Source organism: Hypanus sabinus, unplaced genomic scaffold, assembly GCF_030144855.1.
Source record: "Hypanus sabinus isolate sHypSab1 unplaced genomic scaffold, sHypSab1.hap1 scaffold_711, whole genome shotgun sequence".
NCBI lineage: Eukaryota > Metazoa > Chordata > Chondrichthyes > Myliobatiformes > Dasyatidae > Hypanus > Hypanus sabinus.
This window is the reverse complement of record NW_026781563.1, coordinates 1-144,179: the sequence shown is the minus strand read 5'-3', so window position 1 is coordinate 144,179 and position 144,179 is coordinate 1. Positions and strand designations below refer to the sequence as shown.

At 54.0% G+C, this 144,179-nt stretch overlaps 1 protein-coding gene and 1 long non-coding RNA gene across 2 annotated transcripts in view; both read left to right on the top strand.

The window, feature by feature from the left end:
* Positions 1–456, top strand: part of LOC132389934 (uncharacterized) — a 6,133-nt gene extending 5,677 nt beyond the window's left edge. The window contains exon 4 of the long non-coding RNA XR_009510730.1: positions 121–456. This is a non-coding gene — a long non-coding RNA (uncharacterized LOC132389934). The remainder of the gene's footprint in view (positions 1–120) is intronic.
* Positions 457–57,888: 57,432 nt separating this feature from the next.
* Positions 57,889–132,331, top strand: LOC132389935 (NADH dehydrogenase [ubiquinone] flavoprotein 1, mitochondrial-like; the record flags this gene model as incomplete). The annotated part of the gene is made up of 9 exons (XM_059962503.1): positions 57,889–58,008; positions 59,604–59,705; positions 62,710–62,792; positions 65,411–65,581; positions 66,972–67,155; positions 67,983–68,172; positions 77,134–77,346; positions 128,375–128,541; positions 132,161–132,331. Coding segments are annotated over exons 2-9 (1,281 nt in total), but the record flags the coding sequence as incomplete, so codon positions are not given.
* Between the last annotated feature and the right edge of the window lie 11,848 nt (positions 132,332–144,179).

Genomic DNA, 144,179 nt, shown 5'->3' with positions numbered 1-144,179 from the left:
GTTGGGAAGCAACTGTAAGAATTGCCTTGCATCAAATTTTATATTCCATTCTGTCATGGAGTCTGCTGAAAACAGAAATGGTTAAACATAACTTCATGCTATCTTTGCACACATCTGCAGGTGGGCGGCGACTGTCCAACCGGTTGAACCTGATTTCAGCAGAAAGGCCTCACCCTGTTCTGAGAAATGCGTACGTGGGGGAACCTGGCCAAAATTCAGGGCCAGAGCTTGCACAGAGACAAGGAGCTCTGAGTTTCACAGAAACGCAACCGGCAACGTTCTGCACTTAGGAAGATCTTCTGATTCGGAAACCCAGAGCAACACACACAAAACTCTGAAGAAACACAGAGCAGCACAAAACAGTAAACAGTCGACATTTTGGGCCGAGACCTTTCATCAGTAATTAACCTTATCCCTAACCCACAACTCCTAAACCAGCCAAATATTCCTCAGCTCGTTGTTTGAAATGAAGGGTGAAGGCCACTACTTGGAAATATGCCCACAAGGAAATAGAACATTGTTAATATTTTTTCCGGCTTTTCATTTCCAACCAGACTATAGCCTGCGGGTTGTATCAGTGATCAAGAATTCATTAGCTCAGTGATAAACTTCTTCTTGCCATGCTGGTGTTTGTATCCCTGAGGTTGTGTTCACATGCAGGAATTTTTCCACACTTTATATCAAGATTAGGAACTGTTCTAGAATCAGAAATAAACGTTTCATGCGGGGGCTGTACAGCCCTATCCTGCACGATTTTCAAAATACGTTATTTCAGGTGAATACATCGATATATATCTGTTTCTTTTATTCTGTTCTGGTAGATTGTAATTGTTTGGATCCCATATCGGTGTCCGGTGGAAGTAAAGATTTTTTATGATTATATTGAAGGTCTGGATGATTGATAAACACCGGGGTGGAGAGCTATAAGACCCAACGACAGCGCAGCAGAAAGAGGCTGTTTGGTCCATTGAGTCTGCTCCGCCAGTTCATCATGGCTGATTCAACATTTTGTTTGAGGCCCAAACTCCTCCCTACTGCTCGCATCCCATCAGTAAATTAGGATTAGTAAGTACTGGCACTATGATAGGTGGCATTGTGGTTAATGAAGTAGGTTCCCAAAGCTTGCAGAGAGATTTAGGCCAGTTAGACGAGTGGGCTGAAAGATGGCAGATGGAGTTTAATGCTGATAAGTGTGAGTTGCTACATTTTGGTAGGAATAATCCAAATAGGACATATATGGTAAATGGTAGGGCATTGAGGAATACTGTAGAACTGAGTGATCTAGGAATGATGGGGCATAGTTCCCTGAAGGTAGAATCTCATGTGGATACGGTGGTGATGAAAGCTTTAGGTATGCTGGCCTTATAAATCACAGCAATGAGTATAGGAATTGGGATGTAATGTTACAATTCTACAAGGCATTGGTGTAAGTTGGGATTTGGAGTAAGTTAGGTCTTTATTCTTTGGAGTGTAGAAAGTTGAGGGGGTATTGATAAAGGTATTTAAAATTATGGGGGGTATAGATAGAGTTGACGTGGATAGGCTTTTTCCACTGAGAATCGGGGAGATTCAAAGAAGACGACATCAGTTTTGAAATAAGGGACAAAAGTTTAGGGGTAACAAGAGGGGCAACTTCTTTACTCAAAGAGTGGTAACTGTGTGTAACGAGCTTCCAGTAGAAGAGTTAGAGGCAGGTCCTATATTGTCACTTGAAGTAAAATTGTATAGGTATATGGACAGGAAAGGAATGGATGGTTATTGGCTGAATGCAGGTCGGTGGGAGTAGGTGAGAGTAAGCTTTCGGCACGGACTGGAAGGTCCGAGATGGCCTGTTTCCGTGCTGTAATTGTTATCTGGATATATGGTTAAATAAGTATTCATTGCGGGCCTCGCTCACTTCTACAGCCTCCAAGCAGATCTTCCCACCTTTATCTCTAATCGGTCCTATCTTCACTCCTGTCAACCTTTGGTTCTTCACATAATTGAAGAATGCCTTGGGGTTTATCTTTACCCTACTCCCCAAGGCCTTCTCATGCCCCTTGTTCCTCTCCTCAGCTCCTTCTTAAGCTCCTTTCCAGCTACCCTATATTCCTCAATAGAGTCATCTGATCCTTGCTTCCGAATCCTCACGTATGCTGCCTTCTTCCATCTGAGTAGATTCTCCACCTCAATTGTCACCTGTGGTTCCTTCACCCTACCATTCTTTATCTTCCTCACTGGGACAGGTTTATCCTTAGCATCCTGCAAGACATCTCTAAACATCGACCACATGTCCATAGTACATTTCCCCGCATATAAAAATCATCCTAATTCACTTATAGCCTCATAATTTGCCCTTCCCCAACTAAAAATGTTCCTGTCCTGCTTGATTCTATCCTTTTCCATTATAATGCTAAAGGCCAGGGAACGGAGATCACTGTCCCCCAGATGCTCACCCACATACAGATCTCTGACCTGATCCGGTTCTTTACCGAACACTAGATCTGGTATGGCATTACTCTACGTCGCCCTGCCAACATACTGTGACAGGAATCCATCCTGGACACACTTAACAAACTCTGCTCCGTCAAAATCATTGGAACTAATCAGATGCCAATCAATAATAAGTAATTTAAAGTCACCCATGATAACCACCCTGTTATTTTCGCACCTTTCCAAAATCTGCCTCCCAATCTGCTCCTCGGTATCTCTGCCGCTACCAGCGGGCCTGTAGAATACCCCCAGTCGTGTAACTGCTCCCGTCCGGTACCTGATTTCACACATACTGACTCAAAAGAGGATCCTTCTACATAACCCACCCTTTCTATAGCTGTGATAGTATCCCTGACCAGTAATGCCACCCGTCTTCCCCTTCCCTCCCCCCATCCCTTTGAAAGCACTGAAATCCAGGAATATTGAGAATCCATTCCTGCCCTGGTGCCAGCCAAGTCTCTGTAATGGCCACTACATCATAATTCCATGTACGTATCCAAGCTCACAGTTCATCACCTTTGTTCCTGATGCTTCTTGCATTGAAGTACACACACTTTAGCCCTTCTACATTACGACCTTTGTACCCTTTATTCTGTTTCTCTTTGCTCAAAGTCTCTCCATATGTTAGATCCGACTTTACTCCATGCACTATACTTGCAGTACTGGCATGACCTGAATCCTCCTCCACCTCACTATCTGCTGTAACGCTCCTGTTCCCCTTCCCCTTTAAATCAAGTTCAAGCCCGCTCCTGTGCCTCCTAAACTTTTCCACTATGCTTCTAGCATCGAACTATCCGCAGCCCAGTCGAACATTAGTCGAACTGTGCTCAACCATTTGACAAAGATCTAAACAACATCTAGCTGCGACAACTCTCCAGTATCAGTTCTGGCTCTCCGAATATCAACCCCCTTCCACTCCGGTTTAAACCCCCAACACCATCCCGTACACCATAAACAAACGTTCCCACTAGGGTATTAGACCCCTTCCAGTTCATCGCAAACCATCTTCTCTGCACAGGTCTCAAATTGCCAGGGGCGGGGTCCAGTCACCGGTCGCTGTCACTCTCTCTATAAGAAGAAAGGACACCGAATGATCATGGTGTTTAGAAAGGAGAATGTCTCCGACTGATTTATTTGAAGAAATGGTGTAAGACTCGCAGAAAGTTGGGAAGCAACTGTAAGAATTGCCTTGCATCATATTTCATATTCCATTGTGTCATGGAGTCTGCTGAAAACAGAAATGTTTAAACATAACATCATGCTATCTTTGCTCACATCTGCATGTGGGCGGCGACTGTCCAACCGGTTGAACCTGATTTCAGCAGAAAGGCTGCACCCTGTTCTGAGAAATGCGTACGTGGGGGAACCTGGCCACATACAAGGCTGCCGCTTGCACAGAGACAAGGAGCTCTGAGTTTCACAGAAACGCAACCGGCGACGTCCTGCACTTAGGAAGATCTTCTGATTCAGAAACCCCGAGCAACACTCACAAAACTCTGAAGAAGCACAGAACAGCACAAAACAGTAAACAGTCGACATTTCGAGCCGAGAGCTTTCATCAGGAATTAACCTTATTCCTAACCCACAACTCCTAAACCAGCCAAATATTCCTCTGCTCATTGTTTGAAATGAAGGGTGAAGGCCACTACTTGGAAATATGCCCACAAGGAAATAGAACATTGTTAATATTTTTTCCGGCTTTTCATTTCCAACCAGACTATAGCCTGCGGTTTGTATCAGTGATCAAGAAATCAGTAGCTCAGTGATAAACTTCTTCTCGCAATGCTTGTGTTTGTATCCCTGAGGTTGTGTTCATATGCTGGGATTTTTCCACACTTTATATCAAGATTAGGAACTGTTCTAGAATCAGAAATAAACGTTTCATGCGACGGCTGTACAGCCCTATCCTGCACGATTTTCAAAATACGTTACTTCAGGTGAATACATCGATATATATCTGTTTCTTTTATTCTGTTCTGGTAGATTGTAATTGTTTGGATCCCATCTCGGTGTCCGGTGGAAGTAAAGATTTTTTATGATTATATTGAAGGTCTGGATGATTGATAAACACCGGGGTGGAGAGCTATAAGACCCAACGACAGCGCAGCAGAAAGAGGCTGTTCGGTCCATTGAGTCTGCTCCGGCAGTTCATCATGGCTGATTCAACATTTTATTTGAGGCCCAAACTCCTCCCTACTGCTCGCATCCCGTCAGTAAATTAGGATTAGTAAGTACTGGTACTATGATAAGTGGCATTGTGGTTAATGAAGTAGGTTCCCAAAGCTTGCAGAGAGACTTAGGCCAATTAGACGAGTGGGCTGAAAGATGGCAGATGGAGTTTAATGCTGATAAGTGTGAGTTGCTACATTTTGGTAGGAATAATCCAAATAGGACATATATGGTAAATGGTAGGGCATTGAGGAATACTGTAGGAATAATGGGGCATAGTTCCCTGAAGGCAGAATCTCATGTGGATAGGGTGGTGATGAAAGCTTTTGGTATGCTGGCCTTATAAATCGCAGCAATGAGTATAGGAATTGGGAAGTAATGTTACAATTCTACAAGGCATTGGTGTAAGTTGGAATTTGGAGTAAGTTAGGTCTTTATTCTTTGGAGTGTAGAAAGTTGAGGGGGTATTGATAAAGGTATTTAAAATTATGGGTGGTATAGATAGAGTTGACATGGATCGGCTTTTTCCACTGAGAATCGGAGATTCAAAGAAGACGACATCAGTTTTGAAATAAGGGACAAAAGTTTAGGGGTAACAAGAGGGGCAACTTCTTTACTCAAAGAGTGGTAACTGTGTGTAACGAGTTTTCAGTAGAAGAGTTAGAGGCAGGTTCTATATTATCACTTGAATTAAAATTGTATAGGTATATGGACAGGAAAGGAATGGAAGGTTATGGGCTGAATGCAGGTCGGTGGGAGTAGGTGAGAGTAAGCTTTCAGCACGGACTGGAAGATCCGAGATGGCCTGTTTCCGTGCTGTAATTGTTATCTGGATATATGGTTAAATAAGTATTCATTGAGGGCCTCGCTCACTTCCACAGCCTCCAAGCACATCTTCCCACCTTTATCTCTAATCGGTCCTATCTTCACTCCTGTAAACCTTTGGTTCTTCACATAATTGAAGAATGCCTTGGGGTTTATATTTACCCTACTCCCCAAGACCTTCTCATGCCCCTTGTTCCTCTCCTCAGCTCCTTCTTAAGCTCCTTTCCAGCTCCCCTATATTCCTCAATAGACCCATCTGATCCTTGCTTCCTAAACCGCACGTATGCTGCCTTCTTCCATCAGAGTAGATTCTCCACCTCAATTGTCACCTGTGGTTCCTTCACCCTATCATTCTTTATCTTCCTCACTGGGACAGGTTTATACTTAACATCCTGCAAGAGATCTCTAAACATCGACCACATTTCCATAGTACATATCCCTGCAAATAAAAATCATCCTAATTCACAGCCGCAAGTACTAGACTTATAGCCTCATAATTTGCCCTTCCCCAAATAGAAATGTTCCTGTCCTGTTTGATTCTATCCTTTTCCATTATAATGCTAAAGGCCAGGGAACGGTGATGACTGTCCCACAGATGCTCACCCATCTAGAGATCTGTGACCTGATCCGGTTCGTCACCTAATAAAAGACCTAGTATGGCATTACGCTACGTCGCCCTGTCAACATACTGTGACAGGAATCCATCCTGGACACACTTAACAAACTCTGCTCCGTCTAAAGCATTGGAACTAATCAGATGCCAATCATTAATAAGTAATTTAAAGTCACCCATGATAACCACCCTGTTATTTTCGCACCTTTCCAAAATCTGCCTCCCAATCTGCTCCTCGGTATCTCTGCCGCTACCAGCGGGCCTGTAGAATACCCCTAGTCGTGTAACTGCTCCCGTCCGGTTCCTGATTTCACACATACTGACTAAAAAGAGGATCCTTTTACATAACCCACCCTTTCTATAGCTGTGATAGTATCCCTGACCAGTAATGCCACCCGTCTTCCCCTTCCCCCCCCCCCACTATCCCTTTGAAAGCACTGAAATCCAGGAATATTGAGAATCCATTCCTGCCCTGGTTCCAGACAAGTCTCCGTAATGGCCACTACATCATCATTCTATGTACGTATCCAAGCTCTCAGTTCATCACCTTTGTTCCTGATGCTTCCTGCATTGAAGTACATGCACTTTAGCCCTTCTGCATTACTACCTTTACACCCTTTATTCTGTTTCTCTTTGCTCAAAGTCTCTCCATATGTTAGATCTGACTTTACTCCATGCACTATACTTGCAGTATTCGCATGACCTGAATCCTCCTCCACATCACTATCTGCTGTAACGCTCCTGTTCCTCTCCCCCTTCAAATCTAGTTCAAGCCCGCTCCTGTGCCTCCTAAACTTTTCCACTATGCTTCTAGCATCGAACTATCTGCAGCCCAGTCGAACATTAGTCGAACTGTGCTCAACCATTTGATAAAGATCTAAACAACAACTGGAACGAGCTTCCAGTAGAAGTGGTAAAGGCGGGTTCGGTATTGTCATTTAAAGTAAAATTGGATAGGTATATTGACAGGAAAGGAGTGGAGGGTTATGGGCTGAGTGCGGGTCGGTGGGACTAGGTGAGAGTAAGCGTTCGGCACGGACTAGAAGGGCCGAGATGGCCTGTTTCCGTGCTGTAATTGTTATCTGGTTACAGGGGTAACATCACCGTCAACCTACGCAGGAGCTTTCAGTGTCCTGTCGACACAGACACGAAGATCTGCCAGATCCTCCACACTGCCAAGAGACATACCAGCAGTTTGACCCACCAAATGAAAACAGTTCACACTGATCTGGGATGAACCCCGTCTGCTCAGCCCGGTTCCGCATCCTGTCGATGTCCCGCTGTAAACTCTGACAGCCCTCCAGGCTGCCTACCCTCAATTTCACCCTCCAGGCTATCTACAACACCCTCAACATCAGCAAACGTACTAACCCGCCCCTTCTGCTTCTTCATCCAGGTGATGTATAAACATCACAAAGTGGAGGGGTCCCACAGCAGATCCCGGCGGAAAACCACTGGTCACCGACCTCCATGGGGAAAACAAACTATCTACAAGCGTGTGCACGCCGATTCTGGATCCACAACGCAAGATCTCCCTGGATCTCATGCCACCTTGCTTTCTGAGTAAGCCCTGCGCGGGGACCCTTATCAAATGCCGTACTGAAATCCATATACACTACATCCACTGTTCTCACCTCATCAATTTGCTTTGTGACTTCCTCAATGAATGCGGTCAGGTTCGTAAGGCACGACCTGCTCTTGATCAGGCTATCCCAACTATCCCTAATCAGGTTATGTCTCTCATTAATCCTGCCTCTCAGAATCTTAGACCATAAGACATAAGACAGGGGCAGAAGTCGGCCATTGATATACACCGTAAAAGAAGCGGCCCCAGCAGGGAACCCTGTGGAACACCACTGGTAACCGGCAGCCAACCAGAATGGGGTCCCTTTATTCCCACTCTCTGCTTCCTTCCGATCAACCAACGCTCTACCCACGTATGTAAGATCCCCATAATTCCATGGGCTCTTTTCTTCACATAATTCAGCCTCATGTGCAGCACGTTGTCAAAGGCCTTCTGATAATCCAAATATACAACATCCACTGCATGTTCCCTGTCTGGACTACTTGTAATATCTTCAAAAAACTGCACTAGGTTTGTCAGGCAGGATTTTCCTTTAAGGAACCCATGCTGAGTTCAGCCTATCTTGTCATATGCCTGCAGTTACTCCGTAACCTCATCCTTGACAATCGACTCCAACACCGATGTCAAGCTAACAGGTCTATAATTTCCTTTTCGCTACATTGCCCCCTTCTTAAATAGCGGAGTGACCTTTGCAATCTTCCAGTCCTCCAGAACCAGGCCAGAATCTATCGACTTCTGAAAAATCATTGCTAATGCCTCCGCAATCTCCACTGCTACTTCTTTCAGAACACGAGAGTGCATTCCACCTGGTTCAGGAGATTTATCTACCCTTAGTCTATTCAGCTTCCTGAGCACTTCCTCTGCCGTAATTGTGACTGCGCATATTTCTCTTCCCTGACACCCTTGAATGTCCGGTATATTGCTGAAGTCATCCTCAGTGAAGACTGATGCAAAATACTCATTCAGTTCCTCCGCCATCTCCTTATCTCCCATTACCATTTCTCCAGCATCATATTCTATTGGACCTATATCTGCTCTCACCTGTCTTTTACTCTTTATATACTTGAAAAAGCTTTTAGTATCCTCTTTGAAATTATTTGCTAGTTTCCTTTCATAGTTCATCTTTTCCCTCTTAATGACCTTCTTGGTTTCCTTTTGTATGCTTTTTAAAACTTCCCAATCCTCTGTCTTCCCCATCATTTTTGCTTCCTTGTATGCCCTCTGCTTTGATTTTACATTGGCTTTGACTTCTCTAGTCAGCCACGGTTGCATCCTTTTTCCATTCGAAAATTCCTTCTTCTTTGGAATATATCTGTCTTGCACCTTCCTCGCTTCTCACATAAACTCCAGCCACTGCTGCTCGGCCGTCCTTCCCGCTAGTGTCCCTTTCCAGTCAACCTTGGCTAGTCCCTCTCTCATCACCTCTGTTTCATCACACAATACCCAATCCAATACAGCCGATCCCCGAGTGGGCTCAACAACCGGCTGTTCTAAAAACTCATCTCGTAGACATTCTACAAATTCTCTCTCTTGAGATCCAGCTCTGCTAACATTAATGCAAGTCCCAGCCACGCTAACCTTGTTCTCCAAAGCAGACAGTTCCTGGTAAATCTCCTCTGCACCCTACCCATAGCTTCCACCTCATTCTCCAATGAGGTGAGCAGAATTGAACACAATACTCTAAGTGCGGTCTCACCAGAGTTGCAACATGACCTCTCTACTCTTGAACTCAATCACCCTGTTAATGAAGCTTAACATCCCATAGGCCTTCTTAACTACCCTATCAACCTGAGCAGCGAACTTGAGGGATGTATGCATTTGAACCCCAATTTCCCTTTGTTTATGCACACCCTTAAGTAACTGACCATTAATCCTGTACTCAGCATTCTGGTTTGTCCTTCCAAAATGCATCACCTCACACTTATCCGGATTGAACTCCATCTGCCATTTTTCTGCTCAACTCTGCAGCCTGTCTATATCCCTTTGTAACCTTCTACAATCTGCAGCTCAATCCAACTCCTCCAATCTTCGTGTCATCTGCAAACTTACTCACCCATCCTTCCGCCCCAACATCCAGGTCATTTATAAAAATCACAAATAGTTGGAGTCCCAGGACAGATCCCTGCGGCACTCCACTCGTCACCGACCTCCAGGAAGACTACTTTCCTTCCACAACTACCCTCTGCTTTCTTCCTTTAAGCCAATTTTTTTTCCAAACAGCCAAGGTTTCACTTATCTCGTGCCTCATGACTTTCTGGATGAGTCTCTCGTGAGGGACCTTGACAAATACCTTACTAAAATCCATGTAGACCACATCCACTTCCCTACCCTCATCAATTTCTTTTGTTACCTCTTCAAGAAACTCAATCAGGCTCGTGAGGCATGATCTTCCCTACACAAAGCCATGTTGATTATCCATGAGTAGACTTCTCCAAATACTTGAGGATCCTATCCTTAAGAATCCTTTCCAGTTGTTTGCATACCACTGATGCAAGACTCTCCGGTCTATAGTTCCCAGTTTTCTCCCTATTACCTTTATTAAACAAGGGAACTACATTTGCCATTCTCCAGCCCTCCGGCGCTTCCCCTGCCAAACAGGATTCAAAGATCATGGCTAATGCTCCTGCGATCTCTTCTCTCAATTCCCATAACAACCTGGGGTGTATCCACTGGGTCCTGGGGATTTACTAATCTTGATGTTTTTAAGAAGATCCAGCACTTCTTCTTCCCTAATCTCCACATAGTCCAGCACAGGCCCGCTTTACTTCGACCTCACTCTGATCCAGATCCTTTTCGCTTGTGAGTACTGAAGCAAAGTATTCATTTAGGACCTCCCCGACCTCCTCCGCCTCCACGCACATGTTGCCCTCTTTGTCCTTTGGCGATGTTATGTGGAACTTCTCTCTGAGGGTGCGGAGCAATAAAACATAAGAAACAGGAACCGGAGAGGACTATCGGGCCCATTCAGCCTGCTCCGAAATTCAATGAACTCATTGCTGATGTGGTCAAGGGCACAACTCCGCCTCCCTGCCTTTCCCCCACGACCCTTAGTTCCCCTTCGATGCAAATCTCCGTTCAAATCTGTCTTAAATATGTTCACTGAGGGAGTCCCCACTGCCTCATTCGGCAGAGAATTCCACAGATTCACCTCTCTCTGGGAAAATCCCTTCATCCTCATACCCGTCCTAAATCTACACCACTCGAATCATGCGGATGAGAAACCCGTGGTTCTAGTTTCACCCAACAGTGGAAACAGATGTCCGGCCTCTATCTTCTCTATCCCTTTCACAATTTTATAAGCGTCAATAAGATCTCCGCTGACAGGTCTGAATTCCGGCTCGGACGACTTCTGCCGACCCTGTCTCCCCTCGCAGTGGAATGCTGAGTTTAACAGGAAACGGCGGACGTGGGTTCCATTTCAGAAGTTGTGAAAGAGATGTATGGCGTCATGGACACGTCACGGAGGGCTGTGGTTTTGGCGCGGATCGATTGGCCGAGGCTGCGCAAGAGATGGACGCGGGCGACAAGATCCGAAGGTCATATTTCTGTGCTGCGGGGTTCTCAGACTCGACAATATAAAGCCAGTGTCATAAGATAACAAACAGCCGTTTGCCTCCTGGCTGACAGGACAATGATACCTAATGCGAACAATGACACATTTACTATTTTAAAGGTGGGTCTCGTCACAGCTCAATAATTTTATTGTAAAACTGGTTAAAAAAGACAGATATCCCACTGTGAGGGAATGGACTGAGGAAATGGTTAAGATTTCTTCCTACGAACATGTTGGGAAGAATTAACAGTGAGGGAAAACTGCAAGACGCCTGGGGTCAATTTCGGTTTTCTGTTAATTTAAAATTAAATTAGAAGTTATTTTTCTATTTCTTAGCTTGATATGTTTACCTGCCATGGGATGGCTGTGTAGATATGTTGTACTGTATCTGCTCTATGATATGCTGTGCTGCTTTGTAAAATAAGAATATTGAATTACAAAAAAAAAAAACAAAGAGGCAGCAATCAATGGGATGGTTAAAAAGAAGCTGGAACTGCGGAATATGTCATCTGCCAGGACAAATACCCCTGAGCAAGTAAGTTATTGAGACGCTTCGATCGCAAGAAGGACAGGCGCACCTGACACAGTATGATGAATGCTTGGGGCATTCCGAAGCGGCGGGTTGATGCGGAACTGAAATTTCATCACCAGATACACGAACACAAGGAGGATATTTTTACCAATGCCCAGATAGTCACACATTAACCCTGTCATGGTCCCAAACGTTGACTGAACCTTTTTTTTCCCCCATACATGCTGTATGATGTGCTGAGTTACATTGAACATAGAATAGTACAGCACATCACAGGCCCTTCGGCCCACAATGTTGTGCTTATCCTCAAGCCCTGCCTCCCGTATAAGGCCCACCTTAAATTCCTCTATATGCCTGTCCAGTACTCTCTTCAACTTCACTAGTGTATCTGCCTCCACCACTGAATCAGGCAGTGCATTCCACGCACCAACCACTCTCTGAGTGAAAAACCTTCCTCTAATATCCCCCTTGAACTACCCTCCCCTTACCTTAAAGCCATGTCCTCTTGTACTGAGCAGTGGTGCCCTGGGGAAGAGGCACTGGCTGTCCACTCTGTCTATTCCTCTTAATATCTTGTACACCTCTACCATGTCTCCTCTCATCCTCCTTCTCTACAAAGAGTAATGCCCCGGCTCCCTTAATCTCTGATCATAATCCATACTCTCTAAACCAGGCAGCATCCTGATAAATCTCCTCTGTACCGTTTCCAATACTTCCACATTCTTCCTATAGTGAGGCGACCGGAACTGGACACAGTACTCCAAGTGTGGCCTAACCAGAGTTTTATAGAGCTGCATCATTACATCGCGTTTCTTAAACTCTATCCCTCGACTTATGAAAGCTAGCACTCCATAAGCTTTCTTAACTACCCTATCTACCAGTGAGGCAACTTTCAGGGATCTGTGGACATGTACCCACTCCTCCACACTGCCAACTATCCTGCCATTTAATTTGTACTCTGCCTTGGAGTTTGTCATTCCAAAGTGTCCCACCTCACACTTCTCCGGGTTGAACTCCATCTGCCACTTCTCAGCCCACGTCTGCATCCTATCAATGTCTCTCTGCAATCTTCGACAATCTTCTACACTATCTACAACACCACCAACCTTTGTGTCATCTGCAAACTTGCTAACCCACCCTTCTATCCCCGACATCCAGGTCGTTAACAAAAATCACAAAATCATGAAAAGTAGAGGTCCCAGAACCGATCCTTGAGGGACACCATTAGTCACAACCCTCCCATCTGAATGTACTCCCTCCATCACAACCCTCTGCCTTCTACAGGCAAGCCAATTCTGTATCCACCTGGCCAAACTTCCCTGGATCCCACGCCTTCTGACTTTCTGAATAAGCCTACTGTGTGGAACCTTGTCAAATGCATCTTTCAGGAGTTCCTCCATCATTCTGTGTGTGTTGGCAGTTTTCCGACCGTCTGTAGGCTTCCTCCCGTTCCTGCCCTCTCCCCATATCCCTTGACCCCGCTATCTATAAGAGCTCTATCTAACTCTCTCGTGAATGCATCCAGAGACTTGGTCTCCACTGCCTTCTGGGGCAGAGCATTCCACATATCCACCACTCTCTGGGTGAAAAAGTTTTTCTGCATCTCTGTTCTAAATGGCCTCCCCCTTATTCCTAAACTGTGGCCTCTAGTTCTGGACTCACCCATCAGCGGGAACATGCTTCCTGCCTCCAGCGTGTCCAATCCCTTAATAATCTCATATGTTTCAATCAGATCCCCTCTCATCCTTCTAAATTCCAATGTATACAAGCCCAGTCGCTCCAATCTTTCAACATATGACAGTCCCGCCATTCCGGGAATTAACCTTTTCAACCTACTCTGCACTCCCTCAATTGCAAGAATGTCCTTCCTCAAATTTGGAGACCAAAACTGAACACAATACTCCGGTGGGGTCTCACCAGGGCCCTGTACAGCTGCAGAAGGACCTCTTTATTCCTCTTGTTATAAAGGCCAACATCCCATTAGCTTTCTTCACTGCCTGCTGTACCTGCATGCTTGCTTTCAGTGACTGAAGTTTGCTTTTCTTCTTTCGTGGGATTGAGTTCAAGAGCCGAGAGGTAATGTTGCAGCTGCAGAGGACCCTGGTCAGACCCCACTTGGGGTACTGTGCTCAGTTCTGGTCGCCTCACTAAAGGAAGGATGTGGAAACCATAGAAAGGATGCAGAGGAGATTTACAAGGATGTTTCCTGGATTTGGGGTGGATGCCTTATGAGAATACGTTGAGTGAACTCGGCCTTTTCTCCTTGGGGCGAAGGAGGACGAGAGGTGACCTGATAGAGGTGTACAAGATGATGAGAGGAATTGATCATGTGGATAGTCAGAGGCTTTTCCACCAGGAGCTGAAATGGTTGCCAGAAGAGGACACAGTTTTAATGTGCTTGGAAGTAGGTACAGAGAAAATGTCAGGGGTAAGTTTTTTACACAGAGATTGGTGAGTGCGTGGAATAGGCTGCTGGTAACGGTGGTGCAGGCGGAAACTATAGGGTCTTTTAAGAGACTTCTGGAAGGATACATGGAGCTGAATTCACTAAGGAGAAGGATATTAGACAATAGACAATAGAAAATAGGTGCAGAAGTAGACCATTCGGCCCCTCGAGTCTGCACCGCCATTCTGAGATCATGGCTGATCATTCACTATCAATACCCAGTCCCTGCCTTGTCCCCATATCCCTTGATTCCCCTATCCATCAGATATCTATCCAGCTCCTTCTTGAAAGCATCCAGAGAATTGGCCTCCACCGTCTTCCGAGGCAGTGCATTCCACACGTCCACAACTCTCTGGGAGAAGAAGCTCTTCCTCAACTCTGTTTTAAATAACTGACCTCTTATTCTCGATCCATGCCCTCTGGTACTGGACTCTCCCAACATCTGGAACATATTTACTGCCTCAATCATATCAAATCAATTTAATTATCTTAAACGTTTCAATCAGATCCCCTCTCAATCTCCTCAATTCCAGCGTGTACAAGCCCAATCTCTCCAATCCCTCTGCGTAAGACAGCCCTGCCATCCCAGGAATCAACCTAGTGAATCTACGCTGCACTTCCTCAATTGCCAGAATGTCCTTCCTTAAACCTGGAGACCAAAACTGTACACAATATCCCAGGTGTGGTCCCACCAGGGCCCTGTACAAATGCAAAATGACATCCTTGCTCTTGTATTCAATTCCCCTTGTAACAAAGGCCAACATTCCATTTGCCCTCTTCACTGTCTGTTGCACTTGCTCATTCACCTTCATTGACTGGTGAACTAGGACTCCTAGGTCTCTTTGCATTTCTCCCTTGCCTAACTCGACACCGTTCAGACAATACTCTGCCCTCTTGTTCCTGCTTCCAAAGTGGATAACTTCACATTTATTCACATTGAATGACATCTGCCAAGTATCTGCCCACTCACCCAGCCTATCCAAGTCTCCCTGTATTCTCCTACCGTCCTCTTCGCATGTCACACTGCCACCAAGTTTAGAATCGTCAGCAAACTTGCTGATATAGTTTTCAATGCCCTCATCTAAATCGTTGACATAAATCGTAAAGAGCTGTGGTCCCAATACAGAGCCCTGTGGTACCCCACTAGTCACCTCCAGCCAGTCCGAGAAACACCCATTCACTGCTACCCTTTGCTTTCTATCTGCCAACCAGTTTTCTATCCATGTTGAAACCCTGCCCCCAATGCCATGAGCTCTGATTTTACTCACCAATCTCCTATGTGGCACCTTATCGAATGCCTTCTGAAAATCTAGGTACACAACATCCATTGGCTTACCCTCGTATAACATCCTTGTTACACCCTCAAATATTGAATTGTCTAAGGTGTGGGAAACAAGTAAGGAAGTTATGGAACCTATGACAATTAAAGAGGTGGAAGTACTGGCGCTTTTAAGAAATTTAAAAGTGGATAAATCTCCTGGTCCTGATAGGATATTCCGCAGGACCTTGAGGGAGGTTTGTGTAGAGATAGCAGGAGCTCTGATGGAGATCTTTAATATGTCATTAGAAATGGGGATGGTGCCGGAGGATTGGCGTATTGCTCATGTGGTTCCATTGTTTAAAAAGGGTTCTAGAAGTAAGCCTAGCAATTATAGACCTGTCAGTTTGACATCAGTGGTGGGTAAATTAATTGAAAGTATTCTTAGAGATAGTATTAATAATTATATGGATAGACAGGATCTGATTAGGAGTAGCCAGCATGAATTTGTGCGTGGAAGGTCATGTTTGACAAACCTTATTGAATTTTTTGAAAAGGTTACGAGGAATGCTGACGAGGATAAGGCAGTGGATGTAGTCTATATGGACTTCAGCAAAGCCTTTGACAAAGTTCCTCATGGAAGGTTAGTTGAGAAGGTTCAGTCGTTAGGTATTAATGCTGGAGTAATAAAATGGATTCAACAGTGGCTAGATGGGAGATGCCAGAGAGTAGTGGTGGATAATTGTTTATCGGGATGGAGGCCGGTGACTAGCGGGGTGCCTCAGGGGTCTGTTTTGGGCCCAATGTTGTTTGTAATATACATAAATGATCTGGATGATGGGGTGGTAAATTGGATTAGTACGTATGCTGATGATACTAAGGTAGGAGGTGTTGTGGATAATGAGGTGGATTTTCAAAGCTTGCAGGGAGATTTATGCTGGTTAGAAGAATGGGCTGAACGTTGGCAGATGGAGTTTAACGCTGAGAAGTGTGAGGTTCTACATTTTGGCAGGAATAATCCAAATAGAACATACATGGTAAATGGTAGCGCATTGAGGAATGCAGAGGAACAGAGAGATCTAGGAATAACAGTGCATAGTTCCCTGAAGGTGGAGTCTCATGTAGATAGGGTGGTGAAGAAGGCTTTTGGAACGCTGGCCTTCATAAATCAAAGCACTGAGTACAGAAGTTGGAATGTAATGTTAAAATTGTACAAGGCATTGGTAAGGCCGAATTTGGAGTATTGTGTACAGTTCTGGTCACCGAATTATAGGAAAGATGTCAACAAAATAGAGAGAGTCCAGAGGAGATTTACTAGAATGTTCCCTGGGTTTCAGCACCTAAGTTACAGGGAAAGGTTGAACAAGTTAGGTCTTTATTCTTTGGAGCGTAGGGAGGACGATAGAGATATTTAAAATTATGAGGGGGATAGATAGAGTTGACGTGGATAGGCGTTTTCCATTGAGAGTAGGGGAGATTCAAACAAGAGGACATGAGTTGAGAGTTAGGGGGCAAAAGTTCAAGGGTAACACGAGGGGGAATTTCTTTACTCAGAGAGTGGTAGCTTTGTGGAACGAGCTTCCAGTAGAAGTGGTAGAAGCAGGTTCGGTATTGTCATTTGAAGTAAAATTGGATAGGTATATGGACAGGAAAGGAATGGAGGGTCATGGGCTGAGTGCGGGTCAGTCGGATTAGGTGAGAGTAAGCGTTCGGCATGGACTAGAAAGGCCGAGATGGCTTGTTTTCGTGCTATAATCGTTATATAGTTATATGGTTATATAAGTATTTATCGAGGACCTCCCTCACTTCCACAGCCTCCAGGCATATCTTTCCACTTTTATCTCTAATCGGTCCTACCATCATTCCTGTCATCCTATTGTTCCTCACATAATTGAAGAATGCCTCGGGGTTTTCCTTTACCCTACTCGCCAAGGCCTTCTCATGCCCCCTTCTTGCTCTTATCAGCCCCTTCTTAAACTCCTTTCTTGCTACCCTATATTCCTCAATAGACCCATCTGATCCTTGCTTCCTAAACCTCATGTATGCTGCCTTCTTCCACCTGACTAGATTTTCCACCTCACTTGTCACCCATGGTTCCTTCACCCTACCATTCCTTGTCTATTTCACCGGGACAAATTTATCCCTAACATCCTGCAAGAGATCCATAAACATCAACCACATGTCCATAGTACATTTCCCTGCAAAAACATCAATCCAATTCACACTCGCAAGTTCTAGACTTATAGCCTCATTATTGGCCCTTCCCCAATTAAAAATTTTCCTGTCCTCTCTGATTCTATCCTTTTAATGATAATGTAAAATGCCAGGGAGCGGTGGTCACTGTCCCCCAGATGCTGATCCATTGAGAGATCTGTGACCTGACCCGGTTCGTTGCCTAATACTAGATCTCCCACTCTCTCTCTCTCACCCTGTCACACTCTCGCTATCCTGTCAACACTCTTCCCGTCACTCTCCCCCCCTCACTCTCCCCCGTCACTCTCCTCGTCACTCTCCCCGTCACTCTCCCCCGGCACTCTCCCCCGTTACTTTGCCTCGTCACTCTGCCCCGTCACTCTCTCCGTCACGCTCCCCATCACTCTCCCTGTCACTCTCCCCCTTACACTCTCCCCCTTTCAGTCCACCTCTCTCACTCTACCCATCACTCTCTCCCGCATCACTCTCCCTGTCTCATTCTCCCTCCGTCACTCTCCCTTTCTCACTCTCCCTCCGTCACTCTCCCTCCCAAACTCTCCCTCTTCCACTCTCCCATCGTCACTCTCCGTCTACCTCCGTTACTCTCACTGTCTCACTCTCGCTCCCTCACTTTCACTCTCCCTCTCTCCCGTCTTCACTCTCCCTCCATCACTCTCCCTCCCACACTCCCCCTGTCCCTCCGTCACTCTCCCTGTCTCACTCTCCCTCTCTCCCGTCGGCACTCTCCTTCCATCACTCTCCCTGTCTCACTCTCCCTCCCTCACTCTCACTATCTCACTCCCCCTCGCCCTCCCTCTCTCCCGTTGTCACTCTCACTTTCCCACCGTTACTCTCCCTCCCTCACTCTCCCTGTCTCCTGTCGTCACTCCCCAATCGTCATTCTTGCTCCATCACTCTCCCGTCATCAATCTCCCTCCATCACTCTCCCTCCCTCCCTCCCTCCCCTCGTCACTCTCCCTCTCTCACTTTTACTCTCCCCCTGATACTCTCCCTCTTCACTCTCCCTCTCTCCTGTCATCACTCTCCCTCCGTTACTACCCCGTCACTCTCCGCACTGTCTCTCTCCCGCCGTCACTCTCCTCCCGTCACTCTCCCACTGTCACTCTCCCTCTCTCACATTCCCTCTCTCACTCTCCCTCCCTCACTCTCCCTCTCCCTCTCTCCCATTGTCACTCTCCCCGTCACTCTCCCTTCGTCACTCTCCCTCCTTCACTCTCCTTGTCTCACTCTAACTCCCTCACTCTCACTCCCCCTCTCTCTCTTTCACCCTGTCTCACTCTCCCTCCCCTGTCATCACTCTCCCCGTCACTCTCCCCCGTCACTCTCCCCGTCACTAGACCCCCGTCGCTCTCTCCCGTCACTCTACCTCCGTCACTCTCCCCTTCACTCTCCCCCCATCACTCTCTCCGCGGCACTCTCCCTCGTTACTTTGCCCCGTCACTCTCCCGCATCACTCTCTCCGTCACTCTCCCCATCACTCTCCTCCCGTCACTCTCCCCCATCACTCTCTCCGTCACTCTCTCCCTGTCTCACTCTCCCTCCCTCACTCTCCCTCTTCCACTCTCCCGTCGTCACTCTCCGTCTACCTCCGTTACTCTCTCTGTCTCACTCTCCCTCCCTCACATTCACTCTCTATCTCTCCCGTCTTCACTCTCGCTCCATCACTCTCCCTCCCACACTCTGCCGTTCTCACTCTCCCTCTCCCTCCGTTCCTCTCCCTCGCTCACTCTCCCTCTCTCCTGTCGTCACTCTTCCATCGTCACTCTTAGATAGATAGATAGATAGATAGATAGATAGATAGATAGATAGATAGATAGATACTTTATTCAACCCCAAGGGGAAATTCAACATTTTCCCCCTCTCCTCGTCAGTCTCCCTCTTCCTCCGTCACTCTCCCATCGTCACTCTTGCTCCATCACTCTCCCTTCGTCACTCTCCCGTCATCACTCCCCCTCTGTCACTCTCCCTCTCCATCCCTCCCCTCGTCACTCTCCCTCTTTCACTCACTCTCCCCGTGTCATTCTCCCCTTGTCACCCTCTTCACTCTCCCTCTCTCCTGTCATCACTCTCCCTCCGTCACTCTCCATCCGTCACTCTCCCCCTGTCACTCACCCCCGTCACTCTGACCCGCTCACTCTCGCTCCGTCACTCTCCCTCCCTCACTCTCCCTCTTCCTCTCTCCCGTCGTCACACTCCGTCTACCTCCGTTACTCTCCCTGTCTCACTCTCCCTCATTTTAAATCTCCCTCTCTCCTGTCGTCACTCTCCCATCGTCACTCTTGCTCCGTCACTCTCCCTTCGTTACTCTCCCTGTCTCACTCTCCCTCATTTTAAACCTCCCTCTCTCCTGCCGTCACTCTCCCATCGTCACTCTTGCTCCATCACTCTCCCTTCATCACTCTCCCTCCGTCACTTTCCCTCTCCCTCCCTCCCCTCGTCACTCTCCCTCTCTCACTCTTCACTCTCCCTCTCTCACTCACACTCTATCCTGTCATCACTCTCCCTGTCACGCTCCCCCGTCACTCTCCCCGTCACTCTCCCCGTCACTGCCCCGTCACTCTCCCCCCGTCAATCTCCTCCCGTCACTCTCCCCCATCACTCTCCCTCCGTCACTCTCCCTGTCTCACTCTCCCTTTGTCACTCTCTCGGTCTCACACTCCCTCCCTCACTCTCCGTGTTCCACTCTCCCGTCGTCCCTCTCCGTCTACCTCCGTTACTCTCTCTGTCTCACTCTCCCTCTCCCCTGTCGTCACTCTCCCATTGTCACTCTTGCTCCATCAGTCTCCCTTCGTCACTCTCCCGTCATCACTCTCCCTCCATCACTCTCCCTCTGCCTCCCTCCCCTCGTCAGTCTCCCTCTCTCAATGTCAATCTCACCGTGTCACTCTCCCCTGTCACTCTCCCTCTTCACTCTCCCTCTACTCTCCCTCTCTCCTGTCATCACTCTCCCTGTCACTCTCCCCCATTACTCCCCCGTCACTCTCCGCCGTATCTCTCCCCCATCACTCTCCCCCACCCGTCACTCTCCTTCCGTCACTCTCCCCCTGTCACTCTCCCTCTCTCACTTTCCCTCTCTCACTCTCCCTCCCTCACTCCCCCTCTCCCTCTTTCCCGTCGACACTCTCCCCGTCACTCTCCCTATCTTACTCTCCCTCCCTCACTCTCACTCTCCCTCTCTCTCCCTCTCCTGTCATCACTCTCCTCGTCACTGTCTCCAGTCACTCTACCCCCGTCACTCTCCCCCCGGCACTCTCCCTCGTTACATTGCCCCGTCACTCAGACCCGTCACTCTCCCCCCTCACTCTCCACCGTCACTCTCCCCCATTACTCTCTCCGTCACGCTCCCCATCACTCTCCCTGTCACTCTCCCCCTTACACTCTCCCCCTTTCAGTCCACCTCTCTCACTCTACCCATCACTCTCTCCCGCATCACTCTCCCTGTCTCATTCTCCCTCCGTCACTCTCCCTTTCTCACTCTCCCTCCGTCACTCTCCCTCCCAAACTCTCCCTCTTCCACTCTCCCATCGTCACTCTCCGTCTACCTCCGTTACTCTCACTCTCACACTCGCTCCCTCACTTTCACTCTCCCTCTCTCCCGTCTTCACTCTCCCTCCATCACTCTCCCTCCCACACTCCCCCTGTCCCTCCGTCACTCTCCCTGTCTCACTCTCCCTCTCTCCCGTCGGCACTCTCCTTCCATCACTCTCCCTGTCTCACTCTCCCTCCCTCACTCTCACTATCTCACTCCCCCTCGCCCTCCCTCTCTCCCGTTGTCACTCTCACTTTCCCACCGTTACTCTCCCTCCCTCACTCTCCCTGTCTCCTGTCGTCACTCCCCAATCGTCATTCTTGCTCCATCACTCTCCCGTCATCAATCTCCCTCCATCACTCTCCCTCCCTCCCTCCCTCCCCTCGTCACTCTCCCTCTCTCACTTTTACTCTCCCCCTGATACTCTCCCTCTTCACTCTCCCTCTCTCCTGTCATCACTCTCCCTCCGTTACTACCCCGTCACTCTCCGCACTGTCTCTCTCCCGCCGTCACTCTCCTCCCGTCACTCTCCCACTGTCACTCTCCCTCTCTCACATTCCCTCTCTCACTCTCCCTCCCTCACTCTCCCTCTCCCTCTCTCCCATCGTCACTCTCCCCGTCACTCTCCCTTCGTCACTCTCCCTCCTTCACTCTCCTTGTCTCACTCTAACTCCCTCACTCTCACTCCCCCTCTCTCTCTTTCACCCTGTCTCACTCTCCCTCCCCTGTCATCACTCTCCCCGTCACTCTCCCCGTCACTCTCCCCGTCACTAGACCCCCGTCGCTCTCTCCCGTCACTCTACCTCCGTCACTCTCCCCTTCACTCTCCCCCCATCACTCTCTCCGCGGCACTCTCCCTCGTTACTTTGCCCCGTCACTCTGCCGCGTCACTCTCCTCCCGTCACTCTCCCGCATCACTCTCTCCGTCACTCTCCCCATCACTCTCCTCCCGTCACTCTCCCCCATCACTCTCTCCGTCACTCTCCCCATCACTCTCCCTGTCACTCTTTCCCCGTTCAGTCTACCCCTTTCACTCTCTCCATCACTCTCTCCCTGTCTCACTCTCCCTCCCTCACTCTCCCTCTTCCACTCTCCCGTCGTCACTCTCCGTCTACCTCCGTTACTCTCTCTGTCTCACTCTCCCTCCCTCACATTCACTCTCTATCTCTCCCGTCTTCACTCTCGCTCCATCACTCTCCCTCCCACACTCTGCCGTTCTCACTCTCCCTCTCCCTCCGTTCCTCTCCCTCGCTCACTCTCCCTCTCTCCTGTCGTCACTCTTCCATCGTCACTCTTAGATAGATAGATAGATAGATAGATAGATAGATAGATAGATAGATAGATAGATAGATACTTTATTCAACCCCAAGGGGAAATTCAACATTTTCCCCCTCTCCTCGTCAGTCTCCCTCTTCCTCCGTCACTCTCCCATCGTCACTCTTGCTCCATCACTCTCCCTTCGTCACTCTCCCGTCATCACTCCCCCTCTGTCACTCTCCCTCTCCATCCCTCCCCTCGTCACTCTCCCTCTTTCACTCACTCTCCCCGTGTCATTCTCCCCTTGTCACCCTCTTCACTCTCCCTCTCTCCTGTCATCACTCTCCCTCCGTCACTCTCCATCCGTCACTCTCCCCCTGTCACTCACCCCCGTCACTCTGACCCGCTCACTCTCGCTCCGTCACTCTCCCTCCCTCACTCTCCCTCTTCCTCTCTCCCGTCGTCACACTCCGTCTACCTCCGTTACTCTCCCTGTCTCACTCTCCCTCATTTTAAATCTCCCTCTCTCCTGTCGTCACTCTCCCATCGTCACTCTTGCTCCGTCACTCTCCCTTCGTTACTCTCCCTGTCTCACTCTCCCTCATTTTAAACCTCCCTCTCTCCTGCCGTCACTCTCCCATCGTCACTCTTGCTCCATCACTCTCCCTTCATCACTCTCCCTCCGTCACTTTCCCTCTCCCTCCCTCCCCTCGTCACTCTCCCTCTCTCACTCTTCACTCTCCCTCTCTCACTCACACTCTATCCTGTCATCACTCTCCCTGTCACGCTCCCCCGTCACTCTCCCCGTCACTCTCCCCGTCACTGCCCCGTCACTCTCCCCCCGTCAATCTCCTCCCGTCACTCTCCCCCATCACTCTCCCTCCGTCACTCTCCCTGTCTCACTCTCCCTTTGTCACTCTCTCGGTCTCACACTCCCTCCCTCACTCTCCGTGTTCCACTCTCCCGTCGTCCCTCTCCGTCTACCTCCGTTACTCTCTCTGTCTCACTCTCCCTCTCCCCTGTCGTCACTCTCCCATTGTCACTCTTGCTCCATCAGTCTCCCTTCGTCACTCTCCCGTCATCACTCTCCCTCCATCACTCTCCCTCTGCCTCCCTCCCCTCGTCAGTCTCCCTCTCTCAATGTCAATCTCACCGTGTCACTCTCCCCTGTCACTCTCCCTCTTCACTCTCCCTCTACTCTCCCTCTCTCCTGTCATCACTCTCCCTGTCACTCTCCCCCATTACTCCCCCGTCACTCTCCGCCGTATCTCTCCCCCATCACTCTCCCCCACCCGTCACTCTCCTTCCGTCACTCTCCCCCTGTCACTCTCCCTCTCTCACTTTCCCTCTCTCACTCTCCCTCCCTCACTCCCCCTCTCCCTCTTTCCCGTCGACACTCTCCCCGTCACTCTCCCTATCTTACTCTCCCTCCCTCACTCTCACTCTCCCTCTCTCTCCCTCTCCTGTCATCACTCTCCTCGTCACTGTCTCCAGTCACTCTACCCCCGTCACTCTCCCCCCGGCACTCTCCCTCGTTACATTGCCCCGTCACTCAGACCCGTCACTCTCCCCCCTCACTCTCCACCGTCACTCTCCCCCATTACTCTCTCCGTCACGCTCCCCATCACTCTCCCTGTCACTCTCCCCCTTACACTCTCCCCCTTTCAGTCCACCTCTCTCACTCTACCCATCACTCTCTCCCGCATCACTCTCCCTGTCTCATTCTCCCTCCGTCACTCTCCCTTTCTCACTCTCCCTCCGTCACTCTCCCTCCCAAACTCTCCCTCTTCCACTCTCCCATCGTCACTCTCCGTCTACCTCCGTTACTCTCACTCTCACACTCGCTCCCTCACTTTCACTCTCCCTCTCTCCCGTCTTCACTCTCCCTCCATCACTCTCCCTCCCACACTCCCCCTGTCCCTCCGTCACTCTCCCTGTCTCACTCTCCCTCTCTCCCGTCGGCACTCTCCTTCCATCACTCTCCCTGTCTCACTCTCCCTCCCTCACTCTCACTATCTCACTCCCCCTCGCCCTCCCTCTCTCCCGTTGTCACTCTCACTTTCCCACCGTTACTCTCCCTCCCTCACTCTCCCTGTCTCCTGTCGTCACTCCCCAATCGTCATTCTTGCTCCATCACTCTCCCGTCATCAATCTCCCTCCATCACTCTCCCTCCCTCCCTCCCTCCCCTCGTCACTCTCCCTCTCTCACTTTTACTCTCCCCCTGATACTCTCCCTCTTCACTCTCCCTCTCTCCTGTCATCACTCTCCCTCCGTTACTACCCCGTCACTCTCCGCACTGTCTCTCTCCCGCCGTCACTCTCCTCCCGTCACTCTCCCACTGTCACTCTCCCTCTCTCACATTCCCTCTCTCACTCTCCCTCCCTCACTCTCCCTCTCCCTCTCTCCCATCGTCACTCTCCCCGTCACTCTCCCTTCGTCACTCTCCCTCCTTCACTCTCCTTGTCTCACTCTAACTCCCTCACTCTCACTCCCCCTCTCTCTCTTTCACCCTGTCTCACTCTCCCTCCCCTGTCATCACTCTCCCCGTCACTCTCCCCGTCACTCTCCCCGTCACTAGACCCCCGTCGCTCTCTCCCGTCACTCTACCTCCGTCACTCTCCCCTTCACTCTCCCCCCATCACTCTCTCCGCGGCACTCTCCCTCGTTACTTTGCCCCGTCACTCTGCCGCGTCACTCTCCTCCCGTCACTCTCCCGCATCACTCTCTCCGTCACTCTCCCCATCACTCTCCTCCCGTCACTCTCCCCCATCACTCTCTCCGTCACTCTCCCCATCACTCTCCCTGTCACTCTTTCCCCGTTCAGTCTACCCCTTTCACTCTCTCCATCACTCTCTCCCTGTCTCACTCTCCCTCCCTCACTCTCCCTCTTCCACTCTCCCGTCGTCACTCTCCGTCTACCTCCGTTACTCTCTCTGTCTCACTCTCCCTCCCTCACATTCACTCTCTATCTCTCCCGTCTTCACTCTCGCTCCATCACTCTCCCTCCCACACTCTGCCGTTCTCACTCTCCCTCTCCCTCCGTTCCTCTCCCTCGCTCACTCTCCCTCTCTCCTGTCGTCACTCTTCCATCGTCACTCTTAGATAGATAGATAGATAGATAGATAGATAGATAGATAGATAGATAGATAGATAGATAGATAGATAGATAGATACTTTATTCAACCCCAAGGGGAAATTCAACATTTTCCCCCTCTCCTCGTCAGTCTCCCTCTTCCTCCGTCACTCTCCCATCGTCACTCTTGCTCCATCACTCTCCCTTCGTCACTCTCCCGTCATCACTCCCCCTCTGTCACTCTCCCTCTCCATCCCTCCCCTCGTCACTCTCCCTCTTTCACTCACTCTCCCCGTGTCATTCTCCCCTTGTCACCCTCTTCACTCTCCCTCTCTCCTGTCATCACTCTCCCTCCGTCACTCTCCATCCGTCACTCTCCCCCTGTCACTCACCCCCGTCACTCTGACCCGCTCACTCTCGCTCCGTCACTCTCCCTCCCTCACTCTCCCTCTTCCTCTCTCCCGTCGTCACACTCCGTCTACCTCCGTTACTCTCCCTGTCTCACTCTCCCTCATTTTAAATCTCCCTCTCTCCTGTCGTCACTCTCCCATCGTCACTCTTGCTCCGTCACTCTCCCTTCGTTACTCTCCCTGTCTCACTCTCCCTCATTTTAAACCTCCCTCTCTCCTGCCGTCACTCTCCCATCGTCACTCTTGCTCCATCACTCTCCCTTCATCACTCTCCCTCCGTCACTTTCCCTCTCCCTCCCTCCCCTCGTCACTCTCCCTCTCTCACTCTTCACTCTCCCTCTCTCACTCACACTCTATCCTGTCATCACTCTCCCTGTCACGCTCCCCCGTCACTCTCCCCGTCACTCTCCCCGTCACTGCCCCGTCACTCTCCCCCCGTCAATCTCCTCCCGTCACTCTCCCCCATCACTCTCCCTCCGTCACTCTCCCTGTCTCACTCTCCCTTTGTCACTCTCTCGGTCTCACACTCCCTCCCTCACTCTCCGTGTTCCACTCTCCCGTCGTCCCTCTCCGTCTACCTCCGTTACTCTCTCTGTCTCACTCTCCCTCTCCCCTGTCGTCACTCTCCCATTGTCACTCTTGCTCCATCAGTCTCCCTTCGTCACTCTCCCGTCATCACTCTCCCTCCATCACTCTCCCTCTGCCTCCCTCCCCTCGTCAGTCTCCCTCTCTCAATGTCAATCTCACCGTGTCACTCTCCCCTGTCACTCTCCCTCTTCACTCTCCCTCTACTCTCCCTCTCTCCTGTCATCACTCTCCCTGTCACTCTCCCCCATTACTCCCCCGTCACTCTCCGCCGTATCTCTCCCCCATCACTCTCCCCCACCCGTCACTCTCCTTCCGTCACTCTCCCCCTGTCACTCTCCCTCTCTCACTTTCCCTCTCTCACTCTCCCTCCCTCACTCCCCCTCTCCCTCTTTCCCGTCGACACTCTCCCCGTCACTCTCCCTATCTTACTCTCCCTCCCTCACTCTCACTCTCCCTCTCTCTCCCTCTCCTGTCATCACTCTCCTCGTCACTGTCTCCAGTCACTCTACCCCCGTCACTCTCCCCCCGGCACTCTCCCTCGTTACATTGCCCCGTCACTCAGACCCGTCACTCTCCCCCCTCACTCTCCACCGTCACTCTCCCCCATTACTCTCTCCGTCACGCTCCCCATCACTCTCCCTGTCACTCTCCCCCTTACACTCTCCCCCTTTCAGTCCACCTCTCTCACTCTACCCATCACTCTCTCCCGCATCACTCTCCCTGTCTCATTCTCCCTCCGTCACTCTCCCTTTCTCACTCTCCCTCCGTCACTCTCCCTCCCAAACTCTCCCTCTTCCACTCTCCCATCGTCACTCTCCGTCTACCTCCGTTACTCTCACTCTCACACTCGCTCCCTCACTTTCACTCTCCCTCTCTCCCGTCTTCACTCTCCCTCCATCACTCTCCCTCCCACACTCCCCCTGTCCCTCCGTCACTCTCCCTGTCTCACTCTCCCTCTCTCCCGTCGGCACTCTCCTTCCATCACTCTCCCTGTCTCACTCTCCCTCCCTCACTCTCACTATCTCACTCCCCCTCGCCCTCCCTCTCTCCCGTTGTCACTCTCACTTTCCCACCGTTACTCTCCCTCCCTCACTCTCCCTGTCTCCTGTCGTCACTCCCCAATCGTCATTCTTGCTCCATCACTCTCCCGTCATCAATCTCCCTCCATCACTCTCCCTCCCTCCCTCCCTCCCCTCGTCACTCTCCCTCTCTCACTTTTACTCTCCCCCTGATACTCTCCCTCTTCACTCTCCCTCTCTCCTGTCATCACTCTCCCTCCGTTACTACCCCGTCACTCTCCGCACTGTCTCTCTCCCGCCGTCACTCTCCTCCCGTCACTCTCCCACTGTCACTCTCCCTCTCTCACATTCCCTCTCTCACTCTCCCTCCCTCACTCTCCCTCTCCCTCTCTCCCATCGTCACTCTCCCCGTCACTCTCCCTTCGTCACTCTCCCTCCTTCACTCTCCTTGTCTCACTCTAACTCCCTCACTCTCACTCCCCCTCTCTCTCTTTCACCCTGTCTCACTCTCCCTCCCCTGTCATCACTCTCCCCGTCACTCTCCCCCGTCACTCTCCCCGTCACTAGACCCCCATCGCTCTCTCCCGTCACTCTACCTCCGTCACTCTCCCCTTCACTCTCCCCCCATCACTCTCTCCGCGGCACTCTCCCTCGTTACTTTGCCCCGTCACTCTGCCGCGTCACTCTCCTCCCGTCACTCTCCCGCATCACTCTCTCCGTCACTCTCCCCATCACTCTCCTCCCGTCACTCTCCCCCATCACTCTCTCCGTCACTCTCCCCATCACTCTCCCTGTCACTCTTTCCCCGTTCAGTCTACCCCTTTCACTCTCTCCATCACTCTCTCCCTGTCTCACTCTCCCTCCCTCACTCTCCCTCTTCCACTCTCCCGTCGTCACTCTCCGTCTACCTCCGTTACTCTCTCTGTCTCACTCTCCCTCCCTCACATTCACTCTCTATCTCTCCCGTCTTCACTCTCGCTCCATCACTCTCCCTCCCACACTCTGCCGTTCTCACTCTCCCTCTCCCTCCGTTCCTCTCCCTCGCTCACTCTCCCTCTCTCCTGTCGTCACTCTTCCATCGTCACTCTTAGATAGATAGATAGATAGATAGATAGATAGATAGATAGATAGATAGATAGATAGATACTTTATTCAACCCCAAGGGGAAATTCAACATTTTCCCCCTCTCCTCGTCAGTCTCCCTCTTCCTCCGTCACTCTCCCATCGTCACTCTTGCTCCATCACTCTCCCTTCGTCACTCTCCCGTCATCACTCCCCCTCTGTCACTCTCCCTCTCCATCCCTCCCCTCGTCACTCTCCCTCTTTCACTCACTCTCCCCGTGTCATTCTCCCCTTGTCACCCTCTTCACTCTCCCTCTCTCCTGTCATCACTCTCCCTCCGTCACTCTCCATCCGTCACTCTCCCCCTGTCACTCACCCCCGTCACTCTGACCCGCTCACTCTCGCTCCGTCACTCTCCCTCCCTCACTCTCCCTCTTCCTCTCTCCCGTCGTCACACTCCGTCTACCTCCGTTACTCTCCCTGTCTCACTCTCCCTCATTTTAAATCTCCCTCTCTCCTGTCGTCACTCTCCCATCGTCACTCTTGCTCCGTCACTCTCCCTTCGTTACTCTCCCTGTCTCACTCTCCCTCATTTTAAACCTCCCTCTCTCCTGCCGTCACTCTCCCATCGTCACTCTTGCTCCATCACTCTCCCTTCATCACTCTCCCTCCGTCACTTTCCCTCTCCCTCCCTCCCCTCGTCACTCTCCCTCTCTCACTCTTCACTCTCCCTCTCTCACTCACACTCTATCCTGTCATCACTCTCCCTGTCACGCTCCCCCGTCACTCTCCCCGTCACTCTCCCCGTCACTGCCCCGTCACTCTCCCCCCGTCAATCTCCTCCCGTCACTCTCCCCCATCACTCTCCCTCCGTCACTCTCCCTGTCTCACTCTCCCTTTGTCACTCTCTCGGTCTCACACTCCCTCCCTCACTCTCCGTGTTCCACTCTCCCGTCGTCCCTCTCCGTCTACCTCCGTTACTCTCTCTGTCTCACTCTCCCTCTCCCCTGTCGTCACTCTCCCATTGTCACTCTTGCTCCATCAGTCTCCCTTCGTCACTCTCCCGTCATCACTCTCCCTCCATCACTCTCCCTCTGCCTCCCTCCCCTCGTCAGTCTCCCTCTCTCAATGTCAATCTCACCGTGTCACTCTCCCCTGTCACTCTCCCTCTTCACTCTCCCTCTACTCTCCCTCTCTCCTGTCATCACTCTCCCTGTCACTCTCCCCCATTACTCCCCCGTCACTCTCCGCCGTATCTCTCCCCCATCACTCTCCCCCACCCGTCACTCTCCTTCCGTCACTCTCCCCCTGTCACTCTCCCTCTCTCACTTTCCCTCTCTCACTCTCCCTCCCTCACTCCCCCTCTCCCTCTTTCCCGTCGACACTCTCCCCGTCACTCTCCCTATCTTACTCTCCCTCCCTCACTCTCACTCTCCCTCTCTCTCCCTCTCCTGTCATCACTCTCCTCGTCACTGTCTCCAGTCACTCTACCCCCGTCACTCTCCCCCCGGCACTCTCCCTCGTTACATTGCCCCGTCACTCAGACCCGTCACTCTCCCCCCTCACTCTCCACCGTCACTCTCCCCCATTACTCTCTCCGTCACGCTCCCCATCACTCTCCCTGTCACTCTCCCCCTTACACTCTCCCCCTTTCAGTCCACCTCTCTCACTCTACCCATCACTCTCTCCCGCATCACTCTCCCTGTCTCATTCTCTCTCCGTCACTCTCCCTTTCTCACTCTCCCTCCGTCACTCTCCCTCCCAAACTCTCCCTCTTCCACTCTCCCATCGTCACTCTCCGTCTACCTCCGTTACTCTCACTGTCTCACTCTCGCTCCCTCACTTTCACTCTCCCTCTCTCCCGTCTTCACTCTCCCTCCATCACTCTCCCTCCCACACTCCCCCTGTCCCTCCGTCACTCTCCCTGTCTCACTCTCCCTCTCTCCCGTCGGCACTCTCCTTCCATCACTCTCCCTGTCTCACTCTCCCTCCCTCACTCTCACTATCTCACTCCCCCTCGCCCTCCCTCTCTCCCGTTGTCACTCTCACTTTCCCACCGTTACTCTCCCTCCCTCACTCTCCCTGTCTCCTGTCGTCACTCCCCAATCGTCATTCTTGCTCCATCACTCTCCCGTCATCAATCTCCCTCCATCACTCTCCCTCCCTCCCTCCCTCCCCTCGTCACTCTCCCTCTCTCACTTTTACTCTCCCCCTGATACTCTCCCTCTTCACTCTCCCTCTCTCCTGTCATCACTCTCCCTCCGTTACTACCCCGTCACTCTCCGCACTGTCTCTCTCCCGCCGTCACTCTCCTCCCGTCACTCTCCCACTGTCACTCTCCCTCTCTCACATTCCCTCTCTCACTCTCCCTCCCTCACTCTCCCTCTCCCTCTCTCCCATCGTCACTCTCCCCGTCACTCTCCCTTCGTCACTCTCCCTCCTTCACTCTCCTTGTCTCACTCTAACTCCCTCACTCTCACTCCCCCTCTCTCTCTTTCACCCTGTCTCACTCTCCCTCCCCTGTCATCACTCTCCCCGTCACTCTCCCCCGTCACTCTCCCCGTCACTAGACCCCCGTCGCTCTCTCCCGTCACTCTACCTCCGTCACTCTCCCCTTCACTCTCCCCCCATCACTCTCTCCGCGGCACTCTCCCTCGTTACTTTGCCCCGTCACTCTGCCGCGTCACTCTCCTCCCGTCACTCTCCCCCATCACTCTCTCCGTCACTCTCCCCATCACTCTCCTCCCGTCACTCTCCCCCATCACTCTCTCCGTCACTCTCCCCATCACTCTCCCTGTCACTCTTTCCCCGTTCAGTCTACCCCTTTCACTCTCTCCATCACTCTCTCCCTGTCTCACTCTCCCTCCCTCACTCTCCCTCTTCCACTCTCCCGTCGTCACTCTCCGTCTACCTCCGTTACTCTCTCTGTCTCACTCTCCCTCCCTCACATTCACTCTCTATCTCTCCCGTCTTCACTCTCGCTCCATCACTCTCCCTCCCACACTCTGCCGTTCTCACTCTCCCTCTCCCTCCGTTCCTCTCCCTCGCTCACTCTCCCTCTCTCCTGTCGTCACTCTTCCATCGTCACTCTTAGATAGATAGATAGATAGATAGATAGATAGATAGATAGATACTTTATTCAACCCCAAGGGGAAATTCAACATTTTCCCCCTCTCCTCGTCAGTCTCCCTCTTCCTCCGTCACTCTCCCATCGTCACTCTTGCTCCATCACTCTCCCTTCGTCACTCTCCCGTCATCACTCCCCCTCTGTCACTCTCCCTCTCCATCCCTCCCCTCGTCACTCTCCCTCTTTCACTCACTCTCCCCGTGTCATTCTCCCCTTGTCACCCTCTTCACTCTCCCTCTCTCCTGTCATCACTCTCCCTCCGTCACTCTCCATCCGTCACTCTCCCCCTGTCACTCACCCCCGTCACTCTGACCCGCTCACTCTCGCTCCGTCACTCTCCCTCCCTCACTCTCCCTCTTCCTCTCTCCCGTCGTCACACTCCGTCTACCTCCGTTACTCTCCCTGTCTCACTCTCCCTCATTTTAAATCTCCCTCTCTCCTGTCGTCACTCTCCCATCGTCACTCTTGCTCCGTCACTCTCCCTTCGTTACTCTCCCTGTCTCACTCTCCCTCATTTTAAACCTCCCTCTCTCCTGCCGTCACTCTCCCATCGTCACTCTTGCTCCATCACTCTCCCTTCATCACTCTCCCTCCGTCACTTTCCCTCTCCCTCCCTCCCCTCGTCACTCTCCCTCTCTCACTCTTCACTCTCCCTCTCTCACTCACACTCTATCCTGTCATCACTCTCCCTGTCACGCTCCCCCGTCACTCTCCCCGTCACTCTCCCCGTCACTGCCCCGTCACTCTCCCCCCGTCAATCTCCTCCCGTCACTCTCCCCCATCACTCTCCCTCCGTCACTCTCCCTGTCTCACTCTCCCTTTGTCACTCTCTCGGTCTCACACTCCCTCCCTCACTCTCCGTGTTCCACTCTCCCGTCGTCCCTCTCCGTCTACCTCCGTTACTCTCTCTGTCTCACTCTCCCTCTCCCCTGTCGTCACTCTCCCATTGTCACTCTTGCTCCATCAGTCTCCCTTCGTCACTCTCCCGTCATCACTCTCCCTCCATCACTCTCCCTCTGCCTCCCTCCCCTCGTCAGTCTCCCTCTCTCAATGTCAATCTCACCGTGTCACTCTCCCCTGTCACTCTCCCTCTTCACTCTCCCTCTACTCTCCCTCTCTCCTGTCATCACTCTCCCTGTCACTCTCCCCCATTACTCCCCCGTCACTCTCCGCCGTATCTCTCCCCCATCACTCTCCCCCACCCGTCACTCTCCTTCCGTCACTCTCCCCCTGTCACTCTCCCTCTCTCACTTTCCCTCTCTCACTCTCCCTCCCTCACTCCCCCTCTCCCTCTTTCCCGTCGACACTCTCCCCGTCACTCTCCCTATCTTACTCTCCCTCCCTCACTCTCACTCTCCCTCTCTCTCCCTCTCCTGTCATCACTCTCCTCGTCACTGTCTCCAGTCACTCTACCCCCGTCACTCTCCCCCCGGCACTCTCCCTCGTTACATTGCCCCGTCACTCAGACCCGTCACTCTCCCCCCTCACTCTCCACCGTCACTCTCCCCCATTACTCTCTCCGTCACGCTCCCCATCACTCTCCCTGTCACTCTCCCCCTTACACTCTCCCCCTTTCAGTCCACCTCTCTCACTCTACCCATCACTCTCTCCCGCATCACTCTCCCTGTCTCATTCTCCCTCCGTCACTCTCCCTTTCTCACTCTCCCTCCGTCACTCTCCCTCCCAAACTCTCCCTCTTCCACTCTCCCATCGTCACTCTCCGTCTACCTCCGTTACTCTCACTGTCTCACTCTCGCTCCCTCACTTTCACTCTCCCTCTCTCCCGTCTTCACTCTCCCTCCATCACTCTCCCTCCCACACTCCCCCTGTCCCTCCGTCACTCTCCCTGTCTCACTCTCCCTCTCTCCCGTCGGCACTCTCCTTCCATCACTCTCCCTGTCTCACTCTCCCTCCCTCACTCTCACTATCTCACTCCCCCTCGCCCTCCCTCTCTCCCGTTGTCACTCTCACTTTCCCACCGTTACTCTCCCTCCCTCACTCTCCCTGTCTCCTGTCGTCACTCCCCAATCGTCATTCTTGCTCCATCACTCTCCCGTCATCAATCTCCCTCCATCACTCTCCCTCCCTCCCTCCCTCCCCTCGTCACTCTCCCTCTCTCACTTTTACTCTCCCCCTGATACTCTCCCTCTTCACTCTCCCTCTCTCCTGTCATCACTCTCCCTCCGTTACTACCCCGTCACTCTCCGCACTGTCTCTCTCCCGCCGTCACTCTCCTCCCGTCACTCTCCCACTGTCACTCTCCCTCTCTCACATTCCCTCTCTCACTCTCCCTCCCTCACTCTCCCTCTCCCTCTCTCCCATCGTCACTCTCCCCGTCACTCTCCCTTCGTCACTCTCCCTCCTTCACTCTCCTTGTCTCACTCTAACTCCCTCACTCTCACTCCCCCTCTCTCTCTTTCACCCTGTCTCACTCTCCCTCCCCTGTCATCACTCTCCCCGTCACTCTCCCCCGTCACTCTCCCCGTCACTAGACCCCCGTCGCTCTCTCCCGTCACTCTACCTCCGTCACTCTCCCCTTCACTCTCCCCCCATCACTCTCTCCGCGGCACTCTCCCTCGTTACTTTGCCCCGTCACTCTGCCGCGTCACTCTCCTCCCGTCACTCTCCCCCATCACTCTCTCCGTCACTCTCCCCATCACTCTCCTCCCGTCACTCTCCCCCATCACTCTCTCCGTCACTCTCCCCATCACTCTCCCTGTCACTCTTTCCCCGTTCAGTCTACCCCTTTCACTCTCTCCATCACTCTCTCCCTGTCTCACTCTCCCTCCCTCACTCTCCCTCTTCCACTCTCCCGTCGTCACTCTCCGTCTACCTCCGTTACTCTCTCTGTCTCACTCTCCCTCCCTCACATTCACTCTCTATCTCTCCCGTCTTCACTCTCGCTCCATCACTCTCCCTCCCACACTCTGCCGTTCTCACTCTCCCTCTCCCTCCGTTCCTCTCCCTCGCTCACTCTCCCTCTCTCCTGTCGTCACTCTTCCATCGTCACTCTTAGATAGATAGATAGATAGATAGATAGATAGATAGATAGATACTTTATTCAACCCCAAGGGGAAATTCAACATTTTCCCCCTCTCCTCGTCAGTCTCCCTCTTCCTCCGTCACTCTCCCATCGTCACTCTTGCTCCATCACTCTCCCTTCGTCACTCTCCCGTCATCACTCCCCCTCTGTCACTCTCCCTCTCCATCCCTCCCCTCGTCACTCTCCCTCTTTCACTCACTCTCCCCGTGTCATTCTCCCCTTGTCACCCTCTTCACTCTCCCTCTCTCCTGTCATCACTCTCCCTCCGTCACTCTCCATCCGTCACTCTCCCCCTGTCACTCACCCCCGTCACTCTGACCCGCTCACTCTCGCTCCGTCACTCTCCCTCCCTCACTCTCCCTCTTCCTCTCTCCCGTCGTCACACTCCGTCTACCTCCGTTACTCTCCCTGTCTCACTCTCCCTCATTTTAAATCTCCCTGTCTCCTGGCGTCACTCTCTCATCGTCACACTTGCTCCATCACTCTCCCGTCATCAATCTCCCTCCATCACTCTCCCTCCCTCCCTCCCACCCCTCGTCACTCTTCCTCTCTCACTTTCACTCTCCCCTGTCACTCTCCCTCCTCTCTCTCCCTCTCTCCTGTCATCACTCTCCCTCCGTTACTACCCCGTCACTCTCCGCACTGTCTCAATCCCCCATCACTCTCCCGCCGTCACTCTCCTCCCATCACTCTCCCCCTGTCACTCTCCCTCTCTCACTTTCCCTTTCTCACTCCCTCCCTCACTCTCACTCCCTCTCTATCTCTCACCCTGTCTCACTCTCCCTCTCTCCTGTCATCACATTCCCCCGTCACTCTCCCCGTCGCTCTCCCTGTCTCACTCTCCTCTCTCTCCCTCTCTCCTGTCATCACTCTCCCTCCGTTGCTACCCCGTCACTCTCCGCCCTGTCTCAATCCCCCATCACTCTCCCGCCGTCACTCCTCCCATCACTCCCCCCCTTTCACTCTCCCTCTCTCACTTTCCCTCTCTCACTCTCCCTCTCTATCTCTCACCCTGTCTCACTCTCCCTCTCTCCTGTCATCACTTTCCCCCGTCACTCTCCGCCGTCACTCTCCCCGTCACTCTCCCCGTCGCTCCCCCTCTCCCTCTCCCGCCCTCACCCTCTCCCTCTCTCCCTCCGTCATTCTCCCTATCTCACTCTCCATCCGTCACTCTCCCTGTCTCACTCTCCCGCCCTCAGTCTCCCTCTCCCTCTCTCCCTTCGTTACTCTCCCTCCTGCACTCTCCTTGTCTCACTCTAACTCCCTCACTCTCACTCTCCCTCTCTCTCTCTCTCACCCTCTCACTCTCCCTCTCTCCTGTCATCACTTTCCCCCGTCACTCTCCGCCGTCACTCTCCCCGTCACTCTCCCCGTCACTCTCCCTGTCTCACTCTCCCGCCCTCAGTCTCCCTCTCCCTCTCTCCCTTCGTCACTATCCCTCCGCTCTCCCTGTCTCACTCTCCCGCCCTCACTCTCCCTCTCCCTGTCATTCTCCCTATCTCACTCTCCATCCGTCACTCTCCCTCTCACTCTCCCGCCCTCAGTCTCCCTCTCCCTCTCTCCCTTCGTTACTCTCCCTCCTGCACTCTCCTTGTCTCACTCTAACTCCCTCACTCTCACTCTCCCTCTCTCTCTCTCACCCTGTCTCACTCTCCCTCTCCTGTCATCACTCTCCCCGTCACTAGACCCCCGTCACTCTCCCCCCACCACTCCCCCCCCCGGCACTAACCCTCGTTACTTTGCTCCGTCACTGCCGCGTCACTCTCCTCCCGTCACTCTCCCCCATCACTCTCTCCGTCACTCTCCCCATCACTCTCCCTGTCACTCTTTTCCCGTTCAGTCTACCCCTTTCACTCTCCCCATCACTCTCTCCCGCATCACTCTCCCTCTCTCACTCTCCCTCCGTCACTCTCCCTTTCACACTCTCCCTCCGTCACTCTCCCTGTCTCACTCTCCCTCCATCACTCTCCCTCTTCCACTCTCCCGTCGTCACTCTCCGTCTCCCTCCATTCCTCTCCCTCGCTCACTCTCCCTCTCTCCTGTCGTCACTCTCCCTCCGTCACTCTCCCTTTCTCCCTCTCCCTCTCTCCCATTGTCATTCTCCCTCTCACACTCCCTCTCTCACTCTCAGTCCCCTGTCTTCACTCTGCCTGTCTCACTCTCCCGTCGTCACTCTCTCTCCCTAACTCTCCCACTCCCTCCCTCACTCTCCCTCTCTCCCATTGTCATTCTCCCTCTCTCACTCTCTCTCTCCCTCCATCACACTCCCTCTCTCACTCTGCCTGTCTCACTCTCCCGTCGTCACTCTCTCTCCCTAACTCTCCCACTCCCTCCCTCACTCTCCCTCTCTCCCGTTGTCACTCTCTCTCTCCCTCCCTCACTCTCCCTCTCTCTCTCTCCCTCTCTCTCTCTCCCTCCCTCACTCTCCCTCCCTCACTCTCCCTCTCTCACTCTCCCTCCCTCACTCTCCGTCTCTCACTCTCCCTCCCTCACTCTCCCTCTCTCCCATTGTCATTCTCCCTCTCTCACTCTCTCTCTCCCTCCATCACACTCCCTCTCTCACTCTGCCTGTCTCACTCTCCCGTCGTCACTCTCTCTCCCTAACTCTCCCACTCCCTCCCTCACTCTCCCTCTCTCCCATTGTCATTCTCCCTCTCTCACTCTCTCTCTCCCTCCATCACACTCCCTCTCTCACTCTGCCTGTCTCACTCTCCCGTCGTCACTCTCTCTCCCTAACTCTCCCACTCCCTCCCTCACTCTCCCTCTCTCCCGTTGTCACTCTCTCTCTCCCTCCCTCACTCTCCCTCTCTCACTCTCCCTCTCTCCCGTTGTCACTCTCTCTCTCCCTCCCTCACTCTCCCTCTCTCTCTCTCCCTCTCTCTCTCTCTCCCTCCCTCACTCTCCCTCCCTCACTCTCCCTCTCTCACTCTCCCTCCCTCACTCTCCGTCTCTCACTCTCCCTCCCTCACTCTCCCTCTCTCCCATTGTCATTCTCCCTCTCTCACTCTCTCTCTCCCTCCATCACACTCCCTCTCTCACTCTGCCTGTCTCACTCTCCCGTCGTCACTCTCTCTCCCTAACTCTCCCACTCCCTCCCTCACTCTCCCTCTCTCCCGTTGTCACTCTCTCTCTCCCTCCCTCACTCTCCCTCTCTCACTCTCCCTCCCTCACTCTCCCTCTCTCATTCTCCCTCTCTCCCGTTGTCACTCTCTCTCTCCCTCCCTCACTCTCCCTCTCTCTCTCTCCCTCTCTCTCTCTCCCTCCCTCACTCTCCCTCCCTCACTCTCCCTCTCTCACTCTCCCTCCCTCACTCTCCCTCCCTCACTCTCCCTCTCTCTCTCCCTCTCTCTCTCTCCCTCCCTCACTCTCCCTCTCTCACTCTCCCTCCCTCACTCTCCCTCCCTCACTCTCCCTCTCTCACTCTCCCTCCCTCACTCTCCCTCTCTCACTCTCCCTCCCTCACTCTCCCTCTCTCTCTCAGAGGTTTTGCTGAGTTTTGCTGAACCCTCTGGACTTCCGATCAGCATCCATTTCTCTGGACCGGGAAGGTGAGTATCTCTGCGTCTGTACGTACAGTCCTGGCACACGACAGCAGTGAATCCGGCCCATCTCTTCCATGCTAGCACCGTTTAACCTGCCGACCCCCATCGACCTGCACCGGGACCACTGTCCTCCGCACTCCCTCCCGTCCGGGTACCCGTCCAAACCTCCCTCCAACGCGGAAACCGAGCTCGCGTTCATCCCTTGTGCTGGCGGCTCGTCCCACACCCTCACCTCCCTAGGTCTCCCCTCACGTTCCCCTTAAACCTCTCGCCTTTCACCCTTAACCCCTGACCTCTGGCTGAGTGAAAAAATCTTGCTAGTGTAACCCCCTGGGTCGCCTCAGGCTGGCTCAGCTCGTTCTTGTCTAGGGGGAGCAGCCTTCGGCCCCGCCAAACTGGGTAATCAGCTGGTGTGGATGCTGTGTGATGTCCCCGCCTCGCCCAAAAACAGACAGTACACCATATGCGATTAAATGAGTACGATTTATAAAGGTTACTATTACTAAGTGATTAATAACGATACAGTATATATGAAGAGAAAATTAAAGAAAAGGCGCCAAACTTATCAAAGTCCAAACCACTTTGTGCACAGCCGTTGGAGCTCAGTTTCTGAAGTCTTCTGGCCACCATTCTATCCCCTCCGAACTCCTCGACTCACAGCTCAGGACCCTCCGAACTCCTCGGACTCTCCAAACAGCTCAGGACCCTCCGAGTGGTCAACCAAGCACATCTAGCTTCATTCCCCCGCCCCCCGTCCTCGGAGAATCTCCCGGCCTCGGACCCCCCTTTGGGGTCCGATCCTCGCCCAGTTTAGAGCATTGCGTCCTCTCTCTCGACCCCCTCGCGCCGATCTGCCCAAAAGCCCGTCAACAAAAGCTTACAGACTCAGAAGAAAGAACATTAATCCCCATTTGGTTTACAAAGGAATACCATTCTCGTTATCAGTAAATTAGCATTCCTGCTAGTTAACAAAAAAGAAGAAACCCTCTTTACACTCTCCCTCCACCAAATAAAAGTCATGTCCTCATGACTACTAAATAACTCGCCACCTTTCCTGCCAACACACCGTAACCCAAGCACAAACAGTGACATCTTCTCCCCACACAGTAACCATCACGCCCTGTTTTTCAGGCACTACTTGGGCCAACTATCTGGGAGTTCGCTAACCCTTCTGAGACCTCCGTACCCCCTCACCTAAACCCTTCAGGCTCGGACACAACTGGGGATACCTTGGGCCCACTACCAACTCCTCTCTCAACCTCTCACTCATGCCCCACACTGCACACAGCTAACCCTCCCCGCTACACCTGACTCAATGGGAGAAGGGCCAAAGGTCTCTTCCTCAATCGAGAGAAAGTCAGCAAAAGGCAGCATGTACCACACATCCAGCACATCATCCATCGAATCTGTATTCTTCCTCATTCCTGTGATCGGTAGCTGCTGTTTGATCTTCTCCAAACGGAAACACGTGGCCTGCACTGCTCCCGCAGTCTCTTCAGCCTCCTGTTCAGTATTCACTGCACTTCTCTCCAGCTTTTTCTTCCTCATGACTTCTTCCAGATCAACCTTCAGGTTTTGCACTTCATTTGAACTGTCGATGGTCATCTTCAGGTTCCCTTCAAGCTTCCGCTTCTCTCTTCTGAGATTCATCTGTAATTTCTTCACCTCCACAAACTCCCCTCTCCGGGTTCTCAGTTTGCTATTACCCTCAGTCAGACAACTTTCTTCATTCTCTCCAACTTGTAAGTCTTCCGAATGGTTCCAGATCACTTTCTCCAGTCTCTCCGTCTTCATTTCAAACTTGATTCCGTAGAGACAGTCTCTCACGAGCTGCGACCTTCGCCAGCCCTGGCACGTGTCCCGAAAACACTTTAACTCGGTAGTTCTCAGCTGCTCCTGCAACGACCTCACTTCATATTCTCCTGAGGCAAATCCAAATACCAAGAGATCATCCACATACACCAAAACTCCAAACGCCTCCACATCCCCTATGGTCTTCCACCTGCCCCGCAGGAAGGTTGCAAGGGCTCCAGATATGCACTCTGGCATCTTTTCGGACCCGAAGACTCCTAGGGAATTTATAACGGCCGTCTTCTCCTTGTCAGCCTCATTCATCGGGATCTGGCAACATCCACTCCTCAGATCCAGCACCTTAAACCACATCGCACCATTCAGACAGGCCATCGCCTCTCCGGCCCTCAGGGCCATATTCTGGTCACTGACAGTGCGCCTCTTCAGCGCAATATAATCCATACACACGCTGCCTACATCTTCCATGGCTTCAGGGGCCAGTCGCCGCAACCTCTCTCTCTCCGAGGTGTCTTCAGCAGTCAACTCCCCTCCCTTGTGGTATTTCGCAGCGTCCACTAAGAGGGTCTCACCCTCAGATACTTCCCCCAGGCTCTTGTACCACCACTGGCTCTTGTTTGAATTCGGTATCAGCCCAATGCTGCTACACACGTCCACACAAGCAGCTCGAAACCCTGGGTGAATTGACAATGCCTCCAAACAGCGCTCACCCACCTCCTCCGGGCAGGCTCCCAAGTGCACCAGTAGGATATTGGTTCTCTCTAGAACAGAACCGCTGCCCGTCTCAACAGGGTCCAGACCCATCAGCATTAACGATTCCTGAACCTCAGTCTCCTCCACATTTGCCTCTAAGAACTCCATTTTCACTGACCAACAACCGTCGTCTGGATAATCACCGGCACTGGTACCCCGAATCTCCAGTGTCCTCAATGTCGTCAAGGGTAAATGCTTCCAATAATGGTTATGAAACAAACTGTACAGCAGCTTAACCGGCGCCCCGGTGCCGAGGATGGCTTTAACTTGACTTCCATCCATCCGTAACAACACCTGTACGCATGGCCCCTCTAAGCCTTCAGGAATAGGGTCTGCTCCTTTCGGGAGTTCCTTGGTACATTGCTGGGAACGTGCTCCCCCAGAGACCCCAAGCCGTTCCCCCACTGGGCCTCCTCTAAGTTTCCCGACACCTCTTGAATCAACGGAACAACTGATCCCCTTGACAGATCCCCTTTGCACCACAAGCAATTTATCTGCCCCCCTAGGCAAAAAGGGATACCCTAAAAACTTCTCACCAATCTCCTGCCACGGATATGATGAGCCCCCCAGCTGCGGCATTTGACTTCCAGTCGAACCACACGCATTTTCCCACACTTTCCCAGAACTGGCAGCGGTCACTTCGAGGTAATTGCGCCTGACAGTTCTAACAAAGTCACCAGCCCGCCTGCTCAAACTTTCAACCCGTCCCTGTCGCTTTTCCTCAGCCAAGCACTGCCACTCACCCAACAACTGAGAGGTCCGCTCCGCCCACCCCTCCGCCCCTTTAGGGCTGGACATTATTCCAACAACCGGGTGGAGCTCACCACTGCTGAAACATCCCAACCTGTCACTCCTCAATCTCCAAACAGTACGGACAACCCATGGTCCCACCACCATTTCGTCAGCCAACAGCAACCACCCCACCCAACACACACACCCCGATAACCAGCAATCGCACACCCACAAAAGCACACCAGCTCTTCGCCGCAGACACAATTTAAAGAGGGTGATCACACAGCTTCCACAGAAATCAATCCCGGACGAGCACCCCACAATGTAACCCCCTGGGTCGCCTCAGGCTGGCTCAGCTCGTTCTTGTCTAGGGGGAGTAGCTTTCGGCCCCGCCAAACTGGGTAATCAGCTGGTGTGGATGCTGTGTGATGTCCCAGCCTCGCCCAAAACCAGACAGTACACCATATGCGATTAAATGAGTACGATTTATAAAGGTTACTATTACTAAGTGATTAATAACGATACAGTATATATGAAGAGAAAATTAAAGAAAAGGCGCCAAACTTATCAAAGTCCAAACCACTTCGTGCACAGCCGTTGGAGCTCAGTTTCTGAAGTCTTCTGGCCACCATTCTATCCCCTCCGAACTCCTCGACTCGCAGCTCAGGACCCTCCGAACTCCTCGGACTCTCCAAACAGCTCAGGACCCTCCGAGTGGTCAACCAAGCACATCTAGCTTCATTCCCCCGGCCCCCGTCCTCGGAGAATCTCCCGGCCTCGGACCCCCCTTTGGGGTCCGATCCTCGCCCAGTTTAGAGCATTGCGTCCTCTCTCTCGACCCCCTCGCGCCGATCTGCCCAAAAGCCCGTCAACAAAAGCTTACAGACTCAGAAGAAAGAAAATTAATCCCCATTTGGTTTACAAAGGAATACCATTCTCGTTATCAGTAAATTAGCATTCCTGCTAGTTAACAAAAAAGAAGAAACCCTCTTTACACTAGTATTTACCCTATCAATATCCTCATAATTTTGTATCCCTCTATCAAATCTCCTCTCAATCTTCTCCATTCCCGGGAATAAAGTCCTAACCTGTTCGATCTTTCCTGATAACTCAGGCCCTCCAGACCCGGCAACGTCCTTGTAGATTTTCCCTGTCCTCTTTCAACCTCGTTTCCATCTTCCCCGTAGGTCGGTGACCAAAACTGCTCACCATACTCCAGATTAGACCCCAGCAACGTCTTCAACACAACCTCCCGTCTCCCGTACTCAACACTTCGATTTGTGAAGGCCAATGTGCCGAAAGCTTTCTTTACGACCCCGTCTACCCGTGAGGCCACTTTCGATGGATCGTGGACCTGTATTCCCAGATCCCTTCGTCCTACCACACTCCTCGGTGCCTCCGTTCACTGTGTGAGACCCACCCTGGCTGGTCCTGTCGAAGTTCAACACCGCACACTCGTCTGCTTTAAATTCCATCGGACATTTGTCAGCCATGTTGACCAGACCGGTCCAGATCCACTGTGAGCTGTGATGGACTCCCTCACAGTCCAAACACCCCCAGATCCCCTTAGAAGCCGTGATAGTCTCCCTCACTGTCCGCTATGCCTGGTGTCATCTGCAAATCACATTGCCACCCAGATGGTTGAAAAACGACGACGGACCCGATCTCACTGGCCCTCATACTCCGCCGGGCTGCCGTTTGTAGATTACAGCTCAGCGTTCAACACAATCATCCCCCCCCCGCCAGTTCAAACCGAAAAAGCTCCCCTCCTTCCTCTCCCGCAGTCTTTCGCAATCTCAGCCCCGTATCCATCTCCCTATCACTCTATCAGCCCGCATATCTCCCCCAGTCCCCCTCTCTCTCCCCAGTTCCTCCCTCTCTCTCCCCGTCCCCCACTCTCTCTCCCAGTCCCTCCCTCTCTCTCCCCGTCCCCCACGCTCTCTCCCCCAGTCCCTCCCTCTCTCTCCCCGTCCCCCACTCTCTCTCCCCAGTCCCTCCCTCTCTCTCCCCGTCCCCACTCTCTCTCCCCAGTCCCTCCCTCTCTCTCCCCGTGCCCCACTCTATCTCCCAGTCCCTCCCTCTCTCTCCCCGTCCCCCACTCTCTCTCCCCAGTCCCCCACTCTCTCTCCCCCAGTCCCTCCCTCTCTCTCCCCGTCCCCCTCTCTCTCTCCCCAGTCCTCCCTCTCTCTCCCCAGTCCCTCCTCTCTCTCCCGTCCCCCACTCTCTCTCCCCAGTCCCTCCCTCTCTCTCCCCGTCCCTCCCTCTCTCTCCCCGTCCCCCTCCCTCTCTCTCCCCGTCCCCCACTCTCTCTCCCCAGTCCCTCCCTCTCTCTTCCCGTCCCCCTCTCTCTCTCCCGTCCCTCCCTCTCTCTCCCCCAGTCCCTCCCGCTCTCTCTCCGTCCCCCTCTCTCTCTCCCCCAGTCCCTCCCTCTCTCTCCAGTCCCCGTCTCTCTCCCCAGTCCCCACTCTCTCTCCCCAGTCCCTCGCTCTCTCTCCCCGTCCCTCGCTCTCTCCCCCAGTCCCCTTCTTTCTCCCCCAGTCGCTCTCCCCCAGTCCCTCCTCTCTCTCCCCGTCCCTCCCTCTCTCTCCCCGTCCCCCTCCCTCTCTCTCCCCGTCCCCCACTCTCTCTCCCCCAGTCCCTCCCTCTCTCTTCCCGTCCCCCTCTCTCTCTCCCGTCCCTCCCTCTCTCTCCCCAGTCCCTCCCGCTCTCTCTCCGTCCCCCTCTCTCTCTCCCCCAGTCCCCACTCTCTCTCTCCCCAGTCCCTCGCTCTCTCTCCCGTCCCTCGCTCTCTCTCCAGTCCCCCTCTCTCTCCTCCAGTCCCCCTCTCTCTCTCCCCAGTTCCCTCTCTCTCTCCTCGTCCCCCTCTCTCCTCCAGTCCCCCTCTCTCTCCCCAGTCCCCCTCTCTCTCCCCGTCCCCCCTCTCTATCCCAGTCTCCTCGCTCTCTCTCCCCCAGTCCCTCTCCCCCAGACCCCCTCTCTCTCTCCTCCAGTCCCTCTCTCGTCCGTCCCCCTCTCTCTCCCCGTCACTCTCTCTCCCAGTCCTCCCTCTCTCTCCTTGTCCCTAGATCTCTCTCCCCAGTCCCCCTCTCTCTCTCCCCCAGTCCTCCCTCTCTCTCTCCGTCCCCCTCTCTCTCTCCCCAGTCCCTCCCTCTCTCTCCCCGTCCCCCTCTCTCTCTCCCCAGTCCCTCCCTCTCTCTCCCCGTCCCTCCCTCTCTCTCTCCGTCCCCTCTCTCTCCCCAGTCCCTCCCTCTCTCTCCAGTCCCCCTCTCTCTCCCCCAGTCCCCTCTCTCTCCCCGCCCCCCCTCTTTCTCCCCATTCCCTCGCTCTCTCTCCCCAGTCCCTCGCTCTCTCTCCCCAGTCCCTTCTCTCTCCCCCAGTCGCTCTCTCTCCCAGACCCTCCCTCTCTCTCTCCCCAGTCCCTCCTCTCTCTCCCCCAGTCCCTCCCTCTCTCTCTCCGTCCCCCTCTCTCTCTCCCCAGTCCCTCCCTCTCTCTCACGTCCCCCTCTCTCTCCCCGTCCCCCTCTCTCTCCCATCCCCCCTCTCTCTCCCAGTCCTCGCTCTCTCTCCCCCAGTCCCTCGCTCTCTCCCCGTCCCCTTCTCCTCTCCCCCAGTCGCTCTCTCTCCCAGTCCCTCCCTCTCTCTCCTCCAGTCCCCCTCTCTCTCCCCCAGTCCCCCCTCTCTATCCCCGTCCCTCGCTCTCTCCCCCAGTCCCTCCCTCTCTCTCTCCAGTCCCCCTCTCTCTCTCCCCCAGTCTCTCTCTCTCATTTTAAACAAACTTTGAATACTTTATGGTGAACATCCATTCTGACTTTATACATAATTTGTGTTGAATCCAATGATCTTTATTGCCATTACACCTTGGTACAGTGAAACTCTGTTTAGCTTCCTCGGGCAATTAAATAAAACGGTAGATAAAAACAAGACAGTGATAGAAAAACGGTATTAAATAGATAAGTAGCAGAAAATAAGTTGCAATCGCACCAGATTATCAGAGTGATGCGCAAAGTGCCGCCAGTGCGAGTATTTGGGTCGGTGTGTGTGCTCACAGTTTCCGTCACTGTTCTGTGGGAGTGGGGTGACGGAGGCCGTTCCTCAGTCTACTTGCTCCGGCTTTCAGTGTCCCGAACCTTTGGCTGGACGGCAGCGGGTCACTGAGTCTGCTGGGATAGATGGCGTCCAGTCCCGGGAGCTCCATCCCGACGGTTCGCTGGGCCGCCCTCAGCGGCGGTGCAGCCGGCGGACCACACGGTGGCGCTGTTGGTCAGGGTGGTTTCAGGCAGACAGAGACAGACTTTATTGATCCCGAGGGGAAACTGGGTTTCGTTACAGCCGCACCAACCAAAAATAGTGTAGAAATATAGCAATATGAAACAATAAATAATTAAATAATGATAAGTTAATCATGCCCAGTGGAAATAAGTTCAGGGCCCGCCTATTGGCTCAGGGTGTCTGACACTCCGAGGGAGGAGTTGTAAAGTTTGATCCCACAGACAGGAATGACTCAGTGTTACATCTCGGTGGAATGAGTCCCTGGCTGAATGTACTCCGGTGCCTAACCAGTACATTATGGAGTGGTTGGGAGTCATTGTCCAAGATGGCATGCAACTTGGACAGCATCGTCTTTTCAGACGCCACAGTCAGAGAGTCCAGTTCCACCCCCACAACGTCACTGGCCTTACGAATTAGTTTGTTGATTCTGTTGGTGTCTGCTACCCTCAGCCTGCTGCCCCAGCACACAACAGCAAACATGATAGCACTGGCCACCACAGACTCGTAGAACATCCTCAGCATCGTCCGGCAGATGTCAAAGGACCTCAGTCTCCTCAGGAAATAGAGACTGCTCTGACCCTTCTTGTAGACAGCCTGAGTGTTCTTTGACCAGTCCAGTTTATTGTCAATTCGTATCCCCAGGTATTTGTAATCCTCCACCATGTCCACACTGACCCCTTGGGTGGAAACAGGGGTCACCGATGCCTTAGCCCTCCTCAGGTCCACCACCAGCTCCTTAGTCTTTTTCACATCAAGCTGCAGATGATGTATTGTGCCTCTGTCGAAGTTGGGCAACAGCACTTGGGGGAGTTTATTTCTTTAAAACTACAAAATCTCTGAATTTTGAAGTGTTTAGTTGAATAAATAGTGGATTGGTTGGCTCATAATAACTTGTCTTATTTACAATTTTGTATAACTTTCTTTTGGAGTAGAAAAATTGAATTTGTATTTGTTTTGTACATCTACACAATAAGCCATTAAGGAGTAGAGATGGCCCAGGAAATTATAGACCAGTCAGTCTTACTTCAGTGGTTGGTAAGTTGATGGAGAGGATCCTGGGAGGCAGGATTGATGAACATTTGGAGAGGCATAATATGATTAGGAATAGTTAACATGGCTTTGTCAAAGGCATGTCGTGCCTTCCGAGCCTGATTGAATTTTGTGAGGATGTGACTAAACACATTATGAAGGTAGAGCAGTAGATGTAGTGTATATGGATTTCAGCAAGGCATTTGATAAGGTACCCCATGCAAGGATTATTGAGAAATTAAGTGTGGAGGATCAGAGGGATCCTGGGGTCCGAGTCCATATGACACTCAAAGCTGCTGTGCAGGTTGACTCTGTGATTAAGGAGGCGTACGGTCCATTGGTCTTCATCAATCGTGGAATTGAGTTTAGGAGCCGAGAGGTAATGTTGCAGCTATATAGGACCCTGGTCAGACCCCACTCGGAGTACTGTGCTCAGTTCTGGTCGCCTCACTACAGGAAGGATGTGGGAGCCATAGAAAGGGTGCAGAGGAGATTTACAAGGATGTTGCCTGGATTAAGGAGTATGCCTTATGAGAATAGGTTGAGTGAACTCAGCCTTTTCTCCTTGGAGAGACGGAGGATGAGAGGTGACCTAATAGAGGCGTATAAGACGATGAGAGGCATCTTTCTTTTTCCATCTTTTTATAATCATTATTAATAACAACTAAACAAAATTGGTACATAGATAATGGGATTGCAAACGTACATATTTCAACTAACTATAAAAGATTACAAGAACAATGATTACAGTATAAATGAGTATTCCCACATCGTAAATGATACAATATACAAATAGACAAGGCAAACCCTGGTGTATCATAAAATAGAATAAAAAGAAAAAAGAAAAAGGAAAAAAAATCATTATGCAAAAAACTAATCTAAAAATCTAATAACTACTAGAAGAAAAAAAACAAATAAGAGAAAAAAAAGTTAAAAAGAGAGAAAAAAGGGCTGTTTATATTATCTCACAAAAATACAAAATCATCAGTGTCGTCAACTCCGATCCTCTTGACATATATGAAATCAAAACTGGAAAATGAAATAGGCCTGGAACAGGGTCCAGGACGATGAGAGGCATCGATCGTGCAGATAGTCAGAGGCTTTTTCACCGGGGCTGAAGTGGCTAGCACGGGGAGGCAGAGTTTTAAGGTGCTCTGGTCACCGAATTATAGGAAAGATGTCAACAAAGTAGAGAGAGTACAGGGGAGATTTACCAGAATGTTACCTGGGTTTCAGCACCTAAGTTACAGAGAAAGGTTGAACAAGTTAGGTCTTTATTCTTTGGAGCGTAGAAGGTTGAGGGGGGACTTGATAGAGGTGTTTAAAATTATGAGGGGGATAGATAGAGTTGACGTGGATAGGCTTTTTCCATTGAGAGCAGGGGAGATTCAAACAAGAGGACATGAGTTGAAAGTTGGGGGCCAAAGTTTAGGGGTAACACGAGGTGGTAACAGCGAGTGGTAGCTGTGTGGAACGAGCTTCCAGTTGCAGTGGTAGAGGCAGGTTCGGTATTGTCAACTAAAGTAAAATTGGATAGGTATAAGGACAGGAAAGGAATGAAGGGTTATGGGCTGAGTGCAGGTCGGTGTGTTTATGTGAGAGTAAGCGTTCGGCACGGACTAGAAGGGCCGAGATGGCCTGTTTCCGTGCTGTAATTGTTATATGGTCATATGGGCCAGTGGGACTAGGTGAGAGTCAGCGTTCGGCACGGACTAGAAGGGCCGAGATGGCCTGTTTCCGTGCTGTAATTGTGATATGGTTATATGGACCAGTGGGTCTAGGTGAGAGTAGGCGTTCGGCATGGACTAGAAGGGCCGAGATGGCCTGTTTCCGTGTGTAATTGTGATATGGTTATATGGGTCAGTGGGACTAGGTGAGAGTCAGCGTTCGGCACGGACTAGAAGGGCCGAGATGGCCTGTTTCCGTGCTGTAATTGTTATGTGGTTATAGGGTTGAGATGCTGGCAGGGATGACAGCAGAGCAGCAACGGGTGAGTTTCTGGGGGGAAATGAGGAAGGTGCCAGAAAGATGTATTCCAGAAACAAAGAAGGTAAATGCTCAAATGGCAAAATAGTACAACCGGGCCTGACGAGGGAAGTCAAAGCTAATGTTCAAGCAACAAGAGAGCGGGCATTCGATAAAGCAAAAAATGGCGAGAAGACAGAGAGTTGGGAAGTTTTCAAAACCCGACAGAGAGCAACTGAAGAATCATCAGAAGGGAAAAGGTGAAACATGGAAACAAGCTCACAAACAATAGTCAGATTTGACAGTAAAAGATTGTTCAAGTATGAAAAAGTCAAAAGAGAGATGACTGTGGGCCAGGAAATAACATTGGGGGCCAAGGAGATGGCAGAGGAACTGAATGAGTATTTTGTATCGGTCTTCACTGTGGAAGACACTAGCAGTGAGCCTGACGTTGTACTGAGTGAAGGAAGAGCGGTGGGTGCAGTTACTGTTACAAGAGAGAAGTTGTTCAAAATACTGAAAGACCTGAAGGTACATAAGTCACCCGGACCAGAGGAACTGCACCCTGGTGTTCTGAAAGAGGTATCGAAACATAGAAAATAGGTGCAGGAGTAGGCCATTCGGCCCCTCGAGCCTGCACCGTCATTCAGTATGATCATGGCTGATCATCCAACTCAGAACCCTGTACCTGCTTTCTCTCCATACCCCCGATCCCTTTAGCCACATGGTCCATATCTAACTCCCTCTTAAGTATAGCCAAGGAACCGGCCTCAACTGTTCCCTGTGGCAGAGAATTCCACAGATTCACCACTCTCTGTGTGAAGAAGTTTTTCCTCATCTCGGTCCTAAGAGGCTTCCCCTTTATCCTTAAACTGTGACTCCTCGTTCTGGACTCCCCCGACATCGGGAACAATCTTCCTGCATCTAGCTGTCCGATCCTTTTAGAGTTTTATACGTTTCAATAAGATCCCCCCTCAATCTTCTAAATTCCAGTGAGTATAAGACTAGTCGATCCAGTCTTTCTTCATATGAAAGTCCTGCCATCCCAGGAATCAATCTGGTGAACCTTCTCTGTACTCCCTCTATGGCAAGAATGTCTTTCCTCAGATTCGGGGACCAAACTGCAAACAATTAGCGGTGGAGATTGTGGTGGCATTAGAAACGATCTTTCAAAGATCATTGGACTCTGTCATGGTGCCGGAGGGCTGGAAAGCTGCAAACGTCTCTCTGCTCTTTAAGAAAGGAGGAAGGCAGCAGAAAGGAAATTACAGACCAGTTCGCCTGGCCCCAGCGGTTGGGAAGACATTGGAGTCAATTGTTGGGGATGAGGTGATGGAGTACTTGGTGACACTGGACAAGATAGGACAAAGTCAGCAGGGTTTCCTTCAGGGAAAATCTTGTCTGATGAGTCTGTCGGAATGCCTTGTGGAGATTACAGGTAGGACAGATAAAGGGGATGCAGCGGATGCTGTATATTTGGACTTTCAGAAGGCCTTTAACAAGGTGCTCACCAAGTTAAGAGCCCGTGGCATTACAGGGAAGTTACTAACACGGTTAGGGAATCGGCTGATTGGTAGGAGGCAGCGAGTGGGAATGAAAGGATCCTTTTCTGGTCGGACGCCGGTGACTGGTGGTGTTCTGCAGGGGTCGATGTTGGGGCCTCTGCTTTTTGTGCCGTATATCAATGATTCAGACGACGGAATGGACGGCTTTGTTGCCAAGTTTGCAGGCGATGCGAAGGTCGGTGGAGGGGCAGGTAGTGTTGAGGAAACAGGTAGGATGCAGAGGCTTAGATGAGGAGAACGGGCGAGAGAGTGGCAGAGGAAACACAATGTTGGAAAATGCACGGGGTGATGCACGTTGGTAGTTGAAGTAACTGAGCAGACTCTTTTCTAACTGGGGCGAAAATCGGAAAGTCTGACATGCGAAGGGAGGCGGGAGTCCATGCGCAGAAAGCTCACCTTGCAGGCAGTGGTGAGGGTGGCAAACGCCATGTCCGTGTTCATCTGAAGAGGTCCAGACTCTTGGAGCAGGGACGTGATGCCGAGGCTTTATAAGGCACCGGCGAGGCCTCGCCTCGAGCACCGTGAACAGCTTTGGGCCCCTCGCCTACGACAAGTCGTGCTGGCTTCAGAAGGATTTCACAGGAGGTCCGCGAGGATGATTCTGGGAATGAAAGGGTTATCAGAGGATTGAGGCCGGGACAGAGGATGCTCCCCATGGTGGGGGAGTCTAGGACAACAGGGCACAGACTCAGAATAGAGGGGCGTCCATTTCAAACAGAGATGCGGAGAAATTTCTTTAGCCGGAAGGTGGTGATCGTGTGGAATGAATTACCGCTGGCCCAGTGGAGTCCGGGCCGTTGGGTGTATCTAAGACAGAGGCTGATGGGCCTTTGATTGGACACAACATTAAAGGTCACGTGGACAAGGCTCCTCAGGGGTCACTGGGTCCAAAGGGTTCTTTTACCTCAAGCTGACTAATCACCCCCGGTTCATTACACGACACCCAATCTAGTGTCTAGGCTCAGTGACAAATTACTGTAAAACGCCATCTCTTAGGCATTCAACAAACTCTCTCCCCTGAGATCCATTACCAACCTGAATTTCCCAATCGACCTGCATGTTAAAATCTCCCATGACTATCATAACATTGCCCTTTTAAACAGCTTTTCTATTTCATAGAAACATAGAAAACCTATAGCACAATACAGGCCCACAAGGTTGTGCCGAATATGTCCCTACCCTAGAAATTACTAGGCTTACCTATAGCCCTCTATTTTTCTAAGCTCCATGTACCTATCCAAAAGTCTCTGAAAAGCCCCTATCGTATCCGCCTCCACCACCATCACCGGCAGCCCATTCCACGCACTCACCACTCTCTGAGTTTTTTTTTGAATCGAGAGGAAGTTACAGCTTGTGATTCAGCTGGGAGCTCAGAGAATTCGACCGTGCAGGTAGGATTTCAGCCTACCTGGTCAATACCTGTGGAGGAGGGGGAACTGCGCAGGCGCAAGTGACGTCAGCGTCGAGCGCGCACTTTAAAATGCAGGACTTCTTGTCAGAGCGGGCAGCGGAGTCCGTGGAAGCAGAGTCCTGGGCTTTGAAGCAGAGATTGGTGAGTAAAATCAGAGCTCATGGCATTGGGGGCAGGGTTTCAACATGGATAGAAAACTGGTTGGCAGATAGAAAGCAAAGGGTAGCAGTGAATGGGTGTTTCTCGGAGGCTGGAGGTGACTAGTGGGGTACCACAGGGCTCTGTATTGGGACCACAGCTCTTTACGATTTATGTCAATGATTTAGATGAGGGCATTGAAAACTATATCAGCAAGTTTGCTGACGATACTAAACTGGGTGGCAGTGTGACATGCGAAGAGGACGTTAGGAGAATACAGGGAGACTTGGAAAGGCTGGGTGAGTGGGCAGATACTTGGCAGATGTCATCCAATGTGAATAAATCTTAAGTTATCCATTTTGGAAGCAGGAACAAGAGGGCAGAGTATTGTCTGAACGGTGTAGAGTTAGGTAAGGGAGAAATGCACAGAGACCTAGGAGTCCTAGTTCACCAGTGAATGAAGGTGAATGAACAAGTGCAACAGGCAGTGAAGAGGGCAAATGGAATGTTGGCCTTTATTACAAGGGGAATTGAATACAAGAGCAAGGATGTCCTTTTGCATTTGTACAGGGCCCTGGTGAGACCACACCTGGAATATTGTGTACAGTTTTGGTCTCCAGGTTTAAGGAAGGACATTCTGGCAATTGAGGAAGTGCAGCGTAGATTCACTAGGTTGATTCCTGGGATGGCAGGGCTGTCTTACGCAGAGAGATTGGAGAGATTGGGCTTGTACACACTGGAATTGAGGAGATTGAGAGGGGATCTGATTGAAACGTTTAAGATAATTAAAGGATTTGATAGGATTGAGGCAGGAAATATGTTCCAGATGTTGGGAGAGTCCAGTACCAGAGGGCATGGATTGAGAATAAGAGGTCATTTATTTAAAACAGAGTTGAGGAAGAGCTTTTTCTCCCAGAGAGTTGTGGAGGTGTGGAATGCACTGCCTCGGAAGACAGTGGAGGCCAATTCTCTGGATGCTTTCAAGAAGGAGCTAGATAGATATCTGATGGATAGGGGAATCAAGGGATATGGGGACAAGGCAGGGACTGGGTATTGATAGTGAATGATCAGCCATTATCTCAGAATGGCGGTGCAGTCTCGAGGGGCCGAATGGTCTACTTCTGCACCTATTGTCTATTATCTATTGTCTATTGAAAAACTTACCCCAACATCTCCTCTGTATCTACTCCCAAGGACGTTAAACCTGTGCCCTCTTGTGGCAACCATTTCAGCCCTGGGGAAAAAGCCTCTGACTATCCACACGATCAATTCCTCTCATCATCTTGTACATCTCTATCAGGTCACCTCTCACCCTCCGTCGCTCCGAGGAGAAAAGGCCGAGTTCACTCAACCTATTCTCATAAGGCACGCTCCCAAATCCAGGCAACGTCCTTGTCAATATCCTCTGCACCCTTTCTATGGCTTCCACATCCTTCCTGCAGTGAGGCGACCAGAACTGAGCACAGTACTCCAGGTGGGGTCTGACCAGGGTCCATTCCCATGGTAATCTTTGGCCCACATCCCAGCTACTGTTGGGAGGCCTGTGTATAACCGCCATCAACGTCCTTTGACCCGTGCAGTGTCCTAACTCAACCCACAAGGACTCAACATCTTCCGACCCGGTCACATCTTTCTACTGATATAATGCCAGTCTTCACCGGCAGAGCCACACCACCCCCTCCAACTACTGAGCCCTCTGATCAATTCCGGTTCGCTGAGCAACTCCCAATCCAGAATAGCTCTACAGGGGCTGCTCCAGAAACCCACAGAACACTACAGCACATTACAGGCCCTTCGGCCCACAATGTGGTGCCGACCCTCAATCCCTGCCTCCCATATAACTCCCCACCTTACGTTCCTCCATATACGTGTCTAGTAGTCTCTAGTGTATCTGCCTCCACAACTGACTCAAGCAGTGCATTCCATGCACCAACCACTCTCTGAGTGAAAAACCTTCCTCTAATATCCTCTTTGAACTTCCCTCCCCTTACCCTAAAGCCACGTCCTCTTGTACTGAGCAGTGGTGCCCTGGAGAAGAGGCGCTGGCTGTCCACTCTGTCTATTCCTCTTAATATCTTGTACACCTCAATCATGTCTCCTCTCATCCTCCTTCTCTAGAAAGAGTAAAGCCCTAGCTCCCTTAATCTCTGATCATAATCCATACTCTCTAAACCAGGCAGCATCCTGGTAAATCTCCTCTATACCCTTTCCAATGCTTCCACATCCTTCCTATAGTGAGGTGACCAGAACTGGACACAGTACTCCAAGTGTAGTACAGCACATTACAGGCCCTTCGGCCCACAATGTTGTGCTGACCCTCAAACCCTGCCTCCCATATAACACTCCAACTTAAATTCCTCCAGATACCTGTCCAGTAGTCTCTGAAATTTCACCAGGGTATCTGCCTCCACCACTGACTCAGGCAGTGCATTCCACGCACCAACCACTCTCTGAGTGAAAAACCTTCCTCTAATATCCCCCTTGAACTTCCCTTCCCTTACCTTAAAGCGGGGAGTGGTCGCTCCGTGCCCTCCTGAAGTCAACAACCATCTCCTTTGTTTTGTTCACATTCAGAGACAGATTTTTGGCTCTGCACCAGTCTGTTAGCCGCTGCACCTCCTCTATGTCAGCTGACTCGTCGTTCTTGCTGAAAAGGGGTACAACGAGATCTAGTTCTGGATACCCCCCACTATAAGGAACATCCTCTCCAATGCCCACCTTATCCACTCCTTTCAACGTTCGGTAGTTTCAATGAGATCTCCCCCCCACAACCCGCATTCGTCTAAATTCCAGTGAGTCCAGGCCCAGAGCTGCCAAACGCTCCTCGTATATTAACCCCTTCGTTCCCGGAATCATCCTCGCACACCTCCTCTGGACTCTGTCCAACGACAACACATCCTTTCTGAGACGCAGGGCCCAGAACTGTTGACAATACTGCAAGTGCGGCTGACTAGTGTCTTATAAAGGCTCAGTATTATCTGTCCGCTTTTATATTCTATTCCCTTTGAAATGACCAGTGGGGTACCGCAAGGCTCGGTGCTGGGGCCGCAGCTATTTACGATATACATTAATGATTTACATGAAGGGGTTAAAAGTAACATTAGCAAATTTGCCGATGACACAAAGCTGGGTGGCAGTGTGAAATGTCAGGAGGATGTTAGGAGAATGCAGGGTGACTTGGACAGGTTGGGTGGGTGGGCAGATGCAGTTTAATGTGGATAAATGTGAGGTTATCCACTTTGGTGGCAAGAACAGGAAGGCAGATTACTATCTAATGGTGTCAAGTTAGGAAAAGGGGAAGTACAATGAGATCTAGGTGTTCTTGTACATCAGTCACGGACAGTAAGCATGCAGGTACAGCAGGCAGTGAAGAAAGCTAATGGCATGTTGGCCTTCATAACAAGACGGGTTGAGTATAGAGGCAAAGAGGTCCTTCCGCAGTTGTACAGGGCCCTGGTGAGACCCCACCTGGAGTATTGTGTGCGGATTTGGTCTCCAAATTTGAGGAAGGACATTCTTGCTATTGAGGGAGTGCAGCGTAGGTTCACGAGGTTAATTCCCGGAATGGCGGGACTGTCATACGTTGAAAGATTGGAGCGACTGGGCCTGTATACACTGGAATTTAGAAGGATGAGAGGGGATCTGATTGAAACAGATAAGATTATTAAGGGATTGGACACGCTGGAGGCAGAAAACATGTTCCTGATGTCGGGGGAGCCCTGAACCAGAGGCCACAGCTTAAGAATAAGGGGTAGGCCATTTAGAACAGATGTGGAAAAACTTTTTCACCCAGAGAGTGGTGGATATGTGGAATGCTGTGCCCCAGAAGGCAGTGGAGGCCAATTCTCTGGATGCCTTCAAGAAAGAGTTAGATAGAGCTCTTATAGATAGCGGAGCCCAGGGATAGGGGGAGAGGGCAGGAACGTGGTACTGATTGTGGATGGTCAGCCATGATCACAGTGAATGGCGGTGCTGGCTCGAAGGGCCGAATGGCCGACTCCTGCACCTATTGTCCATTGACTTCTGGTTGTGGCTTATTTCATCTGTTTTGGGACTGTGAATGTGCTAAAACATTTAGGGTTGGTGTTTGTCAATTTATAGATCAATACATTAATATAGATTTTACTTTTTGTTTTGAAAACATTTCATTAGGGTTTACTAATAATACCAAATCTCATAGCAATCCTTATGCAGATGATACTAAGATAGGTGGTGTTGTGGATAATGAAGTAGGTTTTCAAAGCTTGCAGAGAGATTTAGGCCAGTTAGAAGAATGGGCTGAAAGAGGGCAGATGGAGTTTAATGCTGATAATTGTGAGATGCTACATTTTCGTAGGACTAATCCAAACAGGACAAACAATGTAAATGGTCGGGCATTGAGGAATGCAGTAGAACAGAGAGATCTAGGAATAATGGTGCATAGTTCCCTGAAGGTGGAATCTCATGGGGATAGGGTGGTGAAGAAAGCTTTTGGGATGCTGGCCCTTATAAATCAGAACATTGAGTATAGGAGTTGGGAAGTAATGTTAAAATTGTACAAGGCGTCGGTGAGGCCGAATTTGGAGTATTGTGTACAGTTCTGGTCACCGAATTATAGGAAAGATGTCAACAAAATAGAGAGAGTACAGAGGAGATTTACTAGAATGTTACCTGGGTTTCAGCACCTAAGTCACAGGGAAAGGATGAACAAGTTAGGTCTTTATTCTTTGGAGTGTAGAAGGTTGAGGGGGGACTTGATAGAGGTATTTGAAATTATGAGGGGGGTAGATAGAGTTGACGTGGATAGGCTTTTTTCCATTGAGAGTAGAGGAGTCAAACAAGAGGACGTGAGTTGAGAGTTAGGGGGCAAAAGTTTAAGGGTAACACGAGGGGGAATTTCTTTACTCAGAGAGTGGTAGCTGTGTGGAACGAGCTTCCAGTAGAAGTGGTAGAGGCAGGTTCGGTATTGTCATTTAAAGTAAAATTGGATAGGTATATGGACAGGAAAGGAATGGAGGGTCATGGGCTGAGTGTGGGTCGGTGGGACAAGGTGAGAGTGAGCGGTCGGCACGGACTAGAAGGGCCGAGATGGCCCGTTTCAGTGCTGTGGTTGTTATATGAGAAATAATCCTTTGTTTATCACAAATCTTCTGGTAATTTACGGCAAATTTTATTATCCATAAGTGTGAATAGGGCAATAAGAAACCTTCATTTGTATTTTTACGTCAGACTTCAAGACGATATATGATAACGATATGATAACGATACTCTGTCGTTGTTTGCGTTCAATAAAACTTTAACTTCAAAATAAACTCTCTCCGCCGAGGAGCAAGGGGGACGGTTCGTCGGCACCCGCAGTCCAATCAGAAGCGGAGCGTAAGTGCCCCACCAATGGACGTGGACGGGGGTAGGATCGATCGGCCAATGGGAGATTGGGGCGGGATTTCCGCGCGGCCAATGGGAGAGAGAGTTGGGGGGGGACGGCCGCGACAATTGAGCAAATGATGGCTGGACGCCCCGGCCAATGAGAGGGAGAGGACTGAAAGCCCCGACCAATGAGAGAAGAGGGAGGGAGAGCGAAGGCTGGAGTCCCGCCCCATGGGAGGGAGAGTGATGTTTTTCTGGTCCAATCGGAAGGGGACAGTCGGAGGCAGCAGGGCGTTGGGGCGGGAGAGTGATAGAAACACTGGCGAATCGGAGGGAGAGTGCTGAAGGACGCGAGGAAGGCAGGAAGCGCGACTCAGCCAATCAGAGAGGGGGGCGGGACGTATGCGCGGGTGTTTGCCCCTCTCCAAGATGGCGGAGGTTTGCCGCGGGTTTGGAGGGAGCGGTAAAGGCCAAGCACACTGCAGATGCTGGCGCCCAAGCAACAGGTACAAACAAAGCTGGAGGAACTCAGCATCCGCGGGAACGGGCAGTCAACGTTTCGGGCCGAGACCCTCTGTCTGGAGGGTTCCCCGAACAAAGGTGGCGCTGGGTCGGCCCCACGTGACCCGGTCGCGTTTCCGCTTCCGGGCGGAGGGACATCGAAGAGGTGAAGGTGAGTGAGAGAAGGAGGCAAGTGGTTGGGGGGAGTGAGTGATGGATGGAGGGAGGGAGAGGAGAGAATTTAAAACCCAAACACGGAAGGGTCTCGGCCTGAGATGCCGACAGTGCTACTCCCTATATATGCTGTGTTCCACCAGTGTTGTGTGTGTGTTGAGGGGAGGGAATGATGGAGTGAGGGAGAGGAGGGAATGATGGAGTGAGGGAGAGGAGGGGAGAGAATGATGGAGTGAGGGAGAGGAGGGGGAGGGAATGATGGAGTGAGGGAGAGGAGGGGAGGGAATGATGGAGTGAGGGAGAGGAGGGGGAGGGAATGATGGAGTGAGGGAGAGGAGGGGAGGGAATGATGGAGTGAGGGAGAGGAGGGGAGGGAATGATGGAGTGAGGGAGAGGAGGGAATGATGGAGTGAGGGAGAGGAGGGGAGAGAATGATGGAGTGAGGGAGAGGAGAGAATGATGGAATGAGGGAGAGGAGAGAATTTAAAAACGCAAACACGGAAGGGTCTCGGCCTGAGATGCCGACAGTGCTACTCCCTATATATGCTGTGTTCCACCAGTGTTGTGTGTGTGTTGAGGGGAGGGAATGATGGAGTGAGGGAGAGGAGGGGAGAGAATGATGGAGTGAGGGAGAGGAGGGAATGATGGAGGGAGGGAGAGGAGAGGAGGGAATGATGGAGTGAGGGAGAGGAGAGAATTTAAAACCCAAACACGGAAGGGTCTCGGCCTGAGATGCCGACAGTGCTACTCCCTATATATGCTGCCTGGCCTGCTGTGTTCCACCAGTGTTGTGTGTGTGTTGAGGGGAGGGAATGATGGAGTGAGGGAGAGGAGGGAATGATGGAGGGAGGGAGAGGAGGGAATGATGGAGTGAGGGAAAGGAGGGAATGATGGAGTGAGGGAGAGGAGGGGGAGGGAATGATGGAGTGAGGGAGAGGAGGGGGAGGGAATGATGGAGTGAGGGAGAGGAGGGGGAGGGAATGATGGAGTGAGGGAGAGGGGAGGGAATGATGGAGTGAGGGAGAGGGGAGAGAATGATGGAGTGAGGGAGAGGAGGGGGAGGGAGTGAGGGAGAGGAGGGGGAGGGAGTGATGGAGAGGAGGGGAGGGAATGTTGGAGTGAGGGAGAGGAGTGGGAGGGAATGATGGAGAGGAGGGGAGGGAATGATGGAGAGGAGGGGAGGGAATGATGGAGTGAGGGAGAGGAGGGGAGGGAATGATGGAGGGAGGGACAGGAAGAAAGGAGGGAGGAAATGAGGGATAGCAGTGGGGAAAGGGGAGGAGTGAAGGAGAGGAAGGGGAGAGAAGAAGACTGAGGGAGTGAACGAGAAAGGAGGGCGTCTGGAAAAAGCAGGCAGCTCTATGACCCGGCGAGGGCTGGGCGGCCAGTTTTGAGAGAGATTGAGTGTCAGTTCTGGGGACAAAGTGCCTCGGGTGTGTGAAGCACAGTGGGAGGGTTTCCCAGGGACACTGGGGTGGGGGAAGCTGGTTACGGAAGCCCGATGGGCTCAATAAGGGTGGAGGGGCATGGGTTGTTTTGATTTTTCAGCTTCAGGGGCAAATGACCTCCTTCTGTCTCTCTCTCCCCCCGCAGATGCTGTCGGTGACTCGGCTGTGGGGCTGCTTCCGCCCTCCCCTCCTCTCCCCGTCGTCCGCCTCCTCCGCGGTGCGCCACCTCACCTCGCCCCCCCAGCAGGTAAGCCTCCGGCCACCCTCTCCTCCCGTTCCAGCCCCGACTTCCACCCCCGCCACCACTCTTCTCAGAGTTCGGAAGTCAAGTGTGTTTGATCTCAGCTTTATCAAACTCTGGTTAGGCCACACCTGGAAAATTGTGGACAGCTCTGGCCGTCCCTCTACAGGAAGGATGTTGAGGCTTTGGAGAGGGGGCAGAAGAGATTCACCAGGGGGCCGTCTGGTTTACATGTGCTGTCACAAGTGGCTGGATAAACGTGGGTTCCTTACGCCGGAGGCCGAGGGGATATCTGAGAGCGGTTTACAGGATTATGAGGGGCATAGATAGAGTGGACAGGGGGGTATCTGTTTCCCAGGGTTGACATGTCTCATACCAGAGGGCAAGCACTGAAGGTGAGAGGGGGGATGTGAGGGGTAATAATACTGAGGAACTAATACTGCAGAAGAATTGAATAGAATTTTGAATTGACTTTATTACTTGCATCCTTTATGTACATGAGGAGTAATAAATCTTTAAGTTACACCTCCGTCTAAATGTGCAATTTATAGTAATTTATAATAAATCGTGTATGTACAACAGGACAGTCAATATAACGTATAAATACAATTGTATCAGTGTGAGTTAATCAGTCTGATGGCCTGGTGGGAGAAGCTGTCCCGGAGTCTGTCGGTCCTGGCTTTTATGCTGCGGTGCCGTTTCCCAGACGGTAGCGGCTGGAACAGTTTGTGGTTGGGGCGACTCGGGTCCCCAGTGATCCTTCGGGCCCCTTTTTACGCACCTGTCTCTGTAAGTGTCCGGAATCGTGGGAAGTTCACACTACAGATGGGCTGGGCTGTCCGCACCACTCTCTGCAGAGTCCTGCGATGGAGGGAGGTACCATTCCCGTACCGGGCAGTGATGCAGCCGGTCAGGATGCTCTCGATCGTGACCCCGTAGAAAGTTCTTGGGATCTGAGGGCCCGTCCCAAACTTCCTCAACCGTCTGAGGTGAAAGAGGCGCTGTCGTGTCTTTTTCACCACCTCAGAGCCGGTGTGTACAGACCATGTGAGATCCTCGGTGATGTTTATGCCAAGGAACTTAAAGCTGCTCACCCTCTCAACCCCAGATCCCGCTCACCTGCCTTCCCTCCTTGACCAATCAGTAAACATACCGATTTTTGCTTTTAGTCTACCCAAGGTCTTGGCCTCCGTGGCCGAGCGTTCCACAGCTTCACCGCTCTCTGGCGCAAAGAATTCCTCCTTCACCTCTGTCCTAAAGTGGCGCCCCTCAATTTTGAGGCTGTGCCCTCTAGTTCTGGATACCCCCCCCCCCCCACCATAGGGAACATCCTCTCCAATGCCCACCTTAAACCAGTCCTTTCAAAGGGCTGAATGGCCGACTCCTGCACCTATAGTCTATTGTTTAAATAAGCGCCAGCATTGCATTTGCCTTCTTTCCCACAGACTCAGCCTCAGAATTAACCTTCCAGGAGTCCTGCACGAGGTCTCCCAAGTCGCTCTGCACCTCTTAATGTTCGAACCTTCTCCCCGGTGAGAGAATAGTCCGCGCTCTTGTTCCTTTTTACCAAAATACTGTATTCCATCTGCCACTTTTTTGCCCAGTCTTCCAATTTGTCTAAGTCAATTACACTGTAATTGATTTAAGAACATAACATAAGAAATAGGGGCAGGAGTAGGCCATCCGGCCCATCGATCCTATTCCGCCCTTCAATGAGATGATGGCCGATCTGTCCGTAAACTCAGCTCCATCGACCGGCCTTTTCCCCAGAACCCTTAATTACTTTGCTGTGTAAAAACCTACCTAACTGTTTCTTAAGTATATTTAGTGAGGAAGCCTCAGCTGCTTCCCTGGGCAGAGAATTCCACAGATTCACCACTCTCTGGGAAAAACAGTTTCTCCCCATCTCCGTCCTAAATCTTCTCCCCTGAACCTTGAGGCAATGTCCCCTAGTTCGAGTCTCACCCACCAATGGAAACAACTTTCCTACATCTATCTTATCTGTCCCTTTCAAAATTTTGTCTGTTTCTATAAGATCCCCTCTCATTCTTCTGAACTCCAGAGAGTACAGTCCCAGGTGACTCAATCTCTCCTCATAGGTTAACTCCTTCATCCCTGGAATCAGCCCGGTGAGCCTCCTCTGCACTGCCTCCAAAGCCAGTATATCCTTCCTCAAGTACGTAGACCGGAACTGCACACAGTACTCCCGGTGCGGCCTCACCAGTACCCTGTATAGTTACAGCATGACCTCCCTGCTCTTGAATTCGACCCCTCCAGCAACGAAGGCCAGCGTCCTATTTTCCTTCTTGATAGCCTGCTGCCCCTGCAAACCGACCTTTTGCGATTCCCACCCATGTACGCCGAGGTCCCCCCGTCCCTCGACACTCCCCACTGTTCACGGTGTGTGTCCTACCCTCGTACGCCGAGGTCCCCCCGTCCCTCGACACTCCCCACCGTTCACCGTGTGTGTCCTACCCTCATACGCCGAGGTCCCCCCGTCCCTCGATACTCCCCACTGTTCACGGTGTGTGTCCTACCCTTGTACGCCGAGGTCCCCCTGTCCCTCGACACTCCCCACCGTTCACGGTGTGTGTCCTACCCTCGTACGCCGAGTTCCCCCGTCCCTCGACACTCCCCACCGTCCATGGTGTGTGTCCTGCCCTCGTACGCCGAGGTCCCCCCGTCCCTCAACACTCCCCACCGTTCACGGTGTGTGTCCTACCCTCGTACGCCGAGGTCCCCCCGTCCCTCGACACTCCCCACCGTTCACGGTGTGTGTCCGACCCTCGTACGCCGAGGTCCCCCTGTCCCTCGACACTCCCCACCGTTCACGGTGTGTGTCCCACCCTCGTACGCCGAGGTCCCCCCGTCCCTCGACACTCCCCAACATTCACAGTGCATGTCCTACCCTCGTACCCCGAGGTCCCCCTGTCCCTCGACTCCCCACACCGGTCACAGTTGTCGGAGGGTGGGATCTCGCTGACGACTGTGCCCCTCCCTCCCATCACAGGAGGCTCCCGCCAAGACCAAATACGGCCCGCTGAAGGATGAGGACCGTATCTTCACCAACCTGTATGGCAGGCACGACTGGAGGTGAGAGGAATTCAGAGGCGATCCCTAACCGAGGGGAGATGGTCGCAGGCTCATGGAGGGAGGTGTCCTCTCACTGTGAGGGGAGGAAAACGGGGACGCTCTCTCACAGGGATAACATAACGGTGACGCTTCCAGACAGTGGAAGGGAAAATGCAGGCACTCCACTGAGGGGGGAGCGGGATGGAATTTGTGGACATTCCCTCATTCAGGGATTGGGGTATTTGTGGACGTTCCCACATTCCGGGATTGGGGAATTTGTGGACGTCCCCTAATTCAGGGGTTGGGGTATTTGTGGACATTCCCTAATTCAGGGGTTGGGGTATTTGTGAACGTCCCCTCATTCAGGGATTGGGAAATTTGTGGACCTTTCCTTATTCAGGGATTGGGGTATTTGAGGACGTTCCACCATTCAGGGTTTGGGGAATTTGTGGACGTTCCCTAATTCAGGGTTTCGGGTATTTGTGGACGTTCCCTAATGCAGAAGGTTGGGGTATTTGTGGACGTCCCCTAATTCAGGGGTTGGGATATTTGTGGACGTCCCCTAATTCAGGGGTTGGGGTATTTGTGGACATTCCCTAATTCAGGGGTTGGGGTATTTGTGGACATTCCCTAATTCAGGGCTTGGGGTATTTGTGGACATCCCCTTATTCAGGGGTTGGGGTATTTGTGGACATTCCCTAATTCAGGGTTGGGGTATTTGTGGACATTCCCTAATTCAGAAGGTTGTGTTATTTGTGGACGTCCCCTAATTCAGGGGTTGGGGTATTTGTGGACATTCCCTAATTCAGGGGTTGGGGTATTTGTGGACGTCCCCTAATTCAGGGGTTGGGGTATTTGTGGACATTCCCTAATTCAGAAGGTTGTGTTATTTGTGGACGTCCCCTTATTCAGGGGTTGGGGTATTTGTGGACATTCCCTAATTCAGGGTTGGGGTATTTGTGGACATTCCCTAATTCAGGGTTGGGGTATTTGTGGACATCCCCTTATTCAGGGGTTGGGGTATTTGTGGACATTCCCTAATTCAGGGTTGGGGTATTTGTGGACATTCCCTAATTCAGAAGGTTGGGGTATTTGTGAACGTCCCCTCATTCAGGGATTGGGAAATTTGTGGACCTTTCCTTATTCAGGGATTGGGGTATTTGAGGACGTTCCACCATTCAGGGTTTGGGGAATTTGTGGACGTTCCCTAATTCAGGGTTTCGGGTATTTGTGGACGTTCCCTAATGCAGAAGGTTGGGGTATTTGTGGACGTTCCCTAATTCCGGGATTGGGGAATTTGTGGACGTCCCCTAATTCAGGGGTTGGGGTATTTGTGGACATTCCCTAATTCAGGGGTTGGGGTATTTGTGAACGTCCCCTCATTCAGGGATTGGGAAATTTGTGGACCTTTCCTTATTCAGGGATTGGGGTATTTGAGGACGTTCCACCATTCAGGGTTTGGGGAATTTGTGGACGTTCCCTAATTCAGGGTTTCGGGTATTTGTGGACGTTCCCTAATGCAGAAGGTTGGGGTATTTGTGGACGTCCCCTAATTCAGGGGTTGGGATATTTGTGGACGTCCCCTAATTCAGGGGTTGGGGTATTTGTGGACATTCCCTAATTCAGGGGTTGGGGTATTTGTGGACATTCCCTAATTCAGGGCTTGGGGTATTTGTGGACATCCCCTTATTCAGGGGTTGGGGTATTTGTGGACATTCCCTAATTCAGGGTTGGGGTATTTGTGGACATTCCCTAATTCAGAAGGTTGTGTTATTTGTGGACGTCCCCTAATTCAGGGGTTGGGGTATTTGTGGACGTCCCCTAATTCAGGGGTTGGGGTATTTGTGGACATTCCCTAATTCAGAAGGTTGTGTTATTTGTGGACGTCCCCTTATTCAGGGGTTGGGGTATTTGTGGACATTCCCTAATTCAGGGTTGGGGTATTTGTGGACATTCCCTAATTCAGGGTTGGGGTATTTGTGGACATCCCCTTATTCAGGGGTTGGGGTATTTGTGGACGTCCCCTAATTCAGGGGTTGGGGTATTTGTGGACATTCCCTAATTCAGAAGGTTGTGTTATTTGTGGACGTCCCCTTATTCAGGGGTTGGGGTATTTGTGGACATTCCCTAATTCAGGGTTGGGGTATTTGAGGACATTCCCTAATTCAGGGTTGGGGTATTTGTGGACATCCCCTTATTCAGGGGTTGGGGTATTTGTGGACATTCCCTAATTCAGGGTTGGGGTATTTGTGGACATTCCCTAATTCAGGGTTGGGGTATTGGTGCACATTCCCTCATTCAGGAGTTGGGGTATTTGCGGACATCCCCTGTTTGAGTAATGGATCTTCCTGGCTGCTCATTTTTTACGGGCGGGGGAACTTGTGATGCCCCCGTACTTAACGGGAGGGGGTGTCTTTTCTGAAGCCCCCAAGGCGAAGGGTTATCAATTCTGAGTTGCCTCCATCTGGGACGTGAACGTCAGCACTCCCTGATCTGCCAGGGAAATTCGGACGCTCCATAACTCACAGGAAATTGGGGGCACATCCTCGCTATCAGGGTGATAACAGGACATAAATCTTTTTCAATCCCCCTCACTCTTTTCCCCTTCTTCCCACTCCCCTCCACTCTTGTCCCCCCAGGCTGAAGGGAGCGCTACGGCGGGGAGACTGGTACAAGACGAAGGAGATCCTGCTGAAGGGGGCGGACTGGATCCTCGGGGAGGTGAAGACGTCCGGGCTGAGGGGTCGGGGAGGGGCCGGGTTTCCGACCGGCATGAAGTGGGGCTTCATGAACAAGCCTTCAGATGGCAGGTGAGGAGGGAGATTCGCTCTGTGTCTGACCTGGGAGTGTGTGATGGGACGGTGAGGAGGGAGATTCACTCTGTGTCTGACCTGGGAGTGTGTGATGGGACGGTGAGGAGGGAGATTCACTCTGTGTCTGACCCCGGGAGTGTGTGATGGGACGGTGTGGAGGGAGATTCACTCTGTGTCTGACCCCGGGAGTGTGTGATGGGACGGTACGGAGGGAGATTCACTCTGTGTCTGACCCTGGGAGTGTGTGATGTGACGGTGTGGAGGGAGATTCACTCTGTGTCTGACCCCGGGAGTGTGTGATGGGACGGTGTGGAGGGAGATTCAGATCTGTGTCTGACCACGGGAGTGTGTGATGGGACGGTGTGGAGGGAGATTCACTCTGTGTCTGACCCCGGGAGTGTGTGATAGGACGGTGTGGAGGGAGATTCACTCTGTGTCTGACCACGGGAGTGTGTGATGGGACGGTGCGGAGGGAGATTCACTCTGTGTCTGACCACGGGAGTGTGTGATGGGACGGTGTGGAGGGAGATTCACTCTGTGTCTGACACCGGGAGTGTGTGATGGGACGGTGTGGAGGGAGATTCACTCTGTGTCTGACACCGGGAGTGTGTGATGGGACGGTGTGGAGGGAGATTCACACTGTGTCTGACCCCGGGAGTGTGTGATGGGACGGTGTGGAGGGAGATTCACTCTGTGTCTGACCCCGGGAGTGTGATGGGACGGTGCGGAGGGAGATTCACTCTGTGTCTGACCCCGGGAGTGTGTGATGGGACGGTGTGGTTGGAGATTCACTCTGTGTCTGACCACGGGAGTGTGTGATGGGACGGTGCGGAGGGAGATTCACTCTGTGTCTGACCCCGGGAGTGTGTGATGGGACGGTGTGGAGGGAGATTCACTCTGTGTCTGACACCGGGAGTGTGTGATCGGACGGAGTGGAGGGAGATTCACTCTGTGTCTGACCCCGGGAGTGTGTGATGGGACGGTGTGGAGGGAGATCCACTCTGTGTCTTACCCCGGGTGTGTGTGATGGGACGGTGTGGAGGGAGATTCACTCTGTGTCTGACCCCGGGATTGTGTGACGGGACGGTGTGGAGGGAGATTCACTCTGTGTCTGACCCCGGGATTGTGTGACGGGACGGTGTGGAGGGAGATTCACTCTGTGTCTGACCCCGGGTGTGTGTGATGGGACGGTGTGGAGGGAGATTCACTCTGTGTCTGACCCCGGGAGTGTGTGATGGGACGGTGCGGAGGGGGATTCACTCTGTGTCTGACCTCGGGAGTGTGTGATGGGACGGTGTGGAGGGAGATTCACTCTGTGTCTGACCCAGGGAGTGTGTGATGGGACGGTGTGGAGGGAGATTCACTCTGTGTCTGACTCCTGTCACAGACCCAAGTACCTGGTGGTGAATGCGGATGAGGGGGAGCCCGGTACCTGCAAGGACCGGGAGATCATTCGACACGACCCCCACAAGTTAATCGAGGGGTGCCTGGTGGCAGGTCGGTCGATGGGAGCCCAAGCCGCCTATATCTACATCCGTGGGGAGTTCTACAATGAGGCTTCAAACCTTCAGGTGATTCTGTCCGTCCAGAACTCCCTACCTCGTCTCTGTCGTCCATTCCCTTCTCTGCAACCCTCCCTGTCTCCTTCACCCCCTCCCTCCTTGTCTCCATCCCTGTCTCTGTCAGCCCCTTATACCCCTGCACCCCTCCCAGTCTCCATAATATAACTGCCTTGACCACTTCCTCAGGCAGCTCCTTCCACAGACGGACCACCCGTATCCCTCTAAACGTTTCCTATCCGTGTCCCTGTCCGAGTGTCGTTAATGTACCTGCCTCGACCACTTCCTCCGGCAGCTCCTTCCACAGGCTGACCACCCGTATCCGTCTAAACCTTTCCTCTCCGCGTCCTGTCCGAGTGTCGTTAATGTACCTGCCTCGACCACTTCCTCCGGCAGCTCCTTCCACAGAGGGACCACCCGTATCCCTCTCAACCTTTCCTATCCGTGTCCCTGTCCGAGTGTCGTTAATGTACCTGCCTCGACCACTTCCTCGGGCCCTTTGGCCCATCTAGTCCATGCTGTACCATTTAAACGGCCGACTGCCATCGACCTGTGGGACCACAGCCCTCCGCACTCCCTCCCGCCCGGGTACCCGTCCAAGCTCCTCTCCGACACTGAAATTGAGCTCGCGTTCGCCACTTGTGCTGGCGGCTCGTCCCACAGCCTCACCTCCCTCTGAGTGAAGAGGTTTCCCCTCGCGTTCCCCTTCAGCCTCTCACCTTTCACCCTCGACCCCTGCCCTCTGGTCGCCATCCCAGCGGGTCGGTGGAGGGGCTGGTGCTGGTGAGGGTTTGAGGGCCTCGGCGGCCGACCTGACTCCGCTCCCCTCCCTCGGGCAGGTGGCCATCCGCGAGGCCTACGAGGCTGGCCTGGTCGGGAAGAACGCCTGCGGCTCCGGCTACGACTTCGACGTCTTCGTCTTCCGCGGGGCGGGCGCCTACATCTGCGGCGAGGAGACGGCCCTCATCGAGTCCATCGAGGGCAAGCAGGGCAAGCCCCGGATGAAGCCCCCCTTCCCGGCCGACGTGGGTAAGGGCGGAGGAGGGCGCGGTCGCGCTCGCGCAGATTGCCAGCGGGGAAAGGACGCTCCCGGAGCCCGGTTTTGCGGTTAACGGTCGCTGTTGTGCTGTTGCGTTGAGCGTACATCCCACCTCTCCCGGAATTTCCGGGACTCTCCCGCGAGTTGATAGCGCCACCCCCCCCCCCTCCCCCACCCGGATCCGCGAGTTCCGCGTGCCCGGATTCAGCCGGCCGCGGATCGCGAAGGCCCGGAAGACCTGTTCGTTCGAGTGTGCACAGACTTTCTTCCCTTGTCGTTATTCCCGAAACGATGCAGCGTGACTGCCATTTTACACGGCATATACACTGTGTTAGGTACTGTGAGTAACCGAGAGACGATTTAAATCATACGGGAGGATGTGTGTGGGTTATCGTGCATCGCGGTCGACAAAGATCGGGAGTTCCCTTACTATGTCAGTCGGAACAGGTACATCCCGGTTTATTTGGCGTCAGTTATTCAAACGTTTGTCTTAGTGTACAGTATATATTTTACCTTTCTGTGCATGTAAAACACGTAAGAACGTATGTTTCAGCGCCGGGCTCGGGACAGATCGTTCCCGAGTGCACTCTCCACCGTGCCAGGTTGATGTGGGGGGTCAAAAACTCCAAAACCCAGTCACTAAGCCACTGCGTTGCTTCGTAATAATTGTAGCTTTCATCAGGGCAGGGCCTTTCTCACTTTATCCTTTAAAATTGTTCCGATCGTTGACCGGCTGCAGCCCAACGCTTTTCCGATGGCCGATGGCGTCTCACCTCTTTCCCATTGCTTTATTAATCCAACTTTATTTTCGACCGCTATAATTTTCGCGAGCAGGAACGCCGTGGATCCTAATGTCCACCGCACTGAGAGACAGGTTAAATAAGGTCCGGGGTTCCGCCGGGTCCCGACGTCCACCGCACCGAGAGACGGGTTAAATAAGGTCCGGGGTTCCGCCGGGTCCCCATGTCCACCGCACTGAGAGACGGGTTAAATAAGGTCCGGGGTTCCGCCTGGTCCCCATGTCCACCGCACCGAGAGACAGGTTAAATAAGGTCCGGTGTTCCGCCGGGTCCCCATGTCCACCGCACCGAGAGACGGGTTAAATAAGGTCCGGGGTTCCGCCGGGTCCCGACGTCCACCGCACCGAGAGACGGGTTAAATAAGGTCCGGGGTTCCGCCGGGTCCTAATGTCCACCGCACTGAGACAGGTTAAATGAGGTCCGGGGTTCCGCCGGGTCCCCATGTCCACCGCACCGAGAGACAGGTTAAATAAGGTCCGGGGTTCCGCCGGGTCCCCATGTCCACCGCACCGAGAGACAGGTTAAATAAGGTCCGGGGTTCCGCCAGGTCCCGACGTCCACCGCACCGACAGACGGGTTAAATAAGGTCCGGGGTTCCGCCGGGTCCCCATGTCCACCGCACCGAGAGACGGGTTAAATAAGGTCCGGGGTTCCGCCGGGTCCCGATGTCCACCGCACTAAGAGACAGGTTAAATAAGGTCCGGGGTTCCGCCGGGTCCCCATGTCCACCGCACTGAGACGGGTTAAATAAGGTCCGGGGTTCCGCCGGGTCCCCATGTCCACCGCACCGAGAGACGGGTTAAATAAGGTCCGGTGTTCCGCCGGGTCCCCATGTCCACCGCACCGAGAGACGGGTTAAATAAGGTCCAGGGTTCCGCCGGGTCCCCATGTCCACCGCACCGACAGACGGGTTAAATAAGGTCCAGGGTTCCGCTGGGTCCCCATGTCCACCGCACCGAGAGACGGGTTAAATAAGGTCCAGGGTTCCGCCGGGTCCCCATGTCCACCACACCGAGAGACAGGTTAAATAAGGTCCAGGGTTCCGCCGGGTCCCGACGTCCACCGCACCGAGAGACAGGTTAAATAAGGTCCGGGGTTCCGCCAGTTCCCGACGTCCACCGCACCGAGAGACGGGTTAAATAAGGTCTGGGGTTCCGCCGGGTCCCCATGTCCACCGCACCGAGAGACAGGTTAAATAAGGTCCGGGGTTCCGCCGGGTCCCGACGTCCACCGCACCGAGAGACGGGTTAAATAAGGTCTGGGGTTCCGCCGGGTCCCCATGTCCACCACACCGAGAGACAGGTTAAATAAGGTCCGGTGTTCCGCCTGGTCCCCATGTCCACCGCACCGAGAGACAGGTTAAATAAGGTCCAGGGTTCCGCCGGGTCCCCATGTCCACCGCACCGAGAGACGGGTTAAATAAGGTCCGGGGTTCCGCCGGGTCCCCATGTCCACCGCACCGACAGACGGGTTAAATAAGGTCCGGGGTTCCGCCGGGTCCCCATGTCCACCGCACCGAGAGACGGGTTAAATAAGGTCCGGGGTTCCGCCGGGTCCCCATGTCCACCGCACCGACAGACGGGTTAAATAAGGTCCAGGGTTCCGCTGGGTCCCCATGTCCACCGCACCGAGAGACGGGTTAAATAAGGTCCGGTGTTCCGCCGGGTCCCCATGTCCACCGCACCGAGAGACGGGTTAAATAAGGTCCAGGGTTCCGCCGGGTCCCGACGTCCACCGCACCGAGAGACAGGTTAAATAAGGTCCGGGGTTCCGCCAGGTCCCGACGTCCACCGCACCGAGAGACAGGTTAAATAAGGTCCGGGGTTCCGCAGGGTCCCGATGTCCACCGCACCGAGAGACAGGTTAAATAAGGTCCGGAGTTCCGCTGGGTCCCCATGTCCACCGCACCGAGAGACAGGTTAAATAAGGTCCGGGGTTCCGCAGGGTCCCGACGTCCACCGCACCGAGAGACAGGTTAAATAAGGTCCGAGGTTCCGCCAGGTCCCCATGTCCACCGCACTGATAGACAGTTTAAATAAGGTCCGGGGTTCCGCCGGGTCCCCATGTCCACCGCACTGATAGACAGTTTAAATAAGGTCCGGGGTTCCGCCGGGTCCCGATGTCCACCGCACCGAGAGACAGGTTAAATAAGGTCCGGGGTTCCGCAGGGTCCCCATGTCCACCGCACCGAGAGACGGGTTAAATAAGGTCCGGGGTTCCGCCGGGTCCCGATGTCCACCGCACCGAGAGACAGGTTAAATAAGGTCCGGGGTTCCGCAGGGTCCCCATGTCCACCGCACCGAGAGACGGGTTAAATAAGGTCCGGGGTTCCGCCGGGTCCCCATGTCCACCGCACTGATAGACAGTTTAAATAAGGTCCGGGGTTCCGCCGGGTCCCGATGTCCACCGCACCGAGAGACAGGTTAAATAAGGTCCGGGGTTCCGCAGGGTCCCCATGTCCACCACACCGAGAGACGGGTTAAATAAGGTCCGGGGTTCCGCCGGGTCCCCATGTCCACCGCACCGAGAGACGGGTTAAATAAGGTCCGGGGTTCCGCCGGGTCCCCATGTCCACCGCACCGAGAGACGGGTTAAATAAGGTCCGGGGTTCCGCCGGGTCCCCATGTCCACCGCACCGAGAGACGGGTTAAATAAGGTCCGGGGTTCCGCCGGGTCCCCATGTCCACCGCACCGAGAGACGGGTTAAATAAGGTCCGGGGTTCCGCCGGGTCCCCATGTCCACCGCACCGAGAGACAGGTTAAATAAGGTCCGGGGTTCTGCCGGGTCCCCATGTCCACCGCACCGAGAGACAGGTTAAATAAGGTCCAGGGTTCCGCCGGGTCCTAATGTCCACCGCACCGACAGACGGGTTAAATAAGGTCCGGTGTTCCGCCGGGTCCTAATGTCCACCGCACTGAGAGACAGGTTAAATAAGGTCCGGTGTTCCGCCGGGTCCCGATGTCCACCGCACTGACAGACGGGTTAAATAAGGTCCGGGGTTCCGCCGGGTCCCGATGTCCACCGCACTAAGAGACAGGTTAAATAAGGTCCGGGGTTCCGCCGGGTCCCCATGTCCACCGCACCGAGAGACGGGTTAAATAAGGTCCGGGGTTCCGCCGGGTCCCGATGTCCACCGCACTAAGAGACAGGTTAAATAAGGTCCGGGGTTCCGCCGGGTCCCCATGTCCACCGCACTGAGACGGGTTAAATAAGGTCCGGTGTTCCGCCGGGTCCCCATGTCCACCGCACCGAGAGACGGGTTAAATAAGGTCTGGGGTTCCGCCGGATCCCCATGTCCACCGCACCGAGAGACGGGTTAAATAAGGTCCGGGGTTCCGCCGGGTCCCCATGTCCACCGCACCGAGAGACGGGTTAAATAAGGTCCGGGGTTCCGCCGGGTCCCGATGTCCACCGCACTAAGAGACAGGTTAAATAAGGTCCGGGGTTCCGCCGGGTCCCCATGTCCACCGCACTGAGACGGGTTAAATAAGGTCCGGTGTTCCGCCGGGTCCCCATGTCCACCGCACCGAGAGACGGGTTAAATAAGGTCTGGGGTTCCGCCGGATCCCCATGTCCACCGCACCGAGAGACGGGTTAAATAAGGTCCGGGGTTCCGCCGGGTCCCCATGTCCACCGCACCGAGACAGGTTAAATAAGGTCCGGGGTTCCGCCGGGTCCCCATGTCCACCGCACCGAGACGGGTTAAATAAGGTCCGGTGTTCCGCCGGGTCCCCATGTCCACCGCACTGAGACAGGTTAAATAAGGTCCGGTGTTCCGCCGGGTCCCGATGTCCACCGCACCGAGACGGGTTAAATAAGGTCCGGTGTTCCGCCGGGTCCCCATGTCCACCGCACCGAGAGACAGGTTAAATAAGGTCCGGGGTTCCGCCGGGTCCCGATGTCCACCGCACCGAGAGACAGGTTAAATAAGGTCCGGTGTTCCGCCGGGTCCCCATGTCCACCGCACTGAGACGGGTTAAATAAGGTCCGGGGTTCCGCCGGATCCTAATGTCCACCGCACCGAGAGACGGGTTAAATAAGGTCCGGGGTTCCGCCGGGTCCCCATGTCCACCGCACCGACAGACGGGTTAAATAAGGTCCGGGGTTCCGCCGGGTCCCCATGTCCACCGCACTGAGAGACAGGTTAAATAAGGTCCGGTGTTCCGCCGGGTCCCCATGTCCACCGCACTGAGACAGGTTAAATAAGGTCCGGTGTTCCGCCGGGTCCCGATGTCCACCGCACCGAGACGGGTTAAATAAGGTCCGGTGTTCCGCCGGGTCCCCATGTCCACCGCACCGAGAGACAGGTTAAATAAGGTCCGGGGTTCCGCCGGGTCCCGATGTCCACCGCACCGAGAGACAGGTTAAATAAGGTCCGGTGTTCCGCCGGGTCCCCATGTCCACCGCACTGAGACGGGTTAAATAAGGTCCGGGGTTCCGCCGGATCCTAATGTCCACCGCGTCGTGGCAGGTTGAATAAGGGACTTGAGCATCCGCGAATTTTGGTATCCACGAGGGGTCCCGGAACCAATCCCTCGCGGATAGGGAGGGCCGACTGTATATATATAATATCCCGGAAATTGATTTTTTTGAGAGCGAGAGAGAGAAACATGCAAGCGTGTTCCAGAGAAAGGAAAATATAAAATGTACTGCACCCCAGACTACTCTAAATTGTAGCCCTGCCTAATAGGGGTCAAAATAACGACCGTGTTGCCCGCTGCACTGCTCACAAATAGTGATTTTCTATTGCCCGTGGTGGGTTAAAATGTAAAAGACATGTTGAGGTGAGTTTAACGGGTGTCATTCGTCCACTGGTACAGCTAACGTTATTTAATCTAGCTGGCTGGCCGCAGACACCCCACCTCTCCCGGGCGTCTCCCGCAAACTGATGGCACCTCCTTCCTGAAATGGGTTTTTGCAGAGTGGGATGTCTGTGTCGGGGTACAGATAAAGCTCCCAAACCCACGCCGGCTCAGGCAGCAAAGGGCTACGGCCTCACGGCCGTGCGGAAGGTGGTTCCGCTCTCCCCGCAGGACTGAGGCGAGGGAGCGGTGTTTGTGATCCGAATAAACGGGGATCGTCGATCTTCCCCTCGTCCTTCAGCGGAGCCGACTGTGGCTCCACTAAGGGTAGCACCTCCAAGTGGTAAAACCGCAGCCCCAGGCGAGGGTTAGACGCACCAGTAGGTCCCGCGGGGTCACACTTACCGAATTAGAGGAAAGATGTCAAAAGAATAGAGGAGATTTACCAGAATGTTACCGGGGTTACAGGGAAAGATCGAACAAATTTGGAGTATTGTGTTAAGTTCTGGGCACCGAATTAGAGAAAAGACGACAACAAAATAGAGGAGATTTACCAGAATGTTACCCAGGTTACAGGGAAAGGCTGAACAAATTAGGTCTTCATTCTTTGGAGTATTGTGTACAGTTCTGGTCACCGAATTATAGGAAAGATGTCAACAAAATAGAGAGAGTACAGAGGAGATTTACTAGAATGTTACCTGGGTTCCAGCACCTAAGTCACAGGGAAAGGCTGAACAAGTTAGGTCTTTATTCTTTGGAGTATCGTGTACAGTTCTGGTCACCGAATTAGAGAAAAGACAACAAAATAGAGAGAGTACAGAGAAGATTTACCAGAATGTTACCTGGGTTTCAGCATCTAAGTTACAGGGAAAGGATGAACAAGTTAGGTCTTTATTCTTTGGAGCGTAGAAGGTTGAGGGGGGGACTTGATAGGGGTATTTAAAATTATGAGGGGGATAGATAGAGTTGACGTAGATAGGCTTTTTCCATTGAGAGTAGGGGAGTTTCAAACAAGAGGACATGAGTTGAGAGTGAGGGGGCAAAAGTTTAAGGGTAACACGAGGGGGAAATTCTTTACTCAGAGAGTGGTAGCTGTGTGGAACGAGCTTCCAGTAGAAGTGGTAGAGGCAGGTTCAGTATTGTCATTTAAAGTAAAATTGGACCGGTATATGGACAGGAAAGGAATGGAGGGTCATGGGCTGAGTGCGGGTAGGTGGGACAAGGTGAGAGTGAGCGGTCGGCACGGACTAGAAGGGCCGAGGTGGCCCGTTTCCGTGCTGGAGTCATTATCTGGTTACGCGCACTGTGACAGCCACTGATGGATCTCCCTTTACCCACCCTCGCGGGCACTCGGAGATCTCGTCCAGTGACGTTCGTCGCTCTGTGTGTGCGCGAGGAAGACGGTGGAGCTTCCGTAAATCCACACGTGCTCAGCACCAGCTATCACATCTCTCTCTCCCTCTCTCCCTCTCTCCCTCCCTCTCCCTCCCTCTCCCTCCCTCTCCCCCTCCCTCTCCCCCTCCCCTCTCCCCCTCCCTCCCCCTCCCTCTCCCTCCCTCTCCCTCCCTCCCTCTCCCTCCCTCTCCCCTCCCCCTCTCCCCCTCTCCCCTCCCCCTCTCCCCCTCTCCCCCTCCCTCTCTCCCCTCCCCCTCTCCCCCTCTCCCCCTCCCTCTCCCCCTCCCTCTCCCTCCCTCCCTCTCCCTCCCTCTCTCTCCCTCCCTCCCTCTCCCTCCCTCTCTCTCTCCCCCTCTCCCCCTCTCCCCTCCCCCTCTCCCCCTCTCCCCCTCTCCCCCTCTCCCCCTCTCCCCTCCCCCTCTCCCCCTCTCTCCCTCTCTCCCTCTCTCCCCCTCTCTCCCTCTCTCCCTCTCTCCCTCTCTCCCTCCCTCCCTCTCCCTCCCTCTCCCTCTCCCCCCCTCTCACCCCGTCTCCCCCCTCTCCCTCTCTCACCCTCTCTCACCCTCCCTCTCTCCTCTCCCTCCCTCCCTCTCTCTATCTCTCTCCCTCTCTCCCTCCCTCTATCTCTCTCCCTCTCTCCCTCCCTCTCTCCCTCCCTCTCTCCCTCCCTCTCTCCCTCCCTCTCCCCCTCCCTCTCCCCCTCCCTCTCCCCCTCCCTCTCCCCCTCCCTCTCCCCCTCCCTCTCCCCCTCCCTCTCTCCTCCCCTCCCCTCTCCCCCTCCCTCCCTCCCTCTCCCTCCCTCTCCCTCCCTCCCTCTCCCTCCCTCTCCCTCCCTCTCACCCCGTCTCCCTCTCCCTCCCTCTCCCTCTCCCTCCCTCTCCCTCCCTCTCACCCCGTCTCCCCCCTCTCCCTCTCTCTCCCTCTCTCTCCCTCTCTCACCCTCTCTCACCCTCTCTCACCCTCTCTCACCCTCCCTCTCTCCTCTCCCTCTCTCTATCTCTCTCCCTCTCTCCCTCCCTCTCTCCCTCCCTCTCTCCCTCCCTCTCTCCCTCCCTCTCCCTCCCTCTCTCTCTCCCCCTCTCTCCCTCTCCCCCCTCTCCCCCTCTCTCCCTCCCTCTCCCCCCCTCTCCCTCCCTCTCCCCCCCTCTCACCCCGTCTCCCCCCTCTCCCTCTCTCACCCTCCCTCTCTCCTCTCCCTCCCTCCCTCTCTCTATCTCTCTCCCTCTCCCTCACTTCCTCTCTCCCACTCCCTCCCTCTCTCCTTCCCTCCCTCACTCCCTCCCTCCCTCACTCCCTCTCCCCACTCCTCCTCTCCCCCTCTCCCTCCCTCTCTCCCACTCCCCCTCGAACCCTCCCTCCCTCTCCCTCTCCCCCTCTCCCCCTCTCTCCCTCGACCCTCTCCCCCCTCTCTCCCTCGACCCTCTCCCCCTCTCTCCCTCGACCCTCGAACCCTCGAACCCTCGAACCCTCTCTCCCTCGAACCCTCTCTCCCTCGAACCCTCTCTCCCTCGAACCCTCTCTCCCTCGATCCCTCTCTCCCTCGATCCCTCACTCCCCCTCTCCCTCACTCCCCCTCTCCCTCACTCCCCCTCTCCCTCTCTCCCACACTCCCTCACTCCCTCTCTCCCTCACTCCCTCTCTCCCATTCCCCCTCTCCCTCTCTCCCTCCCTCCTCGGACAGTGGCAGAAGACAGCTGCTTTCCGTAATGCTGTTTTCAGTCTTTCTCTCCTTAAAGTAGTAGTCCACAGTCCATGTCCAAGTTGAGATCTCATCACGTGGAGTGGGGGGGGGGGGGGGGGGATGATCATCATTATTTCATCAGCTTCTCATCTCAGGCAGGGGCAGTAGCCAGCCGATGGGGCGGGGAGGGAAAGAGGGGAGAGCACCAGGGACAGTGCCAAATTAATCTCGGGGTACGAATCCCCCTGCCCTTTCTCTCCCTCTCCCCGCAGGGGTCTTCGGCTGCCCCACCACGGTGGCGAACGTGGAGACGGTGGCTGTGTCTCCGACGATCTGCCGGCGCGGCGGGGCCTGGTTCCACGGCTTCGGGCGGGAGAGGAACTCGGGCACCAAGCTCTTCAACATCTCGGGCCACGTCAACAACCCCTGCACGGTGGAGGAGGAGATGTCCGTCCCCCTCCGGGAGCTGATCGAGAGGCACGCCGGTGAGTGGAGGCGGGCGGGCGTCGGTGACCTCGCAGGGCGAAAGAATATAGGAAACTTCCTCTCCACATCCGCTCTGTCTGTGTCCTCTTGTCCTAGACTCCCCCACTATAGGAAACTTCCTCTCCTCATCCACTCTATCTGTGTCCTCTGGTCCGAGACTCCCCCACTATAGGAAATATCCTGTCCACATCCACTCTATCTGTGTCCTCTGGTCCTAGACTCCCCCACTATAGGAAACATCCTCTCCACATCCACTCTCTCTGTGTCCTCTGGTCCTAGACTCCCCCACTATAGGAAACATCCTCTCCACATCCACTCTCTCTGTGTCCTCTGGTCCTAGACTCCCCCACTATAGGAAACATCCTCTCCACCTCCACTCTATATATGTCTGCTGGTCCTAGACTCCCCTACTACAGGAAACATCCTCTCCACATCCACTCTATCTGTGTCCTCTGGTCCTAGACTCCCCCACTATAGGAAACATCCTCTCCACATCCAGTCTATCTGTGTCCTCTGGTCCGAGACTCCCCGACTATAGGAAACATCCTCTCCACATCCACTCTTATCTGTGTCCTCTGGTCCTAGACTCCCCCACTATAGGAAACATCCTCTCCACATCCACTCTATCTGTGTCCTCTGGTCCTAGACTCCCCGACTATAGGAAACATCCTCTCCACATCCACTCTATCTGTGTCCTCTGGTCCTAGACTCCCCCACTACAGAAAAAATCCTCTCCACATCCACTCTCTCTGTGTCCTCTGGTCCTAGATTCCCCCACTATAGGAAATATCCTGTCTACATCCACTCTATCTGTGTCCTCTGGTCCTAGCCTCCCCCACTATAGGAAACATCCTATCCACATCCACTCTCTCTGTGTCCTCTGGTCCTAGACTCCTCCACTACAGGAAACATCCTCTCCACATCCACTCTATCTGTGTCCTCTGGTCCTAGACTCCCCGACTATAGGAAACATCCTCTCCACATCCACTCTATCTGTGTCCTCTGGTCCTAGACTCCCCGACCGCAGGAAACATCCTCTCCACATCCACTGTATCTGTGTCCTCTGGTCCTAGCCTCCCCCACTACAGGAAACATCCTCTCCACATCCACTCTATATGTGTCTGCTGTCCTAGACTCCTCCACTACAGGAAACATCCTCTCCACATCCACTCTATCTGTGTCCTCTGGTCCTAGACTCCCCGACTATAGGAAACATCCTCTCCACATCCACTCTATCTGTGTCCTCTGGTCCTAGACTCCCCGACCGCAGGAAACATCCTCTCCACATCCACTGTATCTGTGTCCTCTGGTCCTAGACTCCCCCACTATAGGAAACATCCTCTCCACATCCACTGTATCTGTGTCCTCTGGTCCTAGACTCCCCCACTATAGGAAACATCCTCTCCACATCCATTCTCTCTGTGTCCTCTGGTCCTAGACGCCCCCACTACAGTAAACACCCTCTCCACATCCACTCTATATGTGTCTGCTGGTCCTAGACTCCCCTACTACAGGAAACATCCTCTCCACATCCACTCTTATCTGTGTCCTCTGGTCCCAGACTCCCCCACTATAGGAAACATCCTCTCCACATCCACTCTATCTGTGTCCTCTTCTCCCAGACTCCCCCACTACAGGAAACCTCCTCTCCACATCCACTCTATCGGTGTTCTCTGGTCCCAGACTCCCCCACTATAGGAAACATCTTCTCCACATCCACTCTATCTCTGTCCTCTGGTCATAGACTCCCCCACTATAGGAAACATCCTCTCCACATCCACTCTTTCTGTGTCCTCTGGTCCTGGACTCCCCCACTATAGGAAACATCCTCTCCACATCCACTCTATCTGTGTCCTCTGGTCCTAGACTCCCCCACTATAGGAAACATCCTCTCCACATCCACTCTATCTGTGGTCCTAGACTCGCCGACTATAGGAAACATCCTCTCCACATCCACTCTATCTGTGTCCTCTGGTCCTAAACTCCCCGACCGCAGGAAACATCCTCTCCACATCCACTCTATCTGTGTCCTCTGGTCCTAGACTCCCCGACCGCAGGAAACATCCTCTCCACATCCACTGTATCTCTGTCCTCTGGTCCTAGACTCCCCCACTATAGGAAACATCCTCTCCACATCCACTGTATCTGTGTCCTCTGGTCCTAGACTCCCCCACTATAGGAAACATCCTCTCCACATCCACTCTATCTGTGTCCTCTGGTCCTAGCCTCCCCCACTATAGGAAACATCCTCTCCACATCCACTCAATCTGTGTCCTCTGGTCCTAGACTCCCCCACTATAGGAAACATCCTGTCCACATCCACTCTATCTGTGTCCTCTGGTCCTAGCCTCCCCCACTATAGGAAACATCCTCTCCACATCCACTCAATCTGTGTCCTCTGGTCCTAGCCTCCCCCACTATAGAAAACATCCTCTCCACATCCACTCTTTCTGTGTCCTCTGGTCCTAGACTCCCCCACTATAGGAAACATCCTCTCCACATCCATTCTCTCTGTGTCCTCTGGTCCTAGACTCCCCCACTACAGTAAACACCCTCTCCACATCCACTCTTATCTGTGTCCTCTGGTCCTAGACTCCCCCACTATAGTAAACACCCTCTCCACATCCACTCTTATCTGTGTCCTCTGGTCCTAGACTCTCCCGCTATTGGAAACATCCTCTCCACATCCACTCTATCTGTGTCCTCTGGTCCCAGACTCCCCTACTACAGGAAACATCCTCTCCACATCCACTCTTATCTGTGTCCTCTGGTCCCAGTCTCCCCCACTATAGGAAACATCCTCTCCACATCCACTCTATCTGTGTCCTCTGGTCCTAGACTCCCCCACTACAGTAAACACCCTCTCCACATCCACTCTATATGTGTCTGCTGGTCCTAGACTCCCCTACTACAGGAAACATCCTCTCCACATCCACTCTTATCTGTGTCCTCTGTTCCCAGACTCCCCCACTATAGGAAACATCCTCTCCACATCCACTCTATCTGTGTCCTCTGGTCCCAGACTCCCCCACTATAGGAAACATCCTCTCCACATCCACTCTATCTGTGTCCTCTTCTCCCAGACTCCCCCACTACAGGAAACCTCCTCTCCACATCCACTCTATCTGTGTCCTCTGGTCCCAGACTCCCCCACTATAGGAAACATCCTCTCCACATCTACTCTATCTGTGTCCTCTTCTCCCAGACTCCCCCACTACAGGAAACCTCCTCTCCACATCCACTCTATCGGTGTTCTCTGGTCCCAGACTCCCCCACTATAGGAAACATCCACTCCACATCCACTCTATCTGTGTCCTCTGGTCCTAGACTCCCCCACTATAGGAAACATCCTCTCCACATCCACTCAATCTGTGTCCTCTGGTCCTAGACTCCCCGACTATAGGAAACATCCACTCTATCTGTGTCCTCTGGTCCTAGACTCCCCGACCGCAGGAAACATCCTCTCCACATCCACTCTCTCTGTGTCCTCTGGTCCTAGATTCCCCCACTACAGTAAACACCCTCTCCACATCCACTCTTATCTGTGTCCTCTGGTCCTAGACTCCCCCACTATAGGAAATATCCTCTCCACATCCACTCTATCTGTGTCCTCTGGTCCTAGCCTCCCCCACTATAGGAAACATCCTCTCCACATCCACTCTATCTGTGTCCTCTGGTCCTAGACTCCCCCCTATAGGAACCATCCTCTCCACATCCACTCTATCTGTGTCCTCTGGTCCTAGACTCCCCCCTATAGGAAACATCCTCTCCACATCCACTCTATATGTGTCTGCTGTCCTAGACTCCTCCAATACAGGAAACATCCTCTCCACATCCACTCTATCTGTGTCCTCTGGTCCTAGTCTCCCCGACTATAGGAAACATCCTCTCCACATCCACTCTATCTGTGTCCTCTGGTCCTAGACTCCCCGACCGCAGGAAACGTCCTCTCCACATCCACTGTATCTGTGTCCTCTGGTCCTAGACTCCCCCACTATAGGAAACATCCTCTCCACATCCACTCTATCTGAGTCCTCTGGTCCTAGACTCCCCCACTATAGGAAACATCCTCTCCACATCCACTCTATCTGTGTCCTCTGGTCCTAGCCTCCCCCACTATAGGAAACATCCTCTCCACATCCACTCAATCTGTGTCCTCTGGTCCTAGACTCCCCCACTATAGGAAACATCCTGTCCACATCCACTCTATCTGTGTCCTCTGGTCCTAGCCTCCCCCACTATAGGAAACATCCTCTCCACATCCACTCAATCTATGTCCTCTGGTCCTAGCCTCCCCCACTATAGAAAACATCCTCTCCACATCCACTCTTTCTGTGTCCTCTGGTCCTAGACTCCCCCACTACAGGAAACCTCCTCTCCACATCCACTCTATCGGTGTTCTCTGGTCCCAGACTCCCCCACTATTGGAAACATCCTCTCCACATCCACTCTATATGTGTCTGCTGGTCCTAGACTCCCCCACTATAGGAAACATCCTCTCCACATCCACTCAATCTGTGTCCTCTGGTCCTAGACTCCCCCACTATAGGAAACATCCTGTCCACATCCACTCTATCTGTGTCCTCTGGTCCTAGCCTCCCCCACTATAGGAAACATCCTCTCCACATCCACTCAATCTGTGTCCTCTGGTCCTAGCCTCCCCCACTATAGAAAACATCCTCTCCACATCCACTCTTTCTGTGTCCTCTGGTCCTAGACTCCCCCACTATAGGAAACATCCTCTCCACATCCATTCTCTCTGTGTCCTCTGGTCCTAGACTCCCCCACTATAGTAAACACCCTCTCCACATCCACTCTTATCTGTGTCCTCTGGTCCTAGACTCTCCCGCTATTGGAAACATCCTCTCCACATCCACTCTATATGTGTCTGCTGGTCCTAGACTCCCCCACTACAGGAAACATCCTCTCCACATCCACTCTTATCTGTGTCCTCTGGTCCCAGTCTCCCCCACTATAGGAAACATCCTCTCCACATCCACTCTATCTGTGTCCTCTGGTCCTAGACTCCCCCACTATAGGAAACATCCTCCCCACATCCATTCTCTCTGTGTCCTCTGGTCCTAGACGCCCCCACTACAGTAAACACCCTCTCCACATCCACTCTATATGTGTCTGCTGGTCCTAGACTCCCCTACTACAGGAAACATCCTCTCCACATCCACTCTTATCTGTGTCCTCTGGTCCCAGACTCCCCCACTATAGGAAACATCCTCTCCACATCCACTCTATCTGTGTCCTCTTCTCCCAGACTCCCCCACTACAGGAAACCTCCTCTCCACATCCACTCTATCGGTGTTCTCTGGTCCCAGACTCCCCCACTATAGGAAACATCTTCTCCACATCCACTCTATCTCTGTCCTCTGGTCATAGACTCCCCCACTATAGGAAACATCCTCTCCACATCCACTCTTTCTGTGTCCTCTGGTCCTGGACTCCCCCACTATAGGAAACATCCTCTCCACATCCACTCTATCTGTGTCCTCTGGTCCTAGACTCCCCCACTATAGGAAACATCCTCTCCACATCCACTCTATCTGTGGTCCTAGACTCCCCGACTATAGGAAACATCCTCTCCACATCCACTCTATCTGTGTCCTCTGGTCCTAGACTCCCCGACCGCAGGAAACATCCTCTCCACATCCACTGTATCTGTGTCCTCTGGTCCTAGACTCCCCCACTATAGGAAACATCCTCTCCACATCCACTGTATCTGTGTCCTCTGGTCCTAGACTCCCCCACTATAGGAAACATCCTCTCCACATCCACTCTATCTGAGTCCTCTGGTCCTAGACTCCCCCACTATAGGAAACATCCTCTCCACATCCACTCTATCTGTCTCCACTGGTCCTAGACTCCCCCACTATAGGAAACATCCTGTCCACATCCACTCTATCTGTGTCCTCTGGTCCTAGCCTCCCCCACTATAGGAAACATCCTCTCCACATCCACTCAATCTGTGTCCTCTGGTCCTAGACTCCCCCACTATAGGAAACATCCTGTCCACATCCACTCAATCTGTGTCCTCTGGTCCTAGCCTCCCCCACTATAGAAAACATCCTCTCCACATCCACTCTTTCTGTGTCCTCTGGTCCTAGACTCCCCCACTATAGGAAACATCCTCTCCACATCCATTCTCTCTGTGTCTTCTGGTCCTAGACTCCCCCACTACAGTAAACACCCACTCCACATCCACTCTTATCTGTGTCCTCTGGTCCTAGACTCCCCCACTATAGTAAACACCCTCTCCACATCCACTCTTATCTGTGTCCTCTGGTCCTAGACTCTCCCGCTATTGGAAACATCCTCTCCACATCCACTCTATATGTGTCTGCTGGTCCTAGACTCCCCTACTACAGGAAACATCCTCTCCACATCCACTCTTATCTGTGTCCTCTGGTCCCAGTCTCCCCCACTATAGGAAACATCCTCTCCACATCCACTCTATCTGTGTCCTCTGGTCCTAGACTCCCCCACTACAGTAAACACCCTCTCCACATCCACTCTATATGTGTCTGCTGGTCCTAGACTCCCCTGCTACAGGAAACATCCTCTCCACATCCACTCTTATCTGTGTCCTCTGGTCCCAGACTCCCCCACTATAGGAAACATCCTCTCCACATCCACTCTATCTGTGTCCTCTGGTCCCAGACTCCCCCACTATAGGAAACATCCTCTCCACATCCACTCTATCTGTGTCCTCTTCTCCCAGACTCCCCCACTACAGGAAACCTCCTCTCCACATCCACTCTATCTGTGTCCTCTGGTCCCAGACTCCCCCACTATAGGAAACATCCTCTCCACATCCACTCTATCTGTGTCCTCTTCTCCCAGACTCCCCCACTACAGGAAACCTCCTCTCCACATCCACTCTATCGGTGTTCTCTGGTCCCAGACTCCCCCACTATAGGAAACATCCTCTCCACATCCACTCTTTCTGTGTCCTCTGGTCCTGGACTCCCCCACTATAGGAAACATCCACTCCACATCCACTCTATCTGTGTCCTCTGGTCCTAGACACCCCCACTATAGGAAACATCCTCTCCACATCCACTCAATCTGTGTCCTCTGGTCCTAGACTCCCCGACTATAGGAAACATCCACTCTATCTGTGTCCTCTGGTTCTAGACTCCCCGACCGCAGGAAACATCCTCTCCACATCCACTCTATCTGTGTCCTCTGGTCCTAGACTCCCCGACCGCAGGAAACATCCTCTCCACATCCACTGTATCTGTGTCCTCTGGTCCTAGACTCCCCCACTATAGGAAACATCCTCTCCACATCCACTGTATCTGTGTCCTCTGGTCCTAGACTCCCCCACTATAGGAAACATCCTCTCCACATCCACTTTATCTGAGTCCTCTGGTCCTAGACTCCCCCACTATAGGAAACATCCTCTCCACATCCACTCTATCTGTGTCCTCTGGTCCTAGACTCCCCCACTACAGAAAAAATCCTCTCCACATCCACTCTCTCTGTGTCCTCTGGTCCTAGATTCCCCCACTACAGTAAACACCCTCTCCACATCCACTCTTATCTGTGTCCTCTGGTCCTAGACTCCCCCACTATAGGAAATATCCTCTCCACATCCACTCTATCTGTGTCCTCTGGTCCTAGCCTCCCCCACTATAGGAAACATCCTATCCACATCCACTCTCTCTGTGTCCTCTGGTCCTAGACTCCCCCACTACAGGAAACATCCTCTCCACATCCACTCTATATGTGTCTGCTGTCCTAGACTCCTCCACTACAGGAAACATCCTCTCCACATCCACTCTATCTGTGTCCTGTGGTCCTAGTCTCCCCGACTATAGGAAACATCCTCTCCACATCCACTCTATCTGTGTCCTCTGGTCCTAGACTCCCCGACCGCAGGAAACGTCCTCTCCACATCCACTGTATCTGTGTCCTCTGGTCCTAGACTCCCCCACTATAGGAAACATCCTCTCCACATCCACTGTATCTGTGTCCTCTGGTCCTAGACTCCCCCACTATAGGAAACATCCTCTCCACATCCACTCTATCTGAGTCCTCTGGTCCTAGACTCCCCCACTATAGGAAACATCCTGTCCACATCCACTCTATCTGTGTCCTCTGGTCCTAGCCTCCCCCACTATAGGAAACATCCTCTCCACATCCACTCAATCTGTGTCCTCTGGTCCTAGCCTCCCCCACTATAGAAAACATCCTCTCCACATCCACTCTTTCTGTGTCCTCTGGTCCTAGACTCCCCCACTACAGGAAACATCCTCTCCACATCCACTGTATCTGTGTCCTCTGGTCCTAGACTCCCCCACTATAGGAAACATCCTCTCCACATCCATTCTCTCTGTGTCCTCTGGTCCTAGACACCCCCACTATAGTAAACACCCTCTCCATATCCACTCTTATCTGTGTCCTCTGGTCCTAGACTCTCCCGCTATTGGAAACATCCTCTCCACATCCACTCTATATGTGTCTGCTGGTCCTAGACTCCCCCACTACAGGAAACATCCTCTCCACATCCACTCTTATCTGTGTCCTCTGGTCCCAGTCTCCCCCACTATAGGAAACATCCTCTCCACATCCACTCTATCTGTGTCCTCTGGTCCTAGACTCCCCCACTATAGGAAACATCCTCTCCACATCCATTCTCTCTGTGTCCTCTGGTCCTAGACTCCCCCACTACAGTAAACACCCTCTCCACATCCACTCTATATGTGTCTGCTGGTCCTAGACTCCCCTACTACAGGAAACATCCTCTCCACATCCACTCTATCTGTGGTCCTAGACTCCCCGACTATAGGAAACATCCTCTCCACATCCACTCTATCTGTGTCCTCTGGTCCTAGACTCCCCGACCGCAGGAAACATCCTCTCCACATCCACTCTATCTGTGTCCTCTGGTCCTAGACTCCCCGACCGCAGGAAACATCCTCTCCACATCCACTGTATCTGTGTCCTCTGGTCCTAGACTCCCCCACTATAGGAAACATCCTCTCCACATCCACTGTATCTGTGTCCTCTGGTCCTAGACTCCCCCACTATAGGAAACATCCTCTCCACATCCACTCTATCTGAGTCCTCTGGTCCTAGACTCCCCCACTATAGGAAACATCCTCTCCACATCCACTCCATCTGTCTCCTCTGGTCCTAGACTCCCCCACTATAGGAAACATCCTGTCCACATCCACTCTATCTGTGTCCTCTGGTCCTAGCCTCCCCCACTATAGGAAACATCCTCTCCACATCCACTGAATCTGTGTCCTCTGGTCCTAGACTCCCCCACTATAGGAAACATCCTGTCCACATCCACTCTATCTGTGTCCTCTGGTCCTAGCCTCCCCCACTATAGGAAACATCCTCTCCACATCCACTCAATCTGTGTCCTCTGGTCCTAGCCTCCCCCACTATAGAAAACATCCTCTCCACATCCACTCTTTCTGTGTCCTCTGGTCCTAGACTCCCCCACTATAGGAAACATCCTCTCCACATCCATTCTCTCTGTGTCCTCTGGTCCTAGACTCCCCCACTACAGTAAACACCCTCTCCACATCCACTCTTATCTGTGTCCTCTGGTCCTATACTCCCCCACTATAGTAAACACCCTCTCCACATCCACTCTTATCTGTGTCCTCTGGTCCTAGACTCTCCGGCTATTGGAAACATCCTCTCCACATCCACTCTATATGTGTCTGCTGGTCCTAGACTCCCCTACTACAGGAAACATCCTCTCCACATCCACTCTTATCTGTGTCCTCTGGTCCCAGTCTCCCCCACTATAGGAAACATCCTCTCCACATCCACTCTATCTGTGTCCTCTGGTCCTAGACTCCCCCACTATAGGAAACATCCTCTCCACATCCATTCTCTCTGTGTCCTCTGGTCCTAGACTCCCCCACTACAGTAAACACCCTCTCCACATCCACTCTATATGTGTCTGCTGGTCCTAGACTCCCCTACTACAGGAAACATCCTCTCCACATCCACTCTATCTGTGTCCTCTGGTCCGAGACTCCTCGACTATAGGAAACATCTTCTCCACATCCACTCTATCTCTGTCCTCTGGTCATAGACTCCCCCACTATAGGAAACATCCTCTCCACATCCACTCTTTCTGTGTCCTCTGGTCCTGGACTCCCCCACTATAGGAAACATCCTCTCCACATCCACTCTATCTGTGTCCTCTGGTCCTAGACTCCCCCACTATAGGAAACATCCTCTCCACATCCACTCAATCTGTGTCCTCTGGTCCTAGACTCCCCGACTATAGGAAACATTCTCTCCACATCCTCTCTATCTGTGTCCTCTGGTCCTAGACTCCCTGACCGCAGGAAACATCCTCTCCACATCCACTCTATCTGTGTCCTCTGGTCCTAGACTCCCCGACCGCAGGAAACATCCTCTCCACATCCACTGTATCTGTGTCCTCTGGTCCTAGACTCCCCCACTATAGGAAACATCCTCTCCACATCCACTGTATCTGTGTCCTCTGGTCCTAGACTCCCCCACTATAGGAAACATCCTCTCCACATCCACTTTATCTGAGTCCTCTGGTCCTAGACTCCCCCACTATAGGAAACATCCTCTCCACATCCACTCTATCTGTGTCCTCTGGTCCTAGACTCCCCCACTATAGGAAACATCCTGTCCACATCCACTCTATATGTGTCTGCTGGTCCTAGACTCCCCTACTACAGGAAACATCCTCTCCACATCCACTCTTATCTGTGTCCTCTGGTCCGAGACTCCTCGACTATAGGAAACATCCTCTCCACATCCACTCTATCTGTGTCCTCTGGTCCCAGACTCCCCCACTATAGGAAACATCCTCTCCACATCCACTCTATCTGTGTCCACTTCTCCCAGACTCCCCCACTACAGGAAACATCCTCTCCACATCCACTCTATCTGTGTCCTCTGGTCCTAGACTCCCCCACTATAGGAAACATCCTCTCCACATCCACTCTATTTGTGGTCCTAGACTCCCCGACTATAGGAAACATCCTCTCCACATCCACTCTATCTGTGTCCTCTGGTCCTAGACTCCCCGACCGCAGGAAACATCCTCTCCACATCCACTGTATCTGTGTCCTCTGGTCCTAGACTCCCCCACTATAGGAAACATCCTCTCCACATCCACTCAATCTGTGTCCTCTGGTCCTAGACTCCCCCACTATAGGAAACATCCTGTCCACATCCACTCTATCTGTGTCCTCTGGTCCTAGCCTCCCCCACTATAGGAAACATCCTCTCCACATCCACTCAATCTGTGTCCTCTGGTCCTAGCCTCCCCCACTATAGAAAACATCCTCTCCACATCCACTCTTTCTGTGTCCTCTGGTCCTAGACTCCCCCACTATAGGAAACATCCTCTCCACATCCATTCTCTCTGTGTCCTCTGGTCCTCGACTCCCCCACTACAGTAAACACCCTCTCCACATCCACTCTTATCTGTGTCCTCTGGTCCTAGACTCCCCCACTATAGTAAACACCCTCTCCACATCCACTCTTATCTGTGTCCTCTGGTCCTAGACTCTCCCGCTATTGGAAACATCCTCTCCACATCCACTCCATATGTGTCTGCTGGTCCTAGACTCCCCTACTACAGGAAACGTCCTCTCCACATCCACTCTTATCTGTGTCCTCTGGTCCCAGTCTCCCCCACTATAGGAAACATCCTCTCCACATCCACTCTATCTGTGTCCTCTGGTCCCAGACTCCCCCACTATAGGAAACATCCTCTCCACATCCACTCTTTCTGTGTCCTCTGGTCCTGGACTCCCCCACTATAGGAAACATCCTCTTCACATCCACTCTTATCTGTGTCCTCTGGTCCCAGTCTCCCCCACTATAGGAAACATCCTCTCCACATCCACTCTATCTCTGTCCTCTGGTCCTGGACTCCCCCACTATAGGAAACATCCTCTCCACATCCACTCTTTCTGTGTTCTCTGGTCCTGGACTCCCCCACTATAGGAAACATCCTCTCCACATCCACTCTATCTGTGTCCTCTGGTCCTAGACTCTCCCACTATAGGAAACATCCTCTCCACATCCACTCTATCTGTGGTCCTAGACTCCCCGACTATAGGAAACATCCTCTCCACATCCACTCTATCTGTGTCCTCTGGTCCTAGACTCCCCGACCGCAGGAAACATCCTCTCCACATCCACTGTATCTGTGTCCTCTGGTCCTAGACTCCCCCACTATAGGAAACATCCTCTCCACATCCACTCAATCTGTGTCCTCTGGTCCTAGACTCCGCCACTATAGGAAACATCCTGTCCACATCCACTCTATCTGTGTCCTCTGGTCCTAGCCTCCCCCACTATAGGAAACATCCTCTCCACATCCACTCAATCTGTGTCCTCTGGTCCTAGCCTCCCCCACTATAGAAAACATCCTCTCCACATCCACTCTTTCTGTGTCCTCTGGTCCTAGACTCCCCCACTATAGGAAACATCCTCTCCACATCCATTCTCTCTGTGTCCTCTGGTCCTCGACTCCCCCACTACAGTAAACACCCTCTCCACATCCACTCTTATCTGTGTCCTCTGGTCCTAGACTCCCCCACTATAGTAAACACCCTCTCCACATCCACTCTTATCTGTGTCCTCTGGTCCTAGACTCTCCCGCTATTGGAAACATCCTCTCCACATCCACTCCATATGTGTCTGCTGGTCCTAGACTCCCCTACTACAGGAAACATCCTCTCCACATCCACTCTTATCTGTGTCCTCTGGTCCCAGTCTCCCCCACTATAGGAAACATCCTCTCCACATCCACTCTATCTGTGTCCTCTGGTCCTAGACTCCCCCACTATAGGAAACATCCTCTCCACATCCATTCTCTCTGTGTCCTCTGGTCCTAGACTCCCCCACTACAGTAAACACCCTCTCCACATCCACTCTATATGTGTCTGCTGGTCCTAGACTCCCCTACTACAGGAAACATCCTCTCCACATCCACTCTTATCTGTGTCCTCTGGTCCCAGACTCCCCCACTATAGGAAACATCTTCTCCACATCCACTCTATCTCTGTCCTCTGGTCCTGGACTCCCCCACTATAGGAAACATCCTCTCCACATCCACTCTTTCTGTGTCCTCTGGTCCTGGACTCCCCCACTATAGGAAACATCCTCTTCACATCCACTCTTATCTGTGTCCTCTGGTCCCAGTCTCCCCCACTATAGGAAACATCCTCTCCACATCCACTCTATCTGTGTCCTCTGGTCCTAGACTCCCCCACTATAGGAAACATCCTCTCCACATCCATTCTCTCTGTGTCCTCTGGTCCTAGACTCCCCCACTACAGTAAACACCCTCTCCACATCCACTCTATATGTGTCTGCTGGTCCTAGACTCCCCTACTACAGGAAACATCCTCTCCACATCCACTCTTATCTGTGTCCTCTGGTCCCAGACTCCCCCACTATAGGAAACATCCTCTCCGCATCCACTCTATCTGTGTCCTCTGGTCCTAAACTCCCCGACTATAGGAAACATCCTCTCCACATCCACTGTATCTGTGTCCTCTGGTCCCAGACTCCCCCACTATAGGAAACATCCTCTCCACATCCACTCTATCTGTGTCCTCTGGTCCCAGACTCCTCGACTATAGGAAACATCCTCTCCACATCCACTCTATCTGTGTCCTCTGGTCCCAGACTCCCCCACTATAGGAAACATCCTCTCCACATCCACTCTATCTGTGTCCTCTTCTCCCAGACTCCCCCACTACAGGAAACCTCCTCTCCACATCCACTCTATCGGTGTTCTCTGGTCCCAGACTCCCCCACTATAGGAAACATCTTCTCCACATCCACTCTATCTCTGTCCTCTGGTCATAGACTCCCCCACTATAGGAAACATCCTCTCCACATCCACTCTATCTCTGTCCTCTGGTCCTGGACTCCCCCACTATAGGAAACATCCTCTCCACATCCACTCTTTCTGTGTTCTCTGGTCCTGGACTCCCCCACTATAGGAAACATCCTCTCCACATCCACTCTATCTGTGTCCTCTGGTCCTAGACTCCCCCACTATAGGAAACATCCTCTCCACATCCACTCTATCTGTGTCCTCTGGTCCTAGACTCCCCGACCGCAGGAAACATCCTCTGCACATCCACTGTATCTGTGTCCTCTGGTCCTATACTCCCCCACTATAGGAAACATCCTCTCCACATCCACTCTATCTGTGTCCTCTGGTCCTAGCCTCCCCCACTATAGGAAACATCCTCTCCACATCCACTCAATCTGTGTCCTCTGGTCCTAGCCTCCCCCACTATAGAAAACATCCTCTCCACATCCACTCTTTCTGTGTCCTCTGGTCCTAGACTCCCCCACTATAGGAAACATCCTCTCCACATCCATTCTCTCTGTGTCCTCTGGTCCTCGACTCCCCCACTACAGTAAACACCCTCTCCACATCCACTCTTATCTGTGTCCTCTGGTCCTAGACTCCCCCACTATAGTAAACACCCTCTCCACATCCACTCTTATCTGTGTCCTCTGGTCCTAGACTCTCCCGCTATTGGAAACATCCTCTCCACATCCACTCCATATGTGTCTGCTGGTCCTAGACTCCCCTACTACAGGAAACATCCTCTCCACATCCACTCTATCTGTGTCCTCTGGTCCGAGACTCCTCGACTATAGGAAACATCCTCTCCACATCCACTCTATCTGTGTCCTCTGGTCCCAGACTCCCCCACTATAGGAAACATCCTCTCCACATCCACTCTATCTGTGTCCTCTTCTCCCAGACTCCCCCACTACAGGAAACCTCCTCTCCACATCCACTCTATCGGTGTTCTCTGGTCCCAGACTCCCCCAGTATAGGAAACATCTTCTCCACATCCACTCTATCTCTGTCCTCTGGTCATAGACTCCCCCACTATAGGAAACATCCTCTCCACATCCACTCTATCTCTGTCCTCTGGTCCTGGACTCCCCCACTATAGGAAACATCCTCTCCACATCCACTCTTTCTGTGTCCTCTGGTCCTGGACTCCCCCACTATAGGAAACATCCTCTCCACATCCACTCTATCTGTGTCCTCTGGTCCTAGACTCCCCCACTATAGGAAACATCCTCTCCGCAGCCACTCTATCTGTGGTCCTAGACTCCCCGACTATAGGAAACATCCTCTCCACATCCACTCTATCTGTGTCCTCTGGTCCTAGACTCCCCGACCGCAGGAAACATCCTCTCCACATCCACTGTATCTGTGTCCTCTGGTCCTAGACTCCCCCACTATAGGAAACATCCTCTCCACATCCACTCAATCTGTGTCCTCTGGTCCTAGACTCCCCCACTATAGGAAACATCCTGTCCACATCCACTCTATCTGTGTCCTCTGGTCCTAGCCTCCCCCACTATAGGAAACATCCTCTCCACATCCACTCAATCTGTGTCCTCTGGTCCTAGCCTCCCCCACTATAGAAAACATCCTCTCCACATCCACTCTTTCTGTGTCCTCTGGTCCTAGACTCCCCCACTATAGGAAAAATCCTCTCCACATCCATTCTCTCTGTGTCCTCTGGTCCTAGACTCCCCCACTACAGTAAACACCCTCTCCACATCCACTCTTATCTGTGTCCTCTGGTCCTAGACTCCCCCACTATAGTAAACACCCTCTCCACATCCACTCTTATCTGTGTCCTCTGGTCCTAGACTCTCCCACTATAGGAAACATCCTCTCCACATCCACTCTATCTGTGGTCCTAGACTCCCCGACTATAGGAAACATCCTCTCCACATCCACTCTTATCTGTGTCCTCTGGTCCTAGACTCCCCCACTATAGTAAACACCCTCTCCACATCCACTCTTATCTGTGTCCTCTGGTCCTAGACTCTCCCGCTATTGGAAACATCCTCTCCACATCCACTCTATCTGTGTCCTCTGGTCCTAGACTCCCCCACTACAGGACACATCCTCTCCACATCCACTCTTATCTGTGTCCTCTGGTCCCAGTCTTCCCCACTATAGGAAACATCCTCTCCACATCCACTCTATCTGTGTCCTCTGGTCCTAGACTCCCCCACTATAGGAAACATCCTCTCCACATCCATTCTCTCTGTGTCCTCTGGTCCTAGACTCCCCCACTACAGTAAACACCCTCTCCACATCCACTCTATATGTGTCTGCTGGTCCTAGACTCCCCTACTACAGGAAACATCCTCTCCACATCCACTCTTATCTGTGTCCTCTGGTCCCAGACTCCCCCACTATAGAAAACATCCTCTCCACATCCACTCTATCTCTGTCCTCTGGTCCTGGACTCCCCCACTATAGGAAACATCCTCTCCACATCCACTCTTTCTGTGTCCTCTGGTCCTGGACTCCCCCACTATAGGAAACATCCTCTCCACATCCACTCTATCTGTGTCCTCTGGTCCTAGACTCCCCCACTATAGGAAACATCCTCTCCGCAGCCACTCTATCTGTGGTCCTAGACTCCCCGACTATAGGAAACATCCTCTCCACATCCACTCTATCTGTGTCCTCTGGTCCTAGACTCCCCGACCGCAGGAAACATCCTCTCCACATCCACTGTATCTGTGTCCTCTGGTCCTAGACTCCCCCACTATAGGAAACATCCTCTCCACATCCACTCAATCTGTGTCCTCTGGTCCTAGACTCCCCCACTATAGGAAACATCCTGTCCACATCCACTCTATCTGTGTCCTCTGGTCCTAGCCTCCCCCACTATAGGAAACATCCTCTCCACATCCACTCAATCTGTGTCCTCTGGTCCTAGCCTCCCCCACTATAGAAAACATCCTCTCCACATCCACTCTTTCTGTGTCCTCTGGTCCTAGACTCCCCCACTATAGGAAAAATCCTCTCCACATCCATTCTCTCTGTGTCCTCTGGTCCTAGACTCCCCCACTACAGTAAACACCCTCTCCACATCCACTCTTATCTGTGTCCTCTGGTCCTAGACTCCCCCACTATAGTAAACACCCTCTCCACATCCACTCTTATCTGTGTCCTCTGGTCCTAGACTCTCCCACTATAGGAAACATCCTCTCCACATCCACTGTATCTGTGTCCTCTGGTCCTAGACTCCCCCACTATAGGAAACATCCTCTCCACATCCACTTTATCTGAGTCCTCTGGTCCTAGACTCCCCCACTATAGGAAACATCCTCTCCACATCCACTCTATCTGTGTCCTCTGGTCCTAGACTCCCCCACTATAGGAAACATCCTGTCCACATCCACTCTATATGTGTCTGCTGGTCCTAGACTCCCCTACTACAGGAAACATCCTCTCCACATCCACTCTTATCTGTGTCCTCTGGTCCGAGACTCCTCGACTATAGGAAACATCCTCTCCACATCCACTCTATCTGTGTCCTCTGGTCCCAGACTCCCCCACTATAGGAAACATCCTCTCCACATCCACTCTATCTGTGTCCACTTCTCCCAGACTCCCCCACTACAGGAAACATCCTCTCCACATCCACTCTATCTGTGTCCTCTGGTCCTAGACTCCCCCACTATAGGAAACATCCTCTCCACATCCACTCTATTTGTGGTCCTAGACTCCCCGACTATAGGAAACATCCTCTCCACATCCACTCTATCTGTGTCCTCTGGTCCTAGACTCCCCGACCGCAGGAAACATCCTCTCCACATCCACTGTATCTGTGTCCTCTGGTCCTAGACTCCCCCACTATAGGAAACATCCTCTCCACATCCACTCAATCTGTGTCCTCTGGTCCTAGACTCCCCCACTATAGGAAACATCCTGTCCACATCCACTCTATCTGTGTCCTCTGGTCCTAGCCTCCCCCACTATAGGAAACATCCTCTCCACATCCACTCAATCTGTGTCCTCTGGTCCTAGCCTCCCCCACTATAGAAAACATCCTCTCCACATCCACTCTTTCTGTGTCCTCTGGTCCTAGACTCCCCCACTATAGGAAACATCCTCTCCACATCCATTCTCTCTGTGTCCTCTGGTCCTCGACTCCCCCACTACAGTAAACACCCTCTCCACATCCACTCTTATCTGTGTCCTCTGGTCCTAGACTCCCCCACTATAGTAAACACCCTCTCCACATCCACTCTTATCTGTGTCCTCTGGTCCTAGACTCTCCCGCTATTGGAAACATCCTCTCCACATCCACTCCATATGTGTCTGCTGGTCCTAGACTCCCCTACTACAGGAAACGTCCTCTCCACATCCACTCTTATCTGTGTCCTCTGGTCCCAGTCTCCCCCACTATAGGAAACATCCTCTCCACATCCACTCTATCTGTGTCCTCTGGTCCCAGACTCCCCCACTATAGGAAACATCCTCTCCACATCCACTCTTTCTGTGTCCTCTGGTCCTGGACTCCCCCACTATAGGAAACATCCTCTTCACATCCACTCTTATCTGTGTCCTCTGGTCCCAGTCTCCCCCACTATAGGAAACATCCTCTCCACATCCACTCTATCTCTGTCCTCTGGTCCTGGACTCCCCCACTATAGGAAACATCCTCTCCACATCCACTCTTTCTGTGTTCTCTGGTCCTGGACTCCCCCACTATAGGAAACATCCTCTCCACATCCACTCTATCTGTGTCCTCTGGTCCTAGACTCTCCCACTATAGGAAACATCCTCTCCACATCCACTCTATCTGTGGTCCTAGACTCCCCGACTATAGGAAACATCCTCTCCACATCCACTCTATCTGTGTCCTCTGGTCCTAGACTCCCCGACCGCAGGAAACATCCTCTCCACATCCACTGTATCTGTGTCCTCTGGTCCTAGACTCCCCCACTATAGGAAACATCCTCTCCACATCCACTCAATCTGTGTCCTCTGGTCCTAGACTCCGCCACTATAGGAAACATCCTGTCCACATCCACTCTATCTGTGTCCTCTGGTCCTAGCCTCCCCCACTATAGGAAACATCCTCTCCACATCCACTCAATCTGTGTCCTCTGGTCCTAGCCTCCCCCACTATAGAAAACATCCTCTCCACATCCACTCTTTCTGTGTCCTCTGGTCCTAGACTCCCCCACTATAGGAAACATCCTCTCCACATCCATTCTCTCTGTGTCCTCTGGTCCTCGACTCCCCCACTACAGTAAACACCCTCTCCACATCCACTCTTATCTGTGTCCTCTGGTCCTAGACTCCCCCACTATAGTAAACACCCTCTCCACATCCACTCTTATCTGTGTCCTCTGGTCCTAGACTCTCCCGCTATTGGAAACATCCTCTCCACATCCACTCCATATGTGTCTGCTGGTCCTAGACTCCCCTACTACAGGAAACATCCTCTCCACATCCACTCTTATCTGTGTCCTCTGGTCCCAGTCTCCCCCACTATAGGAAACATCCTCTCCACATCCACTCTATCTGTGTCCTCTGGTCCTAGACTCCCCCACTATAGGAAACATCCTCTCCACATCCATTCTCTCTGTGTCCTCTGGTCCTAGACTCCCCCACTACAGTAAACACCCTCTCCACATCCACTCTATATGTGTCTGCTGGTCCTAGACTCCCCTACTACAGGAAACATCCTCTCCACATCCACTCTTATCTGTGTCCTCTGGTCCCAGACTCCCCCACTATAGGAAACATCTTCTCCACATCCACTCTATCTCTGTCCTCTGGTCCTGGACTCCCCCACTATAGGAAACATCCTCTCCACATCCACTCTTTCTGTGTCCTCTGGTCCTGGACTCCCCCACTATAGGAAACATCCTCTTCACATCCACTCTTATCTGTGTCCTCTGGTCCCAGTCTCCCCCACTATAGGAAACATCCTCTCCACATCCACTCTATCTGTGTCCTCTGGTCCTAGACTCCCCCACTATAGGAAACATCCTCTCCACATCCATTCTCTCTGTGTCCTCTGGTCCTAGACTCCCCCACTACAGTAAACACCCTCTCCACATCCACTCTATATGTGTCTGCTGGTCCTAGACTCCCCTACTACAGGAAACATCCTCTCCACATCCACTCTTATCTGTGTCCTCTGGTCCCAGACTCCCCCACTATAGGAAACATCCTCTCCGCATCCACTCTATCTGTGTCCTCTGGTCCTAAACTCCCCGACTATAGGAAACATCCTCTCCACATCCACTGTATCTGTGTCCTCTGGTCCCAGACTCCCCCACTATAGGAAACATCCTCTCCACATCCACTCTATCTGTGTCCTCTGGTCCCAGACTCCTCGACTATAGGAAACATCCTCTCCACATCCACTCTATCTGTGTCCTCTGGTCCCAGACTCCCCCACTATAGGAAACATCCTCTCCACATCCACTCTATCTGTGTCCTCTTCTCCCAGACTCCCCCACTACAGGAAACCTCCTCTCCACATCCACTCTATCGGTGTTCTCTGGTCCCAGACTCCCCCACTATAGGAAACATCTTCTCCACATCCACTCTATCTCTGTCCTCTGGTCATAGACTCCCCCACTATAGGAAACATCCTCTCCACATCCACTCTATCTCTGTCCTCTGGTCCTGGACTCCCCCACTATAGGAAACATCCTCTCCACATCCACTCTTTCTGTGTTCTCTGGTCCTGGACTCCCCCACTATAGGAAACATCCTCTCCACATCCACTCTATCTGTGTCCTCTGGTCCTAGACTCCCCCACTATAGGAAACATCCTCTCCACATCCACTCTATCTGTGTCCTCTGGTCCTAGACTCCCCGACCGCAGGAAACATCCTCTGCACATCCACTGTATCTGTGTCCTCTGGTCCTATACTCCCCCACTATAGGAAACATCCTCTCCACATCCACTCTATCTGTGTCCTCTGGTCCTAGCCTCCCCCACTATAGGAAACATCCTCTCCACATCCACTCAATCTGTGTCCTCTGGTCCTAGCCTCCCCCACTATAGAAAACATCCTCTCCACATCCACTCTTTCTGTGTCCTCTGGTCCTAGACTCCCCCACTATAGGAAACATCCTCTCCACATCCATTCTCTCTGTGTCCTCTGGTCCTCGACTCCCCCACTACAGTAAACACCCTCTCCACATCCACTCTTATCTGTGTCCTCTGGTCCTAGACTCCCCCACTATAGTAAACACCCTCTCCACATCCACTCTTATCTGTGTCCTCTGGTCCTAGACTCTCCCGCTATTGGAAACATCCTCTCCACATCCACTCCATATGTGTCTGCTGGTCCTAGACTCCCCTACTACAGGAAACATCCTCTCCACATCCACTCTATCTGTGTCCTCTGGTCCGAGACTCCTCGACTATAGGAAACATCCTCTCCACATCCACTCTATCTGTGTCCTCTGGTCCCAGACTCCCCCACTATAGGAAACATCCTCTCCACATCCACTCTATCTGTGTCCTCTTCTCCCAGACTCCCCCACTACAGGAAACCTCCTCTCCACATCCACTCTATCGGTGTTCTCTGGTCCCAGACTCCCCCAGTATAGGAAACATCTTCTCCACATCCACTCTATCTCTGTCCTCTGGTCATAGACTCCCCCACTATAGGAAACATCCTCTCCACATCCACTCTATCTCTGTCCTCTGGTCCTGGACTCCCCCACTATAGGAAACATCCTCTCCACATCCACTCTTTCTGTGTCCTCTGGTCCTGGACTCCCCCACTATAGGAAACATCCTCTCCACATCCACTCTATCTGTGTCCTCTGGTCCTAGACTCCCCCACTATAGGAAACATCCTCTCCGCAGCCACTCTATCTGTGGTCCTAGACTCCCCGACTATAGGAAACATCCTCTCCACATCCACTCTATCTGTGTCCTCTGGTCCTAGACTCCCCGACCGCAGGAAACATCCTCTCCACATCCACTGTATCTGTGTCCTCTGGTCCTAGACTCCCCCACTATAGGAAACATCCTCTCCACATCCACTCAATCTGTGTCCTCTGGTCCTAGACTCCCCCACTATAGGAAACATCCTGTCCACATCCACTCTATCTGTGTCCTCTGGTCCTAGCCTCCCCCACTATAGGAAACATCCTCTCCACATCCACTCAATCTGTGTCCTCTGGTCCTAGCCTCCCCCACTATAGAAAACATCCTCTCCACATCCACTCTTTCTGTGTCCTCTGGTCCTAGACTCCCCCACTATAGGAAAAATCCTCTCCACATCCATTCTCTCTGTGTCCTCTGGTCCTAGACTCCCCCACTACAGTAAACACCCTCTCCACATCCACTCTTATCTGTGTCCTCTGGTCCTAGACTCCCCCACTATAGTAAACACCCTCTCCACATCCACTCTTATCTGTGTCCTCTGGTCCTAGACTCTCCCACTATAGGAAACATCCTCTCCACATCCACTCTATCTGTGGTCCTAGACTCCCCGACTATAGGAAACATCCTCTCCACATCCACTCTTATCTGTGTCCTCTGGTCCTAGACTCCCCCACTATAGTAAACACCCTCTCCACATCCACTCTTATCTGTGTCCTCTGGTCCTAGACTCTCCCGCTATTGGAAACATCCTCTCCACATCCACTCTATCTGTGTCCTCTGGTCCTAGACTCCCCCACTACAGGACACATCCTCTCCACATCCACTCTTATCTGTGTCCTCTGGTCCCAGTCTTCCCCACTATAGGAAACATCCTCTCCACATCCACTCTATCTGTGTCCTCTGGTCCTAGACTCCCCCACTATAGGAAACATCCTCTCCACATCCATTCTCTCTGTGTCCTCTGGTCCTAGACTCCCCCACTACAGTAAACACCCTCTCCACATCCACTCTATATGTGTCTGCTGGTCCTAGACTCCCCTACTACAGGAAACATCCTCTCCACATCCACTCTTATCTGTGTCCTCTGGTCCCAGACTCCCCCACTATAGAAAACATCCTCTCCACATCCACTCTATCTCTGTCCTCTGGTCCTGGACTCCCCCACTATAGGAAACATCCTCTCCACATCCACTCTTTCTGTGTCCTCTGGTCCTGGACTCCCCCACTATAGGAAACATCCTCTCCACATCCACTCTATCTGTGTCCTCTGGTCCTAGACTCCCCCACTATAGGAAACATCCTCTCCGCAGCCACTCTATCTGTGGTCCTAGACTCCCCGACTATAGGAAACATCCTCTCCACATCCACTCTATCTGTGTCCTCTGGTCCTAGACTCCCCGACCGCAGGAAACATCCTCTCCACATCCACTGTATCTGTGTCCTCTGGTCCTAGACTCCCCCACTATAGGAAACATCCTCTCCACATCCACTCAATCTGTGTCCTCTGGTCCTAGACTCCCCCACTATAGGAAACATCCTGTCCACATCCACTCTATCTGTGTCCTCTGGTCCTAGCCTCCCCCACTATAGGAAACATCCTCTCCACATCCACTCAATCTGTGTCCTCTGGTCCTAGCCTCCCCCACTATAGAAAACATCCTCTCCACATCCACTCTTTCTGTGTCCTCTGGTCCTAGACTCCCCCACTATAGGAAAAATCCTCTCCACATCCATTCTCTCTGTGTCCTCTGGTCCTAGACTCCCCCACTACAGTAAACACCCTCTCCACATCCACTCTTATCTGTGTCCTCTGGTCCTAGACTCCCCCACTATAGTAAACACCCTCTCCACATCCACTCTTATCTGTGTCCTCTGGTCCTAGACTCTCCCACTATAGGAAACATCCTCTCCACATCCACTCTATCTGTGGTCCTAGACTCCCCGACTATAGGAAACATCCTCTCCACATCCACTCTTATCTGTGTCCTCTGGTCCTAGACTCCCCCACTATAGTAAACACCCTCTCCACATCCACTCTTATCTGTGTCCTCTGGTCCTAGACTCTCCCGCTATTGGAAACATCCTCTCCACATCCACTCTATCTGTGTCCTCTGGTCCTAGACTCCCCCACTACAGGACACATCCTCTCCACATCCACTCTTATCTGTGTCCTCTGGTCCCAGTCTTCCCCACTATAGGAAACATCCTCTCCACATCCACTCTATCTGTGTCCTCTGGTCCTAGACTCCCCCACTATAGGAAACATCCTCTCCACATCCATTCTCTCTGTGTCCTCTGGTCCTAGACTCCCCCACTACAGTAAACACCCTCTCCACATCCACTCTATATGTGTCTGCTGGTCCTAGACTCCCCTACTACAGGAAACATCCTCTCCACATCCACTCTTATCTGTGTCCTCTGGTCCCAGACTCCCCCACTATAGAAAACATCCTCTCCACATCCACTCTTTCTGTGTCCTCTGGTCCTAGACTCCCCCACTATAGGAAACATCCTCTCCACATCCATTCTCTCTGTGTCCTCTGGTCCTAGACTCCCCCACTACAGTAAACACCCTCTCCACATCCACTATTATCTGTGTCCTCTGGTCCTAGACTCCCCCACTATAGTAAACACCCTCTCCACATCCACTCTTATCTGTGTCCTCTGGTCCTAGACTCTCCCGCTATTGGAAACATCCTCTCCACATCCACTCCATATGTGTCTGCTGGTCCTAGACTCCCCTACTACAGGAAACGTCCTCTCCACATCCACTCTTATCTGTGTCCTCTGGTCCCAGTCTCCCCCACTATAGGAAACATCCTCTCCACATCCACTCTATCTGTGTCCTCTGGTCCCAGACTCCCCCACTATAGGAAACATCCTCTCCACATCCACTCTTTCTGTGTCCTCTGGTCCTGGACTCCCCCACTATAGGAAACATCCTCTTCACATCCACTCTTATCTGTGTCCTCTGGTCCCAGTCTCCCCCACTATAGGAAACATCCTCTCCACATCCACTCTATCTCTGTCCTCTGGTCCTGGACTCCCCCACTATAGGAAACATCCTCTCCACATCCACTCTTTCTGTGTTCTCTGGTCCTGGACTCCCCCACTATAGGAAACATCCTCTCCACATCCACTCTATCTGTGTCCTCTGGTCCTAGACTCCCCCACTATAGGAAACATCCTCTCCACATCCACTCTATCTGTGGTCCTAGACTCCCCGACTATAGGAAACATCCTCTCCACATCCACTCTATCTGTGTCCTCTGGTCCTAGACTCCCCGACCGCAGGAAACATCCTCTCCACATCCACTGTATCTGTGTCCTCTGGTCCCAGACTCCCCCACTACAGGAAACATCCTCTCCACATCCACTCTATCTGTGTCCTCTGGTCCTAGACTCCCCCACTATAGGAAACATCCTCTCCACATCCACTCTATTTGTGGTCCTAGACTCCCCGACTATAGGAAACATCCTCTCCACATCCACTCTATCTGTGTCCTCTGGTCCTAGACTCCCCGACCGCAGGAAACATCCTCTCCACATCCACTGTATCTGTGTCCTCTGGTCCTAGACTCCCCCACTATAGGAAACATCCTCTCCACATCCACTCAATCTGTGTCCTCTGGTCCTAGACTCCCCCACTATAGGAAACATCCTGTCCACATCCACTCTATCTGTGTCCTCTGGTCCTAGCCTCCCCCACTATAGGAAACATCCTCTCCACATCCACTCAATCTGTGTCCTCTGGTCCTAGCCTCCCCCACTATAGAAAACATCCTCTCCACATCCACTCTTTCTGTGTCCTCTGGTCCTAGACTCCCCCACTATAGGAAACATCCTCTCCACATCCATTCTCTCTGTGTCCTCTGGTCCTCGACTCCCCCACTACAGTAAACACCCTCTCCACATCCACTCTATTTGTGTCCTCTGGTCCTAGACTCCCCCACTACAGTAAACACCCTCTCCACATCCACTCTTATCTGTGTCCTCTGGTCCTAGACTCCCCCACTATAGTAAACACCCTCTCCACATCCACTCTTATCTGTGTCCTCTGGTCCTAGACTCTCCCGCTATTGGAAACATCCTCTCCACATCCACTCCATATGTGTCTGCTGGTCCTAGACTCCCCTACTACAGGAAACGTCCTCTCCACATCCACTCTTATCTGTGTCCTCTGGTCCCAGTCTCCCCCAGTATAGGAAACATCCTCTCCACATCCACTCTATCTGTGTCCTCTGGTCCCAGACTCCCCCACTATAGGAAACATCCTCTCCACATCCACTCTTTCTGTGTCCTCTGGTCCTGGACTCCCCCACTATAGGAAACATCCTCTTCACATCCACTCTTATCTGTGTCCTCTGGTCCCAGTCTCCCCCACTATAGGAAACATCCTCTCCACATCCACTCTATCTCTGTCCTCTGGTCCTGGACTCCCCCACTATAGGAAACATCCTCTCCACATCCACTCTTTCTGTGTTCTCTGGTCCTGGACTCCCCCACTATAGGAAACATCCTCTCCACATCCACTCTATCTGTGTCCTCTGGTCCTAGACTCCCCCACTATAGGAAACATCCTCTCCACATCCACTCTATCTGTGGTCCTAGACTCCCCGACTATAGGAAACATCCTCTCCACATCCACTCTATCTGTGTCCTCTGGTCCTAGACTCCCCGACCGCAGGAAACATCCTCTCCACATCCACTGTATCTGTGTCCTCTGGTCCTAGACTCCCCCACTATAGGAAACATCCTCTCCACATCCACTCAATCTGTGTCCTCTGGTCCTAGACTCCGCCACTATAGGAAACATCCTGTCCACATCCACTCTATCTGTGTCCTCTGGTCCTAGCCTCCCCCACTATAGGAAACATCCTCTCCACATCCACTCAATCTGTGTCCTCTGGTCCTAGCCTCCCCCACTATAGAAAACATCCTCTCCACATCCACTCTTTCTGTGTCCTCTGGTCCTAGACTCCCCCACTATAGGAAACATCCTCTCCACATCCATTCTCTCTGTGTCCTCTGGTCCTCGACTCCCCCACTACAGTAAACACCCTCTCCACATCCACTCTTATCTGTGTCCTCTGGTCCTAGACTCCCCCACTATAGTAAACACCCTCTCCACATCCACTCTTATCTGTGTCCTCTGGTCCTAGACTCTCCCGCTATTGGAAACATCCTCTCCACATCCACTCCATATGTGTCTGCTGGTCCTAGACTCCCCTACTACAGGAAACATCCTCTCCACATCCACTCTTATCTGTGTCCTCTGGTCCCAGTCTCCCCCACTATAGGAAACATCCTCTCCACATCCACTCTATCTGTGTCCTCTGGTCCTAGACTCCCCCACTATAGGAAACATCCTCTCCACATCCATTCTCTCTGTGTCCTCTGGTCCTAGACTCCCCCACTACAGTAAACACCCTCTCCACATCCACTCTATATGTGTCTGCTGGTCCTAGACTCCCCTACTACAGGAAACATCCTCTCCACATCCACTCTTATCTGTGTCCTCTGGTCCCAGACTCCCCCACTATAGGAAACATCTTCTCCACATCCACTCTATCTCTGTCCTCTGGTCCTGGACTCCCCCACTATAGGAAACATCCTCTCCACATCCACTCTTTCTGTGTCCTCTGGTCCTGGACTCCCCCACTATAGGAAACATCCTCTTCACATCCACTCTTATCTGTGTCCTCTGGTCCCAGTCTCCCCCACTATAGGAAACATCCTCTCCACATCCACTCTATCTGTGTCCTCTGGTCCTAGACTCCCCCACTATAGGAAACATCCTCTCCACATCCATTCTCTCTGTGTCCTCTGGTCCTAGACTCCCCCACTACAGTAAACACCCTCTCCACATCCACTCTATATGTGTCTGCTGGTCCTAGACTCCCCTACTACAGGAAACATCCTCTCCACATCCACTCTTATCTGTGTCCTCTGGTCCCAGACTCCCCCACTATAGGAAACATCCTCTCCGCATCCACTCTATCTGTGTCCTCTGGTCCTAAACTCCCCGACTATAGGAAACATCCTCTCCACATCCACTGTATCTGTGTCCTCTGGTCCCAGACTCCCCCACTATAGGAAACATCCTCTCCACATCCACTCTATCTGTGTCCTCTGGTCCCAGACTCCTCGACTATAGGAAACATCCTCTCCACATCCACTCTATCTGTGTCCTCTGGTCCCAGACTCCCCCACTATAGGAAACATCCTCTCCACATCCACTCTATCTGTGTCCTCTTCTCCCAGACTCCCCCACTACAGGAAACCTCCTCTCCACATCCACTCTATCGGTGTTCTCTGGTCCCAGACTCCCCCACTATAGGAAACATCTTCTCCACATCCACTCTATCTCTGTCCTCTGGTCATAGACTCCCCCACTATAGGAAACATCCTCTCCACATCCACTCTATCTCTGTCCTCTGGTCCTGGACTCCCCCACTATAGGAAACATCCTCTCCACATCCACTCTTTCTGTGTTCTCTGGTCCTGGACTCCCCCACTATAGGAAACATCCTCTCCACATCCACTCTTATCTGTGTCCTCTGGTCCTAGACTCCCCCACTATAGTAAACACCCTCTCCACATCCACTCTTATCTGTGTCCTCTGGTCCTAGACTCTCCCGCTATTGGAAACATCCTCTCCACATCCACTCCATATGTGTCTGCTGGTCCTAGACTCCCCTACTACAGGAAACATCCTCTCCACATCCACTCTTATCTGTGTCCTCTGGTCCCAGTCTCCCCCACTATAGGAAACATCCTCTCCACATCCACTCTATCTGTGTCCTCTGGTCCGAGACTCCTCGACTATAGGAAACATCCTCTCCACATCCACTCTATCTGTGTCCTCTGGTCCCAGACTCCCCCACTATAGGAAACATCCTCTCCACATCCACTCTATCTGTGTCCTCTTCTCCCAGACTCCCCCACTACAGGAAACCTCCTCTCCACATCCACTCTATCGGTGTTCTCTGGTCCCAGACTCCCCCAGTATAGGAAACATCTTCTCCACATCCACTCTATCTCTGTCCTCTGGTCATAGACTCCCCCACTATAGGAAACATCCTCTCCACATCCACTCTATCTCTGTCCTCTGGTCCTGGACTCCCCCACTATAGGAAACATCCTCTCCACATCCACTCTTTCTGTGTCCTCTGGTCCTGGACTCCCCCACTATAGGAAACATCCTCTCCACATCCACTCTATCTGTGTCCTCTGGTCCTAGACTCCCCCACTATAGGAAACATCCTCTCCGCATCCACTCTATCTGTGGTCCTAGACTCCCCGACTATAGGAAACATCCTCTCCACATCCACTCTATCTGTGTCCTCTGGTCCTAGACTCCCCGACCGCAGGAAACATCCTCTCCACATCCACTGTATCTGTGTCCTCTGGTCCTAGACTCCCCCACTATAGGAAACATCCTCTCCACATCCACTCAATCTGTGTCCTCTGGTCCTAGACTCCCCCACTATAGGAAACATCCTGTCCACATCCACTCTATCTGTGTCCTCTGGTCCTAGCCTCCCCCACTATAGGAAACATCCTCTCCACATCCACTCAATCTGTGTCCTCTGGTCCTAGCCTCCCCCACTATAGAAAACATCCTCTCCACATCCACTCTTTCTGTGTCCTCTGGTCCTAGACTCCCCCACTATAGGAAAAATCCTCTCCACATCCATTCTCTCTGTGTCCTCTGGTCCTAGACTCCCCCACTACAGTAAACACCCTCTCCACATCCACTCTTATCTGTGTCCTCTGGTCCTAGACTCCCCCACTATAGTAAACACCCTCTCCACATCCACTCTTATCTGTGTCCTCTGGTCCTAGACTCTCCCGCTATTGGAAACATCCTCTCCACATCCACTCCATATGTGTCTGCTGGTCCTAGACTCCCCTACTACAGGAAACATCCTCTCCACATCCACTCTTATCTGTGTCCTCTGGTCCCAGTCTCCCCCACTATAGGAAACATCCTCTCCACATCCACTCTATCTGTGTCCTCTGGTCCTAGACTCCCCCACTATAGGAAACATCCTCTCCACATCCATTCTCTCTGTGTCCTCTGGTCCTAGACTCCCCCACTACAGTAAACACCCTCTCCACATCCACTCTATATGTGTCTGCTGGTCCTAGACTCCCCTACTACAGGAAACATCCTCTCCACATCCACTCTTATCTGTGTCCTCTGGTCCCAGACTCCCCCACTATAGGAAACATCTTCTCCACATCCACTCTATCTCTGTCCTCTGGTCCTGGACTCCCCCACTATAGGAAACATCCTCTCCACATCCACTCTTTCTGTGTCCTCTGGTCCTGGACTCCCCCACTATAGGAAACATCCTCTTCACATCCACTCTTATCTGTGTCCTCTGGTCCCAGTCTCCCCCACTATAGGAAACATCCTCTCCACATCCACTCTATCTGTGTCCTCTGGTCCTAGACTCCCCCACTATAGGAAACATCCTCTCCACATCCATTCTCTCTGTGTCCTCTGGTCCTAGACTCCCCCACTACAGTAAACACCCTCTCCACATCCACTCTATATGTGTCTGCTGGTCCTAGACTCCCCTACTACAGGAAACATCCTCTCCACATCCACTCTTATCTGTGTCCTCTGGTCCCAGACTCCCCCACTATAGGAAACATCCTCTCCGCATCCACTCTATCTGTGTCCTCTGGTCCTAAACTCCCCGACTATAGGAAACATCCTCTCCACATCCACTGTATCTGTGTCCTCTGGTCCCAGACTCCCCCACTATAGGAAACATCCTCTCCACATCCACTCTATCTGTGTCCTCTGGTCCCAGACTCCTCGACTATAGGAAACATCCTCTCCACATCCACTCTATCTGTGTCCTCTGGTCCCAGACTCCCCCACTATAGGAAACATCCTCTCCACATCCACTCTATCTGTGTCCTCTTCTCCCAGACTCCCCCACTACAGGAAACCTCCTCTCCACATCCACTCTATCGGTGTTCTCTGGTCCCAGACTCCCCCACTATAGGAAACATCTTCTCCACATCCACTCTATCTCTGTCCTCTGGTCATAGACTCCCCCACTATAGGAAACATCCTCTCCACATCCACTCTATCTCTGTCCTCTGGTCCTGGACTCCCCCACTATAGGAAACATCCTCTCCACATCCACTCTTTCTGTGTTCTCTGGTCCTGGACTCCCCCACTATAGGAAACATCCTCTCCACATCCACTCTTTCTGTGTTCTCTGGTCCTGGACTCCCCCACTATAGGAAACATCCTCTCCACATCCACTCTATCTGTGTCCTCTGGTCCTAGACTCCCCCACTATAGGAAACATCCTCTCCACATCCACTCTATCTGTGTCCTCTGGTCCTAGACTCCCCGACCGCAGGAAACATCCTCTGCACATCCACTGTATCTGTGTCCTCTGGTCCTATACTCCCCCACTATAGGAAACATCCTCTCCACATCCACTCTATCTGTGTCCTCTGGTCCTAGCCTCCCCCACTATAGGAAACATCCTCTCCACATCCACTCAATCTGTGTCCTCTGGTCCTAGCCTCCCCCACTATAGAAAACATCCTCTCCACATCCACTCTTTCTGTGTCCTCTGGTCCTAGACTCCCCCACTATAGGAAACATCCTCTCCACATCCATTCTCTCTGTGTCCTCTGGTCCTCGACTCCCCCACTACAGTAAACACCCTCTCCACATCCACTCTTATCTGTGTCCTCTGGTCCTAGACTCCCCCACTATAGTAAACACCCTCTCCACATCCACTCTTATCTGTGTCCTCTGGTCCTAGACTCTCCCGCTATTGGAAACATCCTCTCCACATCCACTCCATATGTGTCTGCTGGTCCTAGACTCCCCTACTACAGGAAACATCCTCTCCACATCCACTCTTATCTGTGTCCTCTGGTCCCAGTCTCCCCCACTATAGGAAACATCCTCTCCACATCCACTCTATCTGTGTCCTCTGGTCCGAGACTCCTCGACTATAGGAAACATCCTCTCCACATCCACTCTATCTGTGTCCTCTGGTCCCAGACTCCCCCACTATAGGAAACATCCTCTCCACATCCACTCTATCTGTGTCCTCTTCTCCCAGACTCCCCCACTACAGGAAACCTCCTCTCCACATCCACTCTATCGGTGTTCTCTGGTCCCAGACTCCCCCAGTATAGGAAACATCTTCTCCACATCCACTCTATCTCTGTCCTCTGGTCATAGACTCCCCCACTATAGGAAACATCCTCTCCACATCCACTCTATCTCTGTCCTCTGGTCCTGGACTCCCCCACTATAGGAAACATCCTCTCCACATCCACTCTTTCTGTGTCCTCTGGTCCTGGACTCCCCCACTATAGGAAACATCCTCTCCACATCCACTCTATCTGTGTCCTCTGGTCCTAGACTCCCCCACTATAGGAAACATCCTCTCCGCATCCACTCTATCTGTGGTCCTAGACTCCCCGACTATAGGAAACATCCTCTCCACATCCACTCTATCTGTGTCCTCTGGTCCTAGACTCCCCGACCGCAGGAAACATCCTCTCCACATCCACTGTATCTGTGTCCTCTGGTCCTAGACTCCCCCACTATAGGAAACATCCTCTCCACATCCACTCAATCTGTGTCCTCTGGTCCTAGACTCCCCCACTATAGGAAACATCCTGTCCACATCCACTCTATCTGTGTCCTCTGGTCCTAGCCTCCCCCACTATAGGAAACATCCTCTCCACATCCACTCAATCTGTGTCCTCTGGTCCTAGCCTCCCCCACTATAGAAAACATCCTCTCCACATCCACTCTTTCTGTGTCCTCTGGTCCTAGACTCCCCCACTATAGGAAAAATCCTCTCCACATCCATTCTCTCTGTGTCCTCTGGTCCTAGACTCCCCCACTACAGTAAACACCCTCTCCACATCCACTCTTATCTGTGTCCTCTGGTCCTAGACTCCCCCACTATAGTAAACACCCTCTCCACATCCACTCTTATCTGTGTCCTCTGGTCCTAGACTCTCCCACTATAGGAAACATCCTCTCCACATCCACTCTATCTGTGGTCCTAGACTCCCCGACTATAGGAAACATCCTCTCCACATCCACTCTTATCTGTGTCCTCTGGTCCTAGACTCCCCCACTATAGTAAACACCCTCTCCACATCCACTCTTATCTGTGTCCTCTGGTCCTAGACTCTCCCGCTATTGGAAACATCCTCTCCACATCCACTCTATCTGTGTCCTCTGGTCCTAGACTCCCCCACTACAGGACACATCCTCTCCACATCCACTCTTATCTGTGTCCTCTGGTCCCAGTCTTCCCCACTATAGGAAACATCCTCTCCACATCCACTCTATCTGTGTCCTCTGGTCCTAGACTCCCCCACTATAGGAAACATCCTCTCCACATCCATTCTCTCTGTGTCCTCTGGTCCTAGACTCCCCCACTACAGTAAACACCCTCTCCACATCCACTCTATATGTGTCTGCTGGTCCTAGACTCCCCTACTACAGGAAACATCCTCTCCACATCCACTCTTATCTGTGTCCTCTGGTCCCAGACTCCCCCACTATAGGAAACATCCTCTCCGCATCCACTCTATCTGTGTCCTCTGGTCCTAAACTCCCCGACTATAGGAAACATCCTCTCCACATCCACTCTATCTGTGTCCTCTGGTCCCAGACTCCCCCACTATAGGAAACATCCTCTCCACATCCACTCTATCTGTGTCCTCTGGTCCCAGACTCCTCGACTATAGGAAACATCCTCTCCACATCCACTCTATCTGTGTCCTCTGGTCCCAGACTCCCCCACTATAGGAAACATCCTCTCCACATCCACTCTATCTGTGTCCTCTTCTCCCAGACTCCCCCACTACAGGAAACCTCCTCTCCACATCCACTCTATCGGTGTTCTCTGGTCCCAGACTCCCCCACTATAGGAAACATCTTCTCCACATCCACTCTATCTCTGTCCTCTGGTCATAGACTCCCCCACTATATGAAACATCCTCTCCACATCCACTCTATCTCTGTCCTCTGGTCCTGGACTCCCCCACTATAGGAAACATCCTCTCCACATCCACTCTTTCTGTGTTCTCTGGTCCTGGACTCCCCCACTATAGGAAACATCCTCTCCACATCCACTCTATCTGTGTCCTCTGGTCCTAGACTCCCCCACTATAGGAAACATCCTCTCCACATCCACTCTATCTGTGTCCTCTGGTCCTAGACTCCCCGACCGCAGGAAACATCCTCTCCACATCCACTGTATCTGTGTCCTCTGGTCCTAGACTCCCCCACTATAGGAAACATCCTCTCCACATCCACTCTATCTGTGTCCTCTGGTCCTAGCCTCCCCCACTATAGGAAACATCCTCTCCACATCCACTCAATCTGTGTCCTCTGGTCCTAGCCTCCCCCACTATAGAAAACATCCTCTCCACATCCACTCTTTCTGTGTCCTCTGGTCCTAGACTCCCCCACTATAGGAAACATCCTCTCCACATCCATTCTCTCTGTGTCCTCTGGTCCTCGACTCCCCCACTACAGTAAACACCCTCTCCACATCCACTCTTATCTGTGTCCTCTGGTCCTAGACTCCCCCACTATAGTAAACACCCTCTCCACATCCACTCTTATCTGTGTCCTCTGGTCCTAGACTCTCCCGCTATTGGAAACATCCTCTCCACATCCACTCCATATGTGTCTGCTGGTCCTAGACTCCCCTACTACAGGAAACATCCTCTCCACATCCACTCTTATCTGTGTCCTCTGGTCCCAGTCTCCCCCACTATAGGAAACATCCTCTCCACATCCACTCTATCTGTGTCCTCTGGTCCGAGACTCCTCGACTATAGGAAACATCCTCTCCACATCCACTCTATCTGTGTCCTCTGGTCCCAGACTCCCCCACTATAGGAAACATCCTCTCCACATCCACTCTATCTGTGTCCTCTTCTCCCAGACTCCCCCACTACAGGAAACCTCCTCTCCACATCCACTCTATCGGTGTTCTCTGGTCCCAGACTCCCCCAGTATAGGAAACATCTTCTCCACATCCACTCTATCTCTGTCCTCTGGTCATAGACTCCCCCACTATAGGAAACATCCTCTCCACATCCACTCTATCTCTGTCCTCTGGTCCTGGACTCCCCCACTATAGGAAACATCCTCTCCACATCCACTCTTTCTGTGTCCTCTGGTCCTGGACTCCCCCACTATAGGAAACATCCTCTCCACATCCACTCTATCTGTGTCCTCTGGTCCTAGACTCCCCCACTATAGGAAACATTGTAGCGGTGTGCTACAAACAGCGCTAAAATTACGACACGGAGTCGGTAACTGCAGTCGAAGGAAAAACTGTATTCGAAAACTTCAGCCTCACTTTTAAGCCTCTGTCAACCGGCCCCCCATGGCGAAGAGGCTCCAAAGCTCTGTGCTCGCAAACCCCCGTAGGCTATCTAATTGTGAGTCGGTTCGCATACGCTAGGAAAAGAGCCGCCACATAACCCCCCCCCCAGAACCGGCGATACACCCCCCAATGTCCACAGCCTGGGCCAGAACCTGCTTGGGAGGTCGGCCTCTGCGCCGAGGCGCCGGAAACTCGGCCGGTTGCGCCAGGTCCACATGGGCCGGCTTGAGGCGGTCCACCGTGAAAACCTCCTCCTTCCCCCCAACGTCCAGCACGAACGTGGACCCGTTGTTCCGGAGCACCGTAAACGGCCCCTCGTATGGCCGCTGCAGCGGTGGCCGATGCCCGCCCCTTCGTACAAACACAAACTTACAGTTCCGTAGGTCTTTGGGTACGCAGGTCGGGTGCCGCCCATGCTGTGAAGTGGGTATGGGGGCCAGGTTACCGAGCTTCTCGCGAAGTCTGCCCAGGACTGCAGCGGGTTCTTCCTCTTGCCCCCTCGGGGCTGGTAGGAACTCCCCGGGGACGGCCAGGGGCGCGCCGTATACCAACTCGGCCGACGAGGCGTGCAGGTCGTCCTTGGGCGCTGTGCGGATGCCGAGAAGGACCCAGGGAAGCTCGTCCGCCCAGTTGGCTCCTCGCAGGCGGGCCATGAGGGCCGACTTCAGGTGACGGTGGAAACGCTCCACTAGCCCGTTCGACTGTGGGTGGTAGGCAGTGGTGTGGTGCAGCTGAGTCCCCAAAAGGCTGGCCATAGCTGACCACAGGCTGGAGGTGAACTGGGCGCCTCTGTCGGAGGTAATGTGGGCTGGTACACCAAAGCGGGATATCCAGGTGGCGATCAGGGCTCGGGCGCAAGATTCGGAGGTGGTGTCGGTGAGCGGGACCGCCTCTGGCCATCTTGTGAACCGGTCCACGATAGTCAGGAGGTAACGCGCTCCGCGCGACACTGGCAGGGGGCCCACGATATCCACATGAATGTGGTCGAAACGCCGGTGGGCGGGATGGAACTGCTGCGGTGGGGCTTTGGTGTGCCGCTGAACCTTGGCCGTCTGGCAGTGCATGCACGTCCTGGCCCATTCACTGACCTGTTTGCGGAGTCCGTGCCAAACGAACCTGCTGGAAACCATCCGGACAGTTGTCCGGATGGAGGGATGCGCCAAGTTATGGATGGAGTCGAAAACACGTCGCCGCCAGGCTGCGGGGACGACCGGACGGGGCTGGTTGGTGGCGACGTCACAGAGTAGGGTCCTCTCACCTGGGCCCACGGGGAAGTCCTGGAGCTGCAAACCAGAGACTGCAGTCCTGTAACTCGGAATCTCCTCATCTACCTGCTGTGCCTGTGCCAGTGCCTCAAAGTCTACCCCTTGGGAAAGGGCATGAACGGTAGGGCGAGAGAGCGCATCCGCCACGACATTGTCCTTACCCGAGACGTGCCGGACATCCGTTGTGTATTCAGAGATGTAGGACAGGTGGCGTTGCTGGCGGGATGACCAGGGGTCGGATGCTTTCGTAAACGCAAAGGTAAGCGGTTTGTGGTCCGTGAACGCGGTGAAGGGCCGACCTTCTAGGAAGTACCTGAAATGCCGGATTGCCAGGTAGAGCGCCAACAGTTCCCGGTCGAAAGCACTGTACTTGAGCTCGGGTGGCCGCAGGTGTTTGCTGAAAAACGCCAGGGGTTGCCAGCGACCTGCGATGAGCTGCTCCAGCACCCCACCGACTGCCGTGTTTGATGCGTCCACTGTGAGGGCGGTAGGGGTGTCCATTCTGGGATGTACTAGCATTGCGGCGTCAGCCAAAGCTTCCTTCGTTTGAACGAAAGCGGCGGCGGACTCCTCATCCCAGGTAATGTCCTTGCTCGGACCCGACATCAGGGCGAACAGGGGGGCGCATGATCCGGGCAGCTGAAGGGAGGAAGCGGCGGTAGAAATTGACCATACCTACGAATTCCTGAAGGCCTTTGACCGTGGTGGGTCGGGGGAAGTGGCGGACCGCATCTACCTTAGCGGGCAGAGGGGTTGCCCCGTCTTTAGTAATCCTGTGGCCCAGGAAGTCAATGGTATCAAGTCCGAACTGGCATTTGGCAGGGTTAATTGTAAGACCGTACTCACTCAGTCGGGCGCAGAGTTGACGGAGGTGGGACAGATGCTCCTGACGACTGCCGCTGGCTATGAGGATGTCATCCAAATAGATGAACGCGAAGTCCAGGTCCCGTCCCACCGCGTCCATTAACCGCTGGAACGTCTGTGCGGCATTCTTCAGGCCGAACGGCATGCGGAGGAACTCGAAGAGGCCAAACGGGGTGATGAGAGCCGTCTTGGGGACGTCGTCAGGATGCATCGGGATTTGATGGTACCCTCGGACAAGGTCGACCTTGGAGAAGATCCGGGCGCCGTGCAGGTTTGCCGCAAAGTCCTGAATGTGCGGCACAGGGTAGCGGTCCGGTGTGGTAGCCTCGTTCAGCCTGCGGTAGTCGCCGCACGGTCTCCAGCCCCCCGTCGCTTTGGGCACCATGTGCAGGGGGGAAGCCCAGGGGCTGTCGGACCGCCGGATGATCCCCAATTCCTCCATTCTCTGGAACTCCTCCTTCGCCAGTCGGAGCTTGTCCGGGGGAAGCCGCCGAGCACGGGCATGGAGGGGTGGTCCCTGTGTCGGGATGTGGTGCTGTACGCCGTGCCTGGGCATGGCTGCTGTGAACTGCGGTGCCAGAACCGATGGGAACTCCGCCAGGACCCTGGTGAAGTCGTTGTCGGACAGCGTGATGGAGCCGAGGTGAGGGGCTGGCAACTGGGCCGCGCCCAGGGAGAACGTCTGAAAGGTCTCGGCGTGTACCAGTCTCTTCCTGGGCAGGTCAACCAGCAGGCTGTGAGCTCGCAAAAAATCCGCACCCAGAAGCGGTTGGGCTACGGCGGCCAGTGTGAAGTCCCACGTGAACTGGCTGGGGCCGAACTGTAGCTGCACCTGACGGGTGCCATAGGTCCTTACTGTGCTGCCATTCACGGCCCTCAGGGGGGGACCCGGTGCCCTGCTGCGAGTGTCGTAACTTGTCGGAGGTAAAACGCTGACCTCAGCCCCAGTATCGACCAAAAAGCGGCGTCCCGACCTGCTATCCCACACATACAGGAGGCTATCCCGATGGCCAGCCGCCGTAGCCATCAGCGGCGGCTGGCCCTGGCGTTTCCCGGGAACTTGCAGGGCGGGCGGCAACGGCGGGCTTCTGCGCCCCACCGCTGGTGGTAGAAGCACCAGTGGTCATTGGGCCGGGGGTTAGTGGGCTCTGCGGCCGGGCCTGGACTGGTTTGCTGCCGGGAGCGTGGCTGGGAGATCTGTGCGATGGACGCCCCGCTCACCTTCTTGGCGTTCCACAGCAAGTCCGCCCGGGCTGCCACCTTCCGGGGGTCACTGAAATCCGCGTCGGACAGCAGCAGGCGTATGTCCTCGGGCAGCTGCTCCAGGAATGCCTGCTCAAACATGAGGCCTGTGTGTCCCTCGGCCAGAGACAACATCTCGTTCATTAAAGCCGATGGAGGTCTGTCGCCCAAGCCATCCAGGTGCAGTAAACGGGCAGCCCGCTCGCGCCGTGAGAGTCCGAAAGTCCTGAGGAGCAGGGCTTTGAATTCCGTGTACTTGCCGTCTGCCGGGGGCGACTGTACGAACTCCGCGACCTGGGCAGCTGTGTCCTGGTCGAGGGAGCCCACCACGTAGTAGTAGCGGGTGTCTTCTGAGGTGATCCGGCGAACGTGGAATTGGGCTTCGGCTTGCTGGAACCATAGGTCCGGGCGCTGTGTCCAGAAACCCGGCAGTTTCAACGAAACCGCATGAACAGAGGCGGCGTCGGTCATTTCTGGTCCAAAAATCGTTTGGACCGTCGGGGTCACCAATTGTAGCGGTGTGCTACAAACAGCGCTAAAATTACGACACGGAGTCGGTAACTGCAGTCGAAGGAAAAACTTTATTCGAAAACTTCAGCCTCACTTTTAAGCCTCTGTCAACCGGCCCCCCATGGCGAAGAGGCTCCAAAGCTCTGTGCTCGCAAACCCCCGTAGGCTATCTAATTGTGAGTCGGTTCGCATACGCTAGGAAAAGAGCCGCCACAACATCCTCTCCACATCCACTCTATCTGTGGTCCTAGACTCCCCGACTATAGGAAACATCCTCTCCACATCCACTCTATCTGTGTCCTCTGGTCCTAGACTCCCCGACCGCAGGAAACATCCTCTCCACATCCACTGTATCTGTGTCCTCTGGTCCTAGACTCCCCCACTATAGGAAACATCCTCTCCACATCCACTCAATCTGTGTCCTCTGGTCCTAGACTCCCCCACTATAGGAAACATCCTGTCCACATCCACTCTATCTGTGTCCTCTGGTCCTAGCCTCCCCCACTATAGGAAACATCCTCTCCACATCCACTCAATCTGTGTCCTCTGGTCCTAGCCTCCCCCACTATAGAAAACATCCTCTCCACATCCACTCTTTCTGTGTCCTCTGGTCCTAGACTCCCCCACTATAGGAAAAATCCTCTCCACATCCATTCTCTCTGTGTCCTCTGGTCCTAGACTCCCCCACTACAGTAAACACCCTCTCCACATCCACTCTTATCTGTGTCCTCTGGTCCTAGACTCCCCCACTATAGTAAACACCCTCTCCACATCCACTCTTATCTGTGTCCTCTGGTCCTAGACTCTCCCACTATAGGAAACATCCTCTCCACATCCACTCTATCTGTGGTCCTAGACTCCCCGACTATAGGAAACATCCTCTCCACATCCACTCTTATCTGTGTCCTCTGGTCCTAGACTCCCCCACTATAGTAAACACCCTCTCCACATCCACTCTTATCTGTGTCCTCTGGTCCTAGACTCTCCCGCTATTGGAAACATCCTCTCCACATCCACTCCATATGTGTCTGCTGGTCCTAGACTCCCCTACTACAGGAAACATCCTCTCCACATCCACTCTTATCTGTGTCCTCTGGTCCCAGTCTCCCCCACTATAGGAAACATCCTCTCCACATCCACTCTATCTGTGTCCTCTGGTCCTAGACTCCCCCACTATAGGAAACATCCTCTCCACATCCATTCTCTCTGTGTCCTCTGGTCCTAGACTCCCCCACTACAGTAAACACCCTCTCCACATCCACTCTATATGTGTCTGCTGGTCCTAGACTCCCCTACTACAGGAAACATCCTCTCTACATCCACTCTTATCTGTGTCCTCTGGTCCGAGACTCCTCGACTATAGGAAACATCCTCTCCACATCCACTCTATCTGTGTCCTCTGGTCCCAGACTCCCCCACTATAGGAAACATCCTCTCCACATCCACTCTATCTGTGTCCTCTTCTCCCAGACTCCCCCACTACAGGAAACCTCCTCTCCACATCCACTCTATCGGTGTTCTCTGGTCCCAGACTCCCCCACTATAGGAAACATCTTCTCCACATCCACTCTATCTCTGTCCTCTGGTCATAGACTCCCCCACTATAGGAAACATCCTCTCCACATCCACTCTATCTCTGTCCTCTGGTCCTGGACTCCCCCACTATAGGAAACATCCTCTCCACATCCACTCTTTCTGTGTCCTCTGGTCCTGGACTCCCCCACTATAGGAAACATCCTCTCCACATCCACTCTTATCTGTGTCCTCTGGTCCCAGTCTCCCCCACTATAGGAAACATCCTCTCCACATCCACTCTATCTGTGTCCTCTGGTCCTAGACTCCCCCACTATAGGAAACATCCTCTCCACATCCATTCTCTCTGTGTCCTCTGGTCCTAGACTCCCCCACTACAGTAAACACCCTCTCCACATCCACTCTATATGTGACTGCTGGTCCTAGACTCCCCTACTACAGGAAACATCCTCTCCACATCCACTCTTATCTGTGTCCTCTGGTCCCAGACTCCCCCACTATAGGAAACATCCTCTCCGCATCCACTCTATCTGTGTCCTCTGGTCCGAGACTCCTCGACTATAGGAAACATCCTCTCCACATCCACTCTATCTGTGTCCTCTGGTCCCAGTCTCCCCCACTATAGGAAACATCCTCTCCACATCCACTCTATCTGTGTCCTCTTCTCCCAGACTCCCCCACTACAGGAAACCTCCTCTCCACATCCACTCTATCGGTGTTCTCTGGTCCCAGACTCCCCCACTATAGGAAACATCTTCTCCACATCCACTCTATCTCTGTCCTCTGGTCATAGACTCCCCCACTATAGGAAACATCCTCTCCACATCCACTCTATCTCTGTCCTCTGGTCCTGGACTCCCCCACTATAGGAAATATCCTCTCCACATCCACTCTTTCTGTGTTCTCTGGTCCTGGACTCCCCCACTATAGGAAACATCCTCTCCACATCCACTCTATCTGTGTCCTCTGGTCCTAGACTCCCCCACTATAGGAAACATCCTCTCCACATCCACTCTATCTGTGGTCCTAGACTCCCCGACTATAGGAAACATCCTCTCCACATCCACTCTATCTGTGTCCTCTGGTCCTAGACTCCCCGACCGCAGGAAACATCCTCTCCACATCCACTGTATCTGTGTCCTCTGGTCCTAGACTCCCCCACTATAGGAAACATCCTCTCCACATCCACTCTATCTGTGTCCTCTGGTCCTAGCCTCCCCCACTGTAGGAAACATCATCTCCACATCCACTCAATCTGTGTCCTCTGGTCCTAGCCTCCCCCACTATAGAAAACATCCTCTCCACATCCACTCTTTCTGTGTCCTCTGGTCCTAGACTCCCCCACTATAGGAAACATCCTCTCCACATCTATTCTCTCTGTGTCCTCTGGTCCTCGACTCCCCCACTACAGTAAACACCCTCTCCACATCCACTCTTATCTGTGTCCTCTGGTCCTAGACTCCCCCACTACAGGAAACACCCTCTCCACATCCACTCTTATCTGTGTCTTCTGGTCCTAGACTCTCCCGCTATTGGAAACATCCTCTCCACATCCACTCCATATGTGTCTGCTGGTCCCAGTCTCCCCCACTATAGGAAACATCCTCTCCACATCCACTCTATCTGTGTCCTCTGGTCCCAGACTCCCCCACTATAGGAAACATCTTCTCCACATCCACTCTATCTCTGTCCTCTGGTCCTGGACTCCCCCACTATAGGAAACATCCTCTCCACATCCACTCTATCTGTGTCCTCTGGTCCTAGACTCCCCCACTATAGGAAACATCCTCTCCACATCCACTCTATCTGTGGTCCTAGACTCCCCGACTATAGGAAACATCCTCTCCACATCCACTCTATCTGTGTCCTCTGGTCCTAGACTCCCCGACCGCAGGAAACATCCTCTCCACATCCACTGTATCTGTGTCCTCTGGTCCTAGACTCCCCCACTATAGGAAACATCCTCTCCACATCCACTCTATCTGTGTCCTCTGGTCCTAGCCTCCCCCACTGTAGGAAACATCCTCTCCACATCCACTCAATCTGTGTCCTCTGGTCCTAGCCTCCCCCACTATAGAAAACATCCTCTCCACATCCACTCTTTCTGTGTCCTCTGGTCCTAGACTCCCCCACTATAGGAAACATCCTCTCCACATCTATTCTCTCTGTGTCCTCTGGTCCTCGACTCCCCCACTACAGTAAACACCCTCTCCACATCCACTCTTATCTGTGTCCTCTGGTCCTAGACTCCCCCACTACAGGAAACACCTTCTCCACATCCACTCTTATCTGTGTCCTCTGGTCCTAGACTCTCCCGCTATTGGAAACATCCTCTCCACATCCACTCCATATGTGTCTGCTGGTCCTAGACTCCCCTACTACAGGAAACATCCTCTCCACATCCACTCTTATCTGTGTCCTCTGGTCCCAGTCTCCCCCACTATAGGAAACATCCTCTCCACATCCACTCTATCTGTGTCCTCTGGTCCTAGACTCCCCCACTATAGGAAACATCCTCTCCACATCCATTCTCTCTGTGTCCTCTGGTCCTAGACTCCCCCACTACAGTAAACACCCTCTCCACATCCACTCTATATGTGTCTGCTGGTCCTAGACTCCCCTACTACAGGAAACATCCTCTCCACATCCACTCTTATCTGTGTCCTCTGGTCCCAGACTCCCCCACTATAGGAAACATCCTCTCCACATCCACTCTATCTGTGTCCTCTGGTCCGAGACTCCTCGACTATAGGAAACATCCTCTCCACATCCACTCTATCTGTGTCCTCTGGTCCCAGACTCCCCCACTATAGGAAACATCCTCTCCACATCCACTCTATCTGTGTCCTCTTCTCCCAGACTCCCCCACTACAGGAAACCTCCTCTCCACATCCACTCTATCGGTGTTCTCTGGTCCCAGACTCCCCCACTATAGGAAACATCTTCTCCACATCCACTCTATCTCTGTCCTCTGGTCATAGACTCCCCCACTATAGGAAACATCCTCTCCACATCCACTCTATCTCTGTCCTCTGGTCCTGGACTCCCCCACTATAGGAAACATCCTCTCCACATCCACTCTTTCTGTGTCCTCTGGTCCTGGACTCCCCCACTATAGGAAACATCCTCTCCACATCCACTCTATCTGTGTCCTCTGGTCCTAGACTCCCCCACTATAGGAAACATCCTCTCCACATCCACTCTATCTGTGGTCCTAGACTCCCCGACTATAGGAAACATCCTCTCCACATCCACTCTATCTGTGTCCTCTGGTCCTAGACTCCCCGACCGCAGGAAACATCCTCTCCACATCCACTGTATCTGTGTCCTCTGGTCCTAGACTCCCCCACTATAGGAAACATCCTCTCCACATCCACTCAATCTGTGTCCTCTGGTCCTAGACTCCCCCACTATAGGAAACATCCTGTCCACATCCACTCTATCTGTGTCCTCTGGTCCTAGCCTCCCCCACTATAGGAAACATCCTCTCCACATCCACTCAATCTGTGTCCTCTGGTCCTAGCCTCCCCCACTATAGAAAACATCCTCTCCACATCCACTCTTTCTGTGTCCTCTGGTCCTAGACTCCCCCACTATAGGAAACATCCTCTCCACATCCATTCTCTCTGTGTCCTCTGGTCCTAGACTCCCCTACTACAGTAAACACCCTCTCCACATCCACTCTTATCTGTGTCCTCTGGTCCTAGACTCCCCCACTATAGTAAACACCCTCTCCACATCCACTCTTATCTGTGTCCTCTGGTCCTAGACTCTCCCGCTATTGGAAACATCCTCTCCACATCCACTCTATATGTGTCTGCTGGTCCTAGACTCCCCTACTACAGGAAACATCCTCTCCACATCCACTCTTATCTGTGTCCTCTGGTCCCAGTCTCCCCCACTATAGGAAACATCCTCTCCACATCCACTCTATCTGTGTCTTCTGGTCCTAGACTCCCCCACTATAGGAAACATCCTCTCCACATCCATTCTCTCTGTGTCCTCTGGTCCTAGACTCCCCCACTACAGTAAACACCCTCTCCACATCCACTCTATATGTGTCTGCTGGTCCTAGACTCCCCTACTACAGGAAACATCCTCTCTACATCCACTCTTATCTGTGTCCTCTGGTCCGAGACTCCTCGACTATAGGAAACATCCTCTCCACATCCACTCTATCTGTGTCCTCTGGTCCCAGACTCCCCCACTATAGGAAACATCCTCTCCACATCCACTCTATCTGTGTCCTCTTCTCCCAGACTCCCCCACTACAGGAAACCTCCTCTCCACATCCACTCTATCGGTGTTCTCTGGTCCCAGACTCCCCCACTATAGGAAACATCTTCTCCACATCCACTCTATCTCTGTCCTCTGGTCATAGACTCCCCCACTATAGGAAACATCCTCTCCACATCCACTCTATCTCTGTCCTCTGGTCCTGGACTCCCCCACTATAGGAAACATCCTCTCCACATCCACTCTTTCTGTGTCCTCTGGTCCTGGACTCCCCCACTATAGGAAACATCCTCTCCACATCCACTCTTATCTGTGTCCTCTGGTCCCAGTCTCCCCCACTATAGGAAACATCCTCTCCACATCCACTCTATCTGTGTCCTCTGGTCCTAGACTCCCCCACTATAGGAAACATCCTCTCCACATCCATTCTCTCTGTGTCCTCTGGTCCTAGACTCCCCCACTACAGTAAACACCCTCTCCACATCCACTCTATATGTGTCTGCTGGTCCTAGACTCCCCTACTACAGGAAACATCCTCTCCACATCCACTCTTATCTGTGTCCTCTGGTCCCAGACTCCCCCACTATAGGAAACATCCTCTCCGCATCCACTCTATCTGTGTCCTCTGGTCCGAGACTCCTCGACTATAGGAAACATCCTCTCCACATCCACTCTATCTGTGTCCTCTGGTCCCAGTCTCCCCCACTATAGGAAACATCCTCTCCACATCCACTCTATCTGTGTCCTCTTCTCCCAGACTCCCCCACTACAGGAAACCTCCTCTCCACATCCACTCTATCGGTGTTCTCTGGTCCCAGACTCCCCCACTATAGGAAACATCTTCTCCACATCCACTCTATCTCTGTCCTCTGGTCATAGACTCCCCCACTATAGGAAACATCCTCTCCACATCCACTCTATCTCTGTCCTCTGGTCCTGGACTCCCCCACTATAGGAAATATCCTCTCCACATCCACTCTTTCTGTGTTCTCTGGTCCTGGACTCCCCCACTATAGGAAACATCCTCTCCACATCCACTCTATCTGTGTCCTCTGGTCCTAGACTCCCCCACTATAGGAAACATCCTCTCCACATCCACTCTATCTGTGGTCCTAGACTCCCCGACTATAGGAAACATCCTCTCCACATCCACTCTATCTGTGTCCTCTGGTCCTAGACTCCCCGACCGCAGGAAACATCCTCTCCACATCCACTGTATCTGTGTCCTCTGGTCCTAGACTCCCCCACTATAGGAAACATCCTCTCCACATCCACTCTATCTGTGTCCTCTGGTCCTAGCCTCCCCCACTGTAGGAAACATCCTCTCCACATCCACTCAATCTGTGTCCTCTGGTCCTAGCCTCCCCCACTATAGAAAACATCCTCTCCACATCCACTCTTTCTGTGTCCTCTGGTCCTAGACTCCCCCACTATAGGAAACATCCTCTCCACATCTATTCTCTCTGTGTCCTCTGGTCCTCGACTCCCCCACTACAGTAAACACCCTCTCCACATCCACTCTTATCTGTGTCCTCTGGTCCTAGACTCCCCCACTACAGGAAACACCCTCTCCACATCCACTCTTATCTGTGTCTTCTGGTCCTAGACTCTCCCGCTATTGGAAACATCCTCTCCACATCCACTCCATATGTGTCTGCTGGTCCCAGTCTCCCCCACTATAGGAAACATCCTCTCCACATCCACTCTATCTGTGTCCTCTGGTCCCAGACTCCCCCACTATAGGAAACATCTTCTCCACATCCACTCTATCTCTGTCCTCTGGTCCTGGACTCCCCCACTATAGGAAACATCCTCTCCACATCCACTCTATCTGTGTCCTCTGGTCCTAGACTCCCCCACTATAGGAAACATCCTCTCCACATCCACTCTATCTGTGGTCCTAGACTCCCCGACTATAGGAAACATCCTCTCCACATCCACTCTATCTGTGTCCTCTGGTCCTAGACTCCCCGACCGCAGGAAACATCCTCTCCACATCCACTGTATCTGTGTCCTCTGGTCCTAGACTCCCCCACTATAGGAAACATCCTCTCCACATCCACTCTATCTGTGTCCTCTGGTCCTAGCCTCCCCCACTGTAGGAAACATCCTCTCCACATCCACTCAATCTGTGTCCTCTGGTCCTAGCCTCCCCCACTATAGAAAACATCCTCTCCACATCCACTCTTTCTGTGTCCTCTGGTCCTAGACTCCCCCACTATAGGAAACATCCTCTCCACATCTATTCTCTCTGTGTCCTCTGGTCCTCGACTCCCCCACTACAGTAAACACCCTCTCCACATCCACTCTTATCTGTGTCCTCTGGTCCTAGACTCCCCCACTACAGGAAACACCCTCTCCACATCCACTCTTATCTGTGTCCTCTGGTCCTAGACTCTCCCGCTATTGGAAACATCCTCTCCACATCCACTCCATATGTGTCTGCTGGTCCTAGACTCCCCTACTACAGGAAACATCCTCTCCACATCCACTCTTATCTGTGTCCTCTGGTCCCAGTCTCCCCCACTATAGGAAACATCCTCTCCACATCCACTCTATCTGTGTCCTCTGGTCCTAGACTCCCCCACTATAGGAAACATCCTCTCCACATCCATTCTCTCTGTGTCCTCTGGTCCTAGACTCCCCCACTACAGTAAACACCCTCTCCACATCCACTCTATATGTGTCTGCTGGTCCTAGACTCCCCTACTACAGGAAACATCCTCTCCACATCCACTCTTATCTGTGTCCTCTGGTCCCAGACTCCCCCACTATAGGAAACATCCTCTCCACATCCACTCTATCTGTGTCCTCTGGTCCGAGACTCCTCGACTATAGGAAACATCCTCTCCACATCCACTCTATCTGTGTCCTCTGGTCCCAGACTCCCCCACTATAGGAAACATCCTCTCCACATCCACTCTATCTGTGTCCTCTTCTCCCAGACTCCCCCACTACAGGAAACCTCCTCTCCACATCCACTCTATCGGTGTTCTCTGGTCCCAGACTCCCCCACTATAGGAAACATCTTCTCCACATCCACTCTATCTCTGTCCTCTGGTCATAGACTCCCCCACTATAGGAAACATCCTCTCCACATCCACTCTATCTCTGTCCTCTGGTCCTGGACTCCCCCACTATAGGAAACATCCTCTCCACATCCACTCTTTCTGTGTCCTCTGGTCCTGGACTCCCCCACTATAGGAAACATCCTCTCCACATCCACTCTATCTGTGTCCTCTGGTCCTAGACTCCCCCACTATAGGAAACATCCTCTCCACATCCACTCTATCTGTGGTCCTAGACTCCCCGACTATAGGAAACATCCTCTCCACATCCACTCTATCTGTGTCCTCTGGTCCTAGACTCCCCGACCGCAGGAAACATCCTCTCCACATCCACTGTATCTGTGTCCTCTGGTCCTAGACTCCCCCACTATAGGAAACATCCTCTCCACATCCACTCAATCTGTGTCCTCTGGTCCTAGACTCCCCCACTATAGGAAACATCCTGTCCACATCCACTCTATCTGTGTCCTCTGGTCCTAGCCTCCCCCACTATAGGAAACATCCTCTCCACATCCACTCAATCTGTGTCCTCTGGTCCTAGCCTCCCCCACTATAGAAAACATCCTCTCCACATCCACTCTTTCTGTGTCCTCTGGTCCTAGACTCCCCCACTATAGGAAACATCCTCTCCACATCCATTCTCTCTGTGTCCTCTGGTCCTAGACTCCCCTACTACAGTAAACACCCTCTCCACATCCACTCTTATCTGTGTCCTCTGGTCCTAGACTCCCCCACTATAGTAAACACCCTCTCCACATCCACTCTTATCTGTGTCCTCTGGTCCTAGACTCTCCCGCTATTGGAAACATCCTCTCCACATCCACTCTATATGTGTCTGCTGGTCCTAGACTCCCCTACTACAGGAAACATCCTCTCCACATCCACTCTTATCTGTGTCCTCTGGTCCCAGTCTCCCCCACTATAGGAAACATCCTCTCCACATCCACTCTATCTGTGTCTTCTGGTCCTAGACTCCCCCACTATAGGAAACATCCTCTCCACATCCATTCTCTCTGTGTCCTCTGGTCCTAGACTCCCCCACTACAGGAAACACCCTCTCCACATCCACTCTATCTGTGTCCTCTGGTCCCAGACTCCCCCACTATAGGAAACATCCTCTCCACATCCACTCTATCTGTGTCCTCTTCTCCCAGACTCCCCCACTACAGGAAACCTCCTCTCCACATCCACTCTATCGGTGTTCTCTGGTCCCAGACTCCCCCACTATAGGAAACATCTTCTCCACATCCACTCTATCTCTGTCCTCTGGTCATAGACTCCCCCACTATAGGAAACATCCTCTCCACATCCACTCTATCTCTGTCCTATGGTCCTGGACTCCCCCACTATAGGAAACATCCTCTCCACATCCACTCTATCTGTGTCCTCTGGTCCTAGACTCCCCCACTATAGGAAACATCCTCTCCACATCCACTCTATCTGTGGTCCTAGACTCCCCGACTATAGGAAACATCCTCTCCACATCCACTCTATCTGTGTCCTCTGGTCCTAGACTCCCCGACCGCAGGAAACATCCTCTCCACATCCACTGTATCTGTGTCCTCTGGTCCTAGACTCCCCCACTATTGGAAACATCCTCTCCACATCCACTCTAGCTGTGTCCTCTGGTCCTAGCCTCCCCCACTACAGGACGCATCCTCTCCACATCCACTCTATCTGTGTCCTCTGGTCCTAGACTCCCCCACTATAGGAAACATCCTCTCCACATCCATTCTCTCTGTGTCCTCTGGTCCTAGACTCCCCCACTACAGTAAACTCCCTCTCCACATCCACTCTTATCTGTGTCCTCTGGTCCTAGACTCTCCCACTATTGGAAACATCCTCTCCACATCCACTCTTTCTGTGTCCTCTGGTCCTAGACTCCCCCACTACAGGAAACATCCTCTCCACTTCCACTCTACATGTGTCTGCTGGTCCTAGACTCCCTTACTACAGGAAACATCCTCTCCACATCCACTCTTATCTGTGTCCTCTGGTCCCAGACTCCCCCACTATAGGAAACATCCTCTCCACATCCACTCTATCTGTGTCCTCTGGTCCTAGACTCACCCACTACAGGAAAAATCCTCTCCACATCCACTCTATCTGTGTCCTCTGGTCCTAGCCTCCCCCACGATAGGAATCATCCTCTCCACATCCACTGTATCTGTGTCCTCTGGTCCCAGACTCCCCCACTACAGGAAACCTCCTCTCCACATCCACTCTATCTGTGTCCTCTGGTCCCAGACTCTTCCACTATAGGAAACATCCTCTCCACATCCACTCTATCTGTGTCCTCTGGTCCTACACTCCCCCACTATAGGAAACATCCTCTCCACATCCAGTCTATCTCTGTCCTCTGGTCCTAGACACCCCCACTATAGGAAACATCCTCTCCACATCCACTCTTTCTGTGTCCTCTGGTCCTGGACTCCCCCACTATAGGAAACATCCTCTCCACATCCACTCTTTCTGTGTCCTCTGGTCCTAGACTCCCCCACTATAGGAAACATCCTCTCCACATCCAGTCTATCTCTGTCCTCTGGTCCTAGACACCCCCACTATAGGAAACATCCTCTCCACATCCACTCTGTCTGTGTCCTCTGGTCCTGGACTCCCCCACTATAGGAAACATCCTCTCCACATCCAGTCTATCTCTGTCCTCTGGTCCTAGACACCCCCACTATAGGAAACATCCTCTCCACATCCACTCTATCTGTGTCCTCTGGTCCTAGACTCCCTCACTACAGTAAACATCCTCTCCACATCCACTCTATTTGTGTCCTCTGTTCTCTGAATCTCCCATTAAAAGAAATATCCACTCCATATCCACTCTTTCGAGGCCTTTCAACATTTGAGAGATTTAAATGAGATCTAGCTCCTCCTGACCCTTTCAAATTCGGAATCATTCATGTGATCCTCTCCAATGTCAGCAGATACTTTCTCAGATACGGGGCCCAAAACTTCTCCGGAAATGTGTTCCCAGTGAGAGTACTTTTTCTGTGTTACACACAGTTGAGTTATATGTGCTGTCCTCTGCTGCAGGTATGTTCTCCTGTTTGTCTGTGTAGTTAGTGCCCGCTTCAGAGTTGGACGCCATTTTCCCGACAGCCCATTCACCGCTGGCTCTCTCCCTCTTTGACTCTCACTCTTTCTCTCTCTCTCTGTCTCTCTCTGGCCGCAGGTGGGGTTACCGGGGGCTGGGACAACCTACTGGCCGTGATTCCCGGCGGCTCCTCCACCCCCCTCATCCCGAAATCCGTCTGCGAAGACGTCATGATGGACTTCGACGCCCTGATCCAGGCGCAGACCGGCCTGGGGACGGCCGCCGTCATCGTCATGGACAAGTCGGTGAGAAAAGACTCCCGGTCTCGGGCCGTAGATTCACTCTGTGTCTGACCTCGGGAGTGTGTGATGGGACGGTGAGGAGGGAGATTCACTCTGTGTCTGACCCCGGGAGTATGTGATGGGACGGTGCGGAGGGAGATTCACTCTGTGTCTGACCCCGGGAGTGTGTGATGGGACGGTGTGGAGGGAGATTCACTCTGTGTCTGACCCCGGGAGTGTGTGATGGGACGGTGTGGAGGGAGATTCACTCTGTGTCTTTGACACCGGGAGTGTGTGATGGGACGGTGCGGAGGGAGATTCACTCTGTGTCTGACTCCAGGAGTGTGTGATGGGACGGTGCGGAGGGAAATTCACTCTGTGTCTGACTCCAGGAGTGTGTGATGGGACGGTGTGGAGGGAGATTCACTCTGTGTCTGACCCCGGGAGTGTGTGATCGGACGGTGTGGAGGGAGATTCACTCTGTGTCTGACCCCCGGGAGTGTGTGATGGGACGGTGCGGAGGGAGATTCACTCTGTGTCTGACCACGGGAGTGTGTGATGGGACGGTGTGGAGGGAGATTCACTCTGTGTCTGACCCCGGGAGTGTGTGATGGGACGGTGCGGAGGGAGATTCACTCTGTGTCTGACCCCGGGAGTGTGTGATGGGAGGGTGTGGAGGGAGATTCACTCTGTGTCTGACCCCGGGAGAGTGTGATGGGACGGTGTGGAGGGAGATTCACTCTGTGTCTGATCCCGGGAGTGTGTGATGGGACGGTGTGGAGGGAGATTCACTCTGTGTCTGACCCCGGGAGTGTGTGATGGGACGATGTGGAGGGAGATTCACTCTGTGTCTGACCCCGGGAGTGTGTGATGGGACGGTGTGGAGGGAGATTCACTCTGTGTCTGACCCCGGGAGTGTGTGATGGGACGGTGCGGAGGGAGATTCACTCTGTGTCTGACCCCGGGAGTGTGTGATCGGACGGTGTGGGGGGAGATTCACTCTGTGTCTGACCCCGGGAGTGTGTGATGGGACGGTGCGGAGGGAGATTCACTCTGTGTCTGACCCCGGGAGTGTGTGATGGGACGGTGCGGAGGGAGCTTCGCTCTATGTCTGACCCCGGGAGTGTGTGATGGGATGGTGTGGAGAGAGATTCACTCTGTGTCTGACCCCGGGAGTGTGTGATGGGACGGTGCGGAGGGAGATTCACTCTGTGTCTGACCCCGGGAGTGTGTTATGGAATGGTGTGGGGGGAGATTCACTCTGTGTCTGACCCCGGGAGTATGTGATGGGACGGTGCGGAGGGAGATTCACTCTGTGTCTGACCCCAGGAGTGTGTGATGGGACGGTGTGGAGGGAGATTCACTCTGTGTCTGACCCCGGGAGTGTGTGATGGGACGGTGTGGAGGGAGATTCACTCTGTGTCTGACCCCGGGAGAGTGTGATGGGACGGTGAGGAGGGAGATTCACTCTGTGTCTGACCCCGGGAGTATGTGATGGGACGGTGCGGAGGGAGATTCACTCTGTGTCTGACCCCAGGAGTGTGTGATGGGACGGTGTGGAGGGAGATTCACTCTGTGTCTGACCCCGGGAGTATGTGATGGGACGGTGCGGAGGGAGATTCACTCTGTGTCTGACCCCAGGAGTGTGTGATGGGACGGTGTGGAGGGAGATTCACTCTGTGTCTGACCCCGGGAGTGTGTGATGGGACGGTGTGGAGGGAGATTCACTCTCTCTCTGACCCCGGGAGAGTGTGATGGGACGGTGAGGAGGGAGATTCACTCTGTGTCTGACCCCGGGAGTGTGTGATGGGACGGTGTGGAGGGAGATTCACTCTGTGTCTGACACCGGGAGTGTGTGATGGGACGGTGTGGAGGGAGATTCACTCTGTGTCTGACCCCGGGAGAGTGTGATGGGACGGTGTGGAGGGAGATTCACTCTGTGTCTGACCCCGGGAGTGTGTGATGGGACGGTGTGGGGGGAGATTCACTCTGTGTCTGACCCCGGGAGTATGTGATGGGACGGTGTGGGGGGAGATTCACTCTGTGTCTGACCCCGGGAGTGTGTGATGGGAAGGTGTGGAGGGAGATTCACTCTGTGTCTGACCTCGGGAGTGTGTGATGGGACGGTGTGGAGGGAGATTCACTCTGTGTCTGACCCCGGGAGTGTGTGATGGGACGGTGTGGAGGGAGATTCACTCTGTGTCTGACCCCGGGAGTGTGTGATGGGGTGGTGTGGAGGGAGATTCACTCTGTGTCTGACCCCAGGAGTGTGTGATGGGACGGTGTGGTTGGAGATTCACTCTGTGTCTGACCCCGGGAGTGTGTGATGGGACGATGTGGAGGGAGATTCACTCTGTGTCTGACCCCGGGAGTGTGTGATGGGACGATGTGGAGGGAGATTCACTCTGTGTCTGATCCCGGGAGTGTGTGATGGGTCGGTGAGGAGGGAGATTCACTCTGTGTCTGACCCCGGGAGTGTGTGATGGGACGGTGCGGAGGGAGCTTCACTCTGTGTCTGACTCCGGGATTGTGTGATGGGACGGTGAGGGGGGAGATTCACTCTGTGTCTGACCCCGGGAGTGTGTGATGGGACGGTGCGGAGGGAGATTCACTCTGTGTCTGACATCAGGAGTGTGTTATGGGACGGTGTGGAGGGAGATTCACTCTGTGTCTGACCCCGGGAGTGTGTGATGGGACGGTGTGGAGGGAGATTCACTCTGTGTCTGACCCCGGGAGTGTGTGATGGGACGGTCTGGAGGGAGATTCACTCTGTGTCTGACCCAGGGAGTGTGTGATGGGACGGTGTGGAGAGAGATTCACTCTGTGTCTGACCCCGGGAGTGTGTGATGGGACGGTGAGGAGGGAGATTCACTCTGTGTCTGACCCCGGGAGTGTGTGATGGGACGGTGTGGAGGGAGATTCACTCTGTGTCTTTGACACCGGGAGTGTGTGATGGGACGGTGTGGAGGGAGGTTCACACTGTGTCTGACCCCGGGAGGGTGTGATGGGACGGTGCGGAGGGAGATTCACTCTGTGTCTGACCCCGGGAGTGTGTGATGGGACGGTGCGGAGGGAGGTTCACACTGTGTCTGACCCCGGGAGTGTGTGATGGGACGGTGTGGAGGGAGATTCACTCTGTGTCTGACCCCGGGAGTGTGTGATGGGACGGTGTGGAGGGAGATTCACTCTGTGTCTGACCCCGGGAGTGTGTGATGGGACAGTGTGGAGGGAGATTCACTCTGTGTCTGACCCCGGGAGGGTGTGATGGGACGGTGCGGAGGGAGGTTCACACTGTGTCTGACCCCGGGAGTGTGTGATGGGACGGTGTGGAGGGAGATTCACTCTGTGTCTGACCCCGGGAGTGTGTGATCGGACGGTGAGGAGGGAGATTCACTCTGTGTCTGACCCCGGGAGTGTGTGATGGGACGGTGTGGAGGGAGATTCACTCTGTGTCTGTCCCCGGGAGTGTGTGATGGGACGGTGTGGAGGGAGATTCAATCTGTGTCTGACCCCGGGAGTGTGTGATGGGACGGTGTGGAGGGAGATTCACTCTGTGTCTGACCCCGGGAGTGTGTGATGGGACGGTGCGGAGGGAGATTCGCCTTGTGTATGAATTAAATTTTGAATCTTGTCCCTTGTCCAGTCAGATGTGATTCGCTGTATTGCCCGGTTACTGGAATTTTATAAGCACGAGAGTTGTGGACAGTGTACACCGTGCCGTGAAGGTGAGGGAGCTTCAAAAACCCAACCCTCGTACGCCGAGGTCCCCCTGTCCCTCGGCACCCCCACCGTTCATGGTGCATGTCCCACCCTCGTACGCCGAGGTCCCCCCGTCCCTTGACACTCACCACCGTTCACGGTGCGTGTCCTACCCTCGTACCCCGAGGTCCCCCCGTCCCTTGACACTCACCACCGTTCACGGTGCGTGTCCTACCCTCGTACCCCGAGGTCCCCCCCCGTGTCCCACCCTCGACACTCCCCACCGTTCACGGTGTGTGTCCCACCCTCGTACGCCGAGGTCCCCCCGTCCCTCGACACTCCCCACCGTTCACGGTGTGTGTCCGACCCTCGTACACCGAGGTCCCCCGTCCCTCGACACTCCCCACCGTTCACGGTGCGTGTCCTACCCTCGTACCCCGAGGTCCCCCCGTACTCAACACTCCCCACCGTTCACGGTGTGTGTCCCACCCTCGTACACTGAGGTCCCCCAGTCCCCCGACACTCCCCACCGTTCACGGTGCGTGTCCTACCCTCGTACGCCAAGGTCCCCCCGTCCCTCGACACTCCCCACCGTTCACGGTGCGTGTCCTACCCTCGTACGCCAAGGTCCCCCCGTCCCTCGACACTCCTCACCGTTCACGGTGCGTGTCCTACCCTCGTACGCCAAGGTCCCCCCGTCCCTCGACACTCCCCACCGTTCACGGTCCGTGTCCGACCCTCGTACGCCGAGGTCCCCCCGTACTCGACACTCCCCACCGTTCACGGTCCATGTCCTACCCTCGTACCCCGAGGACCCCCGTCCCTCGACACTCCCCACATTTCACGATGTGTGTCCCACCCTCGTACGCCGAGGTCCCCCCGTCTCTCGACACTCCCCACCGTTCACGGTGCGTGTCCGACCCTCGTACACTGATGTCCCCCCATCCCTCGACAGTCCCCATCGTTCAGGGTGTGTGTCTTACCCTCGTACGCCAAGGTCCCCCTGTCCCTCGACACTCCCCACCGTTCACGGTGTGTGTCCCACCGTCGTACGCCGAGGTCCCCCCGTCCCTCGACACTCCCCACCATTCACGGTGCGTGTCCTACCCTCGTACGCCGAGGTCCCCCCGTCCCTCGACACTCCTCACCGTTCACGGTGCGTGTCCTACCCTCGTACGCCAAGGTCCCCCCGTCCCTCGACACTCCCCACCGTTCACGGCCCATGTCCTACCCTCGTACCCCGAGGTCCCCCCGTCCCTCGACACTCCCCACCGTTCACGGTCCGTGTTCTACCCTCGTACCCCGAGGTCCCCCCGTCCCTCGACACTCCCCACCGTTCACGGTGCGTGTCCTACCCTCGTACGCCGAGGTCCCCCCGTCCCTCGACACACCCACCGTTCACGGTCCGTGTCCTACCCTCGTACGCCGAGGTCCCCCCGTCCCTTGACACTCCCCACCGTTCACGGTGTGTGTCCCACCCTCGTACCCCGAGGTCCCCCCGTCCCTCGACACTCCCCACCGTTCACGGTGTGTGTCCCACCCTCGTACCCCGAGGTCCCCCCGTCCCTCGACACTCCCCACCGTTCACGGTGTGTGTCCGACCCTCGTACACCGAGGTCCCCCGTCCCTCGACACTCCCCACCGTTCACGGTGCGTGTCCTACCCTCGTACACTGAGGTCCCCCAGTCCCCCGACACTCCCCACCGTTCACGGTGCGTGTCCTACCCTCGTACGCCAAGGTCCCCCCGTCCCTCGACACTCCCCACCGTTCACGGTGCGTGTCCTACCCTCGTACGCCAAGGTCCCCCCGTCCCTCGACACTCCTCACCGTTCACGGTGCGTGTCCTACCCTCGTACGCCAAGGTCCCCCCGTCCCTCGACACTCCCCACCGTTCACGGTCCGTGTCCGACCCTCGTACGCCGAGGTCCCCCCGTACTCGACACTCCCCACCGTTCACGGTCCATGTCCTACCCTCGTACCCCGAGGACCCCCGTCCCTCGACACTCCCCACATTTCACGATGTGTGTCCCACCCTCGTACGCCGAGGTCCCCCCGTCTCTCGACACTCCCCACCGTTCACGGTGCGTGTCCGACCCTCGTACACTGATGTCCCCCCATCCCTCGACAGTCCCCATCGTTCAGGGTGTGTGTCTTACCCTCGTACGCCAAGGTCCCCCTGTCCCTCGACACTCCCCACCGTTCACGGTGTGTGTCCCACCGTCGTACGCCGAGGTCCCCCCGTCCCTCGACACTCCCCACCATTCACGGTGCGTGTCCTACCCTCGTACGCCGAGGTCCCCCCGTCCCTCGACACTCCTCACCGTTCACGGTGCGTGTCCTACCCTCGTACGCCAAGGTCCCCCCGTCCCTCGACACTCCCCACCGTTCACGGCCCATGTCCTACCCTCGTACCCCGAGGTCCCCCCGTCCCTCGACACTCCCCACCGTTCACGGTCCGTGTTCTACCCTCGTACCCCGAGGTCCCCCCGTCCCTCGACACTCCCCACCGTTCACGGTGCGTGTCCTACCCTTGTACGCCGAGGTCCCCCCGTCCCTCGACACACCCACCGTTCACGGTCCGTGTCCTACCCTCGTACGCCGAGGTCCCCCCGTCCCTTGACACTCCCCACCGTTCACGGTGTGTGTCCCACCCTCGTACCCCGAGGTCCCCCCGTCCCTCGACACTCCCCACCGTTCACGGTGTGTGTCCCACCCTCGTACCCCGAGGTCCCCCCGTCCCTCGACACTCCCCACCGTTCACGGTGTGTGTCCGACCCTCGTACACCGAGGTCCCCCGTCCCTCGACACTCCCCACCGTTCACGGTGCGTGTCCTACCCTCGTACACTGAGGTCCCCCAGTCCCCCGACACTCCCCACCGTTCACGGTGCGTGTCCTACCCTCGTACGCCAAGGTCCCCCCGTCCCTCGACACTCCCCACCGTTCACGGTGCGTGTCCTACCCTCGTACGCCAAGGTCCCCCCGTCCCTCGACACTCCCCACCGTTCACGGTGCGTGTCCTACCCTCGTACGCCAAGGTCCCCCCGTCCCTCGACACTCCTCACCGTTCACGGTGCGTGTCCTACCCTCGTACGCCAAGGTCCCCCCGTCCCTCGACACTCCCCACCGTTCACGGTCCGTGTCCGACCCTCGTACGCCGAGGTCCCCCCGTACTCGACACTCCCCACCGTTCACGGTCCATGTCCTACCCTCGTACCCCGAGGACCCCCGTCCCTCGACACTCCCCACATTTCACGATGTGTGTCCCACCCTCGTACGCCGAGGTCCCCCCGTCTCTCGACACTCCCCACCGTTCACGGTGCGTGTCCGACCCTCGTACACTGATGTCCCCCCATCCCTCGACAGTCCCCATCGTTCAGGGTGTGTGTCTTACCCTCGTACGCCAAGGTCCCCCTGTCCCTCGACACTCCCCACCGTTCACGGTGTGTGTCCCACCGTCGTACGCCGAGGTCCCCCCGTCCCTCGACACTCCCCACCATTCACGGTGCGTGTCCTACCCTCGTACGCCGAGGTCCCCCCGTCCCTCGACACTCCTCACCGTTCACGGTGCGTGTCCTACCCTCGTACGCCAAGGTCCCCCCGTCCCTCGACACTCCCCACCGTTCACGGCCCATGTCCTACCCTCGTACCCCGAGGTCCCCCCGTCCCTCGACACTCCCCACCGTTCACGGTCCGTGTTCTACCCTCGTACCCCGAGGTCCCCCCGTCCCTCGACACTCCCCACCGTTCACGGTGCGTGTCCCACCCTCGTACGCCGAGGTCCCCCTGTCCCTCGACACTCCCCACCGTTCACGGTGTGTGTCCGACCCTGGTACGCCAAGGTCCCCCTGTCCCTCGACACTCCCCACCGTTCACGGTGTGTGTCCTACCCTCGTACGCCGAGGCCCCCGTCCCTCGACACTCCCCACCATTCATGGTGCGTGTTCTTCCCTCGTACCCCGAGGACCCCCGTCCTTCGACACTCCCCACATTTCACGATGTGTGTCCCACCCTCGTACACTGAGGGCCCCCGGTCCCTCGACACTCCCTACTGTTCACGGAGCGTATCCGACCCTCGTACGCCGAGGTCCCCCCGTCCCTCGACACTCCCCACCGTTCACGGTGTGTGTCCTACCCTCGTACCCCGAGGCCCCACCGTCCCTCGACACTCCCCACCGTTCACAGTGCATGTCCTACCCTCGTACCCCGAGGTCCCCCTGTCCCTCGACACTCCCCACCGTTCACGTTGTGTGTCCGACCCTCGTACACCGAGGTCCCCCCATCCCTCGACACTCCCCACCGTCCACGGTGTGTGTCCGACCCTCGTACGCCGAGGTCCCCCTGTCCCTCGACTCTCCCCACCGTTCATGGTGTGTGTCCTACCCTCGTACGCCGAGGTTCCCCCGTCCCTTGACACTCCCCACCGTTCACGGTGTGTGTCCCACCCTCGTACCCCGAGGTCCCCCCGTCCCTCGACACTCCCCACCGTTCACGGTGTGTCCTACCCTCGTACCCCGAGGTCCCCCCGTCCCTCAACACTCCCCACCGTTCACGGTGTGTGTCCCACCCTCGTACCCCGAGGTCCCCCCGTCCCTCGACACTCCCCACCGTTCACGGTGTGTGTCCGACCCTCGTACACCGAGGTCCCCCGTCCCTCGACACTCCCCACCGTTCACGGTGCGTGTCCTACCCTCGTACACTGAGGTCCCCCAGTCCCCCGACACTCCCCACCGTTCACGGTGCGTGTCCTACCCTCGTACGCCAAGGTCCCCCCGTCCCTCGACACTCCCCACCGTTCACGGTGCGTGTCCTACCCTCGTACGCCAAGGTCCCCCCGTCCCTCGACACTCCTCACCGTTCACGGTGCGTGTCCTACCCTCGTACGCCAAGGTCCCCCCGTCCCTCGACACTCCCCACCGTTCACGGTCCGTGTCCGACCCTCGTACGCCGAGGTCCCCCCGTACTCGACACTCCCCACCGTTCACGGTCCATGTCCTACCCTCGTACCCCGAGGACCCCCGTCCCTCGACACTCCCCACATTTCACGATGTGTGTCCCACCCTCGTACGCCGAGGTCCCCCCGTCTCTCGACACTCCCCACCGTTCACGGTGCGTGTCCGACCCTCGTACACTGATGTCCCCCCATCCCTCGACAGTCCCCATCGTTCAGGGTGTGTGTCTTACCCTCGTACGCCAAGGTCCCCCTGTCCCTCGACACTCCCCACCGTTCACGGTGTGTGTCCCACCGTCGTACGCCGAGGTCCCCCCGTCCCTCGACACTCCCCACCATTCACGGTGCGTGTCCTACCCTCGTACGCCGAGGTCCCCCCGTCCCTCGACACTCCTCACCGTTCACGGTGCGTGTCCTACCCTCGTACGCCAAGGTCCCCCCGTCCCTCGACACTCCCCACCGTTCACGGCCCATGTCCTACCCTCGTACCCCGAGGTCCCCCCGTCCCTCGACACTCCCCACCGTTCACGGTCCGTGTTCTATCCTCGTACCCCGAGGTCCCCCCGTCCCTCGACACTCCCCACCGTTCACGGTGCGTGTCCCACCCTCGTACGCCGAGGTCCCCCTGTCCCTCGACACTCCCCACCGTTCACGGTGTGTGTCCGACCCTGGTACGCCAAGGTCCCCCTGTCCCTCGACACTCCCCACCGTTCACGGTGTGTGTCCTACCCTCGTACACCGAGGTCCCCCCGTCTTTCGACACTCTCCACCGTTCACGGTGTGTGTCCTACCCTCGTACGCCGAGGCCCCCGTCCCTCGACACTCCCCACCATTCATGGTGCGTGTTCTTCCCTCGTACCCCGAGGACCCCCGTCCTTCGACACTCCCCACATTTCACGATGTGTGTCCCACCCTCGTACACTGAGGGCCCCCGGTCCCTCGACACTCCCTACTGTTCACGGAGCGTATCCGACCCTCGTACGCCGAGGTCCCCCCGTCCCTCGACACTCCCCACCGTTCACGGTGTGTGTCCTACCCTCGTACCCCGAGGCCCCACCGTCCCTCGACACTCCCCACCGTTCACGTTGTGTGTCCGACCCTCGTACACCGAGGTCCCCCCATCCCTCGACACTCCCCACCGTCCACGGTGTGTGTCCGACCCTCGTACGCCGAGGTCCCCCTGTCCCTCGACTCTCCCCACCGTTCATGGTGTGTGTCCTACCCTCGTACGCCGAGGTCCCCCCGTCCCTCGACACTCCCCACAGTTCACGGTGTGTGTCCCACCCTCGTACGCCGAGGTCCCCCCGTCCCTCGACACTCACCACCGTTCACGGTGCGTGTCCTACCCTCGTACCCCGAGGTCCCCCCGTCCCTCGACACACCCACCGTTCACGGTCCGTGTCCTACCCTCGTACGCCGAGGTCCCCCCGTCCCTTGACACTCCCCACCGTTCACGGTGTGTGTCCCACCCTCGTACCCCGAGGTCCCCCCGTCCCTCGACACTCCCCACCGTTCACGGTGTGTCCTACCCTCGTACCCCGAGGTCCCCCCGTCCCTCAACACTCCCCACCGTTCACGGTGTGTGTCCCACCCTCGTACCCCGAGGTCCCCCCGTCCCTCGACACTCCCCACCGTTCACGGTGTGTGTCCGACCCTCGTACACCGAGGTCCCCCGTCCCTCGACACTCCCCACCGTTCACAGTGCGTGTCCTACCCTCGTACACTGAGGTCCCCCAGTCCCCCGACACTCCCCACCGTTCACGGTGCGTGTCCTACCCTCGTACGCCAAGGTCCCCCCGTCCCTCGACACTCCCCACCGTTCACGGTGCGTGTCCTACCCTCGTACGCCAAGGTCCCCCCGTCCCTCGACACTCCCCACCGTTCACGGTGTGTGTCCTACCCTCGTACGCCGATGTCCCCCCGTCCCTCGACACTCCCCACCGTTCACAGTGTGTCCGACCCTCGTACACCGAGGTCCCCCCGTCCCTCGACACTCCCCACCGTTCACAGTGCGTGTCCTACCCTCGTACCCCGAGGTCCCCCCGTCCCTCGACACACCCACCATTCACGGTCCGTGTCCTACCCTCGTACGCCGAGGTCCCCCTGTCCCTCGACACTCCCCAACGTTCACGGTGTGTGTCCTACCCTCGTACGCCGAGGTCCCCCCGTCCCTCGACACTCCCCACCGTTCACAGTGTGTGTCCTACCCTCGTACGCCGAGGTCCCCCCGTCCCTCGACACTCACCACCGTTCACAGTGTGTGTCCGACCCTCGTACGCCGAGGTCCCCCCCGTCCCTCGACACTCCCCACCGTTCACGGTGTGTGTCCTACCCTCGTACGCCGAGGTCCCCCCGTCCCTCGACACTCCCCAACGTTCACGGTGTGTGTCCTACCCTCGTACGCCGAGGTCCCCCCGTCCCTTGACACTCCCCACCGTTCACGGTGTGTGTCCCACCCTCATACACCGAGGTCCCCCCGTCCCTCGACACTCACCACCGTTCACGGTGCGTGTCCTACCCTCGTACGCCGAGGTCCCCCCGTCCCTCGACACACCCACCGTTCACGGTCCGTGTCCTACCCTCGTACGCCGAGGTCCCCCCCGTCCCTTGACACTCCCCACCGTTCACGGTGTGTGTCCCACCCTCGTACCCCGAGGTCCCCCCGTCCCTCGACACTCCCCACCGTTCACGGTGTGTCCTACCCTCGTACCCCGAGGTCCCCCCGTCCCTCAACACTCCCCACCGTTCACGGTGTGTGTCCCACCCTCGTACCCCGAGGTCCCCCCGTCCCTCGACACTCCCCACCGTTCACGGTGTGTGTCCGACCCTCGTACACCGAGGTCCCCCGTCCCTCGACACTCCCCACCGTTCACGGTGCGTGTCCTACCCTCGTACACTGAGGTCCCCCAGTCCCCCGACACTCCCCACCGTTCACGGTGCGTGTCCTACCCTCGTACGCCAAGGTCCCCCCGTCCCTCGACACTCCCCACCGTTCACGGTGCGTGTCCTACCCTCGTACGCCAAGGTCCCCCCGTCCCTCGACACTCCCCACCGTTCACGGTGCGTGTCCTACCCTCGTACGCCGAGGTCCCCCCGTCCCTCGACACACCCACCGTTCACGGTCCGTGTCCTACCCTCGTACCCCGAGGCCCCACCGTCCCTCGACACTCCCCACCGTTCACGGTGTGTGTCCCACCCTCGTACGCCGAGGTCCCCCTGTCCCTCGACACTCCCCACCGTTCACTGTCTGTGTCCGACCCTCGTACGCCGAGGTCCCCCCGTCCCTCGACACTCCCCACCGTTCACGGTGTGTGTCCGACCCTCGTACCCCGAGGTCCCCCCGTCCCTTGACACTCCCCACCGTTCACGGTGTGTGTCCCACCCTCGTACCCCGAGGTCCCCCCGTCCCTCGACACTCCCCACCGTTCACGGTGCGTGTCCTACCCTCGTACGCCGAGGTCCCCCCGTCCCTCGACACTCCCCACCGTTCACGGTGTGTGTCCTACCCTCGTACACCGAGGTCCCCCCGTCCCTCGACACTCCCCACCGTTCACGGTGTGTGTCCCACCCTCGTACCCCGAGGTCCCCCCGTCCCTCGACACTCCCCACCGTTCACGGTGTGTGTCCGACCCTCGTACACCGAGGTCCCCCGTCCCTCGACACTCCCCACCGTTCACGGTGCGTGTCCTACCCTCGTACACTGAGGTCCCCCAGTCCCCCGACACTCCCCACCGTTCACGGTGCGTGTCCTACCCTCGTACGCCAAGGTCCCCCCGTCCCTCGACACTCCCCACCGTTCACGGCCGTTCACGGTGCGTGTCCTACCCTCGTACGCCAAGGTCCCCCCGTCCCTCGACACTCCTCACCGTTCACGGTGCGTGTCCTACCCTCGTACGCCAAGGTCCCCCCGTCCCTCGACACTCCCCACCGTTCACGGTCCGTGTCCGACCCTCGTACGCCGAGGTCCCCCCGTACTCGACACTCCCCACCGTTCACGGTCCATGTCCCTCACCCTCGTACCCCGAGGACCCCCGTCCCCTCGACACTCCCCACATTTCACGATGTGTGTCCCACCCTCGTACGCCGAGGTCCCCCCGTCTCTCGACACTCCCCACCGTTCACGGTGCGTGTCCGACCCTCGTACACTGATGTCCCCCCATCCCTCGACAGTCCCATCGTTCAGGGTGTGTGTCTTACCCTCGTACGCCAAGGTCCCCCTGTCCCTCGACACTCCCCACCGTTCACGGTGTGTGTCCCACCGTCGTACGCCGAGGTCCCCCCGTCCCTCGACACTCCCCACCATTCACGGTGCGTGTCCTACCCTCGTACGCCGAGGTCCCCCCGTCCCTCGACACTCCTCACCGTTCACGGTGCGTGTCCTACCCTCGTACGCCAAGGTCCCCCCGTCCCTCGACACTCCCCACCGTTCACGGCCCATGTCCTACCCCTCGTACCCCGAGGTCCCCCCGTCCCTCGACACTCCCCACCGTTCACGGTCCGTGTTCTACCCTCGTACCCCGAGGTCCCCCCGTCCCTCGACACTCCCCACCGTTCACGGTGCGTGTCCTACCCTCGTACGCCGAGGTCCCCCCGTCCCTCGACACACCCACCGTTCACGGTCCGTGTCCTACCCTCGTACGCCGAGGTCCCCCCGTCCCTTGACACTCCCCACCGTTCACGGTGTGTGTCCCACCCTCGTACCCCGAGGTCCCCCCGTCCCTCGACACTCCCCACCGTTCACGGTGTGTGTCCCACCCTCGTACCCCGAGGTCCCCCCGTCCCTCGACACTCCCCCACCGTTCACGGTGTGTGTCCGACCCTCGTACACCGAGGTCCCCCGTCCCTCGACACTCCCCACCGTTCACGGTGCGTGTCCTACCCTCGTACACTGAGGTCCCCCAGTCCCCCCGACACTCCCCACCGTTCACGGTGCGTGTCCTACCCTCGTACGCCAAGGTCCCCCCGTCCCTCGACACTCCCCACCGTTCACGGTGCGTGTCCTACCCTCGTACGCCAAGGTCCCCCCGTCCCTCGACACTCCTCACCGTTCACGGTGCGTGTCCTACCCTCGTACGCCAAGGTCCCCCCGTCCCTCGACACTCCCCACCGTTCACGGTCCGTGTCCGACCCTCGTACGCCGAGGTCCCCCCGTACTCGACACTCCCCACCGTTCACGTCCATGTCCTACCCTCGTACCCCGAGGACCCCCGTCCCTCGACACTCCCCACATTTCACGATGTGTGTCCCACCCTCGTACGCCGAGGTCCCCTCGTCTCTCGACACTCCCCACCGTTCACGGTGCGTGTCCGACCCTCGTACACTGATGTCCCCCCATCCCTCGACAGTCCCCCATCGTTCAGGGTGTGTGTCTTACCCTCGTACGCCAAGGTCCCCCTGTCCCTCGACACTCCCCACCGTTCACGGTGTGTGTCCCACCGTCGTACGCCGAGGTCCCCCGTCCCTCGACACTCCCCACCATTCACGGTGCGTGTCCTACCCTCGTACGCCGAGGTCCCCCGTCCCTCGACACTCCTCACCGTTCACGGTGCGTGTCCTACCCTCGTACCGCCAAGGTCCCCCCGTCCCTCGACACTCCCCACCGTTCACAGGCCCATGTCCTACCCTCGTACCCCGAGGTCCCCCCGTCCCTCGACACTCCCCACCGTTCACGGTCCGTGTTCTACCCTCGTACCCCGAGGTCCCCCGTCCCTCGACACTCCCCACCGTTCACGGTGCGTGTCCTACCCTCGTACGCCGAGGTCCCCCCGTCCCTCGACACACCCACCGTTCACGGTCCGTGTCCTACCCTCGTACGCCGAGGTCCCCCCGTCCCTTGACACTCCCCACCGTTCACGGTGTGTGTCCCACCCTCGTACCCCGAGGTCCCCCCGTCCCTCGACACTCCCCACCGTTCACGGTGTGTGTCCCACCCTCGTACCCCGAGGTCCCCCCGTCCCTCGACACTCCCCACCGTTCACGGTGTGTGTCCGACCCTCGTACACCGAGGTCCCCCGTCCCTCGACACTCCCCACCGTTCACGGTGCGTGTCCTACCCTCGTACACTGAGGTCCCCCAGTCCCCCGACACTCCCCACCGTTCACGGTGCGTGTCCTACCCTCGTACGCCAAGGTCCCCCCGTCCCTCGACACTCCCCACCGTTCACGGTGCGTGTCCTACCCTCGTACGCCAAGGTCCCCCCGTCCCTCGACACTCCTCACCGTTCACGGTGCGTGTCCTACCCTCGTACGCCAAGGTCCCCCCGTCCCTCGACACTCCCCACCGTTCACGGTCCGTGTCGACCCTCGTACGCCGAGGTCCCCCCGTACTCGACACTCCCCACCGTTCACGGTCCATGTCCTACCCTCGTACCCCGAGGACCCCCGTCCCTCGACACTCCCCCACATTTCACGATGTGTGTCCCACCCTCGTACGCCGAGGTCCCCCCGTCTCTCGACACTCCCCACCGTTCACGGTGCGTGTCCGACCCTCGTACACTGATGTCCCCGCATCCCTCGACAGTCCCCATCGTTCAGGGTGTGTGTCTTACCCTCGTACGCCAAGGTCCCCCTGTCCCTCGACACTCCCCACCGTTCACGGTGTGTGTCCCACCGTCGTACGCCGAGGTCCCCCCGTCCCTCGACACTCCCCCACCATTCACGGTGCGTGTCCTACCCTCGTACGCCGAGGTCCCCCCGTCCCTCGACACTCCTCACCGTTCACGGTGCGTGTCCTACCCTCGTACGCCAAGGTCCCCCCGTCCCTCGACACTCCCCACCGTTCACGGCCCATGTCCTACCCTCGTACCCCGAGGTCCCCCGTCCCTCGACACTCCCCACCGTTCACGGTCCGTGTTCTACCCTCGTACCCCGAGGTCCCCCCGTCCCTCGACACTCCCACCGTTCACGGTGCGTGTCCCACCCTCGTACGCCGAGGTCCCCCTGTCCCTCGACACTCCCCACCGTTCACGGTGTGTGTGTCCGACCCTGGTACGCCAAGGTCCCCCTGTCCCTCGA